At 43.4% G+C, this 144,179-nt stretch overlaps 2 protein-coding genes across 7 annotated transcripts; both read right to left on the reverse strand.

The window, feature by feature from the left end:
* Positions 1 to 1,903: 1,903 nt before the first annotated feature.
* On the reverse strand, positions 1,904 to 78,109 carry F5 (coagulation factor V). Its single transcript, XM_043567951.1, has 25 exons — positions 77,926 to 78,109; positions 73,859 to 73,950; positions 67,836 to 67,958; positions 46,409 to 46,621; positions 45,055 to 45,198; positions 42,337 to 42,558; positions 40,664 to 40,829; positions 35,390 to 35,567; positions 33,809 to 33,908; positions 33,220 to 33,431; positions 31,980 to 32,130; positions 29,647 to 29,859; positions 25,649 to 28,103; positions 22,798 to 22,972; positions 21,345 to 21,581; positions 20,280 to 20,496; positions 17,416 to 17,595; positions 15,206 to 15,322; positions 14,269 to 14,340; positions 12,871 to 12,971; positions 12,288 to 12,443; positions 9,700 to 9,844; positions 7,134 to 7,285; positions 3,676 to 3,858; positions 1,904 to 2,318 (listed from the first exon to the last, which is right to left on the reverse strand). Exons 1-25 carry the CDS (start codon positions 78,081 to 78,083, stop codon positions 2,172 to 2,174), a joined length of 6,309 nt encoding a protein of 2,102 aa, XP_043423886.1. The 5' UTR covers positions 78,084 to 78,109; the 3' UTR covers positions 1,904 to 2,171.
* A 2,111-nt stretch (positions 78,110 to 80,220) lies between these two features.
* LOC122475586 (selectin P) lies at positions 80,221 to 121,304 on the reverse strand. 6 transcript variants are annotated; one of them, XM_043567513.1, is made up of 17 exons: positions 120,649 to 121,303; positions 111,682 to 111,772; positions 109,695 to 110,081; positions 107,345 to 107,452; positions 106,707 to 106,892; positions 105,760 to 105,945; positions 104,974 to 105,159; positions 103,065 to 103,250; positions 100,988 to 101,173; positions 97,154 to 97,339; positions 91,039 to 91,224; positions 89,456 to 89,668; positions 88,027 to 88,212; positions 86,458 to 86,577; positions 83,089 to 83,119; positions 81,535 to 81,590; positions 80,221 to 80,884 (listed from the first exon to the last, which is right to left on the reverse strand). In XM_043567513.1, exons 1-16 carry the CDS (start codon positions 120,649 to 120,651, stop codon positions 81,536 to 81,538), a joined length of 2,496 nt encoding a protein of 831 aa, XP_043423448.1. In that variant the 5' UTR covers positions 120,652 to 121,303; the 3' UTR covers positions 80,221 to 80,884; position 81,535. The 6 variants fall into 6 exon arrangements, with proteins under 6 accessions (XP_043423448.1, XP_043423449.1, XP_043423451.1 ...); XM_043567514.1 differs by having other exon boundaries at positions 89,456 to 89,665; positions 120,649 to 121,302; XM_043567516.1 differs by lacking the exon at positions 97,154 to 97,339 and having other exon boundaries at positions 120,649 to 121,304.
* Between the last annotated feature and the right edge of the window lie 22,875 nt (positions 121,305 to 144,179).

Raw genomic sequence — 144,179 nt, forward strand, 5'->3', positions numbered from 1 at the left:
TAGATCTTAAGCATTCTGACCAAAACAAAACAAAACAAAACAGTAACTGTGAGGGGATGATGAGTTAATTAACTTGACAATGGGAATCCTTTACAATGCGAATCCTTGACAATGGGAATCATTTACATATGTCAAATCATCAAGTTCTGCACTTAAACATATTACAGTTTTGTCAAATATATTTTAATAAAGGTGTGGGGGGGGGAGAAAGCCATATTTTGTGGATGTTTGAAGTTCCCCTATGCATTCACAGGACTCAGCCCACCCATGGATGCAATAGGTAACTCTGATAGTTAGTATCTAAAGATGTTCCCAATGAATTCTACTCCTTGGGATGCACCTGTGACTTGTGTTAACCAATAGGACACCGCAGAGTGAGGCTGTGCCAGTTCCAGGCCTTACCTTTAAGAGGACTGGCAACTTCTGCTTCCTAAACCATGAACACTTGCTTTGAGGAGCCCGAACCACCTTACATGAAGCCCAGCTCTCCTATCGGAGACAGCAAACGGATGGACCACTTGACTGCCACGTCATGAGGAAATGACCTGAAACCACTTGAGGAGTGACATAAGATCAGCTGTTTCAATGTCCCGTTGAGCCTTCTGATGACTCTGCCTCCAGCCCTGCCTATGACCTCACTGGATATCCCCACAATGTAGTCAGGAGTCAAACCACCCAGCCGAGCCCAGTCAACCCACAGAATCATGAGAAAGAATAAACGTGTTGCTTTAAGCATTCAGATTTGGTGGGGCGCCTGGGTGGCGCAGTCGGTTAAGCATCCGACTTCAGCCAGGTCACGATCTCACAGTCCGTGAGTTCGAGCCCCGCGTCAGGCTCTGGGCTGATGGCTCAGAGCCTGGAGCCTGTTTCCGATTCTGTGTCTCCCTCTCTCTCTGCCCCTCCCCCGTTCATGCTCTGTCTCTCTCTGTCCCAAAAATAAATAAAAATGTTGAAAAAAAAATTTAAGCATTCAGATTTGGGGTGGTTTGTTCCACAAAAAGATAGTCTTACCAGTGACTGCCTATCCAATGTGGCTGAAATGGACCAGAGAGCTCCCCAGTCTCACGGTATCTATGGGATCATTGGATGCCAAGTTCCCATGGAGGGGAGCGCTGAAAGGGGAAGTTGTTGAGGAAGGGAGGGGGAGGTTGGGGCCCTGGAAGGAAGGGCACTGAAAGAGAGCCACAATTGCTCGCCAGTTTTAGCAGGAACAGCTGCATTTGGGCCAGTGGTTCCAATGCTGCTTTACAGGTTTTAGCTTTCCCTTAGGTGAACCTATGCTTTGAAAAAACAGTATACCATTGTAGTGTCAGCTAGAGTGAGGCCAAGGGTTCATTTCTCCCATGGTTATTTGGGTTGTGTTTTGTTATCTAAAGACCCCTAACTCTGGACATCATTTTATCTCATAGAGGGTCAGAAAAATCATTGTCACGTAAGGAAGGCAGAGTATTTTAATGACTCATTATTTCATATGGTAAGATATTTTTCTCTTCATGTCAAGAAAAATGAACCATTTAAAATTTTTATTTGTTTCCTTTACTCTTAAATCATAGTTGTTGTTTTTTTTTTAAGGTAGGTGTGAAAGCTATCCAGGTCTATAAATGGCTTAAAAAAGTAATATCTCTTTTATTAGTGTGTACAGGTTTAAAAAAAAAAAGTGTTTATTTCTTAGAGAGAAGCACACGCTAGCGGGAAGGGGCAGAAAGAGAGGGAGATAGAGAATCCCAAGCAGGCTCTACTCTGTCAGCAAAGAGCCAGATGCAGGGCTCAAACCCACAAACTGCAAGATCATGACCTGAGCCGAAATCAGGAGTTGGACGCGTAAATGACTGAGCCACCCAGGCGCCCCTAGTGTTTTTAGGTTTCAACAGAACTATAATGAAGCATGCTAACTACATAAATATTACTTTATATAGCATTTTTAATCATTTTGACAGATAAGCCATTTGTTTGTTGGTTCTTGATATTTTCCCATATATCTGAATAAATAATAGCCATCATCTCACTGAATTGTAGCAAGGAATTACATTATGAAAGTTTCATACATAAAATTTTATTCTCTAATAGAGAAAAGGGAAACAATAAAAATTATTAATATTTAAAATAGCTATAAAATACATTGCCCGCTCTAAATGGCTTGATATATTTCCTATGTCCTTGAATATTCAATTCTAGTAAATATCACAGCCAAAGAGTTCCAAGCGAAGTGCAATACTTTGGTTCCATGTTTTAGGAATGATGCGGATAAACCTGGAAATAATTGGTGGGTTGAAAAAATTCTTCACATGTCCTTTGACATTATTATTTCCTTCGAAAATCTGAAAGGAAAATATGAGAAGATCTTTGATGATGATGTAACAGATATAAAAATCTTATAGGTGATTTTTGTAAAAACAAAGAACACAGACATCATGATCAGAGATGATCTTCAGTCAATTATGAAATCATGTGCCTAACAGACCTCTTTAGGGATTCTACCTCACCAGTGATCCGAGCTGGGAAAATAAAGAAATCTGACGTCTGACACGGTCCCTTTGTAGCTGTGTGACTTCTGGCAGGTTACTTATACTCCCTGATTCTCTATTTCCTCATTGGCAAAATAGGGATAATAAAAGTTTACCTCACAGAAGGCATTATAAAGACTTTTTTTAAGTATGTACACATATGACAAGTGCCAGAGAGTAGTGGTCACCAACATTTAAAATAAAATGCAACGATATGTGTTTTTACTTATTCTTTTTGCCAAATGCTTTATATCCTCAATTGAACTGTGTTTTATGCACCCCCCCCCCTTTTTCTTTTCCAGTTTTGCATTCCCAGCAGGTTCCCCCCAGATTTACATACACCGGAAGCTAAATCACTATTTGTTTATGACAATGATGCTTATCAAGCTAGAAAGACATCCTGGTACAGTGACAGATAAAACAAACTGAACCAACCAAGCGACCAAACAACCCAGGAGTTTAAAAAGAGAGAGAGCTTCAAACTCATTTGCTGAAATAAGTGCTGAGCCCAAGCTGAGCAGTCAGTAAATGTCGCCCCCTTCTCCTGCGCTGCCCCTCCACCTGGCTCCAGCCTCACTTCCATTTCTGGAATATTAGGCTCATGTCCTTAGTTTTGTCCCAGCAGCATCTTAACACCATATGACAGGGAATTAAGGAGAATAATGGTGTAGTTCATCTTGAAGGAAATTAGTTTCCTCATCAGTGAGGCTAACAATTGTCTCCTGCTTAATAATATGATACAGAAAGCTTTGGGGCATGGGCATTTGCTGGGCATCAGTCAAGAATAAGTATACCCCAGGTAATGCCAACATGATGTTATTTCACGGTGGAAAGTTTTCTAGACCCTGTTATGGACTGCATGTTTGCATCCCGCTCAGATTCCTACATCGACACCCTAACCCCCAATGGGATAGTATTAAGAGGCGGGGCCTTTGGGGGGTAATTAGGATTAGAGTAAATCGGGAGGGTGGGGCCGTCACGATGGGATTAATGTACTCATAAAAAGAGGGGGAGACATGGGATCTCTCTCCACACAGAATTCTTAGAGAGGAGGTGCCTGTCTGTGCCTATTTGTCAAATCCCAAAAGCTACGTGCAAATAAATGTAGGGTACTTTTCTCATCACAGCAGCTTTCGAACTGCTTTGTCTTTGCTGGGACACCGGCCGGTACCTTGTCTGCCATGGAGGATTTCTGCCTGTACGATTTCCAATCCACTCCCTGGTCGCTGTAGTGGATGGTGTAGCTCTTCACGTACATTTCCGAGGACAGAGACTTGCAGCCCTGTGTTACAATCGCAGTTATTTTCTTGATTTTGAGTAGGTCAATTTGTAACCACTGCTTGTTGTTGTTTGCCTGTGAAAATGATGAGGACATATGAATGAGGCAATTAAAACCTTTGATTTTTTTTAGACCAAGATACTCAGAAATGTACAGAGCTCAAGAGGATTTCTTTTCTGTCTCATCCCTTAAGATCCTTTCTCTCAGAGGATTTCCCTATTCCTTCGTGTTTGTTGTCACCGACATATATAAACTTTTACTTGAGTATCACAGACACTGTACAATAATGACTTACTTCTTTGTATCCCTTCCTTTTCGAGGGCCGGAATTTGTTTTGTTTCCACGTACTTACCACAATGCATGGCACATGGTTGGTGTTCGACAAATATTTGTTGAATGAACACATAAATGAATCCTACTTGAGAAAGAATATCATATTGCTAAGTTATCTGTAAATATTATTCTCTGAAATAAATTTGTGTAAATGCCATGAGGGTATCAGGGAAAGAATCTCTATTTAACTTATTTTATTTATTTTTTTTTAATTTTTTTTAATGTTTATTTATTTTTGAGACAGAGAGAGACACAGCATGAGCAGGGAAGGGGCAGAGAGAGAGAGGGAGACACAGAATGTGAAGCAGGCTCCAGGCTCTGAGCTGTCAGCACAGAGCCCGACGTGGGGCTCGAACTCACGAACCGTGAGATCATGACCTGAGCTGAAGTCGGACGCTTAACCGACTGAGCCACCCAGGCGCCCCTCTATTTAACTTATTTTAGAAAAGTCCCACTTTTCTTCCCATTGCTTATATCAACGAGGAGAAGTCCAATTTCTTCTCTTCTGATATTTCAAATAAATGTAATATTTGAGAGCCTTGATAAAGCCATACCTGGGACTTTATGGCATGGTAGCTGTCCTGCCTTCTGGCCTAACAAAATGCCTAATCATATGTTCGCTGATACATACTTGGAGAAAGAGGATCAGAAGGACTGAGTACGACAGTAATCTAAGAGAAATTTTCACCTTTGGGAGATTTATCATGCCCCATAGTCTCATTTAGTTCTATATGAAATAGTGAATATTGACATGTTTCTTTATCATCACTTATGTGTACACATATGTATGTGTATATATTTATACACAGATATATGTATATACTCATATACTATATGTATTTTTAAAGTAAATTAACCGAATTAAAATTATCATGTTAATTAATTTTTTGTCAAGTTTGTAACACTCTCTAGGGACTTTGGTGGTTTCTTTTTTAGAAAATTTTTTAATGTTTATGTTTTATTTTTGAGAGACAGAAAGAGAGAGAGAGGGAGGGAGGGAGAGAGGGAGAGAGGAAGAGGGAGAGAGAGAGAGAGAGAGCGAGAGCGCCAGAGCAGGGGAGGGGAAGAGAGAGTGAGACACAGAATCCAAAGCAGGCTCCAGGCTCTGAGCTGTCAGCCCAGAGCTGGACATGGGCTTGTGAACCTTGAGATCATGACCTGAGCCGAAGTTGGACACTTAACCAATTGAGCCACCCAGGCGCCCCAAGGGAATTTGGTGGTTTCTTAGTGTACCTTTAAACTGTATGGTATCCAATCAAAGTTGTACCGGTGATATAGAATATAGATTGCTAGAGGGTTTTTGAAGGCATGAAAATTTTCGTAGGCATAACAGAGGCATAACAGACACCTCAGTCTGTGTGTGTACTTGCGTAGGTCTGGCTTAGATTTTTAGCCTCTCTAAAAAGACTCTTTAAAGACATATGATCCTAATAGAAGATTAAGTGAAACAGTTCTGACCTAGAATTCCAGATTTTAAAATGACAGCATTAAAAATTAAAATCCGCATTTCATCTTTGAAACCCTTATTATATTACAAAGACTAAGTGCAAATCATATACAGAGCAAAGTATTTCAAAAAGTTGTAAAATACGGAGTAGGGTGACACAGCTATACCATGAACAGATCTAAAGAGTTATCTGGGAAAAAATTGGATGACATCTCTATGTAACTTAATCTTTCATTTTTTATTATTTTATTTATATAATTATATTAGTATAATGTAATACATTATTACTTTTTTAATTTTAACTTCTTCAGGTCTGTTTCCCCCTCCATGAAAGTGCATAATAAGGGGTTTGGGTGGTTTTGAATGGCGGAAGGACCACTAAACTGTTTATCGGGAGAATGGGTTTCCTGATTCTGCCACCAGACTAAGCGAAAATGATGCAATCTTCTCTGTGTTTAAACTTAACAGGAAAAGTCTGGACCATATGCTTTGTAACCCCCTCACTGTTCTTCTATTCTGTGAGTCTGTGATGGACTAGAAATGAGTTCTGAGATACAGATGTCAGTTCCCAAGACTGTCTGTATGGGGTCCAAGCTGTTCTGCTTTCTCTACTCCCACCACAGCTCTCTTTCCATTTCTGACAGCCTAACTTAGGGTTAGGACCTGGAATTCTATGGAGTCCAGGGAACTAGAATGTAGGTGTCTTAAGGGAGGGACATAGGAAGATAGAAAATAAGGAAGGGTTAAGTTGACTGATAGAATTATTCTGGTTTCTGATGCCACCGTAATTTTTCAAGTCAGTTGAAAAGTGCAATAAAAAGGAGTCAATATTAACAGTTACCCTAAAAACTAAGACACTGGAATTACTCAATGGGCTAATATTAGGAGCAATATTACTCTCTGGAAGATGCTTGTTAAACTTAGGCCACTGATTTATAACCCTGGTTTTGTAGCATTTTACCGTGCCTCCAATTGTCCAAAGGAATGTCACAAAATTCTAAAAAATGGGAACAAAAAATATTTAAATAGCACTATTAAGAAAATGAAAAATATTGCTAAATTGTGAAAAAAGAGAGAAGGTGTTGGAAATCTAAATCATTTATCACTAAGTTGTCTTAATTCAGAGGTGGCAAGCTACAGCCCAAGGGCCATATTTGGCCCCCTGCCTGTTTTGTAAATAAAGTTTTATTGGAATACAGCCATGCTCATGTACTTACTGTTTATAGCTGCTTTCTTGCTATAGTGGCAGAGTTGAGTAGTTATGACTAGAAATGTATGGCTCACAAAGTCGAAAATATTTATTATCTGGCCCTTTGCAGAAAAAATTTGCCCGGCCTCGTCTAAATCAAGACTAGACCAAAAACCAAGGAGATGGTAACTTCTCTCTGAGCCAAAGTCAGAGCTACAGCTATCAAGTCAACAGACATCCTAGGTCTAAGGACCTAGGATCATAATCTGCAGAAACAGGAGATAATATTCTTGCTTCCCAAGATGCCCATGTTCCTTGTAGTGAGGGCCGTGGTTTTCTTCTAGAAGGCTGAGAGAACTCCACTCATAGGCGTTATTTTACCTTGGCTTGCCAGGCATTCACACGGCCCTGGGCATTGAGACGGGCACGGAAGGGTTCCCAGTAATCTCCCCACCAAGATTTTTTAAATGAGGAAGCTGTGATTTGCTTGTTTTCTATCTTTCCACTTTCCATACCCAGCGGTGTGGAGCATCCTGTCAAGAGAAAAGTAATGTGATTAATTATGCACCACCAGTATTCCCTGTGTGGTGGTTTGCACTACAGAGGAGACAGTATTCATACTCGGTAACAACAAAACAACCATCGCCAACAGTGAACATTATTGCCCATGTGCCAAATCCTATTTTTAGGCTCTCCATGTATTATCTGATGCTGCTAACCACCTCCATTTTACAAATGAGAAGACAAAAGCAGAGCAAGAAAGAGTAACTTGCCTGAAGTAAGACTACCAGAAGAATCAGAAACTAAACTGGGGCGCAGGAAGTCTGACACCAAACACCGCGTTCTAAATATTTAAACTCATTTTCCTCCTTCAGAGAATCATGGAAACTGTCTTTTCTTTGAGGTAGAAAATACTCCTAAACTATCTCTGTATATAAGAATATACTCTATTTCTCTTTCTAAGGAAAAGCTACAAAGAAGAAGATCCCTGGGGAGTCACATTTAATATTTTATTTTTAACCCTTTGAGGGTGGTTCATGTTATGAATTTTGCCAAGATGTGAACTTGAACGTCAGGCTTCGAGGCTGGGCTGCGAATGTAAGAAACGTAACTAGTGAGTGAGCCCAGCTGACCACGCATCATCATCACCTCTGTGACACTTTGTTCTTGTTAGTAAATCATGCTGACATTTTCTTGAAGTGATAGCTTTCTCATGGAAAAAAAAGTTTTAAAAAAGAAAATCTACTCTAATAATTATATCAAGAAAGTGTAGATATTTTTATTATTATTATTTTTTAACGTTTGTTTTTGAGCAAGAGAGAGAGACAGACAGACAGAGTGTGAGCAGGGGGAGGGACAGAGAGAGAGGGAGACACAGAATCCGAAGCAGGCTCCAGGCTCCGAGCTGTCAGCACAGAGCCTGACGCGGGGCTCAAACTCACAAACTGAGCTGAAGTCGGATGCTTAACCGACTGAGCCACCCAGGCACCCCAAGAAAGTGAAGAGATTTTTAAAAAGTAATGCTTCTTGAATAGAATATAAATGTTTTAAATAGATTAACAGAGTTGAATGTCACATTTTAGAGTGGCTTGTCTCTATGATCTGAACAAACTACCATTTACATCATGTGCCAGAGGGAAAGAAAGGCCAGTGATTTACGGAGCTGTCTCAAGGACTGCTCCTGCTATACAGAATTAGCATTTTATGTGGGAGGTGTTACATACTACTGCTAACTGCGCTTTGACAAAATGCCCACGTCTATGCCCCTCAAGGTATCGGCAGTATAATGGATACCGTTATCTGCCTCGATAAGAAGCGGATTCCGAGTTTCAGCTGCTTTGTCCACTGTGAGCCGTGCGAGACTGAGAAGGTACTGTAGCTCCCCAACAGGTGGAGAAATGCACGTTTCAGGTGCGCTATGTATTGATCTCCCTCCCGCTCAGAGCCCTTGGGCAGCTGAGATGCAACGGAAGATTAGCCAGGGCCTTCTTTTACCCCAGATTGCTAGATAGATATTTTCTAGATGCGCTTTGAAGTGAAAGAATGTGGAGAGCTCTACTTTAAGAGTCACCAAAGGAGCATAGTTGATCAGATTCTTAAACATCTTTGTTCCACATGGTAGAATTTTATTATGGCCATTTGTGAGTACCTGGATTTATTTATACCACAGGTCACATTACATCCCTTGAAAAACAGCAGCTTACAGAGAAAGAGCTTGAGCGCCTACATTGGGTGCCAAAGAGAATGAAGAGTTCAATCAGAGTTTCAGGAGGTTGACAAGGAGTTTAGATTCGTTGAAAACATTCATCGAACATCTAATATATGCCAGTAATGTTGCTATGTTCTTCTACTGCATTAAAATCTGGGTGACCTGGGGGCGCCTGGGTGGTGCAGTCGGTTGAGCGTCCGACTTCAGCCAGGTCACGATCTCGCGGTCCGTGGGTTCGAGCCCCGCGTCGGGCTCTGGGCTGATGGCTCGGAGCCTGGAGCCTGTTTCTGATTCTGTGTCTCCCTCTCTCTCTGCCCCTCCCCCGTTCATGCTCTGTCTCTCTCTGTCCCAAAAATAAATAAACGTTGAAAAAAAAATTAAAAAAAAAATAAATAAAATCTGGGTGACCTGGAGAACTATGGAAGAGTCAGGCCTAGTCTGAACCTTAGTTCTTATTGAAATGGGCTGATGCAGTCATTCTAAGCTAGGGCCCTTCCTCGCAGGGTCAGGGCGGTGCCCATGCCATCCTGGCACTGTTCAGAGATGGTGCCTGCCCTTTGGCTGGTAGAACCAGTTTTGGCCCAGATCACAATGAGAGTTCACCTGAGCAGAACCGGTTTCGCCAAGGTTTTTCTAGGCACCCAAGTGATTGAAGAGAACTAAAAGTTCTAGCCATTCTTCCATATCTACTTGATTCTCTGCCTGGTGGTTGGACAACAATGCATCTTAGTTCCTTACCGTTAACCTCACAGCCTTGTAGCTCCAAGCGAAGGGCAGCTCTATTGTAGGATCTGGTTGGAGAGATCCTAATATATCTAGCCACGATGGGTGGGTCAAACTGATTGTCTTTTATTGTAGAGGCATCTGAATTGCCATCAAAATACTAGAGGAAAAAAAGAGGAAGGCTTAGTTATGTAACAATTCTCTATAAAGTGATTTTGTAATAAAATTCTGGATTAAATTAATATTGTCATTTTCAGTTTTCATGTGACCTGAATTAAGTCTCTTGGTTTTAAAAAAAATAATTGGAGGGGCGCCTGGGTGGCTCAGTCGGTGGAGCGTCCGACTTCAGCTCAGGTCATGATCTCACACTCTGTGAGTTCGAGCCCTGCATCAGGCTCTGTGCTGACAGCTCAGAGTCTGGAGCCTGCTTCAGATTCTGTGTCTCCCTCTCTCCCTGCCCCTCCCCTGCTCATGCTCTGTCTCTCTCTGTCTCAAAAATAAATAAAAACGTTAAAAAAATTTTTTTTAATAAAAAAATAATTGGAGATCACTTCAGGAAGATGAGGTAGACATATTTTGCCTCGTTCCTTCTGCTGAGTACTACTAAAACATAAGGAGCCTCGGAGAGGGGGAGAGAAGAAGGCAGACTGGCTAGGGTCCTTGGGACCCAAGGAGCAACATGGCGGTGGGCTCCCTTGGTTTTATTGTTACCTCATATGCCTCAGACTGGGAAGCAAAGAAGCCAGCAACCAAGAAACACCAATGGGTGCAGCCAAAAAAAAAAAAAAAAAAAAAAGTCCCAATGAAAACCTGCTTTCTCTAGCCACAGGCCCAGGAAAGAGCAGCTCAGCAAGACAGAAAATTCTCAGATGATAACTGATCTATGTCCAGCTCAGCATTATAGAAAACATCATGGCCCTTCCTCTACTCACAGCATCAAAGGCCAAGTGGGGAGCCTAGACTTCCATGCTCATGAGATTGTAATGAGGCACCCCAGCACCCTCACTGGGATTGTGTCAGAGAAGGGCAAATAGGAATCCAGGACTTTGATCCCCGCCAGCTCCTAACAAGACTCCCACCACCGTCGTATCAGTGGACACTATCCCATCCCCACCCAACAGCAAAGGGGAGCTTCCCTTTAGTAGAGAACCTGGACTTGGAAAGAGGCTGGAAAGAGCCAGCAAGGAAAGAGCCAGCTAACACAGGAGATAAGAGCCGCAAGACTGAAAACAGAAAAACAGATAAACACAAGGAAACAGAATCAATTCTTTGAAAAGATAAAAAAAAAAAAAGGCAAACATCTAGCAAGACTGACAAAGCAAAAAGAGAAGAGGTGAATATTACCAACATCAAATTCAACAGGCAATATCACTATAGATCTGCAGACATCAAAAGGATAATAAGAGTATACTGCAAACAACTCTACACACATAAATTTAACAGCCTAGAGGAAATAGATCAGTTTCTTGAAAAACACTATCTAACTCACCCAATATGAAATAGGTAATTTGAACAGCCTGTACCTACTAAAGAAGTTGGATTTGTAATTTACAAGTTCATGGAAAAAAAATCTCTAGGCCCCTATAGTTTCACTGCTGAATACTACAAATATTTAAAGAATTAACACCAATGCTAGAAAATCTCTCCCAGAAAACAGAACATGCTTCCCAAATTATTTTATGAAGCCAGTATTACTCTGATACCAAAACCAGAAAAAAAGTACAAAAAAAAATTAATACCGCACACCAATGTTCCTCATAAGTATAAGGGCAAAAGTCTTTCAGCTATGAACTCTAACTGTAACCTGTGTTCTCTTTCCAAAACTGATCAGTAGGGACGATAATTTGAGATTTTCATGATCTGTTCTAAGGTATAGTGCAAATAATTTATTACCAGGGATAGCTAATAATAATATACAAACTAGTAAAATGGTAAGTGATTTACAGGAAAAATGAAACAGGTTCAAAGTTATCAGCATAATGGCAGACTGACGCCTTACATTCTGATAACTTTCTTTGGCAAGGGGGTTAGGGAGGAAGAGAAGAGTTAGGGCTGGTACATACGGGTTATTGGGAATAATCCCGCTGAGCCTCTGAAAGACCCAGCAGGGGACTGTCACTCCGAAGGCAGGGTAGCAAAAAAACAAAAAAACAAAAAAAAAAAAAACAATTCCGAAAAGCACACTGCTCAGAGCTGCTATTTCCTTCAAGTACACTGAAACAAAGAACAAAATAAAATGTAAAAGTTAGTGTTATCAAAACTTGGAGGCCAAGCTCCAAGCTTAAGAAGCATGAGCTCCTTAAGGCACAAAACCAGATTAAATGCCCTACACCATGTCCCAATCTGAGAAGCATGGGTATTTAGTTTGATCGAAAAGTGATTTTTGTGTGTGTGTGGAGTTTTGAAGTTCCATAAATCAGTCTTATCCCTTTAATTTGTATAACAGACCCATGATTTTGCCACTTTCTTTCATAAAGCCCTAAGAAAGCCATTTGTATTTCTACCACCCAGAAAGGTATTTTTTAAAAAGACATAGTCATAGGCATAGTAGCCTAGTAATCCTAGGATGAGTCTTGAGACTTGGAAAGAAACTGTCCACAGACCATCACGTTCCTTGTGCTGTTCCCTTTGAAGATCTGCCAGTTTGTCTGGTCAGAGCTGTAGGCCACATAGAACTCCATGGTGTAGTAGGACTTCAGATAGTGTTTGGCACCTTGGGTCTGGATCCCTGTGAGGACCACTTCCCTCTGCATGTCAACCTGCAACAGAGCAAAGCCATTAAGCAGATCTGTCCTTGTCGACAACTCACATATCACCTTCCTTAATTCATTGTGTAACCAGCTTTCTTTAGAACTAAAAAGCCAGCACCTAAGTCAGCAAACTAATAAACTGGCTAGATACAATCCATATTTGAGCACAGAGTACCTGGATTTGAATCCAAGTTTGACCACTTACTAGCTGTGTGTGATTTTTGGAAGTTAATCAGTCCCTCCGTTTCTTTGTTTTTTTCATCTGTAAAAAGGGTATCTAGGATAACGCTAGAACTAACTTTATAGGGTTCATTTTGAATATGTAAAGCACTTATAATAGTGCCTAAAACACTGCAATAACAAGAAATAGAAATATGAAATCACTGTCATTTTATTATTATAGCACACTAAATACTATCAGGTTAATAAGATATACCTGGATCCAAGGTTTAAGGTCAACTTCTGAAGGCTTTTCTGTGATCCAAGCATTATATGATCCACCATTGTTTAATCTTGCTAGTTTGGGCTCCCAATAACCTAAATTCAAAAGAGAACAAAATTTATTCTGAACTTAAAAAAAACCCAAAACATACAACTAGAAATTTCCCAAGTAAGTTTAGTCCCCGTGGAAAACCAGATCTCTGCAGGAGCCTCTATTAAAGTTAGGCAACCAGGCAGTTGTCACAGGCCTCAGCTACTAAGTCAGTTCATGATTATGAAATCTCGGCTTCAGGTCTGTGCTTGGTTGGTGTCAACCACCACCCACCCCCTTTCTTGCATGCAGGTTGTGTTTATCTTTTCTCAGCTATGTTGGTGTGGTTGCTGCTGAGTGTGCCTTGCCTAAGCGGAGGACATGGGAGGGATTATGGGAAGCTCGTGATCCCTTGCAACTGACGTCTTCATCTTGGGAAGTGCTTTGAGGCAGAGTGAGGCAATTTAGAAGGAGATCCTGACACAAAGTGGGTGATCAGCAGAGTTTCTGAATAGATGAATGGTTAGCACAGCAAACGGCCCTATTAGAGGGCAGTATGGCATGTGGCCAATAGACCTTGGGAATCTGGCTGGAATATCTCATTTGTGATCAAATGTGGAATGGGGATGAATGTGGAGAGTTTTGGAAATGGGCACATGGTCACAAGAGTATGGGATCAGAAGGAAAGAAGGAAGGAAGGAAGGAAGGAAGGAAGGAAGGAAGGAAGGAAGGAAGGAAAGAAGGAAGGAGAAAACAAAAAAAGAAAGAAAAAGAAAGAAAGAAAGAAAGAAAGAAAAAGAAAAAGAAAGGAAGAAAGAAAGAAATGAAGGAAGAAAAAGAAAGAAAGAGAAAAAGAAAGAAAGGAAAAGAAAAAAGAAAGAAAGGGGGTGCTTGGGTGGCTCAGTTGGTTGTATCTGACTCTTGATTTCTGTTCAGGTCATGATCTCACAGTTTGTGGGTATCAAGCCCTGCATCAGGCTCTGTGCTAGGTATGGAACCGGCTTAAGATTCTCTCTGAGAGAGAGAGAGAGATCCACTCCTCGCTCAATCCCTGCTGAGAGGCTGTACTGCCTTGTAGAGATTCTGAGGACCCCTAGCTCTTGGTCTCCAGGGGGAGAGACTCCTTAGGAACATTATACACCAGGGAGGGAGGCAGTGATGAAGGAATGCCAACAGGTTTTTTGCTCCTTCCTCTACCAGATGAGTGCCTTAAGATAGAGGTGCTTTCCTGTGTAGAGAAAAGCCTGGAGACAAGCAATGATCCATAGATTCAACAGGCAGGGTTATCACGGATGGTTTTTCAGGCTGTATACTGCACAGTTATGGGAGGTGCCTTTCAAAGGCTATGATGCTACTACTTACCCCAATGCCCAGAAGCCCTGATCTGTGAATCAGCTATGATACCAGTGCTTAGTCCCATTGGCATCTTACATTCTACAAAAAAACAGAACAATGAATAATTTTTGCTTAGAAAATACATATTAACAAAGTAAAATTTCGTGGCTAGAGATTATACCTCCGGTGGGTCAGTGATTCAATAGTTTCACCTACCTTATGTGGCACTGACCTAAATATGTTGGATCATAACAGGTGAATGTACTCGCAAGACTGGTGCTCTAACAGAAATAGTGATACCCTAGAGGAAAACCACTGACGTCCTGAAATGCAGTTAGTCTTAAACTGATTTCCATCTGCTTGTATCTTAAAATAAAGCCATTTTACAACATTGCGTACTACCCTTATAAGTCTATGTTCCCAAACGTTGGACCGAAAGTTACAGAGCTATTTACATTCTGATCACAAAAGAAAATACCAGCCACTGAGATACCTGGATGTGGACACAGTGCTTGGTACTCGACAGGTACCTAATAAATGCTGGCTGGCTGGCTGGCTGCATGGATGGACATATGGGAACTGTTTCTCAAATACTGAAATGCCAAGTTCAGAGACTATCCTAGTCATTGTTTAATTCCTGGTATCTTTTCCCTCCTCTGCTCTAGGAGTCTGGAAAAATTCTTCCACTCACTTTCCCATGAATCACATGTCATGAAGGAAGACGCTTTATACTGGTTCCCCAATTGAAAGGCATGCCTTTGGGCTGAAGCATGTGGTTTAAGGTTCCTAGAAGACTGATGTTTGCAGTATAATCAGACCACGGGTCAGAATACAAGCAGCTACTGCTACAGATTTTACCTCTGTCATGCAGAAGTCCCAGAGTTGAGTATTTCGAACTTAAAAGTTAATAATATTCTAGCAGGGACTGTCCTTCTAGAAACATCCCAAGGAGCTCAGAGTGTACCTCTGTCTATGATGAGAAAAGGTGTCTGCATCCCAGCTCTCTGGTTTTCTCCAACCTCTGTGTCAAGGAGCCACCAACCGGATTTTGATGCCTTCATTTCAAGAGTTTTAAATGAACCTAAAATAGAAAGTGAAGCATGACATTACATACCCAAAGATTAAAAGTTAACATTAGTCGACAGCTGTCAAAGAATCCTAAAATCCCTGCATCACAAAGAGTTTTAGAAAAGAACTTATGAATTATCCATTTCTCTTTAGGCAGGGCTAGAGTTGTAACAAACAGATAAAAACGAAACAAAACAGGGGCGCCTGGGTGGCTCAGTCAGTTAAGTGTCCGATTCGGCTCAGGTCATGATCTCATTGTTCATGAGTTCAAGCCCCACATCAGGCTCTGTGCTGATGGCTCAGAGCCTGGAGCCTGCTTCGGATTCTGTGTCTCCCTCTCTCTCTGCCCTTCCCCTGCTCATGCTCTGTCTCTCTCTGTCTCTCAAAAATAAACATTGAAAAAAATTTTTTAAAAATGAAACAAAACAACACACACACATTACTAAAAGTTAATTGGCCCAGACTTTAAAAAATCTCCAGCATGCCTTACTAGAAAGTAACTTTTACTGATCTACATTTAATGTCACAAGCTAACCCACATACAACACAGCTTCACAGTCTTAAGTATTAAAGCGGCCTTGAATGACTCATTATTGGGCCTCAGGAATATTGTATGTGTTTCCTTCCTCTCCCTTCATTTCACTAGTGTTTCTTTTTTTACATAAGAAAAATAAAAATAAAACATCTATCTCCCATGTTTTCAAATTTTCTATTAGGTTTACATAGCTGGATAGAGATACACATAAACTGACTCAGAAAATCACTGAAGGGTGTTTCTGAAACCTCTGATTACCCACTCTGTTATTTCAATGCTACTCATTGCCAGTTTACACTTGAATTCTGCTGACTGTAATTCGTGACTATTTCTCAGATGGCGAATAAAAATTAATAGCTGATGGTCCTCCTCTAACACACGAAAAAAGATTCCAGCTTTCCACTCTCCAACGGAGATATTTAGATTTGAAGATTTGGATGGGCCAGCCAATTCCAGCTTCTCAGGCTCAAGGGAAGGATGATGGATCTGGTAATTTACATTTGGTAAAAAGCCAGAAGTTTGACCTAATCCCCTCTGTCCCTGATTTTAATAAAGTGGGTCTTCATAGCTCCATTAGTGAGCCACTGGCTTGAACAAACCAACCAAGAACACTCTTTCCCCCCACCTTTAACCAAACCAGTCCTGTTTGGACTTCTGTGCCTAACTGAGGCTGACCCACATAGGAACTTCCCAACCAAAGTTCTGGCAAAGGACTGACTGCCCTGCCTAGCTTCTCAGAGCATTTGTGGAAGCAAGGCTGCTTGTTAAAAATGCAGAGTCCTGGGCCCTTGTCTGACATCAAAGTCTCCAGAAGCAAAATCTCTGCCTTAGCATTTATGTTTTAACCGGCTTCCTAGAATTTCACTATGCCTATTGCAGTTTGAGAATCAGGGTCCCTGGCACTCACACCCCTGCAATGCACAGATATGCCTATAAAACAACTCACTGGCACATAAAAATCCTTTGTGATGGTTGGTTTGTTTAAGCCTTTTCATTACTTTGTACATGAAAGCTCTAAATACCCCTCTTATTTTTTAGCTTTTATAATCCTTAAAAGCACTCCCCCCTCCCCCCCGGCACTGCCCCAACAGCCTCATGAGTCAGTTTAAGATTAAGATTCCTGTAGTCACTTGCCCAAAGGTATCAGGGTCAGAGTGTGCGGAACAGAATTCACGGATGCAAGAATCCCAAAACCCTAGTAAGTTTTTAATCTCCTTCCCGACAGAAAGCTGCTAAAGCAGCCTGAGCCCTGTGGGATTCATTTTGTAATCTGTTTAAGACCTGGCCTACGTGACACAGTGCGGTTTGGAAAAAACTGCCTCAGACGTAACATCTCCGTAGAACCGAGCTGAGCCTGTGGGGAGCTGCACCCAGTGCCTACACTGGCTGACTTTGTCATACTCTGTCTGCAGTTTGGGGAAATGGCTGTGCCCAGGATCTGTGCCAGAACCCACTCCTGACCCTTAGGAAGCAAATGCACAGGACGGAATGAGGGACAGTTACGTTGCCGAGATCGCCTTCCCTAGCCATTTTTTCCATCCGGGACCTCTTTACAGCGTGCAGATCTTTACCAGGCAGAAGGGGCCAGACCCCTAGCTGGTGCTGTTGGGTGCCGTTTTCCAGCAAGGTCTGGCCGTGAAAGTGAACCACATGAATGTCTCGGGAGCCGCCCATGTTCAGCAGGTGCAACCTCACCCACTCTTGCTCATACATTCTCAGGCCAGGCAAGCTGTAAATCATCCCATTAATGGCTGCAAGGACAGAGGTGCAATCGATTAGAAATCCATGTACACGGCAGAGGGGCTGGTGAGGAAGTAGGAGGCGTCCTGTTCACCACCCATCTTCTTATCACTCCACCCGTCTGGACCCCTGTGTGTCCTGCTACCAGAGGGAGGCTAAGACGGGCCCTCTAGCTCCTCCTCATGCCAGCCCACAGCAGCTTCTCATGTGGCTTCTCACTCTTCACCCTGGACCTCACACTTCTTCCCTGGGCTCCACTCACTTATCCTTGACATTTTCCTGCACTACCAAAACAGAAAGACTAACACGAGCCAGATAGGTGAACTCCAGTGGTTAAAGGAAAAAGACTGAGAGCACACACAGCGCATCACCCTGAGGCCTCCTAAATTCAGAGATAGAGTTTCAGGCAAAATTAGGAAGGCAGACCATAAGGGTTCATGTCTATTGTCTCATTTGTATGATAGCTCCTCTGCCCTCTTCCCAGCTTAAATGTCTGGGGTTCTCAGGCTTCATCCACTCTCCCTCAGTGAAGTGTGTGTGTGTGTGTGTGTGTGTGTGTGTGTGTGTGTGTGTGTTTAAAGCACTTCGCAAATTTGATCACCTTAAAAAATAATACAAAATTTCACTGATAAAGCTCTGGGCTACCATGCATTTAGCTGAGATTGAAGTGAGGGAAGTTTTTATTAGTAGTGTTTTTCCAAAGTAAAAAGAACTATATGGGACTTCAGGACCTGAGCGAGTGAATTTTGGGAGCAAAAGGAGTTGAGGTCATTTTGGCACCCTTAAGGTTACATCAAGTAAAGAGTACCTATCTTCCTACTCCTCACACCAGGCCTAACCCCCTCACCTGTGCAGGAAATAGATCTCCTAAGAGTGAAACGTGTCTCAAGCAATTATTGGGTCAGCATTGCTAAATCATTACATCAGGATGTGGAATGAAGTCTCTCAACATAGCAGGTGCTCAGTAAACGTTTGATAAATTGAACTGAGTAATAGAATTCCTTCATTTACTCCCTGTTTCACCACTTAGTTCCAAGCACGCACTGCACAGGCCAGGTGCTGAGTCTGAGGCTGGGAACTCGGGCGGTCTGCTTACCAAATACCCTGATCAATACTATGCCATGGGATTACCAAATTACAGAGTACATTTCAAACTAAACTATCCCGGATGCATTTTACTCTTTCTTTGAGGAATCGGAAGCAGTGGCTCAAGGGTACTGAACAGGAAAGGGGACAGCCAGCTGACAAGCCTATCTGAGTCTGCAGCCATTGCGTTCCCACCAGCTTGGGAGGTTTTCAGAAGCGTGTGTTTGCCACCCGCAACACCAAGTAGCCTAAGCTGAAAAACCTAGAAATGCTAGAAGAGAAAAGGAAGCTCCGCCCAGAGTTATTGGTCAGCTTTCCATTGACACTCTTCTAGAAAGCTTAAGAGAATCTTTTTAACTTCTTTGTGTGATAAGCAGTCAGAGGGTAGGGTTTTGGAGCAGATCATAAATTATGCTGTTCACCTTCCTCTACCCGCAAGCGTTTATACGGGTGAGATCAGATCAGAAGGGCAGCCTGAGTGTGTAAATGGGCTAGGGGAGACAGAATACACCTACTTAGCCGTGGCGACTGGCTGGGGGAGGGGTGGTGGTGGCCCTGAAGTGGATGTGGTATATAAGTCTTTTTTTTTATTCCTCAAGCAACCTTCTCCTTTCCTGTTTCATGGAATGACCTACCCATGCCCAAAGCACAGATCCATCCTGATGAGAAACCTTACAGCAATTCCCTCCATTCATCAAACTCTAAAAGCAGGGCTTCTCAGTCTTCATTTATTTTTCTAATCCCCAAGTCATTCTCTTTGTTTTTCACCTAATTCTAAATTCTGCCTTTCTCTAAAACTATAGTAAAACCTTGGATTGCGAGTAACTTGCTCTGCGAGTGTTCCGCAAGAGGAGTAAACATTTCTAATAAGTTTTAACTTGATAAATGAGTGTTGTCTGGCAATATGCGTCGTACGTGATGCCGAACATCACATGACCACAACTGAGCCAATGGTTCTTGAAATTCGCTTTGATATACGAGTGCTCTGGATGACAAGCATGTTTCCGGGACAAATTATGCTCACAAACCAAGGTTTAATTCAGTGACAATTTACAGACAAAATTCCTGAATGGAGTTCAGAGCACATTTGCTTTTCCCACTCACCCCTTTCCCCCCACCCCCAGCAATGCTCTCTTGCCATGATTCTCCTGTGACCCAACTACCCAGTTTCCTATCTCATTTTGTTCTAGATGCTTCCGATGCCACCTGGGAAGTGCTGAGGGCTGGAACTGTCATGTTCTTATTTAGAAAGTACACATGAGTGATCACTTCTTCTAGATACATGGTTGTTCCTTTAGATCAAGGAACAGGTTCATTAACTGCTTACACTGCAGAATAGTGCTAATCCCTAAGCTACCATAGACTGACGCACACTGGCTCCATGTTGGCTGGTTGGGTCAGTTCTGCGGGCTCCTGCGCTAGCTTTCAGACTTCTCTGTCCCCTTCACCTGCAGCGCCACCTGCTGGGCGACATCGGAAGCACCTCTTTAGAAGCACCTCATGTCTAATCTTATGAAGACCGAGGGCAGGAATCACGTGCACCCAGGGATTAGATCAAAGAGATCTAATCAGATCAGTCAGAGATTAGATCAAAGTCAGAAGACGATACCATGAAACTCGTGGGAGGTTTTTTCTTCGGAGGATGACAGCTTCCAAGCCCTGGGAGACTGGGGTTTCTTTTCATAGTACCAGCTCTTCCTTTCGTCAAAGACCATAAAGAGTAAGACAAATTCTCTCATGTCCACGGGCGTGTTGCTCTCCTTATGAAGTACTCCTTTTTGGCAGATCAGAAGGGGACCTATCAAGCCAGAATGGATATCTTTTTCCTGGAAGACAGTAGGGACAAATTGCACATATTTCGCTCTCTTGCAGGATTTCCTCTGATGATACAGAAAAGGAAACTTCAGGGGCTCTGAGTTGGAAGATTATAAAGGAATAGCTTACTAAACCTAGGTATCATTATCAAATACTGTGGCATTCATATTCCCTTCCTCTGATGAATCCTTTATCTCAGCATGGCAGTCATGATAATGTTGCAATTAGTGACAATATCAACACTATTATAATCACTATTTATTGAGCATCTGCCAATACACAAAACACTTTGCCTGTAGTGTCTTATTTAATTCAGACAACAATCCTGTATATTAAATACAAAGAAACTCATTTACTGAACAAATATTACCAAGTGCCTATTGTGTGCTATCTACTGTTTTCTCATTTTTAACTTTTGGAAACTGAGGCTGAGAGAGGTCAAGTAATTTTCCTAGGCCCATGCAGGAAGTGACAGGAGGGTTGAACTCGAAGTCTGTGCTCTCTCTCTCTCCCATGCCCCAAACGAACGAGTCTTGATTTTGTAGCTGTTTCATAAAGGCAGAGCTAAAGAAAGCTAATACTTGCTCGAGGACATTGCAAATAAACGTCTTCCTCTGCAAACGTAGTCACTCTAACCAGGTTCAACAATTTAAGTAATCCCCACTGCCCTTCCTGAACACTTGCTTCTCTCTCGCTGACCTCTGAACACAAGTGGCTGTAGACGACTGGCCACAATCCTCACACATTCCTCATGGAAAACAGGACAGACATCTAACAGGAGATCAAGCTGACCCTTCCATTTGGTGGACTCAAGTTATAGGGTTAGGGGAATGACAGAAATTTTAATGGATGTACCTACCGGGTTCACTGCTGAGTAGTAGGCCCAAGCCCGGCAGGCAGAGCCAGGGTTTTCTGGCCCCGACCTTGGAGTGGCGTGCCATACATATGTATAACTGCTGTTCGGCTGAACAACATTATCTTCCTTAAACCATTCAGGAGAATCATCTTCATAAGACTTTCCCTCTGATGACTTTTCATAGGAAAGCCCATGGGCATGAAGAGAATATGGTCTGGATGCTAAATTTTTAAAACGAACCTAGAAAAAGGAATGGTCCACAAATGTACTTAAGATCAACAAAAATCCAAATTAAAGAATGTCATTATTATAGGCCCAAGTAGATGGCTATTGAATTAGACCTAGGTCTATATACAGTAGAATATATTAATTGCATGCAGGTTCAAAGTCACATATATATTATTTCACCTGATTTTTACAATATCCTATGAAATAGGGCCCAAGTAGTTTGCCCTAGAAATACCAAAACATGTTTATTCTTCTGCTAAGCAAAAGTACTGACATTATGTTCAAATGAAATGATCACAATAGGTGCTGCAGATGTGGAGATGAATGAAGTTTGGGTCTTGCTAACAATAAGCTTTCAACCTCCTGATGAAGAGATACATGCACATATGGATTCAAGTTAAAAATCTGGAGACCCAGGGCACAGGGAGGGCCCAGTCAGTTAAGCAACCGACTCTTAATTTTGACTCAGGTCACGATCTCACGGTTCATTAGATCCAGCTCTGCGTTGGGCTCTGCACTGACAGCACAGAATCTGCTCGGGATTCTCTCTCTCTCCCTCTCTCTGTTCCTCTCCCCTGCTCACCCTCTCTCTGTCTCAAAATAAATAAACTAAAAAATCTGGAGATCAAAAGTGTTGTAAACAAAGTATGAATGGGGTTCATGGGAATGCCAGGAAGGAGCTATTCGGCTGAATGTGCAGGAGAGGTTGGGGTGGCAAAAAAAGTTTCTTAGGGAAAACAGAACTGACCCTTGCAGTGATGAATGGGAGCTCAGCAGAAGGGGAAATAAAATCATGAGATCATTTTTTTTCTTGAAGATTATCAAACGACAGTAAAACCGTGGTTTGCAAAAATAATTGGTTCCGGAAACGTGCTTGTCATCCAAAGCACTCGTATGTCAAAGTGAATTTTAAGAACCATTGACTCAGTTGTGATCATGTGACGTTCGGCGTCATGTACTACTCATATTGCAAGATATCACTCATTTATCAAGTTCAAATTTATTAGAAATGTTTGCTCGTCCTGTGGAACGCTTGCAGAACAAGTTACTTGCAATCTAAGGTTTTACTGTACTTGGCAAGCAGTCTCTGAAAAGATGTGTTATTATTTGTTCATTTTGGAAAGTAAATAAATTACCCATAGCCCTCCTGCCCCTTTCACTGTTACAACCCCCTGGTGCTTGTGGAAATTCTTCTGACGATCTTAACAATGCTCAAAAGATGACTTACTTGGATGACATCATCCACTTCAGCTCTAATAACAGGACCAAGAATGCCGAGATGAGCTTCAAGCTCCCCCGTAGGATCACGTTTGGTAAAAGAGCCATCAAGATACTTTCGAAAGACCACTTTCTTGTATACGGTGTTCTCTGGAACATCGTCAATGTCTTCATTATCTACTTCACTGAAATAATAACAACAACAACAATAATAATAGTGTTTGTTTAAAAGAACAAATGAAAGACCATTGAAGAACTGGAGGAATTATCCCTGCTTCTGAATATAGTGTCTAGCAGAGATATTTAATAAATACTTAATGAACAAATGAATGAAACTATAAATGAGTAAAAACTTAAGCCAGTAAATATCCTTCTGATCCCAGCTCATGTATCATTTCTTCGGTAAGGGCTCCTATGATCCTTTAGAGTAGGTGAAATCTGTCTATATTATTCTCTAAGTGTTCACAGTATTACCATAGTGTATATAGTATATTGCTGTAGTATTCTTAAATTTCTCTGTTATGTACAGTACAGTATATATCATTTATTTGTGATATTATCTATTAAAATCTGACTCTGACACTAGAGTGAAAGTCCCATGAGGTCAGGGATTGTGCCAAGTCTGCTCATTATTTAATTTCCAGTGCCTGGCAAATCATCTGACACATGACAGGCACTGGATCAACTTTTGTTTAATGTATTAATGAATGAATAATTATAATCATATAGTCACATAGCAGATTTTAATATCAGAAGCAGACAAAGCCATGCAATGGGATTGGCAGCTTGGGGCTGTCAGTTGACAATGGTCACCCCTGTGAATGAAAGTAGCCACCCTTCTTGTGTTTGCTGTTGTTAAATCGCATCATTCCTCACATAGTTCACCAGCTCAGTCTGGGGCCAGAGCACATCAGATTTTCTCACTGACTCTTACATTTCTCAAGCCTATGGAAACAGGCCGAAAGCTCATCCATCAATGTCATAGAATTTGTCATGCACCACAATCCATCAACAGAGAATCCCACTCTTGTCTTCCTCCTGGTCTTCCTACACCACTGACCCCATCCTTCCAGACCCTAAGCATAGTTTCACAGAAACATGGGGATCAGCAAAGCAGCTGTGAGTTCCATAAACATGGGTTGCATATCTGGAATGGGACGTAAGATTTTGAAGGACCTGGTTCTATCCCTTTCTGCTTTGGAAACACCCTAAATCTTACTCTTTCAGGGCCTCTCTTAGAAATCCCTAGATAAATTATTCTCATATAGCAGTGGGAGCTACATTTAAATAGGAAGTCATGTGAAACTGTGTTTTAAGCTAACAGAGTTCTAATATGGAAATGCCAGGCATCAGATTAATGAAATAATTTCTGTGAGCCATACCATATATTGTGTTTGCTTACTCTACACTTTGGCTTTTGATTTTCAGTGTAGTTGTTAGCTTTTATAAAATCTGTGAACTATATATTAGACGTGGTGTGAGCATGGTCACCAAGCTGTGATTCTCCCACTATTGCTGGCTAAGACTTGCCCCTTGTCCCCCCTGCCCCCAACCTCTTCTTTCTCTATATTGTCATCCCAGAATACAGGCCAAGTCCAGAGTCCAGCCCAATATGGCTTTCCATCCTTAAGCAGAATTGAATTGAAAACCGTTTTAAAAACATATATAGATCCCTTAGGAACCCTCTGTTGTAAGTCAGGCCACTTACATAATTGCATCTCTGGTTGAAGAATGGCTGGAAGCTGAAATGTTAAAGCAGAAGAGGATCTTGGGAGACATTTGGTGTACCTCCTTCATTTAAAAGATGAAAGTAACAAGGTCCAGGAAAGGAACTGACATAATCTATGAAGCTAAGAATGGCTAAAGCTTTTGAAGGGCTTCTCAACGCTCTTTGGATAAACACCAAAATTCTTCCCAAAGCCTAGTGGCATCTGGTCTTTGTAGAGTGAGCCCAATGTTTTCTTACACTCACCCCCTTCTTGAGCTCCAGCTACAGATACTTCAGGCTTCCTCCTTCCTCATGGCCTCATTATGCTATTCTCTCTATCTAGAATGTTCAGTGTCAGGTTGCTGAATTCTCATATCACCGTATCACCGTGTATCTGCCTTTCCTTTTTGGTCTTTAGCATAGTTGTATTTTACACTTATTTATGTGAGCATTTGATTCTTATCTACCTGCCCAACTAGATGCAAGTTCCATGAGGGCAGGAGTCATGTATGTTTATATTCTATTTTATAGTCTCAACACTTAGCACAATGCTTAGGAGAGAGTAAGCACTCATTCTATAAGCCAAGTTAAAATTCAAATTTAAAGCAAAAGAAATCATTGTTTATGACTGCCTCAGTTGAAGGTATAAACTTGCCTTTTTGTTTCTAAGCTGGTTTATATCTTTGGCCTCTGCCACTGGAATCTCATGTAATTTGAATTAAACTTCACCAAGATGCTATACACTTTATATGATCAGCAAACAACTAAAAGATGTGTTTTTCTGTAAACAAATGCAAAAGGAGGTTCCTTCTGATTAGCCAGATTAGCAGATAGCTATGGATAGGCTGGGCTCTGCACTTGGGCAAGAAAAGGAGGTAGGAACATGAGTGATGAAAGAAGAGAGGAGGGAGCTTCTCTAGAGAATATCACAGACTTCTTACAGTGATTGTTCTTATATTGTCCAAATGTCATGTAATACAGAGAGGTTAATCATAGAATTGACAAAGGAAATTGTATAGGACAAATTGCAATAGGGGAATTAAATTTTCCCAGAATTAGTATAATTTGCCCAGAATTATCTCCTCAAGACTATTGTAATCTTTTTAGCAGTAGTGGAAAAATGAGAAAATCAACGGAGAAAATTTGGCCAAACCTTTGAGCAAATTTTGAATAATCCCAGGATAGTTCTTCAGCAGCAATGTAATAATATTTCTTGTTTCCATTGTTGCTGCGGAGATACCATGCTGCAATTTTGTCGGGATTTCTGGAAGAGTTAATGTCTGTCCTAACATCAGTTTGGTAAGGGTCATCATAGGCCACGTAATTAATGTCATCAATGATTTCTTCACTGCTCTCTTCCTTCTGCCTTGGAATAATCTCAATGTAATCTCCATCATTTCCACTGAGGCCTATTACAACTGGTGGGTTAAGTTCCCTTGGTATAAAAGTGTTATTTACTGTAGAAGATAGTGGAGGAGATGGCACCTGACTAAGGTCTGGAGAAGGGGAAGTCTGACCAAATTCCGGAAGAAGCAATGAATGACTAAATTCAGAGGTGTTGGATGTCTGATCAAGGTCTGGAGGAGATGATGTCTGCTTGAGATCAGGAGAAAGGGCTGTTTGACTAATGTCTGGGGAAAGGGGTATCTGACCAAGGTCTTGAGAGAGTGTTGTCTGGCTGGTATCTGGAGAAAGGGTTGTTTGGCCAACATCTGATGAGAGGGTCTCCTGGCTGAGGTCTGGGGAAAGAGGCATCTGGCCGAGGTCTGATGAGAGAGTCTCCTGGCTGAGGTCTGGGAAGAAGGGCATCTGGCTGAGGTCTGGGGGAAGGTTCATCTTTATGAGATCTGGGGAAATGGTTATCTCACTGAGGTCTGGGGAAACATCTGTCTGGCTGAGGTCTGGAGAAAGGGTTGTTTGTCTGTGGTCTGGAGAAAGGGCCATCTGGCTGAGGTCTGATAAGAGAGGCTCCTGGCTGAGGTCTGGGGAAAGGGGCATCTGGCCAAGGTCTGGGGTAACAGCTGTCTGGCTGAGGTCTGGGGAAAGGGTTGGTTGACTGAGATCTGCAGAGATGGTTGTCTGCCAGGCTTCAGGCTCCAAGGAAGGGAACATCTGAGCAATGTCAGTAGGGAAGGACTTGTTCCTTAGGTCATAGTTGAGCATCTGGCCAGGCTCTGGGAGAGATCCGTGACTAGACTCTGTAGTGGAGTGCATTTGATCAGAGTCTTGAATAGGGAATGTTTGATAGCGTTCTTCTGGGGTTATTGTCTGATAAAGATCTGAAGGGAAGCTTGTCTGACTGGTGTCATTTGGGGGATTCTGATTATGGTTAGGAAGTGAGGCTATCAGGCTAAGATTCACAGAGGGGAATGTCTGATTGAGGTCTGTGGGATAAAAAGGTGTTTCCTTGGATTTATGGAATAACAATGAGTGATTAAGTCTCCTGTCTGAAAATGTGGTATTAGCCTTTCTTAGAGGATGAAAGCCCCTTGGAGATAGAGGAATATGGTGTGCAAGCTTCTCTTCCTTTTTCTTTTTTCGTGTTTTAATGAAAAAAGGGCTTTTCTTCAATCTACCATTTCCTCCATCCTGTCTTTCTTGCAGAAATTTCTTTCTAATTCCAGAAAATGGGGGGTGGCCACTCTGCTTTCTGTCTTTGTTTGTGAAAGGGCTGCTTTTTCCCAAAGTCCTCGAGGCATTCTGAGGGCTGCTCAGCAGCTTAGTGGCAGCTGTGTCTTCATCAGCATCTTGGACTATTTCATAACTACCTTTCTCAGAAGCCGGATGCCATTTCCCATTCAAAATCTTTGATGGGTTCTTTTGTCTTAAGAGTAACAGATCACCGGGAAGGTCTTCCCAGGCTCCCGTTCTGGAAGGAGAAGAGTTGCCTTGTCTTAAATGTCTCCCAGTTTTATATGCTGAAAGTCCCACCTGGGAGATCCCATGCTTTGTTGTGTGGTCTCTTCCTTTCTTGGATCCATTGTGCTTAGCATGTTTTTGATTCCTGAAACCATCTGCATCGAGCGGAAGAAGGCTTATCCCTGTGATATCTGATGGGAGAGGATCCTCCATGGAGTCTTCAGAATAAGGGCTGGAATGTTCTTCTGTGGAAGAGTTGAGAACTGATTTCTTGTCCAAGCCAATGCGTCCCAAGGGGGGACCAGCTGTGGTGGCTTCTGGGCGAGGAAGTGTTTTGTGAGGTCCTGCAAAGTTATGGACAATAAGCCTGCTAATGCTACTCAGGAAAGAAGAATTTGAACGAATAGCTGGATCAGTACTTGAAGGAATGAACTCAGAGTAGTTCTCCAGAGCTAGGGCAGTAAGATTAAACTCCTCTTCCTCCTGATTCAGTGATGAATTTCTGAATGACCTAATTCCTAACCATGAAGCCAGGTTTTCCTGGTAATCATAGTCAGCATCGTCCTCTTCACCTCTGTTTTCTGAAGAATCACGCATTTTCCGTGTAGTCATGGCTGTAGATGCCGGAGGTTCATATATAATCTCATATGAATCGTCGTCTTCATCCCAGATACACTTAACGTCCCTGAATCGCAGCCTTAGGTTCTTGCTTCTGGGACTGGAATTCACTGTAGTTAATATCCACGTTCCTACAGAAGAGAGACAGAGAAAACAGAGCTCTAAGTCCCGAAAAATATAGAAAAACACTAGGATCCATTGTGGCAGATGATTTTCAATGAACTTCAGGCAGGGACAATCCAGCATGGTCTGTGGGCCACCACTGATCCGTGAACTGTTGATTAGTGTTCCACAGTGACAGAAGGAGATAAGTTGGTCTAAGGTGTTTAGAAAGCCTGTTAGCAATTTGACATTGCTGTGACATCCAAGCATGTGATCAGTATCGGCCCAAAGGATTGGTCAGTGGAGATTAGGGATAAAAGAGTTAGCATAGAGAGTTTGAGAATCACTATTTTAGAATATATATAAAAAGGATGAATGAAGAATAAAATGGGCTTTGAATACCATAACCATCCTGTTAGCTGCACATATTGTGAATTGGTGTGAGGGGAGGATGATGATGTTCACCCCAACAAATAAGAGACATATAGATATTTCTAAGTGATAAATGATTTGGGTGGGCCCAGGGAAACTTTGAATCTCTTTGAAATGCTATTATTTGCTGGCGTACAGATTTCCTGGAGAGTCTCCAATAGTTAGCGCTCGTTGGGTGTCTGCCGAGTGCTAGGATATTACAATTAATGGTCAGAGCAACTCTGTAAAGTGTTGTTATTGTGTTTTTCAGATGAAAACATGGAGGCTCAGTGAGGTCAAGTCACTTGTCCATACTGAATGCCAGAACGCATCTGAACAACTCCAAAGCCCACGTGCTTTCCACGGCGCTGCTGGCTTTGAGGCCAGCCTCTAAGGCACTGTATCTGATGGTCACTACTGCATGGTGGAATGACTATCTTTAAAAACTAAAAAAGGGAATCACTTTCTCCAACTGCAGACTGAGCCCCTGACCTACCACCACACCCATGCCTGGCTCCCCTCCTCCCCAGGTGGGTGATGGGCATTGAGGAGGGCACCTGTTGGGATGAGTGCTGGGTGTTGTATGGAAACCAATTTGAATAATAAATTATATATATTAAAAAAAAACTAAATTAAAAAAGGTAGGGGCGCCTGGGTGGCTCAGTCAGTTGAGTATCCAATTTTGGCACAGGCCATGATCTCCCGGTTCGTGGGTTTGAGCTCGGCGTCGGGCTGTGCTGATAGCTCGGAGCCTGGAGCCTGCTTCAGATTCTGTGTCTCCCTCTCCTTCTGCCCCTCCCCTGCTCACACTCTGTCTCTCAAAAATGAATAAACATTAAACAAAACCTGAAAAGGTTTTTTTTTTTTATAAAAGAAATGCTCTTTTGTGGCTGAATGTTCACACTTCCTCCTCTAAGTCATGGCTTATCTCTTTGCTGTTGTGTCTTTACTTCTCACTTAGCCCAGAGAAGGATAAATGGAACCCACATTAAGCGACTGGACCCTTTAAGTAATTAATTCCACCCAATAGAAATCATGAGAAATACTGAAAGGAAAGCCTGAAAGGGATCAGAAAGATAAACCCACGAACTGTGGGAGTCTGGAGAGCTGCAGCAGACCTTTAGAGATCAGAGATGCCTCTCCAAGTGTCTAGGCTCTTACCAACATTATCCATTGTGACGGTCACAGATTCCCCACGCATGGGGAAGAGCGTCAAGGTGTCCTCATGTCTCTTTCCATAGACGAATGAGTGCCCAGTGAAGTGAATGGTCAAAATGTCATCCTGGGTCCCTACACTGCAGAAGTGCCACTGGACAGTGTCATCAAAGCAGAATCCTAGCGTGGGTATACTCTCAGGCACATAGCCATTGATAGCTGAAAGAGTAAAATCTGTTAACACGCAGGCCTCCGCCAACAAAAGGACATGTGTCTAATTATACCTGGGATTAATGTCCTAATGTTAACTTGGTTGTGTCAAAGCAGTGATCATCTGAGATAAGCTTCACCAGGTCTAACATGTGACTAGAAGATCAAAGTCAGATTTCCCAAATGAGAACTTAATTTCCTAAGTTAGCCAAGGGAGAAATTTCCGATAAAGACAAAGCTTTTCGGGGCGCCTGGGTGGCGCAGTCGGTTAAGGGTCTGACTTCAGCCAGGTCACGATCTCGCGGTCCGTGAGTTCGAGCCCCGTGTCAGGCTCTGGGCGGATGGATGGCTCAGAGCTGGAGCCTGTTTCTGATTCTGTGTCTCCCTCGCTCTCTGCCCCTCCCCCGTTCATGCTCTGTCTCTCTCTGTCCCAAAAATAAATTAAAAAAACGTTGAAAAAAAAATTTAAAAAAAAGACAAAGCTTTTCATTCATGTTGACTTCTTCATTGTCAAGTGTGTATCAGATACTTTGTTTTCCACGGTCTGCTTTGAAAGATATTCTAAACGTCAATTTAGAATATTATCTAGACTAATTTCACCTGGAAGGAAAGCATAATATAAGAAAGTCATCTTGACACATGAGTTAGTGAATAAGAAGTAATGTCCCTAAAAGTCATGCATATTTAGTACATTTGCAACTTGTATTGTGCCCTCTTAGCACTGAGATAATCTATAGTTTTCAGGCAGGGATTGAGTTCACACATCTTCATTATCTTTCAAAGGGACACAGCTTTAGGCAGTATCTTTTCCTAGATTCTAGGCATGGTAATAAAATCCCAGGCTTGATTTCTTTGAGGACACGGCCCACATCTGCCTGGTTTACCAGCCTAGCCCTGATCCTAGTATGAGGCCTAGCACTAGTGAACCCTTAAATATTTACTGAAGAACTGACACATGTTTTTAGTTTGTATTTCATTCAAGAGGCTCTTCTCAATGGTCGAAAGCTCTATAATATAGTAGCCAGTAGTGACAGGGGCCACTGAGCACTTGAAAGGTGGAAAATCTGGATGGAGATGTGCTCAAAGGGTAAAATATACACCAGATTTCAGAGACTTAGTATATGAAATAAAGAAAGCAAACCTCATCAATTTTTATATTGGTTATATGTTGAAATGATCACATTTGGGATGTATTTCTCTTCATTTTTTCATATGGCCATCAGAAAAGTTTAAATCGCATTTGTGGCTCATGCATAATTTCAAACTGGACAGCGCTGGCCCAGAACTATGACAGATTCGCTGCCAAGATGAAATTATGCAAAGAAAGCGGAGTAACTCCCCATTTTGAATGATTTCCATGGCACCTGCCCATTCAGATAATTCCCAGCTGCCAGTCATCTGAAGCCATATGAACAGACCGCAGAGAAGCCATCCTCCTATCTACGATCACCTATCAGAGAAGGTGGTCAAATGACTCTTGAGTGTAAGGAAATGTGGTGAGGACCCTGACCACTGTGGCAGTGTTTGCTTCCAGCTGGCTTAGTCAAATCTCTCTCAGACTTGTCAGAGCAGTGGCTCTGGGCACTGAAATTGAAAACTGCAGCAAATGCCTGGACTTTGGCTCAGGCCACTCCCTCTGTTCTGAACTTCTTACTGCTCCCTTCAAACTTCTTCGTGGATTGGCTCTTTAAGACGCTTGGCTCCCCATATGCATTTTGCCTTAGTTTGATTGGACAGTCTAGCTTTGGGTTACTTACTCAGTTTCTGCCCTGCTAGCAAGAGCGTTCACCTTGCCCCGCCCTCCGTCTGAAATCCCCATATGCCACTGACCAAGCCTGTAGCCCCTCTCCTCACCACCCCCACCCCTCACCCTGCTCCTCCGGAGTGTATGTGCCCAGAGGATGCACATCTGGAGCATGAGACCAAGACTTCCTAAGGGTCACAAGCTTTTGGCCCCATGTCATAAAGAAGTTTCTGTAATATCATCCACTAATTTCGTCATCAAAGCGAGGACTGCGAGCGAGGATAAGAGGTGAGTGGATTCTACTCCATGTCTCCACCTTTAGGCACAGTCCTACTTTAAGCACCGGAGTGAAAAACTGACGGACAAAAACAGTGATTTGACTTACTGCTCATGATGTTTGATTCATAAAACTTGGGGTCATCACGTTTCACCTTATCGGGATTTTCGCAGAACTTGTTGATATTGTCCTCAATGTACCAGCTCTTGTTCTCATCAAACACAGCAAACACAGCCTGCTGCTCAATGTCTGCTGCCCTCTGGAGGGTAAAAGTGCTGTGTTCAGTGATTGATGTGCCAGCCCATCACCCGCAACACTGAGCTCTTCTCAGAAACCAAAGAGGCACAGTCCCTGGGGCCACTGAAGCCACAAATGCAGGCATGTATGAAAACCCATTAGGGTTTGGCCCTCATTAGGGCCAAAGGTAATGTGCAAAAGCAAACTGAGCGGATTAGGAAATTCAGAGACTAAAACATCTTAATAGAAAAATCCCATCTCCTCACGGCCGCTGTAATTGTGTTCTATCTCTGTAAGTGAATACCTTTCAACCTGCAAGATTGACCAGATGTGCTCCAAATAGTTGCAAAGGATAAAACAGAAGGTTGCAATAGGAAAACTTTATTCCTCTTCCTATCTGTGTCCTTTCCTAGCTCAATAAGTTAGGGTCTTCCAAATGTCCATTTAAAAAAAATTTCCAAACATATATTTATGGTGTATGCCTTAGGATGAACTTCTTTAATAACAGCTTAGCCTGGTTGGGAATTTTAAGTTACTAATATGAGACTATTAGTCCCTGATGAAGTTCCATATATTTGTTCACATTTTTTTTGGTATAATTTAGTCTCACTAGAGATGGACCATTGTCTGGGTCCAACTTCACCAGATGCTATCTCTCCAAAGTATTATCTCTCTCATCTCTCCCTAGTTCAGTTCTCTAAAAATAACAAGGACTAGTAGAGAGATTTACCCTTTTACCAGGTGGTATCTCACTGAGCCCCAAAGCAGCCGTGTCAAATTTTTTTAGGAGGGGTATTAGCCATTTCATAAAAGGAAGAAATTGAGAAAGGCGAAGTGACTTGCCGATCACATAGCAAAATATCTGGAATTTCAAACTAAAACAAAATACTGCATCACTCTATAGAATGATTGTCTTCTGCAGTGAGAGTCAGATGAAAATAGACAAGACAAAAAAAAAAAGGAATATATGTTGTCACATTTGCACTAAAGAGGACAACTTAGCATTTTCTGTTCTCTAGAAGAAGGCTCATTCTCTAGTGAGAAGACCTAATCTGTGTCAGCCAGAAGAAGTTCCTAGATTTTCTAAAAGTTTACTCCATGGACAGAATACCTGTATGCCTCGTTTATCCAGGGATCTGCTCTTACAAATTAGAAGTAGCCCGATCAGCCCAGAGGCAATGTCCCTGGTGATGTCCACATTACTGTAATATGGTCTTGTTAAGCACTGGGCATCATTTTCTGTGGGTTCATCAGACTCTAGGATGTTCCACTTGTAAGTATAGGTTTCCCCTGGCTGAACTGCTCTGATCATAGTGTTATTGCCTGAAAGAAAATGGAGGTAAAATTGTCTTCATTTTCAATATTATTTCAGTAAACAAACAAACAGCAAAATTTTTATTAGAGCCAGGTAATATTAGGGAAGGAATATGTGTACACTAAGCTCCACTTGACAGAACCTTGGATTACGTGTCGCCGTTAGAAATCGCTCCACTAGAGGCCGCTATGGCACTAACAAAGAACAGCACATTTTAGGGTAAATAAATCCCTGAAGTGAGCAGGGTTTCGTTGTGACTTTTAGGATACCCCTACTTGTATACTGCCTGACTGCACAAGTCATGTTACTGAGCAAAGAGGACAGTAGGAAAGCGTGGCAGCCTCTCAGAGGTGAACAGTTTCATTCAGTAGACTCGGGTTCAAACCTGAAGTGAAGGAAGAGTTGACTTCATCTTCATAAGGAGAGAAGGTCACTCCATGAGGGTAAATGCTGTAGACACGGCTGGCCATATTTTTGAACACGATCTACAAAGTTAACTCAATTCATTATTTCAGGACTTAAGCTCAATCGTGAGAATTGATATGGGATGCTTAGCTTGGCAAACGCACTTGCTGGAGGGCGTGCTTATGAGTGTGTGTTCGCAAACTAGTTCTGTTTCTCTGAGCAGCAACCTCTCCCCATCACCTGGAAGAAACTTTTGAGAGAATTTCACTCACACGGTAGGGTGGAAAATGGAAAGAGAAGTCTGCCCTGTATTTTCCTCACAGTATATCACTCTTTTCCAAACCTGTCCCCTTCCCCTCTCCTCTCAACTTGGACCACATCTGCCTTCAGATCTGTTCCTTCTCCTCTCTAGACCATGATTCCCTTCTCCAGCCTGGCAGACCTGCCAGGACACTGTCCTCGACATTATCTTCTTGAGGGGCATACAAATAGCCAGATCCTGAATTTCCAATGAGGTATATTTACACTTGCTAAGAGTACCTAAAAGGGATGGGGGAAATCAGAAATGGCGGAAGGGAAAGAGGAATAGAGAAAGGCTGCTTCCTATCCTTTTGTTATCTTTAAATGAACAGAATTGACCTTGTGTGCGGATATGTTAGTTTACCCCCAGGAAGGGGTGAAAGGAGGAGCATTATTTACACAGGAGTGATAGTTAGCCTTCTTAATCTTCAAAAGAGAACCTTAATCTTATCTCCTACTGGTCGATTGCCAAAGCATTTGGCTCATCCTTAATCTGTAGATTACCTGCATTCTAGAACCTTGCCAAAGATGCCAACCTTTAATTTTCTGCTGCCCAGTTCTTATCAAAAGCTTGACTGATGTGGCATATACTTAAGGAAAGCTGCCTGAAGAACACTCGGTGTTCTTGATACATGTCTAAATTTACCTTCATCAGAGACCAGCTTATGGGAGAACTACATACCTAGAGCACAATGATGAATTGTTTATACTCAGTTGTGTTTACTGTTATGTTCTCAGCTATGATGACAACCCTTATATTAAAAAGCTATGCAACTTATTTATTATACCAATTATAGGGATTCTATCAAGGATTCCATCCACTGTATTATACAGCATCCTCTTTTTAAGGATCCATGGGAGAAACTGATCTCACTATCAGGGAAAACGATACTTTCTTTATGAGTACTGCGAATCTTGCCCTGACATATTTCCCTTTTCGCTTGGCTGCTGGAAAGCTTTGGACAAAATTTACAGACAACCCGATTGGAACATACGGCATGTGTTCCATTGTATTTATCCATGGCTTTATTTTCTTTGTCCCCACATTATCCTTCACCTCATTGAAATTGGTTCTTTGCTTTATCCTTTTACAATTTGATGAATTGTCTTAGATTCTTTATGTTGTGAGGTAGGCTATAAATCAGAGCAAATACTACATAAAAACTGAAGTTACATTTGAATCAAAAATTATAATGGACATATTTATACATTGTCTTTCACTATTTAATTTCTTCCATGGTTCCATATTTGTGGTACTTACTTTGAGTGTGTCTCTGACCTGGGCTCTGATAATAGGACCCAAGATCCCATCTTCTTTGATATTGGGATTCTCCATGCGTTTGGTGAAAGACTCATCTTGGTACTGCTTGTAGACAACCTTCTTATAATGTTTTCCAATTTGGTTTGAGAAATTATCCAAATGCAGAGATCTGTATTTTCTTAAAGTGAAATGAAATTAAAAAAAATTAAACCATTCGCTCAAATAAAGACCCCAGGAGGATGAGGAAACCCTATGCTTAGGAGTTCTGCTCTTGAATTAGCTAAAATGCTAATTTTCTTTTAAAAAAATTCTTAACGTGGTTTGCAAAGTCCCAATATCTGCTCTCTAGTTGGAAAACTGGAAACCTCTCATCTGTCTGTCTTCTCCACCACTGATAAAGTTGTAGGTGTGGTTAGAAAAGACTACCTAGAACTTCCTGTCACTCTGGTCACTAGAACAGACCTTAGAAATCTCTGGAAAAAGAGCTATCCAAAAGCAATGAGAGGATAAGAGACTCTTGAAAACTGAGAACAAACTAAGGGTAGATGGGTGGTGGGGGAGAGGAGAAAGAGGGCGATGGGCAGGGAGGAGGGCACTTGTTGGGATGAGCCCTGGGTGATGTATGGAAACCAATCTGACAATAAATTATATTTAAAAAAAAAACAAAAGGAATGAGAGGATATACTGTGAATTTTTTTTCTCAAGTCTTCCTTATCACTTAATTTGTGGTACCCTTAGTGACTGACCAGGTATTTCTCAATCTCTAAAGACATGTTCCCACCCAGGAAGCTCTGACTATTTTTATTAGGCGTAGTTCTGTGCTGTTGGGCTATCCTTTCTACCATCCACCCGATCCCAGTGCCAACTAAAAAGCAGTTACTTTCACCCATCTTCTGTAGTTCTTATGATAAAAGATTCGGGGCAGCAACATGAACTACTTTTCCTTTTGGTCCTCTTTATTGCCTTAGTTTCCAAAAACAGAAGCGCCATGATAGAACTGATCCATTTATGCCTTTATTTTGCACAATAAAAAGCACAGACTGTTGTCAGAGTCCTGGAACCTTATTGCAGTTCTGCCAATTATTATTATCTAATCTTGAGCAAGTTCCTTTTCTGCCCTTCTTTCTCAGTTACATTTTTTGAATAGCAGATTTGAGTAGCAAATACATTCAAATGATTTTGATTACAGTGAAAATGCTCACTCACACACTATATCCCATCAATCCCACATCTCTGACCATCCCTGAATTTTCTAAATATTCACTTGCATTAATTTCATGTGTATAATTCTAGAGCATCTTTATGCAACTATGAGTTGTAAATATAAATACACTTATATTCTCATTCCTTAGCAAACAGGCAGCTATTTTATACTTGGTGCTACACCTTGACTTTGTCTTGTATTTTCCCAGCTTTATTGAGGTGATTTTGACAAACAAAAATTGTATATATTTGAGAAGTACAATATGATGATTCATATATGTATATATGTGATTACCATAATTAAGGTGATTAACACTTCCATCACCTCACCTAGTTACTATATTTGTTTTTGGGGGTGAGAATACTTAAGGTCTACTGTCTTAACAAATTTCAAGTATACGATACCAACTATGGTCACCATACTGCTTATTAGGTCCACATTTAAGTGAGATCAGGAGATCATACAATATTTGTCACTTTGTGTTGGGATGTGTCTTAGCAGTATGTTCTGCAGCTTCATCCATGTTGTTTTAAGTGGCAGGTTTTCCTTCTTTTTTAAGGCTGAGTAATATTTCAGTGTGTGTGTGTGTGTGTGTGTCTGGGATTTTCTTTCCCCATTCATCCATCACCAGACCCTCAGGTTGTTTCCATATCTTGGCAATTGTGAATAATGATGCAATGAACATGGGGCACAGAGATCTCTTTAAGGTATTGCTTTCATTTCCTTTGGATATATATTCAGCAGTAGGATTGCTGGATCTTGTGGTACTTCTATTTTTGATTTTTGGAGGAGACTTCTTACTATTTGCAATAATGGCTATGCCAAATTACATTCTCACCAACAGTGTACAGAGTTCCATTTTCCTCACGTCCTCACCAACTCTTGTCATCTCTTTTTTTGTGGTAGCCATCCTCACAGGTATGAGGTGATAATCGCACTGTGGATATGATTTGCATTTCCCTGATGACTAGTGATGTTGAACATCTTTTCATGTATCAATTTGCATTTATATGTCTTCTTTGGAAAAATGTCAGCTTAGGTCCTTTGCTCATTTCTAAAAGTTTATTTTTTTTTTTAATTTTTTTTTCAACTTTTTTAATTTTATTTTTTTTTGGGACAGAGAGAGACAGAGCATGAACGGGGGAGGGGCAGAGAGAGAGGGAGACACAGAATCGGAAACAGGCTCCAGGCTCTGAGCCATCAGCCCAGAGCCCGACGCGGGGCTCGACTCATGGACCGCGAGATCGTGACCTGGCTGAAGTCGGACGCTTAACCGACTGCCACCCAGGCGCCCCAAAGTTTATTTTTTAAAAGATTTTATTTTTAAGTGATTTCTACACCCAACAAGGCGCTTGAACTCACAACCCTGAGATCAAAAGTCCTACCCTCCACTGACTGAGCCAGCCAGGCACCTACCTTCACCCATTTTAAAATCAGGTTGAGGGGCGCCTGGGTGGCTCAGTCGGTTAAGCGTCCGACTTCGGCTCAGGTCACGATCTCACGGTCCGTGAGTTTGAGCCCCGCATCGGGCTCTGGGCTGATGGCTCAGAGACTGGAGCCTGCTTTGGATTCTGTGTCTCCCTCTCTCTCTGCCCCTCCCCCGTTCATGCTGTGTCTCTCTCTGTCTCAAAAATAAATAAACGTTAAAAAAAAAATTTTTTTTTAAATAAAATCAGGTTGGGTTTTTGTTTGTTTGTTCTGCCATTGAGTTTATGTATTTTAGACATATGGCTCACAAATATTTTCTCCCATTCCATAAATTTCTTTTTCGTTTTGCTGATTGTTTCCTTTGCTGTAGAGAAGCTTTTTAGTTTGATGTAGGCCCACTTATTTTTATTTTTGTTGCCTGTGCTTTTCGTGTTATACCAAAAAAGAATCATTGTCAAGATCAGTGTCAAAAAGCTTTATTTAATTCTTTAATCTATTTTGAGTTAATTTTGTGTATCCTATAAGCTGTGGGTCCAATTTCATTCTTTTGCATGTGGCTATCCGGTTTTTCCAACATTATTTATTAAAGAGACTACCTTGTCCCCATTGTATATTTTAGTGCCCTTGTCAAAGATTCATTGATTATATATGCATGTGTTTATTTCTGGCCTCTATTCTGCTTCATTGGTCTGTACTGTTTGATTAGTATAGCTTTGTAATACAGTTTGAAATAAAGAGTGCGATGCCTCTAGCTTTTGGTCTTCTAGTTCAATATTGTTTTGGTTATTCAGGGTCTTTGTGGTTCCATATAAATTTTAGGACTGTTTTTTTCTATTTTTATGAAAAATGCCTTTGGGATTTTGATAGGGATTGTATGGAATCTGTACACCACTTTGATTAATATGGATATTTTAACAAATTAATTCTTCCTATCCATTAACATAGAACATCTTTCTATCTGATTGTCTCTTCTTCAATTTCTTTCATCAGTATCTTACAGTTTGTGGTGTATAGATCTTTTACCTCCTTGGGTAAATTTATTCCTAAGCATTTTATTGTTTTTAATTCTATTGAAATGGGATTATTTTCTTAATGTCTTTTTTGTATATATTGCTGTTAGTTTAATAAATGCAACCTATTTTTATACATTGATTTCACATCATGCAACTTACTGCATACTTTTATTAGTTCTAATAGATTTCTGGTGGAGTCTTAAGAGTTATCTGCAAAGAGAGACAGTTTTGCTTTTTCTTTACCAAGTTGGATGTCTTTTCTTTCTTTTTCTTGCCTGATTGCTCTGGGTAGGATTTCTAGTAAGATGTTGAATAAAAATGGTGAGAGTAGTCACTCTTGTCTAGTTCCTGATCCTACAGAAAAAGCTTTCTTTGAGTATGATGTTAGCTTTGGGTTTATTATGTGGAGGTACATTCCTTCCATAGCTTACTTGTTGAGAGTTTTTATCGTGAAAAGATGTTGAATTTTGTCAACTGCTTGGCAAATGGTGCTCGTGTCAAGACAAAGACCAAGTGGGACTGTGGCTCAGTCCAAAATGGGACAAGGCTGTTTCCAAGTTTGTAGATGGGAGCACTGTCAGAAAACCTACCTCCTAAGCATGAGGTGCCTTCTAAAAATATCTCTCCTTGGTCTTGGCTTCCACTGGGAAGATCCTGGAATTTCTCAAATCCTACCTGGATTCCAAAGCTCTCACAGAAGCACTTTTGTTTGTGACAGCTGTCAAATTACTACTGTTATGGAGGGATATGATCAGGGGACCTCCTAATCTGCCATTTTTTCCTCCCTTGACTTCTTAATCTAAAAAATATATCTTGGACAACTTTTATATTAGTATAGAGAGAGTGACTACAACCTCTCTTGAAAACAGAGGCATAGTATTCCATCATACGGATGTGCCATAATTTATGAAACTAATTTCCTATTGGAGGGCATTTTAGGTGGTTTCCAAACTTTTGCTACTACTAACAGTGCAAATATCCAGTACGTACACCATTTCACAGGTGAACAAGTATATCTATATAGTAAGTTCCCAGAGCAAGATTGCTGGGTCAGAGTGTACGATGCATTTACAATTATGAGCCTATGCATTTGTAACTGTGATGCGTATTCCCAAATCATCCTCTAGAATGGCTGTACCAATGTACTCTTCCACCAACAATGTGCGCTAGTGCTCGTCTCCCACGGCCTTGCCAACAGATTGTATCATCTGCACTTGTGGGTCTGAGAGGCGGAAGACAGTATCTCAGTGAAGTGTAATCTGCAGTTCTCTCACGGTGAGTGAGACGATTTTTCAAGCATTTGAGAGCTACTTGCGCTTCTGAATTTCTCCCCCCTTCTGACAGCCTTTCTAATCTACAGAATAAAAGCTGTGTCTCACCTGGAGCATTAAAGTAAAACTAACAGAAAATGTTCAACAAGTGATCGCTGCTGTTACTAGCCACTACTGCTGCCGCTGCTGAGTTCCCTTGGTGAGTCTATTTAGAGTAATTCCAGGTTGATTTGTACAAAAAGACCTGAATCCAATACATGTATTCCCTTGAGAGATGTCAGTTCATGACAGTTCATGCCATGCCTTTAGGACTCTGGGACCTTTCTTTACACAGTGGTTAAGACCCCCCAAAACTCACTTGTCCATATTCGCTGGTATTATCGGTGCATAGTCCCAAATGACTTCCTCTGCAGCAATGAAGTATTCCCACCTCTTAATGTGCCGCCTCTGGTCGCGAGTTAGTTTCTTAGGATTCCTGGTTTTCTTTGCACAGCTTGCAATGTCTATATGAGCCTGCATCCCAGCTGAATTAGAATGTAAGGGCAGGGAGAGATTTTGAGAGAAGAAACTGAGGCTGGTCAAAATGTAAATCTTTTAAATAATAACAGTAAAAGTAATGCTCAAGCAACTTCTGAACGTTTTGGTCTATAGTTCTTTTAGCACAGTAGAGAAAGGGGCACGAATAAAAAGCAAAGAGAGGATGGGTTAGGGAAGAAATTTGGAAAGATTTCCTTTGCTTCTTTTAGAGGAAAAAAATGTAACTTCCAGATCCTTAAAATCTTACGACTTAGGTCTTGTTGATTTCCCATTTTCCCTGTCATCTGTCCCTTTATTTGTAAAATGGAGATGATAATAATAGTACATGCTGTATAAAATTGTTGTTAAAAATTAAATAAGTTAATATAAAAAGCACTTAACCTTAATAATGTTAATAATGTTAGTTTTGTTGTTTTTTATTATTTGGGACTCTATCTTCTAGGGGTATTATGACATTTCATGATTTCAAATATAATTTTGACTGCTCAGTGTGAACAGGAAACAAAATGACCCCATCAAAGTGTCCCTTTCTTATGCGTCTGGCTTTTGTATACATTGTTTTGGTACCAAAATAATTTTCTATAGCGATATCATTTACTTACATTTTAGTCTCTGTTTATATAGACCTTCTTCCCAACAGCTTTTTAAACATTTATTTACTTTTGAGAGACAGAGAGAGACAGAGTACGAGCAGGATAGGGGCAGAGAGAGAGGGAGACACAGAATCCGTAGCAGGCTCCAGGTTCTGAGCTGTCAGCAAAGAACCTGACTCTGGGCTCAAACTCACAAACTGCGAGATCATGACCTGAGCTGAAGTTGGCTGCTTAACCAACTGAGCCACCCAGGCGCCCTCCTTCCCCAACAGTTTTAAAACAACAATGTATAATAATAGAACAATTAGTTATTTTGTTTACACGATACCACATAACAACCTGGGCTGATTTGTTTCCCCACCAAAATCAACTGATGTTCTTTAAACTCACTGCTCAGCTAGTTTAATTCTATGTTTTTTCCATTAAACACACACCCATTGGGTTCCTCCTTGTCCCAGGCTTTGTGTTCATCTTGTTATAAAAGATAATCTTTTCATGTTAAATCTTCTGCACTTTCTGTAACTTAGTGCTTCTATATAGTGCTTACAGATGTTTTATTTGTTCTGGCACCTAGGTTTTTTTTTCTTTAGCTACATACTAAATACCCCCAGGAAGAATATCTCTATGTATGAGTTTATTTCCTTCCTTCTTTTTCCTTTTGAGGAAGTAGAGCCCTCTTTAGTTTTTGCTTCATTTTAAAAAACCTTTGTCAATTTCCCCACTTCCTCCAACTCATGCGTTATATTAAGTCTAAGAGCAGAATAACTAAATTCTGTTCTCAGGACTAAGCATATATGTCTGGGGTGTGGGTGGCTTGAAAGGGCAAAGGAGAATGAGGGAGTCAGTGCCTGGGAAGAAAGGATCCCATGTTCACAAGCAAAACTTTGGAAGAATTTCTTGCCTTGAAAATGACTTGGGAAGAGAGAAGATATGATCCACTTTCCCTTTGGGCCCACAGTCATGTTTGCGGTAGTGGACGTAGAACTGACAAGGGTGATGGCTGAGATCTTATGATGATTCTGCTCCAAGACCTGGCCGTTGAAATGAATGGAGAACAGTTCTGGCCCAGAGCTCATTCCAATCAGATGCCAGCTAATGTGGTCATGGGCACAAACAGTGATATCTGAGAGGGAGAGATGGGGAGTGAAACAGGCAGTCAGCACTTTGTAATAAAAAAAAAATCACTCATGAGCTATGTACTGAGCACCTGCTATGCATCAGGCATTGTTTCAAGGGGTATAGACACTCCAGTTGTGGTTCCTGCCCCAGCAAAGCAGACATCTGAGTGACGGGCAAGCAAGTGGTCACAACTTAAGTGGTACGTAGAGGTAAGAATAGAGCCCACAGATGAGGAAAGTTAGTTCGGAAACACAAGGATTGCTAAGAGATGAGGCCAGGGAGGGAAAGTAGGTCACCAACCACCCTGGTTCACCTGGGCCTGAGGAGTTTCCCAGAATGCAGGACTTTTAGTGTTAAGACTGGGAAAGCCCTGAGAAAGCCTGGGCAGCTGGTCACTCTAGAATCAATCTGGGCTCAATTGGAGGGAGGCACCAGAGCCTCCAATAAGGCTGAGTTCAGGCGCATAAACTTCTCAACTGGATAGAGGTCGAAGCTCTGTCTAAGGGAGAGATGTGACGATGCTTTAAGAAATTTCTAATCACTTCTTTAACCACTTGTTGATTGTTTAAGTGACAAGGCAATGAATTCCTCTGTGGGATATAGGCTCTCCTTAATGCAGTAGGCCACTAGGAGCATTTCATGGATGAAGTAATGAAAACTGAGAATAAAAGCTGAGTTTGGCTCCTTCTTTGTGCTCACGGTGACTGGGAACGTGCTAATTTTCTCTGTGGGAGATTCTAAGCCTCCTTCCATCCTTGACTTGGGGTTTAAATTTCAGATCCATAATTACCAGATGCGACATTATGGAGCTGAGAATCAGTCCCTTACCTGCAGAGAGACTGAGGGGCTTGTATTTTTTAGAAGACCATTGTAACCAGGCAAGGATTCCTAGTATCACGGATGAGAACAAGAAGCTAGAAGCTGCAAGCAAGAAGCTAGAAGGTAGGAGGCTTTGATGGAAGTATTTACCTACCCCATAAAAAATGCTTATGCTGAATTAAGCATTTGATAACATCTGTATTCGCATTTATCATATATTTAATTTACCATGCTCAAAAAGACAATTGCACAGCATTAACTTTTCTCAGTTTGTACTAATGGCCCCCTATCTTGCCTCTCCTAAGCCCAAATACTCTCTCTCTCTCTCTTTTTTTTTTACTATAAATTCATAAACTCGATGCCCTGACCGAATTACTAATTTTTTTGCATGTAGCTTGCTTTTGTTTGACTTCTACATATTTACACAAGTGATTCACTGCTCCAGGACACAGATATAATGTCTCCTTGACCACTCCTCTCTAAGGATTATAGCACTGGAAATGCTGCTTTATATGTAAAAAAAAAAAAGAAAATTCCTCCACACCCCTCTGCACCAGGATAAATGGTTGATCCATTTTTGTAAATAGGCACATTTCCAATGACAATGGATTTCCAAGGGCCATACTAAGCTAGAGAAGTGAGCAAGGCTTGAACGCAGACCTCCTAAGATAGAGGGCAATTAACTAAGTTTTGGAACTCTGAAGGGAGAAACCAGAGTCATCGGAGTATGCTTGTAACAACAAACTCTGGGAACAACAAACAAACTCTGGGAAGACAGAGTCAAATGAAACAGAATGCAATTTAAAAGCAATATCCAGACCTCCACTCTTGACAAGTTTGACAAGTTTCATTTTTAGTAAGCAAAGCCACTTGTGATTTTCAGATACAGAAAATGACCTCTGAGAAGTATGGACTTCTTTAATAAAATAATATTCTCATTTTCCATTCTTTTTCCTCAGGATCTTTGGTTCCAAGTCATTTCTATTGGAAGGGTGGAAGAAGTCTGGATGGGAATCAGTTTTGTTGTTTTTCTTTCTCTTAATAGTGGCTATGATTTTGCTTTTCCACAAGAACCTCCATACAGATGGAAAGAGAAAACCTCCTACATGCCATTTGACGATTCCTCATCCATCACCTTGTGAAATGCCAGTGGTAGTTTTGTATGTGGGGTCCTTCTCCTAATCTATCAACCTTCACTGTGCATGTATTCCTTGTATTCTTTCTGCTGACCCTTCCTGCCGGGGATTGACCTTGACTTTCTGTTTTGCAAGGCTTCCTTTGTGGAAGAAGGCATGGTCACCACGCAGCAGGGACCACAGAACTCACTGAAGGAGACTGAGCTAATATCTTGGAGGTCTTCCTGGAGGCACAGGCCAAGGTGACGCCTGCCCAGAACCTTACATATAATAAGGCTGCACACTTTTCCTCCTAGGTAGCTTCCAATTGTTTGTTGTATTTGTTGTAAAAAAAAAAAAAAAAGAAAAGAAAGAAAGAAAGAAAGAAAGAAAAGGATGATAGAATCTGGAGAACCACTGAATTTGATTATGTTATCTTTCTGATTACGAGTTGAAAAACAGCGAATATGAGTATGGTCACCTTCCGTGGGGCTTTAAGGAAAACAGCAGGATCAAAGGCGCTAATGGTGTTGCTGTGGCCGGGTAGCGTGCGGCCTGCGGGTTACCTGGCATTGTCCCGTTCACGTAACCATTGACCGTGTACATTAAAGACGATGACTGGCTCCAGCTCTTGCTTTCGTCAAACACGGCAAACATCAGCACATGTTGTTTGTCAAACATCTTCTGAATCCCATCCTCAGTCAGGGTGCCTGTGAAAGAAAAGACACACTTTTTAAGCATCCTAGACACAAGACTCTCGTGAGGTATTCCTACATAGGAAAAAAATCTAAGGCAAGCAATCATAATAGCTTTAAGAAATTCTTACTTTAAAAAATAGCATCTTTAGCAAGTAATAATGCCTAGAAGCTTATTAAAATTCTGGTGTCCACCTTAAGTATTTTCTTGGATACCTCAGAGCCTTGAGGAATGGGGACTTAATGGCAAATTTGATCTGGCACAGAGAAAAAACATTTGGGGCTATCAAGGCTTCAGGAAAAGCGTTGATTTCCCCCAGTATCAACAGGCCCATAAATAGGTATTTTAGCTCAGTTGGCCAAGGACGTTTCAAGTTTAATGTAGCCATCTTGCCTGGACGTGTAGTGAGACAGCAGGTCAAGATTAATCCATTCTCATGTGAGGAGGAAACGCAGCTGAGAGTCAAATAAAAGAAGAGGTTTTTATAAGTTTGAAATATCTTTTGTCAGAGCCATCACGGTGTCTTTGATAGGCCAGGCAGTGAAAACATGTGTTTGTGCAGTGAACAAATGAATTAGGAAGGTATGTATATGCGGTATGCCTGTATGTATAGACAGACGCTGAATCAATCATATTATTTCCCACAGTGCAGTTCGCTGTGGTAGTTTGTTGTTTTAATGGAAGACGGGCTGAATCCTTTGGGGGTGTAAAATGAAAATTCACGCTTGCTCCTAAGCCCAGCCGATGAAGTTTTGTTATAAAGTCAACTGAATATGTTTGAAACCTGCCACCCAAAGTGTTCAGCTTGTTTATAAGACAGGAAGCTGGTGTTTTGTGTGTTTGTAAACCAAATTACCAACCTAAACCTCAGGTACGTTAGTCTAAGTTCTTTCCGAGTACTCTCAGCAACATATAGGCTGCTTTACACTTTCAAAGAGACTTGGCCTTGAGCTAAGTGTTAGGGTCAGACAGGCAGGGCATTGGAACATGCTCTCAGACAGAGGTTTACTTGGGAGAGTCTCCCAGCACTGAGATGAAGGAAGGATTAGGGGAAACACGAAGATTCCAAACCCTCAGATAACCAATGTCACGCAAAGAGCTGGCATCCCACCCCCTTCTCCCTCTGCCTGATTTACAAAAAGGTACCAAGATTCTCTCGAGCCTCATTCCATGAGAGCACTTCTTATCCTTTCAACATCTTAATTGTTGCTGATTTTTCCTTACCTTTCTTACAAATAAGCAGAGGTCCAATTAGCCCGGAGTTGAAGTCCTGTACCAAATTTTCATAGGAGTAATAGGTGTGTGTGAGGCATGGAGGGTCATTGTGCGTGGGCCCGCTGTCCTCACTGATATTCCACACATAGGTATATTCCTGGCCTGGAGCTATAGCATCATCCAGCTTTTCCACAGGGAATGTGTGGTCAGAGTAAGACGCACCTGGAGAAGAAAAGCGTGAAAACATCTGGACAGTTTCTGAGGACTACTTTTTCATCTTCTTCAAATATGGGGGAACGTCCGATCTCTACAGAGATGTATATACCTTTCCACAGTGGACCTGCATTAGTTGGAAAGATTCACATATACCCACTTCTGTGTTTACGCAGTTGTAAGGGTTTTGCATCCATAGTGATCTGAGGTGAATAAAAAATGCTACGAGTATATTTTTGTTAAAGTTTAAGAAGTTAATTTTACAGGGTATCTAAATGATTATTACCTAAATAAAATCAGAGAGCTGAATCACCTTTGATTGGTAAATCATCTCAGAATATGAGAATGGGTTCTATTTCTTTAAAAAAAAATTTTTTTAATGTTCTATTTATTTTTGAGACAGAGACAGAGCATGAGCAGGGGAGGGGCAGAGAGAGAGAGGGAGACACAGAATCGGAAGCAGACTCCAGGCTCCAAGCTGTCAGCACAGAGCCCGACGCGGGGCTCAAACTCATGGACCATGAGATCATGACCTGAGCCGAAGTTGGACGCTTAACCGACTGAGCCACCCAGGTGCCCCAAGAGAATGAGTTCTATTTCTATTTTCTCTGTGGTGCTTGACAAGACATCTTCCATTTAACTTTCTATTAGCATGGGATGGGAGTATACCCAGAGCTGTTTCCATATTGTTTTGTGTTTCTTCTGTATTTCGTATCTTCTTCCCAACCTCTGCCACCCTCAGCCCTGTCTGATCGCTGTATCATGCTTCCACCAACTGATCAGTCTCACTTTCCCCAGAGCCTCCGAGTCCAGCTCCTCTGTGCAGTCTAGCTGCCCTTGCGAGTATGAAATGTGTCTACCTTCTGAAGTTCAGATGTCTTATTCCCGTTTTTTGTGTACCTGAAGACCGACTGCTAACATACGTTCTTGGCTTTCCGGACTGGTGGGAGATGTAGGAATGGGTCTTCCTTATTGAAGAGAGGGAGCTAGGATTCTGAAGATTAAAACAGGGGCAAAGGTTTGGGTGGGGCGTTCAACAACAAAAGGAAGATGTGGCCAGAGATGAAGCAAAGGAGGTCAGGAAGGGGAGAGGTCAGTGTTGTAGATAGCCAAGTGCCTGAGGTGTGCCGCGTTTAATTAGGTGAAAGTTTCACTATCACTATCTGGTGCCAGAATTTCTCTTGTTCAGTGCAGCAGCTTGACAAATTTGAGGCGGAAGGGAGATCATCAGAGTGTAGACATTGGCAGACAATTAGGATCAGGAAAAAGGACTAAAACATTTTACGTGATAGGGTAAAGGGCCAGCGCAAACTATTCTTACGGAAGTGACTGTGCTTTTTGAAAACAAAGGATTGATTTCTTCCCTTCCATTCTCTTTCCTTGTTCCTTTTCGTCTCTTTATTCCTCCTTCTCTCCCTTCCTTCCTCTCTCTTTTTCTGCCTTTTATCATCTTTATTGAAGTATAAATTGCATACAATCAAATCCACCAATTTTAAGTAGAACATTTGCTGAATTTTGACAAATGTATTTAGTTGTAGAGCTACCTCAACAATCAAGGTACAGAATAGTTCTATCTCAAGGAGGTTCCTTGTGCCATTTCCAATTAGCACCTTCCCTTACCCTCTGGGCCCAGCAGCTACTGCTCTGCTTTCTGTCATTATAGTTTTCTTTCCCATAAGGACATACAAATGGAAAAACACATTATACACCCCCTTGTGTTTGTTAGTGTTAGTATGGTAGATCTTTTTCCATCTGTTACTTTGTCCTGTCTTTGTCTTTAAAGTGGATTTCTCAAATTCAGCACATAGTTTTCTTTTTACCCAGTGTTTCTTTTTACCCATAGTGTTTCTTTTTACCCAGTCTTACAATTTGTCTCTTAGTTGTAGTGTTCTGCCCATTTGCTTATAATGTAATTATTGATATGGTTGAGTGGAAGTCTATGATCTTGCTCTTGTTTTCTGTTTATCCACCATGTCTTTATTCCTTATCTTTCTTGCTTTCTTTTGGCTTGAGTATTTTCTTATAGTTTCTTTTTATCTCCACTTATTTTATTAACTTCGCTTTGTTTTCTTAGTGGTGCCCTTCAGTTTACAAGATACAACTTTAACACCTCAGTCTACCATCAGATAATATGGTATCGTTTCACTTATAAGAAATTTGCAATAGAGGGAGGGCCAAGATGGCGGAACAGCATGGAAGTTTTTGTGCGTCTCTCATCCATGAAATACAGCCAGATCAACAGTAAACCAACCTGCACACCTAGAAAACGGATTTGAGGATTAACACAACAATCTGCACAACCTGAACCACAGAACTCAGCAGGTACATGGCACAGAGAGGTGAACTGGGGGAGAGAGAAGCCAGAGAGGGTAGGAAGCTGTTTTTGCTTGTGGAGAGAGGATGGAGACGGGGGGAGAGTATGGGAAGGGACCCCTCCCACCCCCCCACCCCCCCCAGAAAGCAGCTGGAGAGAAAAGGAAGAGTACGCAAGGGACTGAACAAAAAAAGGGAGAAAGAAGAGGGTTTAAATTCCATTAAGATTCTACAAACAGGAAGAGCACAAAGTCTGAAACTCTGTAGCTCGATACCTGGTGGTGCTCTGGTGGGAAGGGAAAATCCCTGGGAGCAGAGAGTGAGGCCCAAGGGGTCCTCAGGCCACATGGGAGAGAGGCAGTTCCCCTGCAGGAAGGATACCTGGTAGAGGCTATGTGGCCAGCCCACAGGCAAAGGTCCCAGCAGACCCCAGAGAACAACCACATTCACTGGTGCTAGAACAAGGTCATTAAAGGTGAAGCCTGGTGCCAGATGTGTGTTGTGATTTTCCATAATCCTTGAAAAGCTGCTGCTACACAATCACGTGAACTTTTTCTGGGGGGGGGGGCTGGCACTGAGCTGCAGTCTCTGGGCATCAGCAGTAACACGGTCCCATGAACGTTCCTGGAGGCAGGCAGCCACCAGGCCATTGCTCAATGAGACCCTCCCCCAGAAGGTCTGAGCAGGTCAAAGTCACGGTCCCACAGAAGTGAGGGGTGGGGAAACAGCACCACATCTGAGATAAAACTCAGGAGGGAGGTGCTGCCTGGCAGGCTGATGGCTTGGTCATGAACAGTGTAAAAGCTGGGAGCGGACAGAAGCCTGCGACAAAGGAGGGGTGCTTGATTGCCAGTAAGGGAGAGCACAGAGTTCTGATACTAGAGACTAGGTAGCTGGGTGACGCCATTTTCACCCCTCCCACACATGCGCATACCTGCCTACATGAGCCACAACAATCCACCCCAGAAAGCTAAGCAGCGTCATCTAGTGGAGAACAGAGTCATTACACTAAGCCCCACCCAACTGGGCCAACCGTGCTCTTGAGGACCTCTCTGCCTGCCTAGTTTACAGACTATAAAGTACTTCATAGTTTGACTTCCAGGGGAAACCGATGTAATTTCAATCATACTTCAGTCTGTTTGCTGATCCATCTATTCAATTTTTTTTTCTTATTCTTCAATAAAGAGAAGATATTTATTTTTATTTTCCATATTTATTAAAAGATTTTTCTTTAAGTTTTCTACTATATTTTTACCTTTTTGTAAATTTTTTAAATTCTATTTTATTTCTATCATTTCATTTTATTCTATTTCACTGTATTCATTTTTTTCAATATTTCAAACGTTTTCTTCTTTTTTTCCTTTTTTTTCTTCACCTTTTTTCTCTAATCTACCAAGCTCCTTTCAACAACCAGACCAAAACACACCTAGGATCTAGCATTCTTTATTTGATTTTTTTGTTTTTTAAAATTAAATTTGTTTTACTTTATTAATTCCTTTTCTTCCTTCAAAATGATGAAACAAAGGAATTCACACCAAAAGAAAGAACAGGAAGAAATGACAGCCAGGGACTTAACCAACACAGATACAAACTAGATGTCTGAATCAGAATTTAGAATCACGATAATAAGAATACTAGCTGGGGTTGAAAATAAATTAGAATCCCTTTCTGCAGAGATAAAAGAAGTAAAAGAAAGTCAGGATGAAATAAAAAATGCTATAACTGAGCTGCAATCTCGAACAGAGGCTACGGTGGCAAAAATGGTTGAAACAGAGCAGTGAATCAGCGATACAGAGGACAAACTTATGGAGAACAATGAAGCAGAAAAAAAGAGGGAGACTAAGGCAAAAGAGCACAATTTAAGAATTAGAGAAATCAGTGACTCATTAAAAAGGAACAACATCAGAATCAGAGGGGTCCCAGAAGATGAAGAGAGACAAAAAGGGGTAGAAGTTTTATGTGAGAAAATCATAGCAGAAAACTCTCCTAACTGGGGAAAGGCACAGACATCAAAATCTAAGAAGCAAAGAGGACTCCCATTAGATTCAACAAAAACCAACCATCAACAAGGCACATCATAGTCAAATTCACAAAATACTTAAGCAAAGAAAGAATCATGAAAGCAGTAAGGGAATAAAAATCCTTAACCTATAAGGGAACACAGATGAGGTTTGCAGAAGATCAATCCACAGAAACCTGGCAGGCCAGAAAAGAGTAGCAGGATATATTCAATGTGCTGAATCAGAAAAATATGCAGCCAAGAATTCATTATCTAGCAAGGCTGTCATTCAAATTAGAAGGAGAGATAAAAAGTTTCCCAGACAAGAGTGTGATGCTAAGTGAAATAAGCCATACAGAGAAAGACAGATACCATATGTTTTCACTCTTATGTGGATCCTGAGAAACTTAACAGAAACCCATGGGGGAGGGGAAGGAAAAAAAAAAGAGGTTAGAGTGGGAGAGAGCCAAAGCATAAGAGACTCTTAAAAACTGAGAACAAACTGAGGGTTGATGGGGGGGGGGGGAGGGAGGGGAAGGTGGGTGATGGGTATTGAGGAGGGCACTTTTTGGGATGAACGCTGCGTGTTGTATGGAAACCAATTTGACAATAAATTTCATATATTGAAAAAAAAAGTTTCCCAGACAAAAATTTAAAAAGTTCATGACCACTAAACCAGCCCTACAAGAAATTTTGAGGGGAAATCTCTGAAGGGAGAAAAGACAAACAAAACAAAACAAAACAAAACAAACAAACAAAAACCAAAAGCAGCAAAGACTAGAAAGGACCAGAGAATATCACCAGAACTCCAACTCTATAGGCAACATAATGACAATAGATTCATATCTCACTCTAAACGACAAAGGACTAAACGCTCCAATAAAAAGACATAGGGTAACATAATGGATAAGAAAACAAGACCCATCTATATGCTGTTACAAGAGACCCACTTTAGACCTCAAGACACCTTCAGATTGAAAGCAAGGGGATGGAGAACCATCTATCATGCTAATGGTCACCAAAAGAAAGACAGAGTAGTTATACTTATATCAGACAATCTAGACGTTAAAATAAAGACTGTAACAAGAGATGAAGAAGGACATTATATCATAATTAAGGGGTCTATCCACCAACAGGACCTAACAATTGTAAACGTTTATGCTCCAAATGTGAGAGCACCCAAATATATAAATCAATTAATCACAAACACAAAGAAACTCATTGATAATAATACCATAACAGTAGGGGACTTCAACACCCCACTCACAGCAAGGGATAGATCATCTAATCAGAAAATCAACAAGGAAACAATGGCTTTGAATGACACACTGGACCGGATGGACTTAACAGATATATTCAGAACATTTCATCCTAAAGCAGTGGAATACACATTCTTCTCCAGTGCACCTACAACGTTCTCCAGAATAGATCACATACTGGGAAACAGATCAGCCCTCAACAAGTACAAAAAGATCGAGATCATACCCTGCATATTTTCAGAGCACAACACTATGAAACTCGAAATCAGCCACAAGAAAAAATGTGGAAAGATAACAAATACTTGGAGACAAAAGACCATCCTACTAAAGAATAAATGGGCTCACCAAGAAGTTAAAGAGGAAATTAAAAAGTACAAGGAAGCCAATGAAAATGATAACACCACAGCCCAAAACCTCTGGGACACAGTAAAGGTGGTCATAAGAGGAAGTATATAGCAATCCAGGCCTTCCTAAAGAAGGAAGAAAGGTCTCAGATACACAATGTAACCTTACACCTTAAAGGGCTAGAAAAAGAACAGCAAATAAAACCCAAAACCAGCAGAAGACAGGAAATAATAAAGAATAGAGCAGAAGTCAATGCTATTTAAAGAAAGAAAGAAACAAACAAACAAAAAAAACCCAGTAGAACAGATCAATGAAACCAGTAGCTGGTTCTTTGAAAAAATTAACAACATTGATAAACCACTAGCCAGTTTGATCAAAAAAAAAAAAAAAAAAAAAAAAAAAAAAAAAAAGGAAAAGACCCAAATAAGTAAAATCAAGAATGAAAGAGGAGAGATCACAACTAACACTGCAGAAATAAAAACAATAATAATAGATTATTATGAGCAATTATATGCCAATAAAATGGGCAATCTGGAAGAAATGAAAAAATTCCTAGAAACATATACACTACCAAAACTGAAATGGGAAGAAATAGAAAATTTGAACAGACCCATAACCAGTAAAGAAATCGAATTAGTAATCAAAAGTCTCCCAAAAAACATATGGCCAGTGCCGGATGGCTTTCCAGGGGAATTCTACCAAACATTTAAAAAAGAGGTAACACCTATTCTCTTGAAGCTGTTCCAAAAAATAGAAATGGAAGGAAAACTTCCAAACTCCTTCTATGAAGCCAGAATTACCTTGATTCCAAAACCAGACAAAGACCCCACTAAAAAGGAGAACTATAGACTAATTTCCCTGATGAACATAGATACAATTATCCTCAACAAGATATTAGCCAACCGGATCCAAAAATACATTAAAAAAAATTGTTCACCACGACCAAGTGGGATTATACCTGGGATGCAGGACTGGTTCAATATCTGCAAAACAATCAATGTGATACATCACATCAATAAAAGAAAGGACAAGAACTACATGATCCTCTCAATAGATGCAGAGAAAGCATTTGACAAAATACAGCATCCTTCCTTGATAAAAACCCTCGAGAAAGTAGGGATAGAAGGATCATAAAAGCCATATATGAAAGACCCAATGCCAATATCATCCTTAATGGGGAAAACCTGAGAGCTTTCCCCCTAAGGTCAGGAACAAGACAGGGATGTCCACTCTCACCACTGTTACTCAACACAGTATTGGAAGTCTTAGCCTCACCAATCAGACAACACAAAGGAATAAAAGGCATCCAAGTTATCCAGGAGTAGGTCAAACTTTCACTCTTCACAGGTGACACGATACTCTATATGGAAAACCCAAAAGATTCCACCAAAAAACTGCTAGAACTGATCCATGAATTCAGCAAAGTCGCAGGATAGAAAATCACTGCACAGAAATCGGTTGCATTCCTATACACCAATAATGAAATAACAGAAAGAGAAATCAAGGAATCTATCCCATTTACATTTGCAACACAAACCATAAAATACGTAGGAATAAATCTAACCAAAGAGGTGAAAAATCTATATGCTGAAAACTATATAAAGCTTATCAAAGAAATGGAAGAAGACACAAAAACATGGAAAAATATTCCATGCTCCTGGATAAGGAAGAACAAATATTGTTAAAATGTCAATACTACCCAAAGCAATCTACATATTCAATGCAATACCTCTCAAAATAACACCAGCATTCTTCACAGAGCTAAAACAAATAATCCAAAAATTTGTATGGAACCAGAAAATACCCCGAATAGCCAAAGCAATGTTGAAAAAGAAAACCATACGCTGGAGGCATCCCAATCCCAGACTTACAGCTCTATTACAAAGCTGTAATCATCAAGACAGTATGGTACTGGCACAAGAACAGACACTCAGATCAATGGAACAGAATAGAGAACACAGAAATGGACCCACAAATGTATGGCCAACTAATCTTGGGCAAAGCAGGAAAGAACATCCAATGCAATAAAGACAGTCTCTTCAGCAAGTGGTGCTGGGAAAACTTGACAGCAACATGCAGAAAAATTATTCTGGACCACTTTCTTACACCATACACAAAAATAAACTCAAAATGGATGAAAGACCTAAACATAAGACAGGAAGCCATCAAATCCTCAAGTAGAAAGCAGGCAAAAATCTCTTTGACCTTGGCCACAGCAACTTCCTACTCAACACATCTCTGGAGGCAAGGGAAACAAAAACAAAAATGAACTATTGAGACGTCATCAAAATAAAAAGCTTCTGCACAGCAAAGGAAACAATCAGCAAGACTAAAAGGCAACCGACAGAATGGGAGAAGATATTTGCAAATGACATATCATATAAAGGGTTAGTATCCAAAAGCTATAAAGAACTCAATACCCAAAAAACAAATAATCCAGTGAAGAAATGGGCAAAAGACATGAATATACACTTCTCCAAAGACGACATCCAGATGGCCAACCGACACATGAAAAAATACTCAACATCACTCATCATCAGGGAAATACAAATCAAAACTTCAGGAGATACCACCTCACACCTGTCAGAACGGCTAACATTAAGAACTCAGGCAACAACAGATGTTGGCAGGGATGTGGAGAAAGAGGAACCCTTTTGCACTGCTGGTGGGAATGCAAACTGGTGCAGCCACTCTGGAAAACAGTATAGAGGTTCCTCAAAAAATTAAAAATAGAACCACCCTACAACCCATCAATTGCACTACTAGGTATTTATCCAAGGGATACAGGTATGCTGTTTCAAAGGGGCACATGCACCCCAATGTGTAGAGCAGCACTATCAACAATAGCCAAAGTATGGAAAGAGCCCAAATGTCCATCGATGGATGAATGGATAAAGAAGATGTGGTATGTATGTATGTATGTGTGTGTGCATGTGTGTGTGTGTGTGTGTGTGTGTGTGTGTATAAACGGAGTATTACTTGGCAATCAAAAAGAACAAAATCTTGCCATTTGCAACTACATGGATGGAACTAGAGGGTATTATGCTAAGCAAAATTAGTCAGAGAAAGACAAATACCATATGAATTCACTCATATGAGGACTTTAAGGTACAAAACAGATGAACACAAGGTAAGGGAAACAAAAATAATATAAAAACAAGGAGGGGCACAAAACATAATAGACTTTTAAATATAGAAAACAAGTAGGGTTACTGGAGGGGTTATATGAGGGGGTTGGGCTAAATGGGTAAGAGGCATTAAGGAGGAATCTACTCCTGAAATCATTGTTGCACTATATGCTAACTAACTTGGATGTAAATTAAAAAATAAATGAATTAAAAAATATAAATAAAATTAATGCTTTTGTTAAAAAAAAAAGTAATTTTCAATAGTATATTTTCATTTCCTCCCTCCCAGCCTCTGTGCTATTTTGTATTGTACATAAATTTTACTTCTGCATTTATAATATAACCCATAATAAATTGTTATTATTTTTGCTTTAAAGTTTAGGTAATTGATGATCTTTTCAAGAGATTTAAAATGAGGAAGAATTTTCTCTATATTTAGCCATTTCTGGAGCTTTTTATTGCTTCTTGTGGATCCAAATATCCTTTTAACATGATTTTTTTCTGATTAAAAGACTTTCTTTACCATGTTTTTCTGGTCTGCTACTGAGAAATTATTTCTTCTTTCCGTGCCTAAGACAGTCTTTATTTTGTTTGTTTTAAAAGAGTATTTTTGCTTGGTATGGAATACTAAGTGGGCAAATGGCCCTCTCCTACCCCACACCAGTACTTTAAAGAGATCTCTAATTGTCTTCTGGCTTGCATTGTTTCTAATGATGTCTACTGTCATTCTTATTTTTGTTTCTGGGGTTTTGTTTTTTTCAGTGCTTGTAACATTTTCTCTCATTCTTTTTCAAAGCTAGTCAAATTTATTAGTGGGGGGTTGTATACCAACTTCAGTGACAACTAATGTTAATAAGCTTGATAACCCACTACCATTGAACCAACCAATATTTTCTGTTTATCACAGGTCTTTAGCAACTTGATTATGATGTGCTTTGGAATGGTTTTCTTCATGTTTCTTCTTCTTGGTTTTGTCAGGCCTTTGTAAGCTTATAGTTTCATCACATTTGGGAATTTTTTATCCACTATTTCTTTAAATATTTCTTCTGTTTCTCCCCATTCTAGGATTCCAATTACATATATGTGATGTCTCTTGATATTGTCCCATAGCTTAGTGATGCTCTGTTCATTTTGTTCAGTCTTTTCTGTCTTCATGATTCATTTGGATAGTTTTTATGTCTATATATAATATTTTCTAATATTTTCTTCTACAGTGCTGTTAATCTCAGTGTACTTCCCATTTCGGCTCTTGTATTCGTCTGTAAAGTTTCCACTTACGTGTTTTCATACCTTCTGTCACTCTTCTCATCATGCTCTGGAGCATATGGAGAATATTTATAATAGCCTGTCTTAATGTCTTTGCCTGCAAGTTCTATTATTTCTTTTCTCTCTGGATCTGTTTCTTTTGATTAAGTATTTTTTGGTTATGGGTCTTATTTTTCCTGCTTCTTTTAATGCTCGTTAGTTTTTATTACCCTTGTGAGTTTCACATGTTGGTTGCTGGATCTTATTGCATTCCTGTAACTAATATTGAGTTTTATGCTTGTCACCTCCAGAGCAGTCTGCAGCCTAGACTAATGTTATCCAACTCCTGTGCCTTCTGATGATTCTACCTCTCCCCAGTGCCCATTAATTAGGCGGTCTTTCCACTTTTGATGATGGGGACATAAACTATGTTTATGTGTGTGGTCCAGGGAGTGTTCTGGCTGTTTCTGTCTGCTGGTATTTTCCTTACCTTCAATACTTTCTTCAAATGCACATGCAGATCAGTATTTAGTTGAAGACTCGACAGGACCGCTGTATAGATTCTCAAGAACTCTTTCTTTGTGTCTATACCATCCTCTTCAGGATTCTGCCCTATAAATTACAAGTTCCAGCCACTTTGGCCTACCGAAAGTCTCCGTTTCCTTAACTCCAAGAGACTGTTGAGCTCACCATGAGACCATTCATCCTCTTTGTGCTATGCCCTGGAAACTCACTCAAGGCAGGGAGCTTGAATACTCATAGGGCCCACTTCATTTGTTATTCTTCTCTCATGGAGGATTCTCTTGTGTTGTCTGTTGTTCGATGTCTGAAAACTGCTGTTTCATACATTTTGTCTGCCTGTCTAGTTGGTAAACAAAAGGGTAAATCTGATAGCTCTTTTCCAAAAGCCCAGGTTTGAGATGTTAAATTTCTACATAGAATATTTTACATTGCAGCCATGTCGGCTACCCTTGTTTAACTGCCCATCATCAGGAAAATCTATTCTACTCACAAACACTCATGTGAGCTTGCAAGGCATCGGCATATTTTGGGGCTCCCCAGATGGGAGTGGGAAATAGGCACATGCATCCATCATCAGTGAGGCATCCAGGCACAGCAGCAACATGCATTACTGTACAACATAAGGTTCTGAGCATAGAAGCCATAATGTAGAAGAGTTGAGTAGGTGTATCTAGATTTACTTACGTATCTCCATAGGGCAGAGCATCATCTTTATATGCATGGGAGAGAAAAGAACCAAACGAGATAATCTTATAGTCATGATATCAGTCTTACAGATGGGAAACAAAGATGGATTTTAACGCTCTCAGAAGCTGACAGTTTAATGCTGGGGATTCAGCTGGTGGCACACGGAAGAGAAAACCAGTCACAGCTGGACCTCAAAGTCTTCACCAAAGACAGGAAACTGAATCAAGTTACTGTTCACACAACACAAATCCAACTGCGTTCACTCATTCTGGAAAACTTTTAAGTGTTGTCTTACTCATAGGGAAAAGTCCAAGTGTGTTACCATGGCAGCTGAAGTCATCCGTGAGTTTTCCCAGTCTACCTATCCAGGGTAATCTCCCTCCATACCTCTAAGCTGTATGCATTTTGTACTCCCACAGCAACCTACTGCCTCCAAAATATATCCCAAGTTTGCACTCTTCTCTGTATCTTTACTGCCATCACCCCAGGCTAAAGCTATCGACTCCAGAATTAGCCTATTAACTGGGATTCTGGCATAAGAGTACCCTCCCAATCCATTTCCCAACCTGTATCCAGAATGATCCCTCAAAACTCCAGATCTTACTTTGCCATGTTCTTGCTTGAAATCCCGATAATAGCTTCTACTTTCACAAAATTCTTAACATGGACGGCAAGTCCCTGTATGACCTACCCCTACTTCTCTCTCCATTCTCATCGTGTGTGACTTTTCCCCTTGCTTACTACATATCACTCTCTTGGGCCGCCTTTTAGTTCCCCAGACAAGCCTTTCCATCCTACCTCAGGGTCTTTGCAGATACTACTCCCTCTGCCTAGAGTGTTCTTCTCTTTCTTCCTTTTGACAAATGCGTGCTCATCCTTTAGATGTAAGCTTACTCCTGATCTCTAATTGTGTTATAGATTTTTTTCTTTTACTTCACTCATTATAATTTATAATTAAATGTGTGTGGCATTGCATGATTAATTTCATTTTCTCCGACTAGATAACAACTAGTTGTATCGTGCATATTCGGTCACCAGAATGTAAGCCACTCAAAGGCAGCTGCTGGATTGTATTTGTGTTAGCACGTCTGGTGCCTTTCACAGTGCCTGGCGTGGAGAAGGTGCTCACTGAGTGTTTATGGAACTCTTAAGATATAAGGTCCTGTGGGCTAGAACCAAAGCTAGCGAGTCTTAGCTCACAGGTGTTTTGTTAGGATTGCATGGCATTAAAACAAATTGAATGCCAACATTAACACTATGTAGATATCATATAAAATCTGGATTGCTCTCTTCTCTTAAACAACAGCAACAACTAAAGCATGGACATTTCACGACACTGAACCAAATTCCTGTATCCAGGAATTTGCCTGACCTGATACCTGGTTACCGCCTTTAGATAGGGCAGTGGCTCTGTGATCCCCAGTCCCTAAAGGACACATTTTTTTTTCATTGAATTAGCCTCCTGACTTCTATAGGCATCTGAATTGTGACCCTCGTGCTAGTGAAAAGCTTAACGTGCCATTCTGTTTTATCTTTTCTTCTCCTCAAAGATAGTTTGACGCCGATAAGCAATATTTATTCTAGGCTGAACTCTCACTCTGATGATAAAAAGGATCTGAATATTAAAATTATTAGGAGTTGAGAAATGTTAAAAGCTTGAATAATTTCCTGAGAGTAGTACTATTATTTCAGTCTAAATCAAAAAGAAAAGGGGCGCCTGGGTGGCGCAGTCGGTTAAGCGTCCGACTTCAGCCAGGTCACGATCTCGCGGTCCGTGAGTTCGAGCCCCGCGTCAGGCTCTGAGCTGATGGCTCAGAGCCTGGAGCCTGTTTCCGATTCTGTGTCTCCCTCTCTCTCTGCCCCTCGCCCGTTCATGCTCTGTCTCTCTCTGTCCCAAAAATAAATAAACGTTAAAAAAAAAAAAAAAAAAAAAAGAGTTTATGAGAAGTCTCTGCTAATAAACAGGAAGTATTATCTCTGGAAAGTTACAAAACAGCTTTGGTAGAAAAGAACAAACAGGTCTGATAAGGAGAGTTGCCCTCTCAGATCAAACCTTGTCTATTGACTGGAACTGGCATGGCAAGTTAGTGACTAGAACTATCGGGAATCAAGCCTGAGGGCCCTTATTCAATGCTTCATGCCTCTTGGCCTCAGAAGAAGCCAATTTATGTTTCTGGACATGATGCTTCCACTGTTCCAGCTGTTAAAACATCACAGGAAATTCCTATAGTAGAAAGTGACATTCTTTCTATTGCCTTCATAAGCTCTCAAGAGGACAAATGTGATATTCTTTGTAGGGTGAGAGATAACTATTAAAGTTCTTCATCTCTCTCTCTCTCTCTCTGGATAAATGCATGCTCAACCTTCAGACATCAGCCTAAATGTCAGTTTACTCATTCCTTGATCTCTGATATATATATACATATATATATATGTATATATATATATTAACACACACACACATGCATATACATATACACATATACATATGTATACATACATATACATATACATATATACATACATATACATATATACATACATATATATACACATACATATACATATGTATATACATACATATATATATCATATGAAGTGTATATGATATATAAATGGAATATATATATATTTATATTTCTAAAAGTATTCATAAATACATATAATATTCATCGTAATTTTTAATTATTTGTGAAATTATATAATTGATGATAGATTGTGAAAGAAAGTATGTGAGTTTTGAGGCCAGAATTGAAATTTCTTGACTGTATCACTTGTTGACTGGGTGACTTTGGGAGTTTCTTGACCTGCCTTTGGGCCTCACGTTTCCCATTCATAACAATATAATCCTTTCTCTAGTAATAATATTATCATCTTTGGTGGGTTATGAGAACTAAAAACTGTACGTAAAATGCCTGGCGCCTAACCAATGCTACAGCACTACACTTCACGATGTTGGCTTTTTTGTTCTCAGCCACGTTGCAATGGATACAGCCTCTTTCCTTTGTGTTTTACCTCCGATTATCTGTATCTTAAGTGTTCACCTTAACACATGTGAGAAAGATTAGAGGTGGTGACGTATCTACTCTAAAGTGGTAAAAACTGGTAATAAGACTGGGCTGTTGATCACAATCACCAGCAAAATTAGTAAATTTCAGAGCACGCGGGAGGCTCTGTGCTAGGTTCCTGGACACAAATATAAAGAGGTAAGATCCTGAAGTCTACCCACAGCCCAGTAGGGTACATGCTGATGTCTCGGCTGTGGTGGGTTTCACCTCTAGATTTCTTCTAGGGCCACTTCAGTGGAGAAGCCACAGTGTTCATATTGTGCATCTGTAATTACAATCAAACAATATAAATATCTAAGAATCACCTAAAAGGCTTTAACACATACTAGATATGGCAATGAGACTGATTCTCTAATGATATCAAATTTATTTTTAAATGGTCACGGTTTCGTATCCTGCTTTATTTGAACCGATGATTTTTAAGTCTGTCTAGTGACCAAAGCAAATCATCGAGAACTTCATATTCGTGTGAAAGGAATAGGAATATGAAGTTACATGTAAGATACATTTCAAATAATTGAATGAATGGCTTTAATTAAGTTTGCTATACTACTTAAAAGGTGACTATGAGCATCTTAAAATAAATAGTGAACAAAGTTGTACATGGGCATAGCTTCTCCAATTACACTGAGGACTGAGATAATGAGATAATTGGGGCATGATTTTATTGTGGTTTTTGTTCTTTTCACTTCCAAGTATTTTATTTTACCTTTAGCCTAAAATAAACCAGGCATGGTGTATCTTTGATTTCACAACCTACCTAATATGAGGTATGAAGTATTAACAGCTACTTAAAGGAAACATTTATGAAATGCATTTTTTGATGAATCTGATTTTGACTTTGTCATCAAAATAAAAGCTTAATCTCTTAACAGAAGAGGGGAGAAATGGACAGGAAGGACTATTGTGCTAGAGCACAAAAAGTCCTTCTTCAGCTTCTTGCGAGAATAAACTCTTTACACAAGGGTAGCCCTTTGTTTTATATTTACTTAAGTCTGTTCACTGCCAGCTCAGTTCATAGTCAGCATTGCAATTTGTTTACTCTTGTCACGATGAACCAATTATTTGCCAAAGGCCTTTTTTTTTTTTTTTTTTCAAATGTAAAATGCTGCCTACAAGCTTTGGGAAAGTGAAGATCTGAGAAGACCTGTTTTGGTCACCCAATAGGGTGCTCATTCTTGAGATCCTCCCTTGTTACTTATTTATTTTTAGAACAGCTCTTTTCCTCTCCATTTAATAAACTTAGCAAATGCTTCAGTGTGTATCTGAACACTCAGAATCTTCTTTTTTTGAAAAATTTTTTCATGTTTATTTATTTAAGAGAGAGACAGAAACAGAGCACCGGCAGGGGAGGGGCAGAGAGAGAGGGAGACACAGAAACTGAAGCAGGCTCCAGTCTCCAAGCTGTCAGCACAGAGCCCCACGCGGGGCCTGAACCCATGGACGGCAAGATCATGACCTGAGCTGAAGTCAGACACTTAACCAACTGAGCCAGCCAGGTACCCCGTAGAACCTTCTTTAGAAGCTATAATTTAGGTAATGGGCAAATTAGAATGCTGATGTTCTATAAGGAACCTGGTTCCACAGCACAGGATGTGCAAGTCTCTTTTGAAGGGGAGTCCACATTTCTGAGACTTATGAGAATTGTTGTATCAGCCATTACAGTTGTTTGGGTATTTACCATATACCCAAAGAAGGATCTGTATAAGGCCAAAATACTCAGATGAAAAGGGAAAAATATCATTGCTTACATTATGTCAAGTATTGGAATGTTTTGGAAAAATCCTAAGACTAAGTTTTCATATGGAGAATTTGGCAACACTAGATGCAAACCTCTGGTGGAAAATGCCTGCCTTCCTTCCTGCCTGCCTGCCTGCCTGCCTGCCTTCCTTCCTTCCTTCCTTCCTTCCTTCCTTCCTTCCTTCCTTCCTTCCTCTCTTTCTTTTAAAAATTCTGAATCCAAAGCAGACTCCAGGCTCCGAGCTGTCCGCACAGACCCCAACATGGGGCTCGAACTCACGAGCTGTGAGATCATGACCTGAGCCGAAGTCGAACACCCAACCAACTGAGCCACCCAGGCGCCCCTCTTCTTTCTTCCTTTATCCAGAGTTGGCTTACCAGCAGATAGCTGAATACTGTAAAACTAATCTTGTGATCTAATACTCATAACGCAACTCACACATTTAAGTGAGGATATAAAGCAAATAAAAGAATAATATTAAGATTCATTCTGAAACGAACTTTTAAAGTTAATTGACCAAAACAGCTACAAAAATCTTACTGAAGAACAAAATTTGCTCGACGGTGCATCATTACAAACAGTTCGGGGCATGCAGTCTACAGAGTCTCTGAAATTTTAACCTCAAATTGAAACTCTCAGTGATAGAAACTTTTTAAATGATTTGGTACAGCTAAAGATATTTTATTTCCTGCCTTAAAAATATACTCTTATCAAGGGTGCCTGGGTGGCTTAGTCAGTTAAGAGTTCAACTCTTGGTTTCTGCTCAAGTCATGATCTCACAGTTCATGAGTTTGGGTCCCGCATCGGGCTCTGCACTGACAGTGTGGAGCCTGCTTGGGATTCTTTCTCTCTCCCTTGTTCTTTGCCCCTCCCCCACTAGTTCTTTCTCTCTCTCTCTCTCTCTCTCTCCACACACACACACACACACACACACACACACACACACACACTCCTTTTAAATACACGTGTAAAGGAAATGTTCTTGTGAGCATTTTTACAAATCATGGCTTGTCCGACCTGTTAAATGGGTTACTCATCCTGCCCTATGTATGACTGAGGTCTCTCTTGGGCACACCTGGGGAGGGGGGTACAACCAGAAGTGTTCGGCAATGCCAACGACAACCTGGCATGTATGTCGGGTGATGCCAGCTTATGGATGAAAGGCCAGGATGAGACTTTCACACCGAGTAGCCTCTTTCCCGGCCAGAACTCAGATTTCCAACCTAACGAAAGCACAGCCAAATATTTCGAAAAGCAACAAGGCTTCTGGCCAACCAAAACAGATGTTACAAAACCCGTGAGTGACAGCTCAGGATCTTTACCTATAGACAACACCATAGGCGACAATGTAGACTTTCGTTTAGAGTCCATTTACTTAGACTGCACATAATTCTAACATTTGTGGGTGTTTGCAAAGTCTCACGGTGGATTGGAAGGAATGGCTTAGAGATAAGAGTTTTACTTCTCATCCTCTGTTTCAAGACAGTCTGGGGAAGTACAACATATACCCAAAGTGATTTTCAAAAGTATTTATGGGACTCCTGGGTGGCTCAGACAGTTATATATCTGACTTTGGCTCAGGTCATGATCTCATGGTTTGTGAGTTCGAGCCCCCCGTCGGGCTCTGTGCTGACAGCTCGGAGCCTGGAGCCGGCTTCGGATTCTGTGTCTCCCTCTCTCTGTCTGCCCCTCCCCCCCTCAAAAATAAACATTAAAAAAAATTTTTTAAAGGATCTTACACACATAAAGAAACAAACCCCAAAACATCTGGAAAATGTAATGATTCAAAATGACTTCTCTGTGCTCCGGATAACTGAGGTTTTCTGTGCCATTTTAGTTCATTTTGACATCTAAAATCTATGAGTTTTATTTCATTCAAGTGCAGATAAAATGATTAGCACTATTCAAGGCCAAGGCCTTCCTTCATCTAAGCTTCTAGAAACAAACTTTAACACCTGCACTGTGAAAAGCCATGACATAACCACACCAACAATGGCTGACCTTGGGTGTCAAACACGTGCCAAGAACTTTACATATATTATAACTAATCCCCGAAATAACCTTCATTGGGAGGAACTGCTATGCTCATCTCACAGATATAAAACTAAGGGTTAGGGGTAAAGGAAATTGCCCAAATTTAAATATTTTTTAGCGTCTATTTATTTTGGGGAGAGAGGGAGAGAGAGAGCACAGTGGAGGTGCACAGAGACAGCGAGACAGAGAATCCGAAGCGGGCTCCATGGTGTCAGCACAAAGCCCAGTGTGGGGCTCAAACCCATGAACCATGAGATCATGACCTGAGCCAAAGTTGGACACTCAACCGACTGAGCCAGCCAGGCACCCAGAAATTGCCCACATTTAAAACCAGGTCATCCTGGTTCTAAAGCCAGCATTCTTTCCATGGCTATCTTTTCCTTCTAGCTAATGAGAGTAGGTCTCCACATCCTTGGTGGGGCTCAAGGATTAATTCCCAGAGAAGCAGGATTAGTGTCAAGGTGGTGTCATCCCCTGGTTAGATGAGGCGGCCACAGGGGCAAGGATTGAGTCCTCTCTCAAGCCATCTCTCCAGTACCTACTTCTGCGAGAAAGGAATCTGGATTCTCATGTAGCTGACTCGGTATGTAGTTAGTTGATTTCCATAATCCCCAAATTACTTCAAACCATAGAGGAAGGCTCTGGGCCAGAGTGAGTGTCAGGCAAGAGGATATTTTATTTTAACACGGAGGGTACACTAAAATGAACAGGCTTGTCTTTTACCATGCAGGGCACTCAACCTACTTACTAGCTTTGCATCTCACTTCCAAAATAAAAATTCCACCTTCCCCACCAATCTGTATTTGCCTTTCTCAGATTTAGGAGACTCGTGGCAGTAATCGGGCGGCCAGTGGAAGGGGTGGGAGCATCTTAAATCGTTGCTCATAAAGGACTGGCTGTGGCAGAGCGTGGGAACAAATAAACAGTAAAGAAACAGGGGCAATGGTGCAAGGTTTGCTCCCTGTGCAAACAGCCCCGCTGGAGTACAAAGTCCACAAACCTTATCTCCTCCCCTATTTGAAATGGAACCTGGATGTGACATTTTGGGGGTTTTCCCCTCTGACATTCCACTGCTGAATTCTTGATGTAGTCATCTGGAAGCCTCATAGGTAGGTTAAATGGTTGTTTGCTACGCTGCCGTATGATTTTAAGAACACAAGAGAGACTCCTGTGCATGCTACCTCACTCAGAGTCTTGCCAAATTGGCTCTTTAAGATGCCTGAAATTTCACAGTTAATCCCTCATTGTTTTTCCCTAATCCAAAGATCAAGCACTAATGCAAATAGTCCTGGGAAGGGTAGTTCATTGACCTATTATCAATCATATATACCTTAGTTGGGATGAGTTTGACGAATCAATTCACACAAGAAATAATAAGTGTAAAAGTCACTTTGTAAGCCATAAATTGTCAGATAAATATGGAGTTATTTGAACATATTTTAAAACTTTTTCACTGAGATATAACATAACCGGAATCCATGTTGACTGAAGACTCAATGTTACCATCACGTCTAATGTTTATCAAGTGTTTACTATATGCTAGACATTGTTCAAGGCTTTCATGACAACAAACCGATATGGGGCAGGTATGATTCTTATTCTCATTTTACAGATGAGAAAGATGAGGCAGAGAAATGCTAAGTAAGTTTTCAAAAGTCACACAGCTAGTAAGTGTCTGAGCCAGGATTTGTACCAGGCAGTCTCCCTCTAGAATAGAACCTGCACTACAACCCACTTTCCTACTCAGTTGCTCTCTTCAAAGGTATGATGGCTGGAACACAGGGGAGGAAGAAGATTTGTGAATCATGAAGGGCCTGAAGTTATTTAAAACTGTTATTATACCAATATCTATTACAACATAGATACAATTTTCTTGTATCGGTGCTTATACCAGTATTGTGGTCTGAACGTCAGCATAACGGAAATAACCAGAATGATGTCAACAATAGGTGCTTACTATCATGTGTCTGATGTAGTCACTTTTACCACCTTCGTCCTCGTGATCTTTGCCCTCGTTGTCTTCTCATCACTGTCGTTTATTGAGGGCTCCCCATGTTCCAGGAACCATGTGTTGTCCACTACCTAAACGATCTCACTTAATCCTCAAAGCAACCTTGCGGCGTTGGTATAACCATTCCCATTTTATAGATGATAAAACTGAGGTTCAGAGATGTTAAGGCCATAGAGTCAAAAGCGCTACAGCTGGAATGGGAACCTAAGTCTGCCTTCTCAGCGTACGTTCTTAACCACGTCACTATGTCCAAAATTTGAATCATACTTCTACAAGCACCACCACAAAATACCACGTATTAAGTGTGCTTTCTGTGTTGGCTTGGCCCTCTGTCAGGCTAGTCCTATCTCATGATTTCAAACGACAGCTCGTGGGTTAAATCCAGCCAGCTGCCTGTTTCTGTATTAAAGTTTTACTGGGACCCAGACATACTCCTTCGCTTACACGTTGTCTGTGACTGCTTTTGCGCGAAAAGGTATTGTTGAGTAGTTACAAGAGAGATCCGAAGGCCAACGGTATTTGCCATCTGGCTCATCGCAGAAAAGTCTGTGGACCTCCCTGCCTTAAACCATTTTGCAAGGTGCCTGTATTACTATAGTCATTTTACAGATGAACATACTGGAATTCAGGAAGATTAGGTAGCTTGTCCATCCAACTATAAGAGCAAGAACCTAGTGAGAACCCGAGGTCTAGATGACCCCAGAACTTGTTCATTTTCCTCTTTGAAACTTCCAAAGGCAACAACTTTCGTAATTACCAGTTGAAGGAAAGATTTCTCTAACATGTGGTCAACAATCTGCTTTTCAATGTTTGACACTGCTGTTAGAGTTGTACATTTTCCGCTGACAGGGGGATATTAAATTCCTCTTACCTTCTGAGAATTTACTGTATTTAATTCCTTGAGGGTGGATGCTCAAGGGCTTGTCTGCCTTATTCTTGAAGTGGACTTTCATGATATCTCCAACTTCCGCATACAAAGTTGGCCCAAGAAGTCCTGTGGAAACAAGGATTTATAATGGGTCTGTGTTCAGGACTACCAAAGACAGAGCTGCTAAGGATGAACCCCATGAGTAATGGTGGTCGTTCCTCCTGGTCCTGAGGCTGACCAGCTCATTGCCTCTACATGGCAGGCAGCTAAGGACAGGAAGGCAGAAATGCTTGGCTTGTGCCCAAAACAAGTCAAGAGAGAGGGGGAATAGTTCTGACCATGTCCGCCCCCATTCAGACCCACCGTCATTTCTTGGAGATTACTGTCTTTGTCTTTGGTCAAGAAAAGAAAGACGGTCATTTTCAATTACACAAGGTGGTTTGAGGGAAGGTGACTGGCTCCATGAGATCTCCCTGAGGTGGGAGACCTCAGAGACCTCAGTGAAGTGAGGGAGAAAATCATACAGTACTCTGGCCCTGAGGCAAGTGCAAAGTCCCTGAGGCAAGAGTGAGCTTGCTGGATCCAAAGAACTGTAAGAGAAATGGTGAGGGCAGAGTGAGAACAGGTGAGGGAGGGGTGGGTCATGTGAGGCTTAGGGGGCATGGTAAGGACTCTGGATTTTCTCCTAAGTGGAATGGGAAATCACTGGGGTTTTGTGAAGAACATGTGCTCCTGACTGATTCTGATGTCCTTTAGGTCTTGAGAACCTGTCACCAGAAGTCCCATTTCAGACAAGTGACAAGAGTTGACCGCTCTCATTGCCAAGCCATCTGTAAACTCGGTGGGGCTGGCTTCTCTCCACTAGGAATCACAGGAGAGCAATATAATATCGATATAATATAATGATCATCACCACTGCCCATGAATGCCAGTTGAGGTCTGTGACCACAGAGCAAATCTTCAAGGAGATAGTAACATACCCATTTTACAGATGAGGAAACTGAGCCTCAGAGAGTTTCAACATCTTGCCCAATAGTATGTAGCTAGTTAGAGGCAGCTAACCTATCAGACTCTACACACTGGGCCTTTAACCACCTTTTAATAGTCCACCCCTCACGCTATATGTATTCATTCACTCAAAACACATTCACTGAGTGCCCACATTGTCCTCGCTGTCAGCACTGTAATGGTGAGTGAAATAGGCGCCTTCACAGAGCTTACAAAAAAGGTAGGAATGCCAGATTTTAACAAATAATCCCGCCAACATTTGATGACAAACTATGGTAAGTATTATGAAAGCCAAGTACAGAACACCCTGAAGAGCATTTTACAGAGGGATTCCGCCCAATCTCGGACGCATGGAGGGGATCGGGGTTGGGAAATACTTCCTTGAGGAAGCGATGCTTTAACTGAAGCCAAAGTGGGATTAGCACGTGCAAAGGGTCCGCGGCACCAGAAAACTTGGCCTCTTTGGAGAGCTGGCAGATGGCCATGGCGAAGGTGAAGCTTAACAGGCAAGAGAAAGGAGCAGAAAGTGAGGCTGAAGGCATAGTCAGAGGCCCTGTCATGTAGGGCCTTCTGGGCCATTTAGAGTTCTCTAAGAGTATCTGAGAGCCATTAGAGAGTTTTTAGCAGAAGTGAGACATGGACCAGATTTGGGGTTTTAAATCTCTGGCTGCGTTGGTGGAGGATGAGCCGAGGAGAATCCAGAGTGGATGTCGAGAGAGCAGATAGAAGGCTCCAGGGGGATGATGTTGGTGAGTTACCGTAAAGTTACAGTAGCGGAGGTGATAAGAACATGCTAGAGAGCGCTTAGGAGACCAGACTGCCAGGCCTCAATGGATGGGATATGGGTGGAGGGTGAGGGGTCCAAGTTGCTGTGGATGGTCGGTGACACTCTGGCTGGGCAGCTGGGTGCAGGAAGGTGTCATTCTCTGAAAGGGAGGCCACTGTGGGAAGGTTTTGTTTGGTGGGCGTGGTAGGCAGAATGAAGGCCCTCCCTGAGGTGTCCCCATCTTAACTACTGGGACCTGAGAATACGCTACCTTATATGGCCGAAGGGGTTCTGCCCCTTGGGAATGATGAAGATCAGGATGTCGAAATGATAATGGATGTCGAAAGGATGTTTCAATGGATGTTGAAAGATAGGATGTCTACCTATTGGCAAAGAGAAAATGGGACTTTTGAGACAGAGGCCCTATCTTTCTCTGCTCCTATCTTTTTACCCACAGTTTTCTTTTTTTTTAAGTTCATTTATTTTTGAGAGAGAGACAGAGAGACAGAGAACGAGCAGAGGAGGGGCAGGATGTGAAGCGGGCTCTGCTCTGACAGCAGGGAGCCCAATGCGGGGCTCGGACCCATGAACCACGCGATCGTGACTGGAGCCAAACTTGGGAGCTTAACGGACTGAGCCACCCAGCTGCCCCAGGACCCAGTTTTCTTATTCCTTTCGCTGAGCTCCCGGTGCTAGACTTTATGCTGATCATGTGCCTGAAGCTTTTTGTTTGTTTTTGTGTTAGCTCTGCACAGGGCCAGTGAGGTCACGTCGTTCAATCCTCGTTTCGGAGACAGTGACAAAGCCCAGGACATGGGGGCAGGGAGGGTGGCTTGCTCAAGGTCAGTCACTGGGTGGCACTGCTGGGGTGAGAACTCAAATCTGCGGACTCTTGAACCTTTCTCTCCCACCTCGCACAGAGCGGGTTCAGAAGCCCCCCTTTCCTGAAATGGTTCCAGTGTCTACACCATTTCTGACTCCTGACCACATCTGGCTCCACTGGCTGACCTCTCTCTTCTGGCTGCTGCCCTCCGTCCTAGCTGCCGACAGAAGCCCCCACTGGCTATTCCCACCCGCTGGGATGCCCCGGAGCCCACAAGAGGGCTATGTTGTCACAGCGTGCACCGGTTTCGTTGCCATGGGAGCCTCGCCCTGGCGATTTGTCTGTTGGCATCATGGGGCTGCAAATGCCCGGTGCCCAGGATAAGTCTTCTAAGTTATTTAACCTAATAAGACCTCTTGCTGCAGTGAGCGACGTGGAATGTTTATTTGCCTCCCTTTCGGTTTCTTCGGAATTAAGGCAAAATAAAGCGATGTGTTCGTAAGTGCACCCCAAATACCTCCCCGCACGTGGGCAAACACAGGCCTGGACGTTGTCTGAGCGCCATTCAGCTCCTCCGTCGGCCAGATGGCCCGAGACCCATCCCACCCTCTCCTCAGTGGCCGACAGTGAGGTGGGGGGAAGGAGTCGCCTATCTTGTGGTCCCAAGAAGGTAGCACAGCATGTACCAAATGGTTTTGGACTTGAAAACTATTAGCTGGCTATGAAGCCAGCTAACCCAGCCTCCTGCTCTCAAGGTGAACAACACACTACAGAAAACAGGAAAGCCTGTCGTGGGGTTATTTTAAAGCCCCTTCAGGGGCAAACATTTCTTAATCCTCCTGGAAAAAATTCGGAGTCAAAACTAACCATTTTCAAGCCCCAGACAGGATTCCCGAAAATGAGACTGGCCCCTCCACCTGTCCGCAGGGCCTCAAACCTCGCTGGACAGGCACCTTCAGACCTCTGGTCTTACAGCCTAGCCCCCACCCGCAATTTGAATGACTCCTGGGCTCACGCTGCAGAAGTGGCACATGACTGGCTCCAGGTTCGGCTAGAATCGTACCCGCCAGATGGGTGGAGGAGGAAACAGGGAAAGGTACCAATGACACAGGACCAGGCTGGGGGATGGGGCAGGTCACATAGTCAATGGTAGTGTTTAAACCCAGAGCTTCTCAGTCTTTTCCTTTACCCCAAATTTGCCCCACTCTATCAGCTACTGTAGAGATCCAGTGAATAAAATACTACCCTTGCCCTTCAGGGGTTCATCATTAAGTGACTTGGGGAGTTCGGGAAGGAGCTCCTTTTAAAACGGGTGTTAAAATGCCTCAGAATTCACATAAAACAAATGCGTAATGAGAAATACAGGGGTTGACAGAGAGGTGATGTTGTAAGTGCACAGGGCTTACACATAAATTAATGATCAGGTCTACTTTTATTTTTAAGTTTGTTTATTTATTTAGTTTTAGATGGGGGAGGGGCAGAGAGAGAGAGGGAGAGAGAGAATCCCAAGCTCCACGCTGTCAGCACAAAGCCCCACTCTGGGCTCGATCCCACGAACCGTGAGATCAAGACCTGAGCTCAAATCAAGAGTTGGACGCTTAAAGTACCGAGTCACCCAGGCGCCCTGATTAAGGTCTACTTCTTTTTTTTTTTTTTTAAATTTTTTTTCAACGTTTTTTATTTATTTTTGGGACAGGGAGAGACAGAGCATGAACAGGGGAGGGGCAGAGAGAGAGGGAGACACAGAATCGGAAACAGGCTCCAGGCTCTGAGCCATCAGCCCAGAGCCTGACGCGGGGCTCGAACTCCCGGACTGCGAGATCGTGACCTGGCTGAAGTCGGACGCTTAACCGACTGCGCCACCCAGGCGCCCCCCAAGGTCTACTTCTAATTAATGAGGTTGAATCAGGAAATGTCCTCAAAAGTTAATCATCTCAAAGGATTTTGATCATAGCACTCTCCTCTCCAAAACCTATCAATGACTCCTTCGTGGCTAAAAGAGAGTCTCCAGGCTGGCACTGGCCTTTCCATCACTCAGCACAGTGGCTTACACAGACCAGAGATTCAACTCAGTCACTTGGCAAAAGCCACACAAGGCAAGGCTCTAAACACCTGCCCAGTTCTTCTTCTCTCCAGGCCTAATGAATATGTTTCCCAGCTCATTTTGCCCTCACCCACCTACAATTTAATTAAATTAGATAGTTCTGAAGTATCTGTCGTACATACAAAGCGTGGAGCCAGAGCTATGAAAGTGAATAGACTCTGTGACAGAGGACGGGAGATCCTTGAGCTTTCTGCCCTCAACTACAAACTTCATTTTATTGGTAACCTTATCGTCTGTTGCCTCGCCAGCCCCGTGAAGGTGGTATCTCATCTCCAGCTAATTCGGCCCAAGCTTTGAATCCCCTCACTTCCTGTTTCTTCTGAATCTGGTTCCAGCAATTATTCTCTCTCCGATAGTGTTATCCTCCCCTTTTCCACTGGATTCTTCCCCTGAGCCCTTAGGTATTTTAAGTCACTGTATTCTTGTTTGTAAAACTCCAAAATTGTTGATTTGTGACTGGAGGGCAGGCTCCAGCCAAGGGAAGACTGAAGGTAAAGGGCGGTCAGAGGCGGCAGGACAGAACGGTTTGCACGGAGAGACAGAAGGAGGAGTTTGGGAAAGTTGACCCTCTTCAGTTGGTTAGTGTGGGAGGATGAGGGAATTATCGACCAGGGGGCCCAGCTGGAGGAAGTTCTCTCTTAACGGCCTCTATCATTCCTGCGGAATATAGTACCATATTCAAGATCCCAAAAACCCACTCAACCCACTTGCCTTGACTAAAGAAGAGAGGAGGGAAAAGGAGAGATTTCTCTTCGAAACTGATAGCTGTTGTACATCTCACACCATAAATAAAACAGGAGAAGAGATGGGAAAACCAATGCAAAAGAATCAGCCGTATATGGTTCCTTTGAGTGAGTCTAGGGACCCAGACGGAGGCACCGGATTATTTGTTAAGGTTCATCCACACTCAAGGATAAGAAAGACAAGGTAAGGTTCTGTCTTGTCCACTACCGCCTGCTTCAATGCCCAGCCCATCGTGGGTGCTCAACAGTAGTCTGTTCAATGCGTGAATAAACTTAAAAGTTCAAACACTTCAAAGTTTTGTCGAGCTTTTTGATCAATGTCAAAAACAGCCAGCTTCCTGGCCATGTCACCTCATGGGCAAGAAGGGCCCCCTGCCTTGAAATTCCCAAAAATATGAACCAGGGGCCCCACATTTTCTCTTTGCACTTGGACCCACACATTCTGTAGCCTGAACTGGTTAAAAACAACCAAAGCATGCATTTCTACAAAGATAGTGCCAAATAGACGGTTTACATATATATGAATATCAAACTATTCGTAGAGGTTTATCTTCAAAATTAAATAGTATACTTCGGGCTTACCTGAAATTTTGGATCGTGGTTTTTCTTTCTGAAAATATGGTTCATACTCTCTGTAGACAATTTTCTGAAAGGAAGTTGCAAAAGGATTCGAACTAGAAATAAAATACAAAAATTAATTTGAAAGGCATAGAAGACATCTATATCTCATCACAAGACAGATGGCTTTCTCATGTCCTCAGATATGTGGTAGGAATACCAGTATTTCAATTGTGTTTCAGAAACCCGAGATTTTATAAACATGAATAATACGTGAAGTTAATAAAACAATTATTGATCTCTTTAAGAATATTCTGTTGAAATAACTGTTCTTTCCCAAATTGAGTCTGCCTTAACTAATGTACTCAAAATCCATTTTCTTTTTTTTTTCTTTTTTTGTTTAATCTTTATTCATTTTTGAGAGAGAGAGAGAGAGAGAGAGAGCGAGCACGGGAGGAACAGAGAGAGAGGGAGACACAGAATCCGAAGCAGGCCCCAGGCTCCAGGCTGTCAGCACAGAGCCCAATGCGAGGCTCGAACACATGAACCACGAGATCACGACCTGAGCTGAAGTCAGATGCTCAACCGACTGAGCCACCCAGGGGCCCCAGAATCCATTTTCTAAAAAAGGACCAAAGATCATCGTGTGAACCCAAACGTTAGGCTTAGATTTTAAATGACTAAACCCACAACCAAATCCTCTATGAATCAATACATGGGCAATTCTTTAACTGATGAATCAAATACATATGTAAATTACCTGAGGAACATGGCAAAAAAACACTGATTTGGTGGACCCTATTTCTAGCTGAGAAGTTGGAGATGGGCTAATGGAGTAAAAGCCCTGGGGATTCACCCTGGAAACAAACAAATGAAAAACCCACGTCTCAGAAAATGTTGAGTAACTTGTCCCGACGAGGATCAATGGAAAAGTGGCAGAGCCAAGTCTCCAAGAGGTGAAACCCTTGTATTCATGGTAAAGTATCACAGAAGGGGAGTCAGGGAGAGACTGAGCTTGCTTCTGGCCTTTTTTCCGTCTGCATCGCTAAAGCTGGGCACGGCGTTCCTGCCTCGGTCTTCCAGATGAAAGTAAACGGGAAGGTAGTTGGGGGAAATTTCTCAAAACTGTCTAAACCCGTTGAACAAACTGGCTTTGTGAGGCTTCCTAATCCAGACAGGGTGCCCCCCCCCCCCTAAAATCAGGGCCTCACAGAATGGGATACTCACCACCTTTGCTGCAGTGTCTATATAGTGCAGTGGTTAAGACAACACGTTGTGGACTCAGTGTCTGGGGTTGAATCTCGTTTCTACCCCTTATTAGCTGTCTAACCTTGAACAAGGTACTTAATCCATTTGTGCCTCAGTTTCTACAAGCGTGAGATGAGAATAATAGTAAAATCTTCAAGGGGCTGTTACAAGTATTACATAAACGGCTACCTGCAAAGGGCCTGGGGCCAGCGCGTTGTAAATATCCAATTCGTGCTAACTAGTCATATTTTTAAGAGGTAATAAAAGTTGGTTTTTAGTCTCCATGTTTTCCTATGAAGCAGAAAAATCGTTAACTGCAGTAATTCTTAAACTTTTTAAAATGTGGGATACAAGAATTGTGTTAATGTTTGGGGGCAGAATTTAAGGAAGTAGGAGTAAAGTGTTTCAGAAATGAGCAGCTAGCTATTCAAGGTACTGGGTTCTCAGTCGCTGAAAGCATTCAGTAGAAACTAGACAACCACTTGGGGGGTGGGATTGGTGCTTAGGGTTGGGGGGGAGTAGAAGGTCAAACATCGATGTTAAAAATGAACAAAATTACCTCTGAGAGTTCTTAGAACCCAAGAATCTTAAGATTCCATATGGTAGCTGTGTCCCTCATGTTGGAATCCATTTATATTTATTTAATCTTTAGTACATTCGAAAACAACCCTCCCCTCCCCCACCCCCGATCTTGAAATACATGACCACGGATGATGGCATAAAAGCTTTACTAAGCAGAATCAGACTTTTGTGTGGGGTGTGTATTTTTTGTTCAATAAGGGTATATTTTCTACCATATTTCACTGTATATATTGTGTGTACATCCGGAGGTATATCTGTTTTGATTTCGAACAACTGAATTGCTATTCAAAACTAATCTAAGTAGAAAGCTAAAAATAATAGGATTTCCAACAGGCATGATGAATTTTTCATTTATGAGGATTCTCTAAAAATGATCTGATCATAATAAGAATCATATAAAGCTAGAACCCTAGAGGGGAACAAAATATATGTTTTCGTTTTCAATACCTGTTACCTACATACATGTAAGTGACTGAACAAGTTTCCTTAGGGAAATTTTCAAAAACATTTACTTCAGACTTCAAACAAGAATAATGGATATATGTCACCTCTCAAAGCCATTCTGCTGCTAATACTGGATGAAGTAAGAGGGGAGATCTTTGCTTTGTCCTAAAATACACTTTGGCAAAGAATGGAATTGTCTAGACCGATCTCCTTAAAGTGAGTGCCATTCAGCTGCGGGTGCAGGCCACTTGAGCACAAGCTCTGAGTTTAAGCAGCCAGATACACGGGTTAGATTTTTCACTAGAAAGTGCCAGAGAGAGAAATGACATGATTTGAGGTTCAAAGATATTGACAGTTGGCCTAGGTTATCATTCCATGGTCTGGGCGCAATAATTGGCACCAGGGTTATGACTCTTACGCGAATTCTGGAAACTCAACCACAGGGTGAGGGGATCGGATAACCAGTCATGGTGCCCTGTGGACTCACCATGTGACTCAGGCTTTTGCCCTGTGCGGTTCTGCTTGTCATTTTCGGAGTCAACTACAGAAGGAAGAACAAACTTCCAAGCACAAGCACGGGGTGCCCCCGCGAAGGCAGCAAGCTGTTACTGTCTGCCCACGAGCAAGAGAGATTAATGTTGGGAAGCCTGTTATTTTCTTCGGGGTTTCTGGCAGTTTCCTAAGGCTGTGGGTGCGATCTAGATAGATCATCGACTTGAAAGACAATATTTAAAATAAATTTTTTGAGTAAGGATTTCTTCTTATTACAAGACCAAGATAGTATGTAGTACCCTCCAAAATAACCCAGTTACAAAGCAATTCTTTGAAGGATCTAATGCTATACGCTACAAGACTCTTGAAATATTACATTATTTTTTGGCAGATTGCTTTGGTTTTGTAATTGTAAAAGAGGAACATGTCTTTCACAATCATGTAAACTGTGAAGTTAAAAAAAAAACTTGAGTCACACTGAGAGGTTTACCATTAAAAAGTATAAAAATATAACTGGAAATAGTGAGTAGGTCCTATAATTTGTTTCATTGCTGGGAAGTCTTATTTTTTTAACCTTTCAATTAGGAAAAATAGTTTGCAATTCAAAGATAGAGTTTTCTTATTTCAGCCACCTTTTCGTTACATATGCCTGTTAACAGAGACCCTTCCAAAATAGCCCGGGGTAGACTTTATCCCAGGGACTAAGAACGTGAATAAAACGAGCCACATGAAGCGGAAGACAAGGTAAAGGAACAAACATGTTGCAAAATTACCGACCGATGATGGTTTGAAAGTCATTTGTAAGAACACAACAAAATTGTGGCAATTTGGCGACCGCGATTGGGCACTCTGCTTGTAATGAAGGCCAAAGCGTACATCTTTAGTTTTACAAGAGGAAGCCATGTGGAGGACGAAATAAATAATATGTAACTAGAGGTTCTAGAAAAACACGAGCCTTCCAAAATTCTGGCCTGGGACTTCGCAGGAAGGGCGAATGAGGTGCTTCTGCGTCCATCACCGCACTCAACCCCCAGTGAGCCGCTCTAACGAACCTGTGCTCACCAACTCTTGAAAGCGGCACCTGTGTCTCCCATAACCTCGGAAGGACACACACTGCATCGTGGCTACGCTGCCCCGCTAGAAGCAAAACTGGCAATTCTGTTTCCAAACTTAGCGATAAGGTTTTTTGCTTTTTTGTTTTTTCCGCTCTGTTTTGCTGCGCAAGCCCCGCGATTGCAAAGGAAAAGCTCCCTAGAAGAGGTAACTTGATGCTCCCCGGGGGGGGGGGGGGGGGGAGAGCCCACCGGCCACCACAGCCGCCTCACCTCGGGTCTGCGGGCTCGGGGCGGTAGTCCCAGCGGATGCCCTGCGCGGCCACGTAGAACTGCCTCAGCCGCGCCGCCTCGGCCCCCGGGCGCCCCCAGCCTGCGCAGCCGGCGCCCAGGACCACCAGGACCCAGAGGCGCGGGCAGCCCGGGGCCATGGCTGCTTCCCCGCTCCCGCGCGCCGCCGCCGCCGCCAGCCGGGGACCTGGGCCGCGCTCGCGTCCGCCGCCGGTCGCGCCCCGCGCGGCAGGCCGGTCCGCCGTCGCGGCTGCAATGCGCCCCGGGAGGCTGCGGGTGGCGGTGTCCTCCCGCCCTTCGGCCGGGGCGCCGAGGCCGCCGCGGCTTCCAGCCGTCCTCCCCTCCTAGCGCCCCTCCAGGCCAAAGGGGGTTGGCTGGGTCCGCGCCCGCGGGGACCGGAGGGAGGAGGCAGGGCGAGGGGTTGGTGAATGTTTTACCGCAGGTGGAGAGAAGGGCAGAAATGGAGGCCCCCGCGGGCGGGGCGGGGCCCAGGGGTTAACGAGCCGCGGGCAAAAGCGGTCCGGCCCTTGCACCTGCTGAGCCCGCGACCCCTCGCCACCCACCGCGAAAGCGTCTACACCTGCTACGCCCTCTGCAGTTCCCAGGGCGGCGTCACCCCACGCCCCTAGCCGCGTCGGTCTCCCGATCTGGGGGAAAGGGTATTCTGCTGTGGTAGGGGCGCAGGGACACCTTGCAATTGCAGGGGAGGAAGCGGGGGCCTGAGCCCGGGCACGGGGCCGGCAGGCCTGGACCACCGCACTGACTGCTGCCCGCGCCCAGCTCTGGCCGGAGGAGGGCCCGAGGCCACGGAGGCAGCACCGCAGAGGCAATCAGCAGAGCAGACCTCAGTCCCACTCCCCGCGCCGTGCTGGCTTGGGTCGGCGACGCAACCTCTTTAGAGCTCGGTTTTAACATCGGCCCAAGAGGGGGATGAGAGTCTTTCCCCCGATGCAGTTGTTAGCAAGATAAAAGAATACTGTGAGGTGCCCGATTGCCCGCAGCTGAGAGGAGCCCGCACACGCGTATTTCTCCGATTGTGTTTTTTCCCGCTGCAGGGCCCCCCCTGTGTCTCCCCGAGCACTGGGCTGTTTCACAGGGCCTTAAGATCTTATTTTGCCCTTGCTAGAAAATCGGAGGCTTAGGTTGTCCGAAGCATCACTATCGCTGTCCGAGGTTCCCCGAACCTGCGGGCCTCCAAGCTTCTGTCTCAACGGTTTGTCTCGGTAGATTGGATACCTTGTAATGGGGCACCTCGCACGAGGTGATGTCACGTGATGTCGGGCCCCCTCCAGGCTTCACTCTCCCTCCACGCAGGCTTCTTTCTGTCTGCTGCTTTGCTGATACTACTCTGCCAACTTACAATGCCCATCTCTTTGTCTTTGCTGCCCACTGGTTCAGTTCAAATCGAGTCCTACCCATCTCCCGGTAGGAGTATCTCCCGAGTCTCCTTCTGGACTCGAGTTGCCTTTCCCACTTTATGAGCTCCTACAGCAGTATTCAAACAAAACACTCCTGTTGCTCACCCTCTGTTACTTTGCCGGGATGTCTATCGTGTCCCCAATTAGATGATCAGCTGTTAGAGCAGGAACAGGGCCTTACTCTTCTGTATCTGTGACAGTAGTGGTTTGAAAGCCGGTGCCCCATCAGAATTCCCCAGAGGAGCTTTTACAAGTGGCAGATTCTGACTCCGGACACAGGGCCGGTGGCCACCGTCCTGCAACACCCAGCCCAGTGATTGGCCTAAGATAAGCAGTCAGAGGTGCTGTCGACAGGATATGAGAAGCTTTTTAAGAGCAGCGAGTCCCTAAATCCGCCAAGGTTACCACTGAAGCTCTTGCAAAGTTACTGTAACCCTTTAGCTAGACGGTTTTGCCATTTTTATTTGCATATGCACCCACGTGTTGTTTGTCCTGCATGACACGTTTACTGCCTCACAGAGACAAGGCAACTGTCCCGTTTGGCTATTTTTGGGCATCAGTTCCGGATAACTACTGTGTGACTTTCAACAACCTATGCATTAAACGTGTGGTTTAATAAAGAACATCTGTTCTTTCTTACAGAACGTTCAGGTGATAATGATTTTTTTCCTGCCTCTCTGATTTCCTGACTTCGTTTTCTTCTCTGATTTTGTGTGGTGGGGGGGGGTGGTATATATTTGACGACTGAATGAAGGGTCAATCCACCATTGGGACAGCAGTAATTATGCATTACATTGATGTAAACAAAATGATGTACACAGACCTTATTGAACAAAACGTCAAATAATAGAGCGTGGTATTTGGGAAGAATCCTTTTAATTGCACATTTGAATTTTGGTCTTGAGGTCCTTTTGGGCGGACTGACCGGTGGAGGGAAGGCGACACGTGCCTTCCTGTCTTGATTCTCGGTCTTCTGCACCCTCTGGTGCCAACCAGAGGCTTCTTGGAAGGCTTGCAGTCAGGGTGTGATAAGCTTCATGAAGGGCAAGCACTGGAGACCCCAGAAGACCTTCCAGAAGTCCCCTCAAGTCACAGACACCACCTGCCTCCCAACAAAGTAGAGGATGCCGTCCTCCAATCCAAAAATAGAGGCATTTTTTCTGTTTCCACAGTCTGGTCTTCTGGTAAGTCAGATGCTTCAGTCTCTGGCTAATGAGTCTTTCAAGAAAGGGACAGCTGGGCAAAACCCACAGACCACTGCAGGCATCCAGTCCTGGCTGCTGAGGCTTAAGGAAGAGGTGAAGCAGGAAGGGTGGGTGGAGAGTTCGGGCTTCTGGCACAACCCTTCTGCTGTCATCCAGGACTAATCTACAGGAAACTTCATGCCTTTTTTTTTTTTTTTACAAGTATTTCCAGAAAACTGCCGCAAATATGCCACAGTTACAGCCCAGTCTGGCAAGAAGCCTGATGTTCAAAAATAGGATCCTATGGAGGTTGAGTGAGGTGACCAGGAGGACAGGTCTCTGAAAATGAGACGAAAGAAACTGAAATAATTACATGTTCCTTCAAAGCAAGCAAGCAAGCTAGCTAGCTAGCTCTTAGCATTTCTGTCCCTGAGGATCAACACAAGCTCTTTCTAGATTCTAGATAATCTGCCATCTAGGCTCCTTTCCTTAGGAAACTCAACTACTCATACTGAGCTTTGGGGGACAGAGAAAGTAACCAATTATTTTTGTGTTCCAGCAGGTCACATAGGGGATTGGCTGCATGGAAGTTGGTAGAATGTTTCCAGGAGTGTGACTTGTGGTCATCAAGCAAGGCCGCGGTGTTTTGTTTTGTTTGTTTCTTTGTTTTTTAATATATGAAATTTAGGTCCGCAGTGTTGTTAATACCACCGAGCGGCCATTAATGGAAATGTCACACATCCTGAAAGAAGTTATGTCTTATTAGAGCATTTCTATCCCGGAGGAAATGGGAATCCTCGCATAAACTTACTTTCTATTGTCACTCTACTGACGTACCCTGTCCCCTGCTGCCAACGCAATTTCCTTCAAGGCTTAAAAATTTAATACATGCTTAAAATGTAACTCGTGATTATATACTAAAAAGTCAAGTTTTAGTATTCTTTCTCTTCCCCTCACTTACTTCAAAAATATCTTCACGGGTGACTTACCTTAAGGGCTTGGGTCAAATGCAGCATTTGTGAAAACTCCGTATGTTCCTAGGTGGCTAAAGGACAGAAACACAAAGATTTTCCATGTGGTGCTGGGGCCTTGATGACGGCACAGCACAGAGTTCCTGAGACATCATGCATGAACACCCGACCCTGGAATTCTGCTTTGAAACGCTAACAAAACTGGGGTTCCTGGGTGGCTCAGTTGGTTGAGTGACTTCAGCTCAGGTCATGATTTCACAGCTCGTGAGTTCGAGCCCCCCGTTGGGCTCTGGGCTGACGGCTCGGAGCCTGGAGCCTGCTTCCGATTCTGTGTCTCCCTCTCTCTCTGCCCCTAACCCACTCGCGTTCTGTCTCTGTCTCTCTCAAAAATAAATAAGCATTTAAAAAAAATGGTAACACGGGGCGCCTGGGTGGCGCAGTCGGTTAAGCGTCCGACTTCAGCCAGGTCACGATCTCGCGGTCCGGGAGTTCGAGCCCCGCGTCGGGCTCTGGGCTGATGGCTCAGAGCCTGGAGCCTGTTTCCGATTCTGTGTCTCCCTCTCTCTCTGCCCCTCCCCCGTTCATGCTCTGTCTCTCTCTGTCCCAAAAATAAATAAACGTTGAAAAAAAATTAAAAAAAAAAAAAGGTAACAAAATTAAATGCCTGCAATATTTTGGAGATGCCATTTAACAGCTCTGGGCAACTTGCGTTGCACGTACACCCCCGTTAAGTTATTGTTGAGCTGTAGGTACTGAGTACCCGCTATGCCTCTTCCTGGGGAGAAGAAATCCTTAGAAAATACCCAGGCTTGATATCTGATCATCTGGCAATAGTTATCAAAGCATGGTAGTACTTTCCCCTATGTATGTTTGTTTGTTTTAATTTTCACAATGATCAAGAGTTCTACTGACATTTAGTGGGGGAAAGGGCCAGGGGCACTGGATAACCTAATAGGCATATGATGCAAAAGATTTATCCTTCACTCCATACAGTTTTAGGATATCTACTCAATATTCCTGTAGGTGAATAACCTCTGAGTCTAGAACTTATCTTGCTTTAAATATAATAGCGTATTTTTTGTGTCTTTTAAATTACAATTGCCATGTGAATTGAGAGAAGGTTATAACAGGTTTTCCAATCCTTTACCAGAGTCATTCATCATTAAAAAAAAAAAATCAGGTTGGTGCTGTCAATGCCTCTGATGCTGTTTGAGTCACTAAAAACTGTTGGTCACTGACTGTTGGTCTTTACGGCTGTTGACCCAAAGGTGCAAGCCTCATCACATCCACTAGAGTAGTCCCTCGGCTTTAGCGTTTTATTTCTATCATGTATCACTTTCCCTTTCATTTCTCCTTTACTTTACAATGAGTAAATCACTGATTTTTTTTAAAAAACACTGTGTGTAGTTAGGATATATTATCTGTGTATTTGACTTTAGAATTAGTAAGGGGGATTTTGCAAAAGTTTTGTTGCAAAAGGGGGACATCATGTACAGTCATTCTGATATATCACAATGAGTTACAAAGTCAAACTAGAAAAGTTTACTCAACCATGCAACATGTCTCTCTTACCTTTGAGGGTTCAAGGGGCTTTCTCCATCATCTGGAATAAGCAAGAAGACACAAATGATTGGTTTAAAGGAAAAAAAAAACCTAGATGAACGAGAAAGGTCATCAGAGGTAAGAGTCATTGGGGAAAGTCTGTTACTGATTTTCACACAGGCTCATTATCGGGGTGCATTGGGAACAAGCTGTGCGTCGGGACCCGTGTGGGGCTGAATGAAAACATTTGACAGTATGTAATCCACAGTCCACTCATGTTTCCTCTCTTGCTTTTCAGTGACAACCTCTTCTTTGTCCTCTGGTCCTTGCCGTCAGCCTCTCGGCTGTTTTTGGTTGCTGTTGACATTGAGATCGCTGGTTCTTGAAACCCATTTGTTTGGCACTTGAGGTCCCCTGTCATTGCAACCTGTGTCACACTCCCCCAGCCACTAGTTGGGAAGCTGATTGTGTAAACAAATCCATACCCACATAACAAAGGCTGTTTTCTTTCTCTGGTAACATGGGTGACCAGGGCCTCCTGTCTTAATCCAAACGATGGGCTCGCAGAGTGGAAACTTTAAATATGGCAGCCGGCCTGCCCATCGTCCCGTGGAGAGATAAAAGGGGAAAGCATCTTATGGCTAAATAAATTTAGAAAACACTAAGCCAAATGAAGGGGAGCAAGTATATTTATTACAGGGCACTATTGAGCCTTCAATGTGATAATGAATGCGCATTTTGAATTTGCAGGAGAGGAACAGAGTACGCAGCATTTTCCTATTATTTGACCATAGAGTCCTATAAAGTTAAAATCACATTGCAGTGGGTCAAGGAAAATTCCCCATCCTCACAAATGAATTTATTTATTTTTATTTTTAAAAGTTTATTTATTTATTTTGAGAGAGAGAGAGAGAGAGCACTCACACAAACAGGGGAGGGGCAGAGAAAGAGGGAAAGAAAGAATCCCAAGCAGACTCTACGCTGTCAGCGCAGGGCTTGATCTCATGACTGTAAGATCATGACCTGACCAACGGAGCTACCCAGGCGCCCCAGATTTATCTATTATTAAAGATATTGGAGGATGGGCGGCTGCCGGTCTCTCATCATGGTGTGGAGGGTTCTTTGGCAACGTCTCAAATCTAAAGAAAGAACTGGGGGTGGGGGGTGCAGGGAAGGCAGGAATAATGTGATTCCTACATGGTTATGGAGAATAGGTTCTAGGTCTTAGGAACTCTCGCTTCTGCCTTCTGGATTTAGTTAAAGAAACAGAAATGTCGCCCAGAGGGACTGGTGGCAGCTCTTTAAGCAGACTGACGCTCTTTCTTTGTCTATCGTCCTACTCACCCATCCACAGGGGAGTATGTGAAGGAACTTTAGAACACCAGCCTCAATGTGATGGTGATTCTGTGAATGGAGAGAACTTACAAGTGCGGAACAAGAGGGTCTGCCCTAGAGCAGTTAATAATCAGAGCTGAAAGTCAGTTCCATGAGAGCTCCATCAGGTATGACAGCCACTCTCAGTCACCTGCATTTGAGCATTCCTGACCCCTCTGATGCCCCTTGTTACCTTCCATGAGAAATGATGAAGAGCCCCATTAGTGTGTGAAGAGAGGTTTCTGAACTCATGACTGAGCATCCGGACCAGACAAAGAAAGAATGTTTTAATCCATAAGAGATGGTTCCCTTCTTTCATCCTAGGCCAAGCTCTTTTTTTTCCCTTTCCTTTCCTTTCCTTTCCTTTCCTTTCCTTTCCTTTCCTTTCCTTTCCTTTCCTTTCCTTTCCTTCCCTTCCCTTCCCTTCCCTTCCCTTTCTTTCTTTCTTTATTTTTTTTTTTAGTTTATTTATTTGGCAGGGGGGGAGCAGAGAGAGAGGAGAGAGAGAATCCCAAGCAGGCTCTGCATGGTCAGTGCAGAGCCTGATGTAGGGCTTGAACCCACGAACCATGAGCTCATGACCTGAGCTGAAGTTGGACGCTTAACCAACTGGGCCACCCAGGCTCCCCTAGAGCTCCTTTTTTTTTTTTTTAATTTTTTAACGTTTATTTATTATTGAGAGACAGAGAGAGACAGAGCATGAGCATGGGAGGGGCAGAGAGAGGAGGAGACACAGAGTATAAAGCAGGCTCCAGGCTCTGAGCACAGAGCCCGACGCGGGGCTTGAACTCACGAACCGCGAGATCATGACCTGAGCTGAAGTCGGACGCCCAACCGACTGAGCCACCCAGGCGCCCCTAGAGCTCCTTTTTTGATGAACAGTCTGATAAACACAGCCTCCCTCATAGAGCGTCTTCATCCGTTGGGTCACTTCCCTGCTTCCATCCTGCATCAGCCCTGCAAGTTTTCAGGAGAACGTACAGATCTCTCAGTGTGCCACCCCAGATCGTGACTGAGCAGCTACCCTCCACGCCTCGGGCTCTATCTCTCGCTTCCTCCACAGCATTTTTGGTTCAGAGGCACCAAAATGCTGAACGTAGCGCTTGCCTGGCCACTTACCCCTTTCAGGTCTTTCCACACACCATTCTCTCTGCTGGAACTCTATTTCCATTGATTTCCCTTTAGGGAAATCCTTCTTATTCTTCCAAGGTAGAGCTTAAAGGGGCCTTTGCAGACCTATCAGTTCGGTTGGGACACCTCTCTTTTGTGTTCCAGTCATATCCAGGGTGTGTTTTGGCCTCACACAGGCACTACTTCAGCATTAGCTTAGATTTCACTTATCCGTCTCCCTACTGGGCTTGCACAGTCTTTAACATCATGGCCATTACCCTGGGTCCCACTACCGAGCACTGCCGGCCAATAAATGACTATTGCATGAAAGAAAGATGAGGAGGGAAGCACGGTCCTTTCCAGTTGGTCTTGGTGGTAACTAAGGTTACCTAGACCTGAGGCCTCCAAATGCCAATGGGCCAAGGGGCATCATCAGAATTTGGAGGGGAGGGCTTTTGAGAAATTCAGTTTTCCAGACCAATTTCCAGATCTCTCTTTATAAGGATCTGTATTTTTAAAATTTTTTAAAAATGTTTTTATTTATTTTTTTGAGACAGAGAGAGACAGAGTGTGAGCAGGGGAGGGGCAGAGAGAGAGGGAGACACAGAATCAGAAGCAGGATCCGGGCTCCGAGCTGTCAGCCCAGAGCCCGACGCAGGGGTCGAACTCATGGATGGTGAGATCATGACCCTAGCCGAAGTCGGACGCCCAACCGACTGAGCCACCCGGGCGCCCCTGTAATTTTTTTATAAAGGTGATTCTGATGCGAGGTCAGTTCCCAAGATAACTTCTCTTGGGCTTGTTTCCTTTGAACGCAAACATGTTTTCAAACATGAACTCCTGACGCTGTGGTTTCATGGCCCCTCCCCCATGACGCTAAAGAAGAAAAGAAGGAGAAGACTCTTTCCTATTTACCTTTTTGCCTGAAACGCTTTCTTAGGAGAGCCAGGAGGGTCCCACACGTCACCAAACCTATTGTAGAAGTCACTGCCCCGCCAAAGTAAGTCAGGGCTTCCTGGATAGTCAGCGGCCCCGCTGCAAAACAAACATACACGCAGGGCATGAGAAGCATGTTGTGCAGAAGACCATCATTCTTCCAGAAGGGCCCCGAGAAGGGCCTCGGAGCTGTGAGATCAAGTCCTGTGCTGACAGCCTGGCGCCAGACATCCGGAAGCCATAAGACTACTGCAATAGAATGCTAACCGGGGCCCAGTTCTATTCCTAATGCTTCAGCATCAAACATAATTTCCAACGGAGTCAGGTGAAGGGGCCCTAATAAAGTGGATGAAAGGATTACAGGGGGTGGGGGAGAGGGGCAAGTGGGTGATGGGCAGGGAGGAGGGCACTTGTTGGGATGAGCACTGGGTGTTCTATGGAAACCAACCTGACAATAAATTATACTAAAAAAATAAAAATAAAAATCTAAAAAAATGTGAATTAAATGATTAAAGAAGTAGAAACTTAAGCAAATAAAATAAACCATGGCTAATTTTTTTTCTTTGGCAATCAAAGACTTAGTTATGCAACAAAAGGTAGTCCTGACAAGCCGTAGAGAAAAAAATGAAAAAGAAAAAGGAAGGTGGGTGAGATAAGCCTTACAAACAGATGAAGCTTCATTTAAACAGATCCATGTGTTTTTAAATTTTTTTTTCAACGTTTATTTATTTTTGGGACAGAGAGAGACAGAGCATGAACGGGGGAGGGGCAGAGAGAGAGGGAGACACAGAATCGGAAACAGGCTCCAGGCTCCGAGCCATCAGCCCAGAGCCCGACGCGGGGCTCGAACTCACGGACCGCGAGATGGTGACCTGGCTGAAGTCGGACGCTTAACCGACTGCGCCACCCAGGCGCCCCCCGTGTGTTTTTAGAGGCGTGTGGTACAGAAAATTCTTCTGAGATCATTAATTAGGAATCTTCACGAAATAACCTCCCATTAAAAACGTTCTGAAACTTCAAGATGTATTTATTACACACAGGTTATAAAGACATGAGAGGGTGCATCTGACAAATCTGAGCTCCGCACTGGAGTGGGGATTGTCTGTAGAGTCATTGAATTTAATTCCCACTGCTCTGCAGGAGGCAAGGAGATTCTGCTTGATTCATTGTGAAATATTTATTAAACATAGGGGAAACCCAGTGAAAGTGAGACCACTGTCGGAAATACACAGACCAGGGGCACCTGGGTGGCTCCCTTGGCTGAGCATCTGATTCTTGATTTCAGCTCAGGTCATGATCACAGGGTCATGAGATCAAGCCCCACATCAGGCTCCGTGCTGAGTGTGGAGCCTGCTTGAGATTCTCTCTCTCTCTCTCTCTCTCTCTCTCTCTCTCTCTCTCTCCCTCTCCTGCTGCCCCTCTCCCCCACTTATGCCCTCTCCTCTAAACTAAAGAAAGAAAAAAAAATTAAAGAAATATACAGAAAAGGAATACTGATTTTGTTATGTTCCTTATCAAATGACTTCCTAATCCATATGGAAAATATACCTTGGCAGGTTGGCATGGGGGTTGACCACTGGCCATTCTCTTGGCATGTGGTTCTTGCTGAGCCATTAAGTAACTGGCCTTCTGGACAATGGAAGCTGCAGGTTGAGCCGTAGCTGAAATTTCCCCAGGGGTTGGAGCAGTTCATCGTGCCTGGCTCGGTAACATGCAGCTCAGAGCACTTGACGGCTGCAGAAAGAAGGAATGCGGGAAAAACAAACATTTAGAAGGAAGGTAACAGAGATTCTGGTTTCATTTGTGACCTGGCTAGCGTTGCCAGCAGCTGGGGTAGGAATGTGAACGATCAGAAAGGAGATGAGCCACTGCTGACATTCACAGCAGCTCCTCCAAGATCACACATACTGAGATGTCCGCTCAGAGGATGACAGCTGAAGAACCAGGAGGGAGAATTCAATAAATACCTCCTAGTGGTTCCATCAATCTTACCTACAAAAATACTATTTTCAGTATTTGGCTTCTCAAAAGCACCGCTGTTCTAAATGTTATTCTTACTGCCATGGGCAATTTGCTGGCATGGCAGCACGTGTCTATCGAGACACTTGCTAAGCGTTCAGCATGGCTGGCCTCTGGAAGTTTGAATGAAGTAGAGAATGTCACCCCCTTTAAACTTTTCTTCAGGGAGGGGCGCCTGGGTGGCTCAGTCGGTTGAGCGTCCGACTTCAGCTCAGGTCATGATCTCATGGTTCCTGGGTTCGAGCCCCGCCTCGGGCTCTGGGCTGACAGCTCGGAGCCTGGAGCCTGCTTGGGATTCTGTGTCTCCCTCTCTCTCTCTCCCCCTCCCCCACTTGCACTCTCTCCGTCTCTCTCTCTCTCTCAAACATAAATAAACGTTAAAAAAAAAAAATCAAACTTATCTTCAGGGAACTTTGGGTTATTGTCCCTAATTTGTAGATAGGAAACTAAAGCTCAGGAAATAAAGTTGAACTCAAATAAACATTCTTGAGAAATGGTGACATTTACAAAGCGCTGTTCCTGTGCTTCATGGGGAATACAAAGACGGGAGAGACACGGTACTTCCCGCAGGGGGTGACAGCTCTTCCAGAGGTATCATACATGGCATATCTTTTCATTCAGGTTCCAGCTATGAAAATACGGCATGTTCACGCTATCACATAATTCGTGGAACGGCAGCGCGTATTTCACAACTTGCTGTCCTCACACACTTGGACATTTTACAAGCGTTTCCTCCCTTACGTCTGCGAGAGCAGGCCACTCGCTTGTGACACCGCAAGGGGAGCGGCGACACGCCTGCGGCAGGTTACCTCTCACCGGGATCGGTGGGGACTTCACCGAGGAGCCGACACGTGAAGGGGTCGTTGGGGCTGGATTCGATTTCAACAGGTAGGTGCGACGCTGTGCGTGGGCGCCAGCTGGAAGATAGCACCCGAACCGCCTGCCCCATTGCCATTACCTCTGCACTTGGGAGCTCCCGCCGTCCATTGTCCCGAAGGCCTGCATCTGAGAGCACGGCCTCCCGTGAGGGTGAATCCAGCGTGGCATCCAAAGTAACACGTGGTATTCGGGCCAAAGGTTCCCAGACCATGCCTACAGGACACTGTTCCCTGCTCCACAGTGATGAGGGCTGGGCATCGAACCTCTGAGACAGGAGCTGATGCCACACCTGCTGTGAAAAAGCGTTTCCATTTAGAGAGATCCCAGTCACACGGGGCGTAACGGGGTGAAGACTGACGTGGCGTGAGCGCCTTCCGCTCTTTCTGTAGCAACGAAGGCTCTAGCGGCAGCTCCTCAAGGACGTTGAGGAAAATTGGCGATCTCAGGTATGGAAAACCAGGTGAGAAAAAAAAAATACTGAAAAATACCCTTGGGGAGGTAATGCTCTAGGCCCCAGGAAGAACGGGGTGTGGGGCATGAGGTCAATGTTACCAATATTGACAAAAGAAAAAAAAAAAAGAAAAAGAAAGAAAGAAAGGGAAGATTTGGTGCCAAAAGGTAGAAATTCAGTAGAAAGCAAAATACACACAGGCCAATTGCCTGCCCTCGCTGCTTCATTGGGACGTGGCATTGCCTGCTGGTCAAAGGTCAGCACGAAATGTAAGGTATGCACGATGCCACTGGCTTTGTCGCTGACTTTCCATGTCACAGAAAGATGCTCATGACCTCTCTCTCAGTTCCTTGATTTGAAAAACTGAGTTAGTGACCCCACGCCTTGTACTTCTCATCACAATGAATACATGGAGAACATGCAATCGACTCAGTAAAGGTCTCTGAGCAAAAGAGGCCAAAATTACGAAAGAAAATTTCTGCTTAAGAATTGGGGTGCCTGAGTGGCTCAGTCGAGTAAGCGTCCGACTTCGGCTCGGGTCATGATCTCACAGCTCGTGAGTTCAAGCCCCTCGTCAGGCTCTGTGCTGAACGCTCGGAGCCTGGAGCCTGTTTCGGATTCTGTGTCTCCCTCTGTCTGCACCCCCCCCCCCCCCCGCCACGTGCACTCTGTCTCTCACGTTACCTCAAAAAATAAACATTTAACAAAAAAAGAATAAATATAACTTCAGGGAGCCTGGATGGCTCAGTCGGTTAAGCGTCATGGCTTAGGTTTTGGCTCAGGTCATGGTCTCACAGTTGTGAGCTCGAGCCCTGCGTTGGGCTCTGTGCTGGGCAGGGAGCCTGCTTAAGATTCTCTCTCTCTCTCTCTCTCTCTCTCTCTCTCTCTCTCTCTCTCCCTCTGCTCCTCCCCAGCTCGTGTGTATGTGTGCACATGCTCTCTCTCTCTCTCTCTCTCAAAAGAAGGAAAAAGAAAACAGCACCAATATATCTTTTATTTCACAAAAGTGAGAAGTCCTGTCACTCCTTATAAATTCTTAAATCCATAGGCTATGTTTCCTAGATCCCAACAGATATTTCATAACAAGAAACAAAGCTTTCACGATAATAAGGCAATCACGCATACCCGTCACATAGTAAGAGCTTATATGGGCTTTTGTTACTTTTGAAGAAGTTTCCAGAAGAAGAGTGGTCTCAGTGAGTGTATTTTACCTTTGCAGGTTGGTGGAGGTGCTGTCCATTTTCCGGAAGCTGTGCATTCAACATCATTAGATCCCTCCAGCTTAAAGCCCTTGTTACAGGAGAAATGGCAGGTGTAGCCAACACTGAATTCTCTGCGGGTGTCAGAACAAGCCAGGCTTCCCTGCTCTGGGGCAAATAATTCTGGGCACTTGATGGCTGGAGAGTCAAAGAAATTAGGTCACAATCTTCAAGTTTCCTCAGAAGCCAGTTTTGCACTGAATTCATTCATTCATTCATCTATTGAACAAACACTTATTGAGCACCTACTAGGTCAGGTGTTTTGCTAGGCGGCAGGTGTCCCACAAAAAATAGGACACAGGCCATTTACTACAGAGGCAGGAGGAGGGATGGCGGGCGCACAGGGGGAAGTGTAGGTAGGAGGGACAAAAATGAAGTCAAGGCTTTAAGCAGTCACACTGAAGAACCCACAGTTTTATCCTTTTCCCTCTGCGCCTGTGCCTCCCATGGCTCTCCCTATCCAGTCTGGATGGGTTCAGTCCAGGACTCACTTCTGCCCTGCCCGAGGCCGCTTCTTCTTAGGTAGCCTGCCATCTCCTCAAATTCAACATATCTAAAAACACAATGACCGTCCTCTGTCCTAAACTTTTGCTTCCATTTGGATCCTCAGGCTGCTTTTTTTTTTTTTTTTTTTTTTCAAATACCACAGTTCCATAGAACAGGAAAGCGGAAGAGCTCCTGGCTAAGCTAGATTAGTCCCTGGAAATTCCCTGAACTGACTTCATGTGGACTTGCCTCTCGTTCTTGGCTCATGCTGCCCTGAATTTCTTTCCGTTTTCATTGAAAAAAAATCCCACCCATCCTGGAGGATCCGACTGAATGCAGCCTCCGCAGAGCGTCTCCTGACCAGCGCAGCCTAAAGGCCTTCTCCTACGAACGCATCAGTTTTTCGTCTGAACTCCTATGTTGTCTTACCACATGCCATGTCTCCCCTCACCTACTGGATGGAACGCTTCTAAAACCCAAGAGCCATAAGACTTTGTGTCTTTCACAGCTCACGCTTCAGGGGCTCAAGAGCTAGTGTTCGGCAATCGTTTGCCAAGTGGATGAATACAGGAATTTTTAATTTAATAAACCATTCCCTTCAAAATCATTTTACAAATTATTGCAGTTGTATATTTCTGTTAGGATCATGTCTTTTTCTCCATTACATTCTGACATAAGACTGTTATTTATTATCAAATATTTGACAAACTGAGTGACTATTCTTTTCATTTACTTATTTGTTCATTTATTGAGAGAGAGAGAGAGAGAGAGAGAGTGAGCATGCAAGGGAGGGGCAGAGAGAGGGGAGGGGGAGAATCCCAAGCGGGCTCCGCACTGACAGTGGGGCTCGAACTCATGAACTGTGAGATCATGACCTGAAGCCGAAATCAAGGGTTGGACGCTTAACCGAGACACCCAGGCGCCCCTACTCTTTCTTTAAATCCAAGCTTTCTGAAAGCAGTGCCTCGGTCAGTCAGGCTCATTTTGCTTAGCACTTTTGCCTTAAAAGCAAAAGAAAATAAAACCTCGTGAAGTCCTAGGTAATTACTTCACGGGAATGTGATATTTCTGGCCTTTCCATATCATCCCACGTGTTTTCCGGTGACAGGCTATCCACCAAAAGATTGTGGATCCTCATTGCCTGAGTCCACTCAAATAACTGAGGTAACACACTGAATTCCAGTTTAGAGTGCTCAGATTCTTGAGTAATTAACAAATGTATGTTGGCAGGTCAATTTCATTTACCAAACATCTATTAAATATATCTATTGGTGGGGCTCCTGGGTGGCTCATGGATTAAGCGTCCAACTTTCACGCAGCTCATGATCTCGTGGCCCATGGGTTTGAGCCCCACGTCGGGCTCTGTGCTGACAGCTCAGAGCCTGAAGCCTGCTTGGGATTCTGTGTCTCCCTCTTTCTCTCCGCCCCTCCCCCACTCACGCTCTGTCTCTCTCTCTCTCTCTCTCTCTCTCAAAAATAAACATTACAAAAAATTTAAAAAATCTATTGGTGTACGTCACAGACATTAAATCATCTGTGAACATTTTCACTAAAACAACTTTTTCAGACTCTTGGGATTTCATTCTCAAACCCCAGGAAATGCACAATGTCAGCGGCAGGAGAGCAGGGACCTTGTCATCTTTTCAACACCGCATCCACGGGACAGGGTCTGGCACATTGTAGGGGCTCCAGAAACGTTTGTCAAATGAACAAAAAAGCCCATGAGCACAGTTTAATTTGGATGCATTCTAACAAGTGTTTTTAGCTGGTCTGAAGAGAAGTGACTGTTTTAAAAAATTGATTCAAGTGACTTTCAGTACACAAAGAGAATTGCCGCAGCATTAAATCCACTTGGGGCTCTTGCTTTCGTCTGCGTTTTGTCCGTCTTGTTCCGCCAAGGTTGTCGATACAGGTGTGTGTGTGTGTGTGTGTGTGTGTGTGTGTGGTTTTTTTGGTTTGTTTTTGTTTTTGTTTTTGTTTTGTATGTGAAAGTCTCTGAACCCTCTTAGGTAAGAATTAACCTCGCCCAAACAAAGGCCTCTAAATAAATGTAAGGATTTGACTTTGAATCAAGTGCGGAAGTAGGTTTTCCTGCCTGAGGCAGCCTTGATGAGGTACACGGGAAGTCTAACTCCCATCTGGAACATCATGGGCTCCCGGCAAACATGGCCGAACTACATCTGTGGAAGAGCTGAGGGCAGACGTAGAGGAAGAGATTTTTACCAAAGAATGACCTCTTGGGTAACTTGAAAAAATAGCCCTATTCTTAAGCCTCCTGTAAAACTGTCCCCAAACCTGAGTGATTACAAGAAGAATAGAAAACAGATAAGGATTGCTTTTATCACATGATTAGTGCTCTATCTTCATGGACTTCTGAGACAGCGCTGTCTACCACAACCACCTTCACGGATATCTTCCTGTAACCCATGAAGTAAGTGTATGTGATTGCACGTCAATGCATAAATTGTCGGGTCCACTGGCACTCTGTCGTCACCTGACAGCATACTGGTTTGTATTATTTTAGACAGATTTAGTTAATTCTTCTCTGTTTCTTTGTATTATCTCTTTTGAGTTAGATATCGTTTCTGTCAGGAAACTTTTGGAAAGAAGATACAGTGTAAATAATGAGTTTAACCAAGTTGGCTGTTCTAGACTCCAAGTTTTGAAATGAACACTTGGAACCCCCATGGAGGTTCCCCCATGGGGAACACTCTGACCCCCATGGAGTCAGAGAAATGTTGGAGGAGGGGAGAGAAAAACAGAGACGCAAGCCAGGCCAGAGCTTAGAGGGTACTTGTGTGCTATATTATAGGACTTGGGTGAGCAGGGACATGGCCGAAAGGGCAGAGCTGGGACTGGGACTTGGAACAAGGACCTCCTTTCCCCACTAGGGGGAGGCTGATGATTAGGAGTTGGGTCCAGCGTCCAAATACGGTCTCCAGAGCGTCAATGACTAAGTGATGAGGAGAGCCGTGGTCTGAATCAAGATAGTGCCCTGACAGTTGGGGACCTGAGGGTCATAGCAACCAGATGTAAGCAATTCCGGAAAGGACTCTGGGTCCCAGAGGACTAAGGCAGTGAGGAGAGTGGGATATCAGGCAGCGCCCAAGTCCCAGAAGGCCAGGAACTGGTGTTCTAACTCGAAAGGAAATGTCTGCGGAACCACTCAAGAAGGAAATCTCTCACTGCACTCTGACGTGAGAGACCGAACGTTCCACTGCCACACTGGCCATGCTAACTTGGTGGCCCTCACACCACACCCTCTGATACAACCTAGGATGCTGCAAAACTGTGCAAAAATCAGGGTTCCGGGGTCAATGTTGAAGGGTTAAAACTTTATGGGTTCAGGCACGTAAGAAAAAAAAGAGGGACTCTTTGCCCACATCTAGAGAATGCATTTGGAGAGAGGGGTGCAAACACAGGGCCAAAAACCAGAGCTCAAGATCAGGCTCTGACAAGGCTGAGGAATCGGAGGCCTGCTGTTGGCTAAGGCTGCTGTCCGTGGTCAGGACTGGTTCTAGGCCCCAGGTGGGGCTGGTCTGCTTGGTGGGGGGCAAATGCCTCCTCTCGTGGAGGACAGGGGGCTGGCAGGGTGTGTGTATGGGGGGGACGGGCTTCAGAGAATAGAGTTATAACAACCATAGTGGTTGCATGTATGATTTCAAATTTTAGTGAGATAGTTCTTAGGCGTTTTTTTATTCTTTAGCCTTACCACAGAATGTGGGAAAACAGAACTCACGGTAAATGTCAATGGAATAGGTGGATGAGCAAATGAAAACCAAGTGAGGAAGCACAAACCCTTAGTGTAAATCCCCCGTAAATGGTCTAGATTCCTCAGGTGCCTGTAGTATAGCGTTCTGACAGCAGATGGCAGCATTCTACGTCTTTAACCCCAGAATTCTTGACCACAAGAGACAACTCAGACATGATTGCGTCCACTCCTCTCCTTTTGGAATCCAGAAAACTGAAGCCCACGGGTGCGATGGGACTTTTATGGCTCAGGACTTTGGGGAAGAGCGATACAGTTCTTTGGGTATTAATCTAGCATTCATTCCACAAGAAGGAATAAACGATATTTTAGCTTTTTTTTCCCCCATATAACTGATAGATTTCTATCAACATTCTCTCTTGTCTGATCACCAGGCACTGCCATCTCTGAAGTCAATTTCAACCCTTAGAGTGGCAACCTGGCCAGTGGAAAAGAGCGCCCTTAGGAGACCGACAAGGGACTTCGGAATGCTGCCACAGGGTGGCAGTGCAGGGTAGTGGTGAAAACACCAGCCCTTTAATCAGGTGAGACCTGGGTTGGAGTCCAGCTCCATACTGCCCAGCTACTTGGCCTTTGCCTGCTGTGGATCCTCTCAAAGTCTCTGTTTCCTCTTCTTTAAAATGGGGATCGTGGGGCGTCTGGGTGGCTCAGTAGGATAAGCGTCTGACTTCGGCTCAGGTCACGATCTCACAGTTCGTGGGTTCAAGCCCCGCGTCGGGCTCTGTGCTGATAGTTCAGAGTCTGGAGCCCGCTTTGGATTCTGTGTCTCCCTCTCTCTCTGTCCCTCCCCCACTCACGCTCTGTCTCTCTCTGCCTCTCAAAAACAAACATTAAAATGGGGATCATAATAACCATGTTCAAGGTTGTCATGTGGATTGAATGAGATCCTGCCTGTGAAATAGCTGCTACTTATTACGCAAGCAATAAACATTGGCTATTAGTGCTGGTCTTATTATTACTGAGCACACTGAACAATAACTTGGGCCACTGGGGCCTTTGGAAAGTAAATGCGAGCTATGAATTAATTACTTCGGCAAACTCCTATTTTAGAGCACACAATATGCTAGGAACTCGTAGCCAGATGTTTTGGGGGAGACAAAGATAGATAGGATCCAGCTCCTCCAATCCACTGGCAATAGGGCTTGTGCTTGAGCAAATGTAACCAGTCAATGATAAGCTTCAGCTGAGCGGCATTTGTCACACAGCCACTTTGATTCTAATTGCTGCAGGGACACGAAGATGAAGAAGGCACGGTTCCTGTCCTCAGGGACCTCGTAATCCACATGGAGGCAGAGCCAGGAGAGAGGCGCGTGAGTAGACTGAGATCCTCAAGGGGCCAGGATGAAATCATCCGCATCCTTGCATAAGCTCGGTGCCTAGGCATTAGCAGTGCTCACGGACGGTGCATGGAGGGATAAATTAAGTCCGCAGAAAAAGACTTGATAAGGAAGTCAAAGTCCCAGGGACATAGCTGAACTTCATCACTTGTGAACCTGTGACTTTCAGCGAGTTACTTAACCTCTCTGAGCCTCTGCTTCTCTTCCGGAAAATGGAGAGGATACTGCCTTTCCTCGTTATATTTCAGAACGGTGGTAAACATCAAGTGTCATGATGACAATTAAAATGCTTTATAAAACTGCGCAATGTTTTAAGTTAGGAGAATATTCAAAGAGAGAGAGACAGAGATTACCAATGCTCTGTGGAGAGGGTGTTTCCTTTAGCTTAAGAACAGTTTTACATGAATCCCTGGTGATTCTTCATTCTATAATATTATCCGAGAAGCCGTAAGAAAGGACACACCCACGATCCTACCTTCACATGTTGGTGGGGGACCTGTCCAATGTCCAGATGGAGCACAATCCAATATTTCTGGTCCAGATAAAGAGAATCCTTCATCACAGGTGAATTGGCATCTGGACTTATAACTGGAATCTCCAAGAGGCTGGACACAGGTCATTGTTCCATTCCGAGGGCTTAGCAGAGGTGTGCAGGTAAAGGCTACCCAGAACATGGTACAGGAGAGAAGGATCATTTTAGAACACGGCAACCTGACATCAGCGTGTGCGCTGTGTATGTGTGCATGTGTGTGCGTGCGTGTGTGTTGTGTGCATGTGCGTGCTGAATCCACAGGGGCAGCATTCGGTTAGATATGATCGTTTGAATTTCATGCCGCTTTATCACCAGGTAGAGGTCGTGGTTGTATAAAATAGTGACCGACAGTTGATTGGCATTCTGGAACCTTCACCCACAGGGCGCTTTAGAGGTCATTTTAAAGCTGTTGTTGTTTTTAATCTTATTTATTTTTGAGAGAGAGACCAAGCATGAGTGGGAGAGGAGCAGAGAGAGAGGGAGACACAGGATCTGAAGAAGTAGGCTCCAGGCTCTGAGTTGTCAGCACAGAGCCAGATGTCCTCTCATCGGGCTTGAACTCATGAACTGTGAGATCCTGACCTGAGCCAAAGTCAGATGCTGAACTGACTGAGCCACCCAGGAGTCCCTCAAGGTCATTTGAAAAGGAACTGGTGCTTTGGGAAGATAGTGACACAGCTCATTTCAGTTGTCCCCGCACAGGAGTGGAAGTGGCTGCTTCCTTGACACCTTCAGAAAGGGACCTAGTGACCTTGCCAGAAAACAATGACAAATGACTGGAAGTAGGAAAACAAAGTAAAATACTTTCTCCTCCCACAAAATCTACCTTCCCCAACCAAGGAGTATAAAGAATCCGGGTCTAAACCCTGGCTCTGTTACTTATTAGCAATGTGTCTCTAGACTTTTCTGAACCTCAGTTGCTTCATCTATGAAATGGGAAACATAATACTCCTTGCCTTGCAGGGCTCCTCAGTTATAAAATAATAAGCTAGTTAAATCATATGTAAAAATTAAGTTTGAAAATATTTTTTAAGTCATTGACATGCGGTAGGCACATAACGTAACTGGCCATCTGCAAAAGCTCTTTCCACCAATGTCATCCTACAGGGACCAGCCCCAGTGACTATACATGTTCACCTACAAAGAAAGGTAAATTAGATCTCATGGCTCTTTACCGTAGTTTATGCATATAGAGTTTGAGGCTCCAGGGCATTTGCTTGGGTTGGAGATCATGCTCTGTGACTTTAGGCAAGTCACTTAACCTCTCTGAGCCTCAATCTCTTCGCTTTAAAAATGTGGAGAATAGGGGCACCTGGGTGGCTCAGTCGGTTGAGCATCCAACTCTTGATATCAGCTCAGGTCGTGATCTCACAGTTACGGGATTGAGCCCTGTGTGCGGCTCTGTGCTAAGTGGAGCCTCCTTGGGATTCTCTGTCTGCCCCCCCCCCAAAATAAAATAAAATAAAATAAAACAAAATAAAATTAAATTAAATTAAATTAAATTAAATAATTCAAAAAAGAAAATGTAGAGAATAGCATTGCATACCTTCCAAAATTTTTACAAAAACAAAAACACTCTGTGTGTAAATGTTAATATTGCCAACTAATGAAACTATAAAGTCCAGATTCAACGTGGTGACATTTAAAAATGAAGACTGAGAAAACGTATGGTTTAGGGTGTTTCTTTTTCACTGTTTGCTTTGACAGAACCATAGTCAGTGACAGCAGGTCTGAACCTGGGGCCATTCTCCAGCCGCTGACTTTGAACTGCCTGAGGTTCCAAGCGCAGCTTTTATACCTTTCTCTTCCCTTCACCTCTTTCTCTCTCCAGGTACATTCTCCTCGGTCTGATCGACTTTCCCAAAGATCTAGGCATTTTCTGCCACCTGAAACGTCTTTCTGTGTTCAGTGTGTATGTGTGTGGGGTGGGAGAGAGGAGAGGAGACAAGAAGACTGTAAGGACACAAAGGAGGGTCTCGATGACCTGGAGTCCGTGTCCAGCTTTTGTGGCCGTGCCTGCTGATAGCTGGGGTGCATGTCAGAAGGCAACAGGGCAAAGGGGACACTGAAAAGGGAAACTGTCTGATAACACTCTCTCATAAGTCTTACATCAGCCAGTGGATTGCAAGCCTCGTGGTGCCTTCCTGCCCAGCCCACATTCAGGTATTTCACTTGATCTCACCCGGCAATAATAGGAGAAAGTTCAGTCGGAGTAAACAAAGAACTAAAAGCAGAAGGGAACTGGGAGGTCACAGGAAGCTGTGGTGAGTGTCAACCTCGTTGCTGTGAAACACAGGCAGGACAATGTGAGGCTACGAACTGTAATTCGGATTACTGTGATAGAATTCTATGGAAGAATTCTAATCCCTGTGATAACCCTCTTAGGGGACTCCAAGTTCTTCCCCAAAGTTCCATGGACTTTGGAATGTATCCAGTTTGCAATGTAGCCAGGATTAAAGCCGAGAAGGTGAAATCACAAGCCTTACTCTGGTCTTTCCAGACCCTGCTGGAAGGTGTATTCAACCCCAGCACCAGTGGCTTGCCTGCTCTCTGATGCCTAGAAGTGCAGGACATCCAACTCTGCTGAGTTCATTCATTCATTCATCCATTCATTCACTGTTGTCCTAACTTAGCTGTGGTGTGTGTGTGTGTGTCTGTGTGTGCACTTGAGTGTGATCTGAACAGCAAGTGGTTTCCTCTTCATTAAAAACACATGTCTGCCTGCTTTCACTCAGATGTTGAAAGCCTGTGCAAAGTGACAGGCAAAGGCAAACGATGCAGAATTATCTAGTATCATCCCTATTTGACTTTATTATTAAAATTGAATCTGCATCACGAAAATACTACTTGCATAGAGGGGAAAAAGGAGTGGGGAAAATTTTGGAAGAAGTCATACGAGAATGCCAACCATGCCTATCTCAGGCTGGGAGTATTTAAGACGATTGTTTTGTGTGTGTTTCTTTATTTCTTACTTTTCCGTAGCTTTTATAAATGAAAACCCTGCTTCGTAAAAGCAATTGCCGTAAGCCTGAAAAACTGGATGCACTGAGTGGAAAAAGGCACGAGGGGTATGAAAAGCCTCTATCTGTTCTTCAGTTGGCAAACACAAATGACCAGAGACAGTTCTGGTTCTTAAAATATTGGCAGACTACCCTGGCTTTCTTTTCAGCTCCATACGGTGTGGATATACATGCTGAGGCTGAATATGCATGTTTTCTCTACTGAGGATCCTGTAATCTTGCATTTATAGATTCATTGCTTCCTTCTACATCACTCTTCACTTTACCCTGGGTCTATTTCTCCATTCCTACGCAGATCGTGGAGGATATCTGCAGCACCTGTAGATCCTGCCTCTCCTACTGCACTGTTATACCCAGAGGTCATACGCCATGGTTCCCAGGAGCAGAGTGCTGGGTCAGCCTTGGTACAGCCATCCTGAAGCTTTTTTTTTTTTCCTTCTGGCCTTTCTAGGCACTGTTTTCAGCCACATGAGAACAGTCTACCTGGTTCCTGATAGAGGCTTCCAGGTCCTAGTAAAGGTCCTGGTAAGGAGTGCACAGGGGCCATTCCCTAGCTCCGATTACCAGACACCCCGCCACTGGTGTCACTTGCCTGGCCCCGCATTTGGGATCACTGGGTCACAAGACGAAGAGTGTTTCTTAATTTTCCGGTCCATTTCAAGCTTCTGGCCCCTAGACGGTCACCGCCGCGAACATACAGCCTTTTAAAATGCAGCCTACCCTGGATTTCCCAGACGCTGGAGAGAACTCAGCTTACCCTGGCATTGTGGGGGAGGAGCACTCCAGGTCCCCGTACCCAAGCACCGCAGCTCGCCTGCTCCCACCAGGAGTAAGCCCTCGTCACAGGAGAAGCTGCAGGTGGATTGGTACCGAAAGGCTCCAAACGGGTGGGAGCAGTTCACCTGGGCCTGGTCTGGAGCCGGAAGATCCTGACACTGCAGCGCTGAGAGGTGAGGAAGTAAAGGGAGTGAGGATTGGGGATCACACAAGCTCTCGTTCATTTTGACCCCTAATCCCGTCTAGCGCCAAGAGCAGGGATTTCTTTTTTTTTTTAATTTTAATTAAATTAAAATTAATTTATGAATTTAATTTAATTTAAAATGAATTCAATTTAAAATTTTTTTAATTTAAAAAAAATTGATTTTTTAAAACTTACATCCAAATTAGTTAGGATAGAGTACAACAATGATTTCGGGAGGAGATTCCTTAGTGCCCCTGGCCCATTTAGCCCATCCCCCCCTCCCACAACCCCTCCAGTAACCTTCACTTTGTTCTCCCTATTTCTGAGTCTCTTCTGTTTTGTCCCCCTCCCTGTTTTTATATGACTTTTGTTTCCCTTCCCTTATAAGAACAGGGATTTCTGAACGGGGCATGTTTAAACCGGAGGATGAGAAATGGCACAATGGCACATGAAGGATTTTATGAAGAAAATTCTGAGGCATCGTAAGCATTTTGGCAATATGCAGGAATAATTTTTTAAACCTCATACTTTTGGACCCACGAGTCTATGCTAAGTATGTAATCAAAATGAATAGCAAGAAATCAATCCACGGGGGCACCCGGTGGCCCAGTCGGTTAAGCATCTGACCTCACCTCAGGTCATGACCTTGCAGTTTGTGAGTTTGAGCCCCACGTCGGGCTCTGTGCTGTCAGCACAGATGCAGGGGATTCACATCAATTGCCCAAAGATCCCAGTAAATAGCAACGTGAAATGCCAACATTGCACTTCTGGGACCTGACTTCTGTGTGGGGTACCCCTCGTAAAAATAATCCTAATGACTTCCCTGTGTCTTTGTTCTCCTATAAGAGCAAAATATTGAAAACATGAACTACTGAAAGAAGGTCACTTTGTAAAATCAGATCACAGACATATAATTTATAAGGTAACATTATTATCATTTTGCATACATTTGTAAAACTCATAGGAGTTGTTTTTTTTTTTAATTAAAAAAAAAATTTTTTTTTCAACGTTTATTTATTTTTGGGACAGAGAGAGACAGAGCATGAACGGGGGAGGGGCAGAGAGAGAGGGAGACACAGAATCGGAAACAGGTTCCAGGCTCTGAGCCATCAGCCCAGAGCCCGACGCGGGGCTCGAACTCACGGATCGCGAGATCGTGACCTGGCTGAAGTCGGACGCTTAACCGACTGCGCCACCCAGGCGCCCCTAGGAGTTTTTAAAGTGAATTTATTTATTTTGAGAGAGAGAGGGAGAGAGAGAGAGAGCGCATGAGCTGGGTCGTGCCAGAGAGAAAGGGAGAAAGAGAATCCCAAGCAGGCTCCACGCTGTCAGCACAGAGCCCCACACAGGGCTCGAACTCGTGAACCGTGAGATCATGACCTGAGCCAAAACCAAGAATTGGATGCTTAACCAACTGAGCCACCGAGGCACCCTCAACTCATAGCAATTTCAAGCTTGCTCTTTACCCACATTCATTCACAACAGTAATGAGGCACGTAGGTGAGGCAGATAATAATACTCCCACTCTACAGAAGACACTGAACTTCTGAGAGACCAAAACCTTGTTGCCGGGGAATGACAGAACTAGACTAAATGCCCTGCCCCTTACTCTTCTACGTTGTTCCTCATGCATCATTCCTTCCTCCCAGTCCCATCTTCTTCATGCCAACCCACTCAGCGGGTTTCAATCGGTGAAACCTTCACCTTGAGTTCCAATATGCTGTAACGAACGGGTGTTTTGCTCACCATTTCGTCCCTGGGGCCACCACAAAGGGCCGGGTAGTTCTTAGTGAACGTCTGAGGAATAAATCAATGACTGCTAACTGCATAATAAGCTGAGAGACACAGAAGGAACGTGCCGATGTCACATTACCTTCACAGACCGGGGCGGGCGCTGTCCACCGTCCCAAGTCAGTACACTGGGCTATGTCAGCTCCTTTCAGCCTGAAGCCATCAGCACAATGGAAGCTACAGCTGGTGTTGTATGGCAGCGGTCCCGAGAGTGGGGAGCAATCCGTGCTTCCATGAACCGGACTCTCCAGTGGCTCACAGGCAATGGCTAAATGGAAAAAGTTGTCGTCTGAAACTGGGTCATGGAAGGGCTCAGTTCTTTCTCACAAGAGCCACTCAAGAGATGCGTCTTCCTACCCATATTATCAGTACGTTCAGAACCCTGAATCCTCCCTTTTCCAAAAGGGAAACTGCCTGGAACACCTTCCCGTGCCCTCTTTGCCTGGGTCACTCACCTGCCCTTTGATCTCAGCTTAGACTTCACTGTCCCTAGGAAGCCTTCCCTGACTGCCCCCCTCCCAGCAGCTCAGGGGTAGGGACTCCCCTAGTGTGCTCCCCACAGCCCCTGCACTGTGCGGAGACTGCTGTGGTCCTGCCCTTGGACCACAGTCTCCCTGAGGCTGGGCTTAGCCGTTCCTAGTTGCGTCCCACAGCCTGGCCATGTTTGGTACCTCGAAGGTACTCTTCAAATATTTACTGATGATATTTGCAGAACTGGATCAGGCAGGAGGAGATATATAACAGGCTGGACGTTTAAGGAAAAAGCTGAAATAACATGGCTTATTGTTGACATCCTATTAGCTAGGTTTATAAAATGGTCCTGAGTGGGCCATATCTCTGAAACACAGGATGTCAGCGTCATCAGACTTCAATTGCCAGGCGAGTGCAGGCCAAGGACAGTTCCTGCACAGAATTGAGCCCTGAGTGGCCTTAGCTCTGATACAGACCAGTTTCCTCATGTGCTTCCTTGATAAAGCATTTCATTTCCAGGCTATTCCTGGGTTTTTTTTTTCAGAGTGTGAAGACCACCATCACACCCTGGGCTCAGACCTCTGGTTGTTACAGAATCGGAGCATCAAAGAACCAAAGATCCTCTAGAGCTTCTCTCTTTACAGAAGAGAAAAGGAAGGTTCAGGAATGAGTTACTTCCCTGACGTCTTGTATCCGGACGGTAGCAGAGTTGGGCTTGTGATCTCCATCTCCTGGGCACTCACTAATCCAATCTTCAATTTCCTGCTCCCCTATTCACCCTTTCTGCCTCAGAAGCTGAGGGCAGGGGCGCCTGGGTGGCTCAGTCGGTTGGGCGGCCGACTTCGGCTCAGGTCACGATCTCGCGGTCCGTGAGTTCGAGCCCCGCGTCGGGCTCTGTGCTGACAGCTCAGAGCCTGGAGCCTGTTTCAGATTCTGTGCCTCCCTCTCTCTGACCCTCCCCTGTTCATGCTCTGTCTCTCTCTGTCTCAAAAATAAATAAACGTTAAAAAAAAAAATTAAAAAAAAAAAAAGAAGCTGAGGGCAGGAGGCAACTGCACAGAATTCAGCTTTGCGCTGTTGTGTAACCGTCTAGGGTTGCATCACGGCCCCCGTGGATGCAGCGCGCCTCGCTCCTTTGTCAAAGTCACCTCCAAACGCTAATGGGGAATCCCCCTCTTTGTCCTAATAGCCACCATTCTGGCTTCCTCTCAAGTAGAGGACATTGTCCTACAGCTTGTATTGCCAGTGAGGCAGAAAGGGAAAAAACGAGGCAGAAATGAAGGTTAATTGAATGCCCAGTCTAATGCTAGCTACTTTCTACGTGCTGTTTAACTGTGTGCTTTTTATATACTTCATTCTCACAAAAGCACCTTAGCTCATTTCATGGATGAAAAAACCATGCCTCCTGGAGGCTGAACAACCTGTTCCAATGTCAGAACCTGAAGGAGGCTACCCTGAGCCTTTCCACTGCGCCATGGCCCCTTTCTGGGTGGAAGAGGGCTACTAAAGGAAAATCCTACCCTCACAGGCTGGCAAGGGTGCGGTCCACTGGCCAGAGCCAATGCAGCGGAGAGTGGCCCGGCCTCTCACTTGATAGCCAGGTTCACACTCAAATCTGCAGCTGGAGCCATATGCAAAGGCAGTGAGGGGATGAACACAGTCCATGGTTCCTTTGCCAGGGGCTTCCAGGAGCGGACACCGCACAACTAGAGAGAACAACCAAGGACAGAGAGAAAGATACTAAGGAAGGAGAAAACCCAGACCCACAGCTGGAAAGTAATGATATAACTTCCAGGAAATCCAGGTAGAGCTAGGAATCTGTAAGGGTCAGGAGACCCTAATGATGATTTGTCCAGACTTGGACAATCCATCCACAGGGTGACCTTAATCTTTAAAAAAAAAAAAAAAAGACTCCTCCAAGGTTTTTATAATGTCCTCTATTCCTTTATCTCTATAAACCTGTCATGGTAGGTCTTCTCGTATCTAGAAGACACTAGAAGGATGTAGATGCCATCCTTTCCCGCTTGCGTGAAATTTATGAATGGAGCCATTCTGAAAACTGCTTGAGGGCTCTGAGTTTGGGCCAAGGGAGGACTTTTTAAATTTATTTGTAGTCAGATCAGCCTCTTGATTTTTCTGGAGCCTGGCCCTCTTTTCCCATCCTGATGTACTAAGTGGCAGGTGGAAAGGAGAGTCAAGTTGTGGCGATTCAGGCCAGCTTATCCATAGACCCCCACCGTCCTCTGTACTCAACAGCAAGGACTGGCACGGTAGACGTCGCATATCCCCAACCACCGGAAACTCACCTTCACACCCTGGGGGTGAGGCTGTCCACACCCCCGAGGCTGTGCACTGCACCACCTCTGGCCCGACTAATGCAAATCCCTCTTCACAAGCAAAGTGGCAGCTGGACCGGTATTGGAGCGCTTCCGGAGAGGGAAGACACGTCATGCTTCCTCGCTCAGGAGTCTTCAGGGGTGGGCACTGGGCGGCTACAAACAACCACAGAGCAAAGGTGTGAGCCCTTGGGTTATGCCCAGCACCTGTGAAACCTTAGGATGCCCCAGCAGCCGTCTGCATCTTCCGTAAGTGATGGGCAAGGTGAAACACCTGGTTGGTTCAATGGTACTTTCAGGAGCCATTTGGAAAGATCCAAACATCCCATTTTGCATTTAAAGAAGCAAGGTCAAAGTATCAAATTAATAAGACTCAACCCCTAAGTCCTCATTATTATACTGTTCACTTTGCAATTAGCAAAGGGAGAGAGGTCGCTTTGTGATGCTTTTGCCTGAGAACCAAGAGTTAAGGTGATCACCTCACTCTATAGATGCAAAACATCATGAAAATCAAAATCAGTGTCACTCTCATTGATGGGTAGTAGTAAAAATCAGAATTCCCCATCGAATGTAGATGCTCATTATTTCTCACGTTTTTCTAAGTTTTTTTTTTTTCTTGAGAGACAGAGAGAGAGAGAGAGAGAGAGAGAGAGAGAGAGAAAGAAAGACAGCATGAGGGGCAGAGAGAGAGGGAGACACAAAATCCAAAGCAGGCTCCAGGCTCTAAGCTGTCAGCACAGAGCCGGACATAGAGCTCGAACCCATGAACCATGAGATCATGACCTGAGCTGAAGTTGGACACTTAACCAACTGAGCCACCCAGGCGCCCCAATCTCTCGTGTTTTTTAATGGAGAAAGCTTATTTTCCCCTTATTTTCTAGTCGTCATCGAGGATGGAAAGAGCAGGGTCCACATACCTATACATTGCGGTGGGTTATTTGTCCACGTTCCAGAAGCCAAACATTCCAGCTTGCTGGGTCCATTCAATTCGTACCCTTCGGCGCAGTGGAAGCTGCACTCTGAATTGAAGGAGAAGTTCCCGAGAGGGTGGCTGCAGTTCATGAGCACGTGTTGGGGGAGACCAAATTCCCCACACTCTTGGACTGTGGGGACAAAACATTAATTTTCTTTTCATTGCAGGTTTAAAGACAACATCAGGTTTGCTGGACGTTGGAACTATTTGTATGACCCTCTTAATCCTGTCTTTCTGGGCTTAGTCTAACCCAACCTGGTCATCTTTACTTGGTTCCTTTGTATTGGCTACATCTTGGGATATAATCAGTCTTTCAGTGGTTTTTATTTCAAGCTAGCAAAATCAGCCTTTGTTTTGCTTCCCTTTTACCGTGTAGGTTTTTTTGAACCAATGGTCTACGGATAAAAGGTTTCACCCAGAGGGTGTGTCTTGGGACAATTTGAGTGGGGCTGACTGACTGACCCCAGAGAGGACTGGGATGAGCTTTACCACCCTGGAGAGTTTCCAACATGATTTGCTTCCTGGACCACCTCCAGCACAAGACCAAAGGCCACAATAATATCAACAAAATAGCGCCCTCACCGTATTCACATTCTGGTCCATAGAATCCAGGGAAGCAGGAGCAGGTGTAGTTCCCGATGGTCTCAATGCACTCTCCTTGCTTGCTACAGGACATGTCCTGGCAGGACGCTGCACGGATGCAAAAGGGTCAGTATGGTACGCATTCCCGGGAGGTGTGAAGAGAAGTTAGATTCCTTTCCAAGCCACAGACCCAGCCCCTCTTGGTATAAGACTGAGCTAGCCAAGCAACACAAAACTACAGTGTCCTCTGGAGCGCCAGCCTGTTCCCTGCAAAGGGCATTGTGGGAGCCTACCAGAGCATTGCATAGCTTCCATTTTAAGCTGTTGTCTAAGGAGGGATTGCTTTGTGTAGCCCAGAGAGATAAAGAGCCACTGATCGATGTGTAGACAGAGAAACTCCTCTATGTGGTACAAAATAGATTGTGGCTTTTTAACCAAGAATATGCATAGAGTTGTATTATTACGGAAACCCCTATGATGGGCATTACAACATAAAGGCTGGGCATCAGATGTGGCGGGGCGGGGGGGGGAGGGGGGTGGGTCACACATACGTCATCAGAGTCCTGGCTCGGCTGCCTACTATTACAGGACCTCAGGCAAGTGACTTCTCTGAGGCCAGCCTGCCCCGGGTTAGGGCCAAAGCCCTTCCACTGTTTGTTGATTTCAAATCTGTGCCCAGCGCCGCACAGTGGAGGGGCAGGGGAACCACATGAGACGCTTAAGACCTCCTCGTGGTACAGGACAAACAGTCCCACGGAGAGATGTTTCACGGGCCTAAATATGCCAGGCTTAGGTAGTGCAGAGTACGACTGACTAGCCACACCCTTCTCAGTGAGTCCCAGTGGAGAAGGGCTGAGGTTCCTTTCCTACAAGAGACTGTTTGTGGGCGTGTGCATCATGCACCCGACGGAGGGTTCTGAGAATGTTGTCACTGATGAGGTCATAGCTGGGGGCAAGGCCTGTGGCTATATTTTCTGGTGGCGTTTCCTCTGCACACATTGGGCCACTTTAGGGTTGATTACAAGAGGGAAGTCATATGTCACATTCAGGCTTGTGCTAGATGATGTCTACCTACGTTCCCTCTCAACTCTGAGAGGCTCGAATTCTAGAGGTCGTGCCGGTTCTACAGGAGGGCATTCCCGAGGCAGCCGGCAAGTTTGGTGGGGCTGCACAGGGGCCCTGGGAAGGGTCCGAGTAAAGGGAAGATGCAGGAGGCGATAGAGGTCTGGTCCACATCTTCCATCGTATTCACCTTGACCCCACCAATGTCTTACAGCCGTGATACACGTGCCCTATGTTCTTGGAGCACACATGGTTTGTTCTGATCGTAGCTTCCTAAGGATCTCAGAATGATCTCATGTGCTACAGGGGGGGGGAGAAGCCACATCAGAGAGATGCAACCAGTTCCAGCGTAGGCGCGTGACCCCAGGAGGACCACGCTTCCACGCATGTCTGCCTACTCGGGAACCGCTCACTCTGTCGAGAAGCAAACATACTTGCAGGGTCTCTTCACTGTCAGTTCCCTTCCCTCATGCCACTGGTCCCTACCAGCACACCTGAATGCATGCTGCCGTCGAAGGGAATCTGTAAGCAGATTCCTTCATAGCCTGGACCTTCCTCTCATCAATGAAATGAGAGGACCTGACTGATGAAGTTCTCACGAGGACTAAACGAAACTAATACGAAACAGGCTTACGACCCATGAACTAATAACATCACAATAACGTAGTGATGTACAATAGCTATCAGTTATAGCTGTGTCTCCTAGGGGCCAAGTTATCTTCCAACGTATACTGCCCATTATATGAGGGCGCCATGGTGCCGAAAAGCTCTGGATATAAATTTTAGGGGACTAGAAACTCCTGAGCATCTATTTAATCAGTTATACACTGAGGAAGGTGGATCCGATGATTGTAAAATGTCCTTCCAGTTTCAGAAAAACCCAGGTTTCTCTACTCCTGATCTTATATTCTTCAAGGTGCTCCTTAATGCTGCATGATTGTAGTTTTTTCTTTTAATTAATTTTTTTAAGTTTATCTATTTATTTTGAGAAAGAGAGAGACAGAGAGAGAAGCAGAGGGAGAGAATGCCAAGTAGGCTCCCCGCTGTCAGTGTACAGCCCGATGCAGGGCTCAAACTCACGAACCGTGAGATCATGACCTGAGCAGAAATCAGGGCGCCTAACCTACTGAGCCACCCAAGCACTCCAACTGTCATTTCTTCTTTGTTTTCACATACCTGACTTTGTGACTCGATGTTATTGACTCAGTGGTTCTATTAGTGAACCAGGGAAGGCTTTTTTTTTTTTTTTTTTTGAAACAGATCAACTTCAGAGTACAGAAGCTCCTACCTGTGTAGCATAGTGCCCGCTTCTTTTTCCAGCAGGGCTCATCGTTCCACTTGCCAGGGGCCGACACGCTCTTGATGTAGATCTCCACGCAGTCCTGGTTGTTCTTCTTGTTGTTGGGCTCGTTGTCAGCCCAGTTCTCGGCCTCTTTGGTGAGGACCTTTCTGGTTCCCACCCAGGTCCATTTATCATTGATCCTTCGGATCCCAATCCAGTAGTAAGAGTTGAAGTAAGGCATGACATCGTTGAGGTAAGCGATCTCTTTTTTATTCTGGATGGCCACTAAATCCGTGTAATGCTTCTGGCAGAACATCCGGGAATAATTCCATGAATATGCTTTGATGCTGTAATTATAGGTCCACGCTGCCACTTCTTTCTGCTTTATTAATTCTGAGTAAAGGAGAGCGAGTGCCAGGTTAGCTTCCTTCACCGGGAGTCCGTGAGCATAAATACGCTTCTGTGTAAGTCAGATGGGTTTCTGACTGGAAGACAAAGAGCTAAAATATGACTATGTTGTGTCTAATCTAGTCGTCTTAAGAAGGAAGAGTGGTTTCCATCTTTCACCCAAACACATATATATGTGAAGTCAAAATAAGAAAATGTACTGTTCTGAGGACGCTTGGTGCTAAAAGATTTGGAATCATAAGAGAACAGAGTTGGAAGGGACCTTATGAGGCATCGAGTCTCCTTTGGTAAACGGAAGAGACATAGTAAGTAATTTGTCCTGTTTAAAGGACACACAGAATGTCTTGGTGGCTGCCTCATATCTACAGGTTCAACCTCTTCACGTGGAAAATAAGATGCTTTATGATCCGGAGCCTACCTGCTGGGCCAGCCTCATCACCCGCCATATTTACCTTCTTAGCAAAACAGAACTCCCACTTCTGTGCTTTGCACATGCTCCCTGCTAGCCTGGCTGCCCTCCCCACTTATGCCTGGTAAACCTTTCCTCCCCCTGCTTTCCTTGACTTCCCCAGGTAGGCACGTCTCTACCTCCACTTCCCGTTATCGCCCTCTGGGCGTTGGGACGTCTCTTCATATGACGCGGTCCACACCGGCCCGATTGTGAATTTTATCTCTGGGTCCTTAACACCAAGCATGGCGCTTAACAGGTGTTCAGTAAATACTTGTTGAGTGAAGCACAACGTGTTTGTGGCAGAGGCAGGTCACAAACCAGATCTCCTGGCCTGCGATCCTACTCTCATTCCACTTGTTCTTGACTGTTCCTCTTTGGTAAGTTACGCTACGCCCTCCATCTCTGCTCACTCACGTGGCAAAACAGGGCTTAGAACAAGCCGTTTGAAGCAATGCCTGTGGCAGCAAGTAGAAATAGAGTTTGTGCCCTCTGAAAGTGTAAGGGGGACTCTGATGAAAGCTGTTGTTATCGTGGCCAGTGGGAGCTCACCCGGGCCAGAAGAGGCCAGATCCCACACGAAGAGGTGTACAATGTAAGCAATCAGGCCTGGAAGTGCCTCTTTTTCCTGTTTATAGAGTCTTGTTCCTATTCAACCCTGTCCTCTGCTGCCCGCACGAGGGTCATGTATGTTTGTCCCTCCCCCACTGACACCTCTACTGCATTGTTTTGCCCTAAGACTTTATTTTGGCATCACCAGGGCTGCCTTATTGACTTTCATGGACTCTGGGCAGCTTTTCTTTTATAAGCTCCTTCCTCCGTAATAAAATACTAAAACCTATATTTTATAATTGCATTAGTAGAAAGACATACATATCAGTACGGTATACTAAGACGTTTTTGTGGGTCCCTGACAGTACTGTGGGCCAGGGCCTGCTGTGCCCAGTGGCTAATTGGTCCTGGATATGTCCATTTCGGTTTGTCCCAGAGCCTTTCCACCAATATGATGGTGTTGGGTGCATTTTTCTTCAAGGCGTCTGGGCGGGAACAGTTTTCCCATTCCTTGTAACAACTGGCTAGCATCCTTAACTTCCCCTCATTACTCAGGCCTAGACGAAAGGTTAACACCAAGTTTACCAAAGATTAGGGCACTGAAGCAAAGCAGTTGGGCAGTTCTGAAGATCACCGTCTGAAATCTCCAGTTCCAGATGGCTTTTAGGCAGCTGGCCTGAAACGAGAAAGGAAAACTTCCTTTTAGTACCCATGTGAAATCAATGTGGCCCCCCAAATCCCTGTTAGTAATCATTGTATTGAGTTCTAATCCTCCTTGTTTCCAGCAGGGTGGAGGTTCAAGTGCTCTGCTTCCTTCTTGTTTCTCCCTGCTCTGCTCCGAGCCCTGCTCTGCACCCAGGCTGAGGACACAAGTTGCTTCTTCTTTCATTCAATAAGTGTTTATCAAGTAACTACTTTGTGCAACTAAGATTTTTCATTTACGAAACATTTTACAATTTTCATGTAAGAAGAGTATTGTCATTATTATTATGCAATAATCTCCCTTTAAGAACCACTATGCCATACCCCAAAATAATAGGAAGTTGCACGCAGACTCCCCGATCTGCACAGATACTTTGATGCACAGGGCATCGACAAATGGTGCTGGGCTATGCCGTCTGCTCTGTATTATTGACCTATGTCTTGTCTCCTTGCTTTACAATGGCGGCCTATGTCCACAGTACTGTTCAATATTTAATACATATGCACGGTACCTATATATTTAATATTTATTAATATGTATAGTAATCCTATTCCCTTTGGATCAATAGCAAGTACTATATTTAATGGGCTCCCTTCTGTGGGGACTTCATGAAATCTGTTAACATTTAAAAAATGTTTCGAGGGGCGCCTGGGTGGCGCAGTCGGTTGAGCGTCCGACTTCAGCCAGGTCACCATCTCGCGGTCCGGGAGTTCGAGCCCCGCGTCAGGCTCTGGGCTGATGGCTCGGAGCCTGGAGACTGTTTCCGATTCTGTGTCTCCCTCTCTCTCTGCCCCTCCCCCGTTCATGCTCTGTCTCTCTCTGTCCCAAAAATAAATAAAAAACGTTGAAAAAAAATTTTAAAAATGTTTCGAGACAAATAAGTTCTGGGAACGCTCACCTTGGCCAACTCCCTCATGCTGCACATGAAAGTACTAGTACTAAACACTGGTGAGTCTAAAATCGCATATGCTTTCAAAAAGTTGAACCTTTTAAATTTGGATTTATTATTACCTTTTTTGTAAAGGAAGTGAGATTTAGTGATCAAGAAAAGACTTCAAGCTTAAAGTTGTATTGTATTAGGTAAAAATTTTGTAGAGGAGGAGGAGAGAAGATGAATAATATAAAATTTCCTATTATTAGGAGCTCGCTTATATATTTTTTTAAGTGATGAGGGCTATCAGATCACTACAGTATTTAATTCCACTGGAATAAAAGACATGATGGGACATTTACTTATTGTAAAAGGCTAATCTTTACAATGTGTTGGAAATCCCATCGCTTGTTAATTTTAAAACTGATGATGAAAAATATTAGCTTTCCACTTAGACAGGTGTAAGGGGTTACACAATTTTCCAGAATTCTCTCAGAGGCACAAGGAACAGAAGCATTGCTGCTAAAGAGCACAATAGCGTAGGCTGCATGAAGGGGACCCCAATATTCACCTTTGACCTTGCACTGGGCTCCTCCAGTAGACTAGAGAAGAAGTATAGTATTTTCACCCTAATGGTGCTCTCCCTGTGCCCTTTGGAAGTGGTTTTCTCCCTGTGCAGAGGGTTTCTAGGGGTTTCTCTGGCTTTGGGGCAAGCTCAAGGAAGCGTGTGGGGAGGCTCCTGCTTCCCTATCAGCGTCCAACGCCGGCCACTATCCTAAAAGAGCTGTTTCATGTCGTAACTTCTTTGTTTAAACTTTGAAATATGGTTTGGTTTAAACAGAATTGAGAGAGAGAGAGAGAGAGAGAGAGAGAGAGAGAGATGGTTTTAAACATTTCAAGGTTTTAGAGGACTTGGTAGGTGCTTCTGATCAAGCACAACATGTAAGAAAGGGAAATACATTACGCATCTCCTACTTTGATCATATTTTTCCATTAAAAAATCACGAAATATTAAGAATGACTCCTCACAGATTATTTGAGAGACGAAGGAGGCCATAAAGATTAATGCCAGGTCAGTTAAGCATTTCTCCAGCATTCTGCAGCAGATCTTTTGGACTGTGAATACTTGAGATGAGTTTCAGTGAGTAAGATGATTTGCCTAAGCTTGCTCACCTGGATGGATGTTGGGTTAGCATAGTGATTACCCTTGCGGGACTTTTGAACTCCTTTGAAAGCCAGATAAAAGCTATCATCAGGATTCTTAAAAAAAATAATAAAAATGCACAGTTGCAATGTTTTTAGACAGTTTCAGAAGACTCATAGATCCACTAAGTCTGTCCACGTTTAATGGACCGCAAGTTCAAATCTCTGTTAACTGTAAGGCAGCACCTTGGCTCACTGGAAACTGACAAGGGTTTTATGTGGAGAATGGATGGCGCCTTTGAGTGGTGGTTTTCCTCTGAGGCTTCCTTGGGGTGGGCAGGCCTTCCACACCTGCCCCTGTTCTACAGTGTCGTCTTCAGATCTAAGATCCTGGAAAGTTAAGAGCCGTGTCCTAGTGTTACTAAGCCTGTTTAGTGTTGAAACAAGAGGAAATGACTCTAGGAGAAATGGCCATGCGCTCTGCTAATCTTTAAAGTTCTCTGGCAGCCCACTTCAAACTGGAAGTCGCCGAGAAGCCGTCTGAGACTGGGTCATTAGAATAACATCCTGTGCCTGCATAAACCTTCATTAAAGCCACTTCACACCGCGATTGTCTTTAACTTTTACCTTTCCTAAGAACTGCAAGTATGGGGTGAAGAGAGGGGCAGGGAGAAAGTGGAAGGAGAAAGTGTTTATCCCTTGCCCTCACTTGGCTTGGGTACTGGATGCCAGCAGAAGTCCCATAGCTGCCGGCATTGCGAGCGGCGCACAAAGTTGGGAGAGATGATACCGCGGAAAGGGATTCTGTTCTCCTGTCTACATTGTAGACCACAGCTTTGCACTTTTAGAGCAGAACTGACAAAGTCCCTCCCTGGACCCTTTGCCTTCTGCCCCGATGCTATCTGATTTCTCTCCTTCCTCTGGTTCAGCTTCCTTAACTTCCTTGCCTCCCTTTACTCTCCGGCCTCCTCCAAGCTCCAGCCTGTGAAATGGCCCTTGCTACCTTTCTCACTGAAATCCTAATTACCAAACCCAGTGAACATGTGCCCTTGTTATTTTCCTTGACCTTTCTGCAGCAATAAATACTGCTGAGTAGTTCCTTTTGTTTAAAATGCTTCCGTGGCTCCTTCTCTTGATTCTTCTCTTGCATCTTGAGCAATTTTGATGAGTCTCCCTCTGAATCTACTTTGACCCTCTTCTGGCACTTGTAGAGATAGACATTTCCCTGGGTTCTGGCCTCCATGACCCTATTCTCTTATCACTCATCTGCTGTCCTGAGGTCACCTTCTGGTCATCTCTTTGCCAACGGCCCCAACACTGTATCTCCATCCCTGACTTCCCTCTTGAGCGTGATGTCTGCAATCCAAGTGCAAAGCAAACAAATGATCGCCCAGCTGGAGGAGGATGCTGGCAGAGGCTTCTCAAGGGCAAGGGCTCTGCCTTAGGTCTGAATCTCAGCTATAGTAGAGAGCAGGTGCTTACTGCTTAATAAATATTTTATGAATGGATGAACAAATAAAGAGCAATGGCAGAGAAATGACTGAAAGTAAGACAGAAGGGTGTACTGAGTAGGAAAATGTTGAAAAATATGTGATCATTAGACCTAAGTATTTAAGGGCTACAGCAGTAGTTGTATCACATTTGAAAGTATATTATTAGGCAGAAGAGCATAAGAAATCGGTGCAAAAAAATGATCTTGGCACTTTTTCTCATTCTATTTGGGTGTGAGAGAAGCAAGGGGCATGATGGTTCACATCCCGCGTGAGGGAAGAAATGAGTAGGACTCACTCTCTTCACGCCATGCGGGTAAGACAGAGGGATATGTGGAGAAGTGCGGGAATCAAGGATTGTTAACATAGGTCGTGTGTTTCAGGAAAGCTGGGAAGGGTATCAAATAGCAGCAGCTCTTGGATGTTGGGGATGAGAAAGCACATTTCTCTCCTTTGCCCAAACCCTTCACATGAACCTGTCATCAAATCCCACTGGCTTTACCTTTTGAGCTGATACCTGGTCGTTCTCCGGATTTCCACTTACTGCTACGGAACTAGTGCACACATCATCCTTTCCTTCCTGGACATCATCTGACTGGTCTCTTATCCTCAAGTTGCCCATATTCCATTGTTTCTCTATAATGAAGTCAGAGTGATGTTTCTAACACAAAAACCTGACCGCATCACTTCACTATCTAAAATCCATCGGCAGTTCCTACCCCTTGAGCAATACCTACAAACTCCTTGAGATGACACATATAGGACCCCTCAAAATGTGGCCTCTACTTGTCAAGTCTCATCTCCTGCCATTAATTTTCAATTTATTTGTGCCTCTCCCCCCCCCACCCCAATTCTACAATGCATTTGTAACGAAACATCTCGTAGTTTCCAGAAGGCATTGTATGTGCCCAATGTTCTTCTTATTGCCCAGAGCACTCTTTCCTTCTATGTGTGCCTGGCTCTATAAGTCCAAACATCTTCTCTTGAAAGGAGCCTTCTCTATGATCGATCCTTCCCCACCGGTCACCAAGACAGGCACTTCCTGGCCCCTTGTCTATTTCAGTAACTACTGATTTGCCAAGTGCCTACAATGTGTCAGGCGCTCTTCTAGGCACTGGCATTAAAATGGTAAAAACAGACATCATTCCTGTCTTATGGAATGTATGGTCTATTGAGAAAGACAGGTAATGAAGCACCAATAAATACATGGCAGTTCATGACAAGTAAACGTGAAAACTGGAAGCTAGCGAGAAGTCGGGGGAAATAAGGTGAGGCTATGTGATACAGGGACTTGTGGTCACCTTAGGCAGGGAGTTCAGGGCAGACTTCTCCAAGGAGATGATGTTGAAACTGAGAGCAGAATGGCCAGAAGAAGCCATCCAGGGAGAAGCAGGAGGAAGAGCATTGAGGACAGAAGGAAAAGCGAATGTGAAGGCTTTGGGTGGCAGCCAGGTGTGTGTGGAGAGTTCAAAGAACATGAAGCCATCAGTGTGGCTGGAATGGAATGAGCAAGAAGGGCATGACACGAAGCTGGTCACAGATCACTCCGGGCTTTGGGAACTAAAGCTGGGGGGTGAGATTTGGTTCTAAGTGCAAAGAGGAGTCAGAGGCCGGGGGGTGTGAATTTTAAGAGAGGCAATGATGTCGTCATTTGGTGTGAAGAACTGGGAGGTCCCAGAGGTCAACTGGAAAGGTGAGTTGGGGGCCCGATCTTGCGGGTCTGACATAAATGTCAGCAGAAGGGATCCAACCGTCAGTGTTCTGAACAGGTGCACGTAACCATGGTGGCTTTGATGACTCAGAGGTAGAGAGGCTGAGCTGTGGAGAGAGGAGACTACTGTACTAGTCCCAGTGGGAGTAAATGGGGGATGGACTTGGACTGGGGTCAATGGGAATGCAAAGTGGGGAGGTAGATATGAGGGTCTCTGGGGAGGCAGGACTATGCAAGGTGCTGGTGGCAGAGTCCAGGTTTCACAAGGCATTACAATGGGCACAACACTTCCCTCAGGTTCTGGATGGGAGTGGTGGTGGCATAGCACAGATATTGGTAGCCCCAGCTTAAAGGCAGACCATGAAACACAGTGGAAAAAAGAGGTCTCCAAGTCAACAGCAAGTTAGAAATAAAGACAGAAAGGAGCCCCGGACATTAACACTAAGAATCAAAGCACGTGTTTACATTAGACTACCGATCACCATTGTTTAGGTTGATATACTAGCATTAAAAATAAAGCAGCATATCTAATTTTTGAAAGTCCATCAGAACCTGGCTGAGCTACATCCCTACAAACATAAAAGAATCATTTTGTATTTGACTTTGTAACATTTCTGTTTGCTTTTCAGCCAGAGAAGCGAGACACCTAGCAGACAATGTAATAAATGCCATTCATGAACCCACCACGGCCTACTCTCTAGGATTAGGTCCAGGGTCTTTTTCTCAGTATTGCCCATCACGTGGTAGGTCATTTTGACTTCTGAGGATCTGATTAATAAGCCTCTGCTTACAGAATTCTGAAGCTACATATTCTAACAGCCAGTGGTCAGCCCAGGAGAGTGTGAACCACGTAGTGACATTTTGAAAAACAGGTCATGGAAGGAAGAAATAGAAGCCACAGACCTAAGATGGTTAAGGTGTAAAATGGCAGAGAATCCAGACCTGCTCTGAGCCCACTACATCTCTCCCAACATCAGTGCAACTTAACTGCCGGTTCTCAATCAAAGGCTCTCCTCCCTGAGATCCATCTGATGGAAAATACCCCACCAGCTAACTCTTAACCTCTTTCCTCAGGTCCTAGAGGTTAACTGAAGCCACTCTGAACTTGAAGCCAAATTTACACACAAAGGGTTGAGGTTCCGGAATCCCAGGGGCCAAATGTGCTCAGGGGCGAAGGAAGAGGTCTAGTCTTTGGAATAATGAAACCAGTGTTAGAGGTGGAACCATCAGGCCTGGATTGCAGACTTCCAGCCTAGTTTCTTTTCGTTTCTTTTTTTTTTTTCAAGTCATCTACCAGTTCTTTTTTTTTCTTTCTTTCTTTCTTTCTTTCTTTCTTTCTTTCTTTCTTTCTTTCTTTCTAAACATGAAATTTATTGTCAAACTGGTTTCCATACAACACCCAGTGCTCATCCCAACAGGTGCCCTCCTCCATACCCATCACCCACCCTCCCCTCCCTCCCACCCCCATCAACCCTCAGTTTATTCTCAGTCTTTAAGAGTCTCTTATGGTTTGGCTCCCTCCCTCTCCAACTTTTCTTTTCCTTCCCCTCCCCCATGGTCTTCTGTTAAGTTTCTCAGGATCCACATAAGAGTGAAAACATATGGTATCTGTCTTTCTCTGTATGACTTATTTCACTTAGCATCACACTCTCCAGTTCCATCCACGTTGCTACCAAAGGCCATATTTCATTCTTTCTCATTGCCAAGTAGTATTCCAACCTAGTTTCAAGATGCCAGTGGAGGAGCTTCTGAGCATAAAGCAAAGGAGGCGATAGGGTGGGTTTCCTAACCTGAGACCCATGTGGGGGTTGGGGAACCCCCTGTCCTTGCCCAGAAAGCTTGGTGTTTATGTGGATGTTTGCATTTTCATCTGGGACAGAGAGTTGTACTTTCACCAGAATCCCAAAGAACTCCACAATCCAATGTGTTAATACACTTCCGAGATAGAGGAGGATCCCAAAGAGAATAGAAGGAAGAGATGACTAAGTCCTTGTCCATGTAAGTTGACCAATACCGGGAATGTCTGATATGCAAAAGAGGAGACAAAAGCAATCCACGTTCTTTTGTTACTGGAGTTCACACTCAGGACAGACTCAAACTCCTTTCCCCTCTCTCCCTAGTCCTCTTATCTCTATTTCTCCCCAACACAGAAAATCCCCATTGCCAATATTTGAAAAGTGAACGATAGTAAAGCAAAGAGGGGGTTGAAATCATGTGTGAGTGCTGCTCTCTTCTGGCATCCCGCAGAAAGGAGCTCAACAACAGAGATGTTCGGTTGGTTCCTTTCTAGCCACGGACTGCAGGGTTTGGGACTGTGGGAGAGACTCCTGGCAAGTTGGGGGTAAAACCGTGTGTATCTTATCTGTTGATAAGTTCATGAATGCCTAGTTTTCCTTGGATCTTCCCTGGATCCCAAACCCCCACGAATTTTTTTCTTTTTCACAACAATACTAGCTGACATTGACAAATCAGTTACCATGTGCCAGCCTCAGATTTACACGCTTTTCAGAGCAAATCCTACTTAATCTTCAAAATGACACCATAAAGTAGAGCACCATAGGGGCACCTGGGTGGCTTGGTCGGTTAAGCGTCAGACTCTTGACTTCGGCTCAGGTCATGATCTCACTGTTCCTGAATTTGAGCCCAGCAACGGGCTCATGCTGACAGCACAGAAACTTCTTGGGATTCTCGCTCTCTCTCTCTCTCTCTCTCTCTCTCTCTCTCCCTCCCCTGCACACACTCTCTCTCTCACACACACAAAATAAATAAATAAACTTAAAAAATAAAGTAGAGGGGTGCCTGGGTGGCTCGGTCAGTTAAGCGTCCGACTTCGGCTCAGGTCATGATCTCACGGTCAGTGGGTTCGAGCCCCGCGTCGGGCTCTGGGCTGACAGCTCAGAGCCTGGAGCTTGTTTTGGATTCTGTGTCTCCCTCTCTCTGTGACCCTCCCCCGTTCATGCTCTGTCTCTCTCTGTCTCAAAAATAAATAAAAACGTTTAAAAAATTAAAAAAAAAATAAAGTAGAGCACTGTAAGTATGTCTATTTTACAGATGAGGAAACTGAGTCACTAACAGCACTGAGACTTAAGGCAGCTATGGAAACCATGTGGTTACTCTGCAAGAGTCCCAGCTGACTCCTAGGGCTCAGAGAAGGAACTTGGAGAGCCCGGATGAGAGAGCATTTACCCACAGGTGTGCCACAGGGCATTTGCTCAGCCTTGCCCTCAAGCCACAGAGAAGACCGATCCTGGAGAAGGGGGTCGAGGGTTTACCAAGATCTGTGCCCGCGAGAGTTTCTGTAAGCTCTAGTAGGAAAAACAGGCGCCGTGGAGCCAGAGGGCAGAAGTCTAGATGCAGACAACATCAAGCCTAATAGGGGGGCTGTAGGTGCAACACCTCATCTCCGCAAGGTGCAGCGACTTCATTTGTAACATGAAAATAGCAACCTCACCTCCCAAGGATGTTGGGAGGGTCAAAGCAGACAGCAGGTTTTCAGATGCTCACAGTCTAAAGGGCTACTCAACATAAAGTGCCACGACCACTGCTCTTCTGCACTTTCTAAACCTTTGCCCGCCTAACTCAGCCTCCACGCAGCATCTCATCCACTTCCCAGAGTACAGAGAAACGAACTTACCATCTCCTCTGCGCCTCGGCTTCCTCTAGGCTGTCTGCCCAACCCAGACTTTATAGCCTCCCTGCCTCCCCTCTGTGTCAGGCTGTTTAGAAAAGCAACTTCCTATTCAAGTTCCAGAATTTCACCACAGCCCTTCACATGAAGTTGGATGTTGATAACACAGGAGTGGTTGATAACAGTTTGCAGTGGTCACCAAGGGGACAGGGGTCACCTACCTCAATGCGGGGGAGGGTCTGGAGACAGGGGCAAGTGTGAATCACTTCAGGACATCCCGGGCTAAGTGGTGCAGGAATAGTGCCCACACCCCCCCCCCCCAGGAGTCAGGTTTCCTCTGATTATGCTACGAGCCCCAATTTAAGGTCGTACAACTGGAAAACATGCTTTGTCTTAATCATAATGTCCTAGTGTAAATATTCCAGTTACTGTGAAATCTCAGTGAATGTTGACTATTCCAGAAGCGAGGCAAGGGACCAAAAATTGTAATAAAAATAATTAAGGTGGGAAAGGAAAAAACCACTGAGAAAATCCTGGCTACTGGGGGCGATTGCCGGAAACAGTTTTGACACGAAATATAAAAGAGACATGGGTTGTTGTTAGGAAAGGGTTTCTGCTTCTTGTATCAGGAAAAAAAAAAAGATGTAAAACTGGAAGGTTTGTGTGTGGGGATAGGAGGCTGTGGGCTCAGGGCTGAAGACCTGGGCTGTGTGGCCCAGCTGCCTGACATCCGTGTTGGCTGCACGGGCGTCTCACCATTAGGCAAATGACCTAAACTCTCTATACCTGTCTTCCCACCTGTGAAACAGAACGATGGTACCAGAACTCACCCCACAGGGTTGTCGTGAGGTCGGATGCTTGAAGCAATGGCACACGGTCGCACTCGACAGCCAGCTCTGCTGCTCAGAGTTATCAGCCAGCAAAATCAAGTCTCCAGGACTCAGCGTCAGGTCGGAAAACCCTAACTCTTGATTTATTTTCTTGGGAATCTAGTTGTGCAGTAATGGGTGTTACTCTTTGCCCGCTGGGGGTGTGCCCTAGCAAGTTCCTACCCTCCTTGTGACTCAGTTCCCTCAGCTATCTTAGTAATAAACAAGGACTGTGGTCACTGCATGGAAGCATCAGGGCCATGGATGGATTTATACGGGAAGGACTTGGAGCATACCTTGTCCATGGTGGGGGCCAAGTACACGGGAGCTGTGGTTTTCATGAGACTTGCTTCCATTTCCTCTGTTTGTACTTTCACTCTCCAGACCCTCTTTTTGGCATTACCTGCCTTTTTTTTTTCTTTTTTTTAAGAGAGAGAGGGTGAGCAGGGGAGAGAGAGAGAAAGAGAGAGAGAGAAAACAAGGGAGGGGCAGAGAGAAAGGAGGACAGAGGATCAGAAGAAGCGGGCTCCGCGCTGTCAGCACAGAGCTGGATGTGGGGCTCGAACTCACGGACCTGGAGATCTTGACCTGAGCCGAAGTCAGACGCTCAACCGACTGAGCCAATGCGTTTTAAGTCGGATAATGCTGCTTTTAGGGAGTCTGAGGGAAGGAGAGAAGGATTTGGGGGAGGAGGAATGGCAGGACGACAACTTGACTTTGTTGAAAGGCTGTTCAGGCTGAACAGCCATTTGCTCACGTGGATATCGTCTGTGTGGAAATTTTAGGTTGTTTCTACTTATGTGGCCATTGACACAAGGAATCCAGACACACAAGGAATATTTGCATCCCTTCAAGGGTCCAGGCAGTGTGCTAGCACTAGGGATTCGGTGAAATCCTCGCGGACCTCACACTTACTTGTTTAAGGGAGGAGGCATTAGGCGTTACGTAAAAACCACACAAACGAATGCAGAAAGAAAAAAATGAGGCACCGTGAAAGGGTATGATAGGAACTTGACCTGGGGAAGGCTCCCCAGAGAGAGTGACTCCAGAGCCGGGGTCTCACTTTGAATAAACACTACATCAGGTGGGGAGAACGCTCTAGGCCAGTCAAGGTTTGGAGCAGCCTGGGAGTCTCTGGGCAGCCCCGGGGAGGGTGGTACAGGAGGCTGGACAGTAGGGAGCACTGGGACCGTGCCCGGTCTCCGGCCATGTTACAGCTGTCAGCACGTGCACCATCTGCCATCAGGTGAGATGGAAAGCAGTTAATTCCTCCTGCACAGCTGGTCCCTCTACTCGGAGAAGCGAGGGGACTTTCTACATCATAGGCTGTAGGATGATAGACAAGAACATAAAAAAAGAGCATACAGGTTTTCCCCCTTGTTGTTAAAATAATACATTTGCTGTTAACAACAACAAAAAAGAGGCACACCTGGGTGGCTCAGTCAGTTGACCATCTCTCTCCTGATTTCAGCTCAGGTCATGATCTCACACTTAAGAGATTGATCCCTGCATTGCCCTCCGTGCTGAGCATGGAGCCCGCTTGGGATTCTCTCTCTGCCCCTTCCCCACTTGTGTTCACGTGTGCTCTCTCTCTCTCTCTCTCTCTCTCTCTCAAAATAAATATTTAAGGGGCACCTGGGTGGCTCAGTCGCGGGGGCATCCAGCTTCGGCTCAGGTCATGATCTCATGGGTTCATGGGTTCGAGCCCTGCATTGGGCTCTGTGCTGACAGCCCGGAGCCCAGAGCCTGCTTCGGATTCTGTGTCTCCCTCTCTCTCTGCCCCTCTCCTGTTTGCGTGCTCTATCTCTCCCTCAAAAATAAATGAGCATTTAAAATTTTTTTTTAAAAATTTTAAATTTTTTTAAAAATTAAAAAAAAGTACTTTAAAAATTTTTTAAAAAGAAAGAAAAAGAAAAGAAAATTCAGAAAAGCACAGGGAAGTGGAAACAAATCACCCGTGATGCCGCAGAATTGGAATGGAATTGGCATCCCATTATACATTCATTATGATGCTTTTTCTGTTTTGTTTGATAATACATCATAAACTTTTGTGATGCTTTAAAATATATTTCTGCCCTAGTTACAACTAAAAAAAAAACCCCAATATACAAGTAGATGTAAGTACAGATACACCTACAACATAAAGATGAACAACGAAGGATAAAGTCAATCTTCCCGTGGCTTAAATGGACTTTATCAAAACTTCCCAGAAAGGAGGGAATGGGAGAAGAAAAAAAAAAAACAAAACTTATCACACAAGGGGAGACCTTGTGGCCTATACGCCTGAAGTATCTGTCCCTCCCCTGATAGCTGACCCTGTCCTGAACAAATACGTCAATCTTCCCCGTACAGCTTTTGGAAGACATCCTACGTCAGTTTTTCGAGCTTCTAAATCTTCCTGCTGAAACTCCATTTCAATTGGCCTGTGGTGTTATGATTAAGCATTTCTCTTCTCTATCTTTGCTCTCCAGCTTTTGAAAGGGAAGGAAAGGCAGTGAAAGCAGTCATCTTGGCAAAGGTCTCCGAAAGTAAGCATGTTCACCCACATAACCATGTTTATGTCCTCTCAGCCCTACCCAGGGGTTCATTTATTCATCCCATATATTTTTGTGAGGATGTGCTCCGTGCTATCACATAAATGAATATAGGACACAGTCCTGTCCTGAAGGAGTCAAAGACCTTTGAGGGACAGGCATGGAGACAGATAATGACGAACATCACGGAGGATCCAGTATATACACCCATCCCTGCACAGACCCCATGAGAGGACAGCGAACTAACTGCCTGCTGGGGGCAGTGGAGAGGCGTTTGGAAGAGGTGCTGGAAGGACACGACCCTTCGGCTGGGTGGAATAAGCCGGCTTCTTTTGTTCAAGCTCAGCGGTTGGACACGGGCACGCAGAAGAGACTCTAAACTCAGCAGATTAACTAGGAAGTGGTTTTACACATTAAAAGTATTTTTACTCTTCCAAGAGCCTATGGTGTCTGGGGCCCTTTGATTACCAGAAGGCTGTGATAACCACAGAGAGGTTATCACCTACAATAGAACGCTAGCAACACAATTCAGTGGTGACCTGTTTATAAATGAACACCACGATCCGACTTCAGCCAGGTCACGATCTCGCGGTCCGTGAGTTCGAGCCCCGCGTCGGGCTCTGGGCGGATGGCTCGGAGCCTGGAGCCTGTTTCCGATTCTGTGTCTCCCTCTCTCTCTGCCCCTCCCCCGTTCATGCTCTGTCTCTCTCTGTCCCAAAAATAAATAAACGTTGAAAAAAAAAAAAAATGAACACCACGAATAGACTATTTAAAAGTCACTGAGGAAGTGGAGCAGAGATACTGTTTTTATGAGCTACCATTACTGAGCACTTAGTCTTAGGCCAGACGTTATGATAAGCTTTTAAAAATCTGTATCTCACTTAAATCCCCACAATGACTTTCTGAGGCAGATTCCATGGCACAGTTGGTCCAACTACTCAGAGATTATTACGATCGGCATTTTATTGAAAAGGATATTGAGATGGGGTGCCTGAGTGGCTCAGTCGGTTCAGCGCCTGACGTGGGCTTGGGTCATTATCTCACAGTTCGTGAGTTTGAGCCCCACATCAGGCTCACTGTAGTCAGCAGCGTGGAGCCCGTTTCAGATCTTCTGACCACCCCCCCCCCATCTCTCTCTGCCCCTCCCCTGCTCGTGCGTGCATATTCTCTCTCTTTCTCTCTCTCTCAAAACATTTATTTTTTTCAAAAAAAAAGGAAATTTTTTTTCAAAAAAAAAAAGGAAACACTTCTCTTGGTAGTCTGGCGAGTATTCTATGCTCAAAAGCTCTGATAATGAAAGATGAGTCCAGAGTGAAAGGAAATCGAGCTACTTCTCACATCCATGTCAGGACGTGGTGTCACGTCTCAGGTCACTGAGGCTCTGTTACCGAGCCTGCTTGGGTTAAAACTGCCTTGATCAGAAAGGGAAACTGTAGCCAACTTGCTGATTGTATTCGTTGTCTGGAAACGTGAGGCAGACGTAAAAGTGCTCCAATTCAGAGGAAAAAAGGCAAGACCGGATGGGAAGTAGAACAGGCTAATTTCTGAGCCTCGCTGTTTTGCGTATAATAAAAGATTAAAGAGCTGCTCATATTTGGATCACATAATTTTCTTTCTCTCGATGCACACAAGGGAATGTTACCTCTAATGACAATTATCCTGCTCTCTGCAGTCAGTTATTTCTTTGGGGATACATCTCCTAAATGGATATCAAACTGAGAGAAACCTACCTGACATATTTTCATCACACAATTTCATCCAGTAAAGCTGGTTTGATGACCCGAACTGCTCTTGAGACGAATAACAGCCTCACAGTTTCTGTAGGTCTGTTTCTAGCACCTCCAGCATTCTAGAGGCAGGGCAGCCAAATATAGAATTAAAAACACTAATTTGGCATTCAGAGGCACCTCTTGTGGTTCAGAAAAGTGCTCCTCTAGTTAATGAACTTTTTGTTTTTTTTAAACTGAGAACTAAGCAAATTATGCAGTGAGACCTCTCAGACAAGCATCGGTCTATGTAACAGCATCATCACCAACAACTTATTGACTGGCTGTTATGAGTAGGACATTGTTTTAGGGTTTGGACTTGACACAGCTATTGAAAGTCAGTTTGCTGAGTTTGTGCAGAAAGCTGCCTCTGGGTGCCCTTGGTCTGGTTGGAGATGTAGGTCACATGCACAGAAGGGAGAGATGGTGACCCGAGACGGGGCAGACCCACACAGACCGGGAGGGCAGCCTGAGCCCAGGGAGACAGCTCGCTGGGAACCGGCTACACACGAAGTGCATCTCGCACTTGCGACAAGTCTAGACGATGTGAATCTTCCCAGATAGCCAATTCTATTATTTCTGAAAACACTAATATTTATTAGGTTTTAGAAACTGAGCAGTTTCAGATTAAGCAGAGAGGGATTGCAGGGGAGAAATGCATCTGTAGTTCCTTCTGATGCACACGTGCACACACACACACACACACACACACACATAGGCTTTTTAAAAAAAAAATATTATTTGGGACGCCTGGGTGGCGCAGTCGGTTGGGCGTCCGACTTCAGCTCAGGTCACGATCTCGCGGTCCGTGAGTTCGAGCCCCGTGTCGGGCTCTGGGCTGATGGCTCAGAGCCTGGAGCCTGTTTCCGATTCTGTGTCTCCCTCTCTCTCTGCCCCTCCCCCGTTCATGCTCTGTCTCTCTCTGTCCCAAAAATAAATAAAAACGTTGAAAAAAAAATTTAAAAAAATATTATTTTCAACTACAATACATTTGTGGCACGCCTGGGTGGCTCAGTCGGTTGAACCTTTGACTCCGGCTCAGGTCATGATCTCACAGTCTGTGGGTTCGAGCCCCGCGTCAGGCTCTGGGCTGACAGCTCAGAGTCTGGAGCCTGCTTCGGATTCTGTGTCTCCTTCTCTCTCTGCCCCTCCTCCCACTCGTACTCTGTCTCTCTCAAAAATAAACATTAAAAAAAATTAAACATAAATACAATAAAACTGAAGAAATTCCATTTTTTTTCCCCCAGATAGATTTGGAGGTGTATTTTCGGAATGGCTTCCTGAGCAGTATCTCTGTCCTGAAGTTGGGACTAAGAAGTCTGACCAAGTGGATTCTCACCCAGAGGACGCAGATCCCCCAGGCCTGAATAGAACGAGGGTAAACTTTAACTGGACATCCCGCTGGCCTGACCACCCCTGAGTGAGTCTGTCAAGTGCAGAGGTAATTTTGAACTATGTCCTTGTAAATATCTTGGTTCTCAAAAATGTGTTGAAATACATATAAACTAAGACATTAAACAATAGATTAGAATAAAATAAAGAGCCGGAAAAACAGCAGCTGTTATAAAGTCCCTTGGCTGGAAGCAATCAAATCAAGTCCAAAGTTTTAATCTTCAAATAATTTTGCGATTCTGGCTCCTGATAAAAGGGAATTGTTTTACCAAAAGGTACAATGGCCACTTAGGGATTTGCTTTCCTTTTAACAATGAAGAGACAGGAAAAGGCGTAATTTGAGATTTTCATTTGGGTGACAGTTTTGCACTCACACTGTGCTTAATAAGTGCTCTCTTCCTATGGCTGATGTGTTGTTTTGCTCTTTGCTCTTACAAAAAAACTAAAATTTTGTAGCTCACCTGTCAATCTAATTAATGAAAGTAAGTTTCCACAATAAAATAGTCTTTTGCTAGAATGCAAACATAAAAGTAATATATTCTCTTATGAAAGATCCATAGCATACAAAAAGGCAAAAAAGAAGACGTGTAAACCATCCGTCCTATCAACCATCCTATCCCCCAACCACTGTATTTTTTAAGACAATCACTGTTAATATGTTGGTAGGCTTTCAGACTTTTTTAAGTTCGTATGTTCACAGATAAATTTGCGGCAAAAATGGATTCAAGTTTTATCTTTGTATATTAGTTTTTAAAATGAAACTGCACACTAAAGGCATCTTTTCGTGTTAATAAACACACTTCTACATCAGCCCTTATAATGGCTGCATAGTATTCTATTTTCTAATGCAGCATAACTTATTTAAACTATCCCATACTGATGAAATCTTGCTATTTTTGTTTCATCTAAAAAAAATTACAGGATGTGATTTCCAGCATATTTTATAAAAGTAATGCCTGTATCAAACATTTATGTCATTATTAATTCCATTGAAGAGCTGCCTTTTTTTTTTTAAGGTACTAACTGCAACTAATGGGACACATGCCCTTAAAATAAAAAGTTTCTATTATGTATCCAAATGTCAAACTTAATGATTATTGAGAAGTGTACTGCTTTAAGGCTGAACACGAGGTTGCTACATTTTAGGTAAATAAAAGTCTTTATTAAAAACTAGGAGGTCAGGGAGCAGCCAAGATGGCGGAACAGCTTGGAAGGTTTTTGTGTCTCGCGTCCCTGAAATACAACCAGACCGACGCTAAACCGTCCTGCACACCTAGAAAACAGATCCGAGGATTCACACAACAATCTGAGCCACCTGAACCACCGAACTCAGCAGGTATGAGGCACAGAGATGGGAACTGGGGGAGAGAACTGTGGCGGACAGGGAGCCGCTTTTGCGTCTGGAGACAGATGGAGATGGGGGGTGGGGGAGAGGAGATACAGGAAAAGCACCCCCGCCCCCCCCCCCCCCCAGCAAAAGCAGCTGGAGAGAAAGCAGAAAAGTGGAAACAGCCGCAGGGACTGGACTAAAAAGGGAGAAAGGAGAAAGGAGAGGCTGTAAATTCCTTGAAGATTCTGTAAACAGGGGGAGCAGAGGCTGAAACTCCGCAGCTCCATACCTGGTGGCGCTCGGGTGGGAAGGGCGAATCCCCAGGAGCAGAGTGGGGTCCGGGGGGGCTTCGGGCCACACGGGAGAGGCGGTTCCCCCACTGGGAGGACACCTGGTAGAGGCGGCGTGGCCCCCGCACAGGCAAAGACCCCGGCGGACCGGGAGAACGGCCACATTCGCTGGTGCTGGAACAAGGTCGCTGGGGGCGGAGCCCGGTGCCAGATGCGTGCTGTGATTTTCCGTAATGGCTGAAACGCCCCTGCTACACGATGGCGCGAACTTTCTCTGGGGCGGGCTGGCCCCCGGCTGCAGTCTTCGGGGTGTGGGCAGCAGCACGGTCCTGCGAATGCTCCCGGGTGCACCCGGCCATTGCTCGGTCAGACCCTCCGCAGAGGGGCAGAAAGGGTCAGAGCCCCGGTCCCTCAGAAGTAAGGCGTCGGGAGACACAGCCGCATCTGAGATAAAACTCAGGAGGGAGGTGCTGCCTGGGGCTTGGTCACGGACAGTGTAAGAGCAGGGAGTGGGCGGAAGCCGAAGACAGAAGACGGGTGCGGATTGCTAAACTAATCCGGGAGAAGGGAGTTCGATACTAGAGAGGGGGTAGCTGGGCCACACCATTGTCACCATTCCCGCGCATGCGCATATGCACCTACAAGCGCCACAACAACCCACCCCAGTAAGCTAAGCAGCGCCATCTAGTGGAGAATAGAGCCCTTACACTAAGCCCCGCCCAACTGGGCTAACCTCGCTCTTCAGGAACACAAATCTCTCCCCTTGCTTAGTTTATGGACTAGAAAGAAGTCATAGTTTGACTTCTAGGGGAAAATGAAGTAATTTCACTTGTATTTCAGTCTGTTCCCTGGTCCATCTATTCAATTTTCTTTCTTTTGTTCCCCTCTTTTTCATTTCATTTCTTTTTCTTGAATACAAAGAGAAAAAATTTATTTTTATTTTCAATTTTTATTAAAAATTTTTATCTTTAATATTTTTCTACTATATTTTTTACTTTTGTGTAATTTTTTTTTCAAATTCTATTTTACTTCCATCATTTCATTTTATTCTACTTCAGTGTATTCATTTTTTTCAAATTTGCAAACAATTTCCTTTTTTTTCTTTTTTACCCCTTTTTCTCTAATCTGTCAAGCCCCTTTCAACACCCAGACCAAAACACACTGAGGATCTCGCATCATGTATTTGATGTGTGTGTGTCTTGTTTTTAATTTTTTAATTTTAATTTTTTAAATTTTAATATTTATTAATTTATTTTTTTTACCTCATTAATTCCTTTTCTCCCTTAAAAATTATGAAATGAAGGAATTCACCCCAAAAGAAATAGCAGGAAGAAACTACAGCCTGGGACTTAACCAACACAGATACCAGCAAGATGTCTGAACCAGAATTTAGAATCATGATAATAAGAATACTGCTGGAGTTAAAAATAGATTAGAATCAGATTATCAGATTATTATGCAGAGATAAAAGAAGTAAAAGCTAGTCAGGATGAAATAAAAAATGCTATAACTGTGCTGCAATCTCAAATGGATGCCACAGCAGAAAGGATGGTTGAGGCAGAGCAGAGAATCAGAGATATAGAGGACAAACTTATGGAGAACAATGAAGCAGAAAAAAAGAGCACGATTTAAGAATTAGAGAAATCAGTGATTCATTAAAAAGGAACAACATCAGAATCATAGGGGTCCCAGAAGAGGAAGGGAGAGAAATAGGAGTAGAAGCGTTATGTGAGCAAATCATAGCAGAAAACTTTTGTAACCCAGGGAAAGACATAGACATCAAAATCCAGGAAGAACAGAGGACTCCCATTATTCGACAAAAACTGACCATCAACAAGGCATATCATAATCAAATTCACAAAATACTCAGGCAAGGAAAGAATAATGAAAGCAGCAAGGGAAAAAAAGTCCTTAACCTACAAGGGAAGACAGATCAGGTTTGCAGCAGACAAACCTATCCAAAAAACTTGGCAGGTCAGAAAGGAGTGACAGGATATATTCGATGTGCTGAATCAGAAAAATATGCAGCCAAGAAGTCTTTATCCAGCAATGCTGTCATTCAAAATAGAAGGAGAGATTAAAAGTTTCCCAGACAAACAAAAATTAAAGGAGTTTGTGACCACTAAACCAGCGCTGCAAGAAATTTTAAGGGAAACTCTCTGAGGGGAGAAAAGATGAAAATACATACATACATACATACATACATACACACCAAAAGCAACAAAGACTAGAAAGGACCAGAGAACACCACCAGAAACTCCAACTCTACAAACAACATAATGGCAATAAATTCATTCTCACTCTAAACATCAATGGACTTAATGCTCCAATCAAAAGACATAGGGTAACAGAATGGATAAGAAAACAAGATCCATCTATATGCTGTTTACAAGAGACCCACTTTATACCTAAAGACACCTTTAGATTGAAAGCAAGGGGATGGAGAACCATCTATCATGCTAATGGTCACCAAAAGAAAGACAGAGTACTCATACTTATATCAGACAATCTAGACATTAAAATAAAGACTGTAACAAGAAATGAAGAAGGGCATTTTATCATAATTAAGGGGTCTATCCACCAACAAGACCTAACAATTATAAACATTTATGCACCAAACTTGAAAGCACCCAAATATATAAATCAATTAATCACAAACACAAAGAAACTCATCAATAGTAATACCATAATAGTAGGAGACTTCAACACCCCATTCACAGCAATGGACAGATCATCTAATCAAAAAATCAACAAGGACACAATGACTTTGAATGACACACTGGACCGGATGGACTTAACAGATATATTCACAACATTTCTCCTAAAGCAGTGAAATACACATTCTTCTCCAGTGCACCTACAACGTTCTCCAGAATAGATCACATACTGGGATACAGATCAGCTCTCAACAAGTACAAAAAGATCGAGATCATACCCTGCATATTTTCAGAGCACAACACTATGAAACTCGAAATCAGCCACAAGAAAAAATGTGGAAAGATAACAAATACTTGGAGACCAGAGACCATCCTACTAAAGAATGAATGGGCTCACCAAGAAGTTAAAGAGGAAATTAAAAAATACAAGGAAGCCAATAAAAATGATAACACCACAACCCAAAACCTCTGGGACACAGCAAAGGCGGTCAGAAGAGGGAAGTATATAGCAATCCAGACCTTCTTAAAGAAGGAAGAAAGGTCTCAGATACACAATGTAACCTTACACCTTAAAGGGCTGGAAAAAGAACAGCAAATAAAACCCAAAACCAGCAGAAGACAGGAAATAATAAAGAATAGAGCAGAAATCAATGCTATTGAAAGAAAGAAAGAAACAAACAAACAACAACAACAACAAAAAAAACCCCAGTAGAACAGATCAATGAAATTAGTAGCCGGTTCTTTGAAAAAATTAACAACATTGATAAGCCACTAGCCACTAGTTGGATCAAAAAAAAAAAAAAAAAAAGGAAAAGACCCAAATAAGTAAAATCAAGAATGAAAGGGAGAGATCACAACCAACACTGCAGAAATAAAAACAATAATAACAGAATATTACAAGCAAGTGTATGCCAATAAAATGGGCAATCTGGAAGAAATGAAAAAATTCCTAGAAACATATACACTACCAAAACTGAAACGGGAAGAAATAGAAAATTTGAACAGACCCATAACAAGTAAAGAAATCGAATTAGTAATCAAAAATTGCCCAAAAAACATCTGCCCAGTGCCAGATGGATGGCTTTCCAGGGGAATTCTACCAAACATTTAAAGAAGAGGTAACACCTATTCTCTTGAAGCTGTTCCAAAAAATAGAAATGGAAGGAAAACTTCCAAACTCCTTCTATGAAGCCAGCATTACCTTGATTCCAAAACCAGACAAAGACCCCACTAAAAAGGAGAACTATAGACTAATTTCCCTGATGAACATAGATGCAATTATCCTCAACACGATATTAGCCAACCGGATCCAAAAATACATTTAAAAAATTGCTCACCACGACCAAGTGGGATTATACCTGGGATGCAGGACTGGTTCAATATCCACAAAACAATCAATGTGATACATCACATCAATAAAAGAAAGGACAAGAACTACATGATCGTCTCAATAGATGCAGAGAAAGCGTTTGACAAAATACAGCATCCTTCCTTGATAAAAATCCTCGAGAAAGTAGGGACAGAAGGATCATACCTCAAGATCATAATAAGGTAGGTGAGGCCTACGGGCCTCAGCCTAGTGGGAGGAACTGACTTAAAAACAGTAATTACGAATATGATACATTGATTGCAGGCTATCAGTGACACTTCACAGATGATAGATGGAAGCTTAAACCAGCTAGTTGCCTTGTCCAGGACTGCAGATCTAGTAAATACTAGAGCCACTTCCTGAATCCAAGGCCACAAAGTCTGACTTCAAAGCTCATGTTCTTTCCATGTCACCAGGCAGGTTTCTAAGACCTCATTTGGCCCAGAGAGAAGCCACTGTACATTATTCTGTGTGCCTCTGTGGCGCCACGAATGCTTCCAGAACACCCACACAGCACGCATTACCTGGGCACAAAGCTGCACAAGTCAGAGCTGCAACAGCAGCAGCAAAGTGCGTGTTGCGTGTTCACGCACGTCGGCACCGTGGGGCTCTGTTCAGGCCAAGTGGCAGCAGCCGTGATGTGATCACAGGGATGCTTCTCTTCTAAAAGCTATCCTCCCTGGGCTATTTCAGTTTCAAAAGATTCCATAATCGGAGGCTCAGGCTGCAGGAATTCTGGGAAGATGATGGGGTAAGTGCAACATCAGCGACCTCCTTGTCTTCAATACCTTAATGTAATTTAACGTGTTTCCAGTTACCACAACGACGGCACAAAGGCTCCATCCTGCCCCACAAATGAGTAAGATTTTGCCACCGTCTGGCTTCCTCCTCTAAATTGCCTAATCTTGACATGTGGGTGCATTGTGGGGGGACACACTACATAGTGTGTGTGTATATATATATATATATATATATATATATATACACACACTACTCCTCCGAAATGGGACCTGGGATCCCCCGCCTGGTGTCCCACCTGCTGGCAGTTCAGGGTTTCCACTCTGTACGGCCTGCTACTTCACCCCTGTCCTAAGAAGCTTCAGTGCGTAAGATGATTACTTAAAACTATCTGTTCGAATTTGTGAATGACAACAGACAATGAAGATCAACAAGTCAAAATCATGGAAACTAAATAGTAGGGAAAATAAATGCTTCAGAATAAAGAGGAACCCATACAACGGGGAAAAGGCAGTTTTTAATAAGTGGTGTTGGGAAAACCGGACAACTATATGCAAAAGAACAAAACCGGACCACTTTCTTACACCGTATAAAAAACTAAACTCAGTGTCTCCGAAGGCAAGGACAACAACCATAAAGATAAACACATGGGATCACATCAAACTGAACAGCCTTTGCAACAGCAAAGGAAACTGTGAATAAGATGAAAAGGCAACCCACGGAATGGGAGAAGATATTTGCAGATGATATAACTATGAGGGGTTAATATCCAAAATATATAAACAACTCACACAACTTAATATCAAAAATCCAAACAACTCAATTTGAAAGCAGGCAGAGAATCTAAATAGGCATTTCTTCAAGGAAAACATACAGATGGCTAACAGACACACACAAAAAAGGTGCTCAACATCACTAATCATCAGGAAAATGCAAATCAAAACCAGATTGAGAGATCACCTCACACCTGTCAGAACGACCATTACCAAAAAGACAAGATCTAAGTGTCAGGATGTGGAGAAAAGGGAACCCTGTGCACTATTGGTGGGAATGCAAACTGGTGCAGCCATTCTGGAAAACAGTATGAAGATTCCTCAAAAATTAAAAGTAGAGTTACCATATGATTCAGCAGTTCCACTTCTTGGTATTTACCCAAAGAAAATGAAAGCATTAATTCAAAAAGATGTATGCACCCCATGTTCATTGCAACACTATTTACATAGCCATGAGATGGAAGTAACCTAAGTGTCCATCAATAGATGAGTGGTTAAAGAAGTGGTGTATATATACAACAGGACATTACTCAGCTGTAAAAAAGAATGAAATCTTGGGGCACCTGGGTGGCTCAGTCCATCAAGCGTCCAACTCTTGGTTTCTGCTAGGTTATGATATTACGACTTGTGAGTTTGAGCCCTGCATCAGGCTCTATGCTGACACCGCGGAGCCTGCTTGGGATTCTCTGTCTCCCTCTCTTTCTGCTCTCCCCCATGCACACTCTCTCTATGTCTCAAAAAAAATAAATAAACTTTTTTTAAAAGAATGAAATCTTGCCGATTGCAACAACATAGATGGACCTAAAGGTTTTTATGCTAACTGAAATAAATCAGAGAAAAAGACAAATAGCATATAATTTCACTTATATGTGGAATCTGAAAAACAGATGAACAACAGCAAAAAAAAAAAAAAAAAAAAAAAACCAAAAACAAAACCTAACTAAAAAAAAATAGAAAAAGACTCATCAATACAGAGAATAATTTGATGGTGATGGCCAGAGGGGAGGAATGTGGGAGAATGGGCAAAATAGGGAAAGGGGTAAAAGGTACTAACTTCTACTTCTAAAATAAAGACGTGGGGATACAATGTACAACATAGGAAATAGAGTTAATAATATGTAACATCTTTGCATAGTGACAGATGGTAGCTAGATTTATGGTAGTGATTACTTGGCAATATATATAAATGTTGTATCACTACGTTGTGCACCTGAAACAAATATAATATTGTATATCAAGTATACTACAATAAAAAGATCATATGATACGGTTGAAAAGTTATAAAATATTGTCTACAACAGAGAAACCAAGCCATAAGCTAAGCAAAAACCTTCCTCCAGAAAGTGCTTTACTTCATGAATCTGAAAAGTCAGAAGACTATTTCATACAACTTGTTATCTGCTAGATTCAGTGAAAAGAGGAAGTGGCATCAGGAACAGGCATGAGGAAAAAAACAAGTTCACATTATGTGACAGAGCTAACAAAATAATGGCAGAAAGCAGTAAAACGCAGAATTGTTGCTCTAGAAAACGAAATGGAGAATATGAAAGAGTCTCCATGTTGTTATGATTGAGAACTTGGTTCTTGAGTCAGGTGGATTTGGTTTCAACTCAATTACAATTTGGCCACTTGTCAGCTATATGGCCTTGAGAAAATTACTAGAGCTTTATGCTTCATTCATAAAGTGAGGGGAATAGGATTGAAGAAGATAATACATTTATCAAGCTTAACACAGCACACGGCACCCAGCCAATGCTCCGCACCATAATGCCTATTATTATTTTTGTGTTAACCAATAAACTTGGTATTTGTTCTTTGGATTTAGGCACTCAGGATCTTCTATTAACATGCCATCATCCCTGGGAGAGATACACGTGCACAATACGATCATTATTGTTGAGCAAACACTTCACATAAGGCAAGTTGTTCAAGCAATTGCCTAAGAAAAAGGAAGAGATGACCAATATTTTGAAGAGTGAGGAAAGCTGAATTTCCCCAGTGCGACCATGACAAAGCAGGTAAAGAGAGGCACGAGGGAGGCACCAGATTCTGGGGTCCTCCCAATCTCCTGCGCGCGACAGACCTGACTGCTGGAGAATTCTGATGGTGCTAACAGACCCTACCCCTGAGTATGGAATCATAAACTGTTCCCTATGGCCTGTAGAAGATTCATATTCTCACTAGGGTTCCCTGTGTGACTCGATTGTTCAACTTACATTCTTACTTTAGAGATGCTCAATCTTCAAGGATCTCGGGTATACAGACACAATTACACACAAAGCGTCATGGCATGGTCTCGAAAAATTGCCTTACTCATATGATCGCTAAGATCCCAACGGAGGTGATGAGTGGTGGCGAAACAAACAATCAGGCCAGCAGATTCCATCGTCCCTAGGTGGTATGTACCTGTGGATGAAAAAGACGGTCAGAATCACGGCCTCCTTGAGGGGCAATATAAGAGAGCAGGTGGTGACGAGCAGAGTAGGTCAGCACCAGAGACTGGTCGTCACAACTGGGCCAGACCCCCGCTTTGGTTTGGGCACTGCCACAGGAGCCACGTGGGGGCAGCGTCCCTTCCTGTCCTCAAGCGGCTAGAAAATTACACAGGAAGCCGGTTACACTAACCTGGCAAATGTGGATGATGAATAGTGGCTGCCGTTCCCCAGGCATCCTTATACTTCCCCTGTGAGTACCTTCCATTGTAGAAAACTCTAAACAAACCAGAATTAACGGGAATTCGGCGTCTTCCTTTCCATCGTGAAAAGTTTCCTTGCCGAACCCTTTTAGGAAACTCCATTTGGGGAGGGAGGGTCAGAAATTGGAAAAAGAAAGCCTTAACATCAGCATGTTAACTATTTTTATGTGTGGAAAGCGAATATCTGATAGGAGAGATTTTACACAGAGGAACAGTTTGCTCTAAAAAGCAGTGATGGTGAACCCTCTCTACACGACATGGGCGAGTCTCATGCTGAGTGAATGAAACCAGACCAAAAAATTAAAAAAAAAAAAAAAAGTGGAGGTATACTGAAACTGAAAGATTCTATAAAGTTCAAAAACAGGTGGGCCCCACCTATGCTGCTAGAAACCAGGAGAGGGATTACCCTTGGTGGGTGCGGTCAGTTAAGGACTAGAGGAGGTAAGGAGGGAAGCTTCTGGGGTGTGTTTTTTTGAAATGGGTGCTGATTACACAGATGTGTTCAGTTTGGGAAAATTCATCAAGCTATACATCCTTGACATCTACCCTTTTTTGTGTGCATTTTGTATTTCAAACATTTCAAACTGGCAATAACAACTGGCTAAGTTAGTTAGCCTCAGCATTCTGGCTTGATCGTGGTTTCACCTTTCCAGAAGAGAAGCCATCAATCATTTTAAGAATGGGCAAATTTGGGGGGGAGGGGGGAGCTGGAATACAAAATTCAGAACTTGGGCTTATTAGGTCATTTTTGGGTCGTGGGTTTCTTACATTTATAGGTTTATTCTCCACATAGCACAGCAGCATGGGTTTTTTCCTTGATTCCAGCCCTTAAATAGGGTATTTTCTCTTTTTTTTTCTGAGAAGACAAAAATGTGCCTCCAACACCAATACATGCATTTAACCACATTTGGTAAAGCAGAGAAAGGTATCGGGAGGAGAAATTTGGTTCTATTTCCTATCAGAGAGAGTAGAAAGTATTTAAAACTTGTCAGGGAAAACAATCTGCAAATGAATGTATGCCACAGAATGGAAGTTTCAGACTTCTCTCTTTGCTCTCAAGATCTGTTCCCCCATCTGCTGCCGTGTCTTCATTTCTCACTCCCAGAGCCAGCTCTGACAAAGGGCAGACTGGGCCAGAGACGGTTCACTTGAAACCTATCACCCAGAGATAATAGTAAAGAATTCACTGTATAACCAGTACATACAGACACGCGTGCACGCACACACATATATACATATATCACCCTAGACTTCTTTCTCTTAATACCTGCTGAGTATTGCTAACACAGTTCACCCAAAAGAAGGTGGGGGAGGGTTGACATGCTTTGGGTTATAAATCTGAGCATTTGTGTTAGAATAAGATGTTTAGGGGCGCCTGGGTGGCGCAGTCGGTTGGGCGTCCGGCTTCAGCCAGGTCACGATCTCGCGGCCCATGAGTTCGAGCCCCGCGTCAGGCTCTGGGCTGATGGCTCAGAGCCTGGAGCCTGTTTCCGATTCTGTGTCTCCCTCTCTCTCTGCCCCTCCCCCGTTCATGCTCTGTCTCTCTCTGTCCCAAAAATAAATAAACGTTGGAAAAAAAAAAAATTTAAAAAAAAAAAAAAAAGAATAAGATGTTTAACTCACTGGAGAAATTAATATTTATTGAGCAAAGAGCCAGGTATCTTACATATATGTTTAATCTCACAATGAACATTAATCTTATAACAACCCTGCAGCACTGACATATCTATATCAATGTCTCTATCTAGCCTCAGAGAGATTAAATGCTGGGGGCAAGGTCACTTAACTAGGAGTGTAAGAATCAGACAGCTCAGAGCCTGTTTGTGATTCTCTCTCTCTCTCTCTCTCTCTCTCTCTCTCTCTCTCTCTCTCTTCCTCTCCCCTGGCTCTCTCTTTCTCTCTCTCAAAATAAAAAAACTACAAAAAAATAAAAATTAGATATTACAAAAATCATAAATAATTTTTAAAAAGTTGCTTGAAATCTCGGGATCCGGAGATAGGTGTGGTTAATAATTTGATGTAAAATATCTACATACATGCACACACACACATATACACACACATCCCTAGATTTTTCTCTATATAAATGCATCAATAGGTTTTAATGAAAACAGGTGAATAAAAAATAAATACAATGTTATGTGCTTTAACAGCATGCCTTTACTTTATGGCATGTGTCACAGCAGTCACGAAACAGCGATTTACGTGATCATTGTTAGTATTGCCAGGAATTAAGTGCACAAAGTCTGGAGCTAAGCCCCCTGGATTTAAATCCCAGACCTGTCATTGACCAGCTACGTAATTCTGAGCGAGTTACTCTTCTTTCTCAGCTTCTTTGTCTGAAAAAAGAGACAAAAATAATACCCACTTTCCAGGTTGGTATGAGGAATAAGTGAACTGTACATAAACTATGTGGGACAATGTGTGTCACATATTAAGCCCAAACGTAGTAGCTATTGTCTTAGTTGCCCGAAGTTTTCCTTTCCAGGAAACTCCGTGCATGCGAGGACAGTCAGTTTTGTTTCATCCTGTATCCTCAGCCCAGTACATAATGTGTGTTCATTATTAATGGTAGTTGATACATATCTATTGAATGGGTGAAGGAATACCCATTTACTGCTGAGGTATTTGAGATTGACAGAATAGTGGGAAACATCCACATTTTTGAGTCAGGCAAACAGATTTCAAACCTTATGTCCTCATCCTCAACTGTTGACTTTTTTAGGGGGGAGGGGAGGTCAACTTACAGAGCTTTTCTGAGCCTCTGATTTCCCATCTATAAAATGGAAGTAATAATTCCTTCTTGCAACACTGCTGCATGGATTGTGACAGCTTATCGATAAATGGCAGTGATTTTTTTTTGTACAAATGTTACATTATAGTATCCAGAGTGACTGCTTTCCATGACCCAAGGGGTTGCGATCCATATGGAATCCAACATAAATGGTGTCCCCCTGATAACACAGCATAGGAGCCCCGAGGCCCCTTCCACAGAAGACTTTGCCGGTCATGATAATTATGCAGCAGCCCTCCATCAGAGTCTCTCAGGGTTGGGTGTATTTGGGGTCCATAAGAGCAAATGAGGGTTAATATTAGCTGCAGAGACCTTCTACAAGTGATACTCCCTTCTTAAAGCCACGGAAAATGAGGCGCAGCTATAAACTTGGGACCTGGGTTTAAGCTCAACCCTTTGAAATTCCAGGTTCACTATTCTCTAAAGCCCAATAAAAGCAGTGGCAGAGGAAGAAGGGTAAGGTAACCTCTGAATGAACAAGTGGGTATTGGTGATTGAGCTATGTGCTGCTTTATTATTCGTCAACATCTGTCATGCTCCAGAGCTGGGTACCACCAATGTCATTCTGCACACCATCTGTCTCTTGCTAACCCACAAGCTCCTCAGCGGGCGCCCACAGTCAGGACAGAGTTACAGAGCACACACAGACCCTCCTCTGCAATCAGATGAACAGGATATTTGGCAATAACAAGTGGCTTGTGAGGAAAAGTGAGTTTCTTGGCGTGTTCCTTGTCAGCATTACAAAGCTGAAAGCTAAATTTATCTTCCCTTACTCCACCGGCACACTCTGCTGCCCGAATGCGTTATTTGTCTGCCTCTGCTATTGTTGCTGCCAGTGTGTGAATCAGGCCCCAGCCTCGGGTTTCCCTAGGGCTTTCTTCTGGGCATCATCTGAAAGTGTCAGATGAGTAGTCACTGAAAGGCCAAGCTGGGGACCGACTAGGGCTCGTCCAGGGAGGCTTTACTTTTCAATAGAGCAGGAAGAGGAAGTGGTGGCCTATAACCTCAGGGAATTTTCCAGATGGCCCACCCAATCTTCCCCCTGCTCTGAGGAAGTGGCTCAGTCTAGAACACCGCCATACATGGGCGAAATGCAAACCCTAACCAGGAGAAGCAGACCCTATCCTGCAGCAGTAGTTCAGGACCACCACCAGATTCTGTTAAAACGTTTGAAAGCACTCAAGGACTGTCAACATGAAAGGATCTCAGGTTAACTGTGACTAGAACGTTGGCTTTCCCTTTGTGGAAGAGCGGGCCAATCACATCTGTCTCTACCAGTTCCCCCAAAGAAGAGAAAATATACTGAGGTTGCAGCAAGACAATCTGAGCTAGATGTAAAGAAGAACTTCCCGAATACTGGTTTAATCACATGTTGCAGCTGTTTGTTTGTTTGTTTGTTTGTTTGTTTGTTTGTTTTCAAGGGAGGATCTTTTCAGGGTCCTTCCTGGAAAAGGAAAGCTAAGATTATCTTGCAGCTGACCAGAACTCTGTAGGGTCTGGGTCCACCCTGACATTTATTCTAATATCCCTGTAATGAAATATGGTGGAATGAGGGAGAACGTTTTGTGTTCGAATGTTTTAATTTTTTTAGCCTTCTATTTTTTTTTTATTTTGGGACAGAGAGAGAGAAAGAGAGAGAGGGAGAGCGAGCACAGGCAGGGGAGGGGCAGAGAGAGGAAGACAGGATCCAAAGCGGGCTCTGTGCTGACAGCAGAGAGCCCGATGCGGGGCTCAAACTCATGAACCACAAGATCACGATCTGAGCCACTCGGGTGCCCCAAGATGTCTTTCTTCTTATTTACAAGACATAAATATATGGATTACATTTGTTTTTAAACCTTGATTTCATTCTAACATTTGTTGAGCACAGCTCAACAGTGAGCAGTTTTCAGGAGTTAATTATCTGGCCAGGGACAATATTTCAGGAGCTAATCATCTGGTAGAAGAATCACACACACACACACACACACACACACACACACACCAGATATGTGTGACAGACTGTGATCAGTACTATAATCCCACAGAGTGCTGTTGCATGTTAGTAGAGGAAGAGATTACTCCAAAGTGGGGATTTAGGAGAAATCCCCTTTCATGAGCTAGGTCTTGTAGGATGGGCTGGGAGTCAATAAGTGGGGATTGGGGAAGGTATAGGCAACAGCTCCAGTGAAGATCTGGAAACAAGAGAGTGTAGAGCCAGTTCAAGGAAAGTCTACTCGTCTAGTGCATCTAGAACTGAGGACCAGAGACGGCACCAGCCAGACCCCAGCACACAGTGTAATGGTGACTAGACGCAGTGATAGCGTGTCAGGTCAGGTTTTCCAAGACACGGGCATTTAGATGGGCAGACAGTTAAATATTTAACTCAGCTTCTGGCTCAAGAGCTGTGTTGGAAGGAACCCCCATGGAGGACAAAGGGAGCAAAGCAGAGGTAGGGAGGGAGAGCCTTCGGAGAAGGAGAAGGGGGGAAGGAAGGGAGGATGGGAAGGAGACTCTGCAGCCCTGACACAGGAGGAGACTCTGAGCCCTGACACAGCTTTGGCCAGACCGGCAGGAAATCCTCAAGGCCAAGTCCTGCATAAGAGGAGCCCCACACCCCTACGATGAGCCTGTAGTGTATCACAAATGTCATCAGGCATTGGCCAGGAGCAGCTGGAAGGATGTGTAGCCCAGCGTGACATTGGTGGTGGATCCAGAGTGGTAGCAGCTGGGATTGCCAGTCAACTCTGCCCTTGAACAGGAGATCCGAGGGGGGGATGTCCATCCCACAGTTGGTCAGTATCACTGAATGACTCCTGATTAAAGACGCACAGCTTCCAACATTTCACCACGGAGGATAATGCTTGCTGAAGTATCTGCTGAGAATCCTCGTTCTTTGTTGTTGTTGTTGTTGTTGGTTAAGGCAATTCCCATTTCTGGCTTGCCAAAAGGCTTTCTTTTCCTTTTTAAAAATCATAAATTCTTTTTTGTGTGTAATTTTGAGATGAGTACATGGTTACATGGTTTTTCTCTTCTTATCTATTAATCTGGTAATTTATAGTTAAGGATTTTCTAATGTGAATTCTCTCCTTATATTCTGGAAATAAACCTAAATTGAACATGAGGTTATATTTTTCATTTCTGCTATATTTGGCTTATTAATACTGTGTTTAAAATTTTTTCACGTGTATTCGTGAGTGAGATTGGACGATCATTGTTTTATCTTACAAAGTCTTTATCTGGTTTTTGAATCAAGAATATTTTGGCCTTGTGGAATAATTGGGGAATGGTTCTTTAGAGCTCTAGAAATTGTTGAACATATGTGGGAAAATCTGGGATTTCTTTGTTGGTTTGGAAATTGGTAGAACTCACCTGTAAAACTATCTGAGCCTGATATGTATTTTCTCTGTGGCAAGAGTTTTAACTACAGATTCATATTTTTCAATGATTATGGAAGACCATTCAGTCTTCCTATTTTTGGGGGGGAGGAAAGCTGAGAAGTAATTTTTTTCCAGCAAATTTCTTTAGATTGACTATTACCAAATATATTTTTAGTGAGTTGTTCTGTTTTCTTAATTAAAAAAATTATCTGTGATGATCTTTAAATATATATTTTTGTACTCCTAATTTTGTAAATTTATACCATTTTTCTTTTTTTATTAGATTGTCTACTTTTTGATCCTCTTTGATCCTATTTTCTTTTGTTTCTCTATATTAACTTCTGCTCTCAAATATATTATTTCCATCTTTTTACTTTCTTTTTTTTAATGTTTATTTATTTTTGACAAAGAGACAGAGAGAGACAGAGTGTGAGCAGGGGAATGGCAGAGAGAGAGGGAGACACAGAATCCAAAGCAAGTTCCAGGCTCTGAGCTGTCAGCACAGAGCATGACGTGGGGCTCAAACCCATGAGCCATGAGATCATGACCCGAGCCAAAGTATGACGCTCAATCAACTGAGCCACAAAGTCACCCCTCATCTTTTTACTTTCTTATGGTTTATGCTATCGCTTGCTTTTCTAACTTCTTAAGTTAGATGTTTAATTTTTAGCCTTGTTCACTTTTCTAACATTAACGTCACAATGACAAATTTTCCTTGACATTTCTTTTGCTGCACCCCACAGTTGCTGGTGTGCTTTGTTTTTAATACCATTCAATTGTAATAATTCAACATTTTCTTTGTGATTTTTTTTTACTTTTGAGTTACTTAAATATATTTAAATTATTAAGCATACTGGGATTTTTTAAAGTTTATTTTCTACTATTAACTTATAACAAATGGAAGAGGCTCTGATCTGTATGATTCTAGGTCCTTGAAATTTATTGACACTTGCTTTATAGTACAATATATG

The sequence above is a fragment of the Prionailurus bengalensis genome, chromosome E4 (assembly GCF_016509475.1).
Source record: "Prionailurus bengalensis isolate Pbe53 chromosome E4, Fcat_Pben_1.1_paternal_pri, whole genome shotgun sequence".
Classification (NCBI taxonomy): Eukaryota; Metazoa; Chordata; class Mammalia; order Carnivora; family Felidae; genus Prionailurus; species Prionailurus bengalensis.

What these genes read in the sequence shown, in the direction of transcription:
- LOC122475586 (XM_043567513.1), bottom strand. An exon ending in TGGACCAGAATGTGAATACG is followed by an intron (nt 106,893 to 107,344) that starts GTGAGGGCGCTA and finishes TTGTCCCCACAG; the next exon opens with TCCAAGAGTGTGGGGAATTT. An exon ending in CCCCATGCCAACCTGCCAAG is followed by an intron (nt 86,578 to 88,026) that starts GTATATTTTCCA and finishes TTTGTTTTGCAG; the next exon opens with CGGGGCCGCTGACTATCCAG.
- F5 (XM_043567951.1), bottom strand. Translation starts at nt 78,083, where the DNA reads ATGGCCCCGGGCTGCCCGCGCCTCTGGGTCCTGGTGGTCCTGGGCGCC. An exon ending in CGTGAACGGGACAATGCCAG is followed by an intron (nt 42,559 to 45,054) that starts GTAACCCGCAGG and finishes TCTCCCTCTCAG; the next exon opens with ATATCACTGTTTGTGCCCAT. An exon ending in AATCCTCCATGGCAGACAAG is followed by an intron (nt 2,319 to 3,675) that starts GTACCGGCCGGT and finishes TTTTCCTTTCAG; the next exon opens with ATTTTCGAAGGAAATAATAA.